The sequence below is a fragment of the Orbicella franksi genome, chromosome 15 (assembly GCF_964199315.1).
Source record: "Orbicella franksi chromosome 15, jaOrbFran1.1, whole genome shotgun sequence".
In the NCBI taxonomy this organism is placed as follows: Eukaryota; Metazoa; Cnidaria; class Anthozoa; order Scleractinia; family Merulinidae; genus Orbicella; species Orbicella franksi.
In genome coordinates this window covers 9,314,578-9,449,400 of record NC_138159.1, presented here as the reverse complement: position 1 = coordinate 9,449,400, position 134,823 = coordinate 9,314,578, and the positions used below count along the sequence as shown (strand labels likewise).

The 134,823-nt window shown below is 39.4% G+C and overlaps 6 protein-coding genes and 5 pseudogenes across 11 annotated transcripts; 9 read left to right on the top strand and 2 right to left on the bottom strand.

Moving 5' to 3' along the window:
- Positions 1–13,446: 13,446 nt before the first annotated feature.
- On the top strand, positions 13,447–26,664 carry LOC145469509 (uncharacterized; annotated as a pseudogene). The gene is made up of 5 exons (XR_014042327.1): positions 13,447–14,018; positions 14,822–14,959; positions 15,445–15,873; positions 25,030–25,167; positions 26,056–26,664. The product of XR_014042327.1 is annotated as an uncharacterized LOC145469509 (transcript).
- A 2,999-nt stretch (positions 26,665–29,663) lies between these two features.
- LOC145469198 (uncharacterized) lies at positions 29,664–30,886 on the top strand. The gene is made up of 2 exons (XM_081452894.1): positions 29,664–30,512; positions 30,567–30,886. Exons 1-2 carry the CDS (start codon positions 30,177–30,179, stop codon positions 30,795–30,797), a joined length of 567 nt encoding a protein of 188 aa, XP_081309020.1. The 5' UTR covers positions 29,664–30,176; the 3' UTR covers positions 30,798–30,886.
- Positions 30,887–31,222: 336 nt separating this feature from the next.
- LOC145469197 (uncharacterized) lies at positions 31,223–33,474 on the top strand. The gene is made up of 3 exons (XM_081452893.1): positions 31,223–31,915; positions 32,318–32,530; positions 32,697–33,474. Exons 1-3 carry the CDS (start codon positions 31,347–31,349, stop codon positions 33,250–33,252), a joined length of 1,338 nt encoding a protein of 445 aa, XP_081309019.1. The 5' UTR covers positions 31,223–31,346; the 3' UTR covers positions 33,253–33,474.
- Positions 33,475–41,314: 7,840 nt separating this feature from the next.
- LOC145469196 (roquin-1-like) lies at positions 41,315–45,400 on the top strand (annotated as a pseudogene).
- Positions 45,401–50,929: 5,529 nt separating this feature from the next.
- On the top strand, positions 50,930–54,818 carry LOC145470462 (uncharacterized; annotated as a pseudogene). The gene is made up of 3 exons (XR_014042489.1): positions 50,930–51,457; positions 53,528–53,665; positions 54,145–54,818. The product of XR_014042489.1 is annotated as an uncharacterized LOC145470462 (transcript).
- A 1,213-nt stretch (positions 54,819–56,031) lies between these two features.
- Positions 56,032–84,705, top strand: LOC145470464 (uncharacterized). The gene is made up of 4 exons (XM_081454279.1): positions 56,032–57,490; positions 58,569–58,908; positions 82,232–82,369; positions 83,259–84,705. Exons 2-4 carry the CDS (start codon positions 58,596–58,598, stop codon positions 83,723–83,725), a joined length of 918 nt encoding a protein of 305 aa, XP_081310405.1. The 5' UTR covers positions 56,032–57,490; positions 58,569–58,595; the 3' UTR covers positions 83,726–84,705.
- On the bottom strand, positions 63,399–65,095 carry LOC145470300 (uncharacterized). Its single transcript, XM_081454126.1, has one exon. It carries the CDS (start codon positions 65,074–65,076, stop codon positions 64,129–64,131), a length of 948 nt encoding a protein of 315 aa, XP_081310252.1. The 5' UTR covers positions 65,077–65,095; the 3' UTR covers positions 63,399–64,128.
- A 6,733-nt stretch (positions 84,706–91,438) lies between the features above and the next one.
- LOC145470450 (roquin-1-like) lies at positions 91,439–98,536 on the top strand. Of its 2 annotated transcripts, XM_081454262.1 has the most exons (5): positions 91,439–91,845; positions 93,383–94,240; positions 95,218–95,265; positions 96,277–96,429; positions 98,345–98,536. In XM_081454262.1, exons 2-5 carry the CDS (start codon positions 93,449–93,451, stop codon positions 98,507–98,509), a joined length of 1,158 nt encoding a protein of 385 aa, XP_081310388.1. In that variant the 5' UTR covers positions 91,439–91,845; positions 93,383–93,448; the 3' UTR covers positions 98,510–98,536. The 2 variants fall into 2 exon arrangements, with proteins under 2 accessions (XP_081310388.1, XP_081310389.1); XM_081454263.1 differs by lacking the exon at positions 91,439–91,845 and having other exon boundaries at positions 93,285–94,240.
- A 6,860-nt stretch (positions 98,537–105,396) lies between these two features.
- LOC145470477 (arylsulfatase I-like) lies at positions 105,397–106,318 on the bottom strand. Its single transcript, XM_081454295.1, has 2 exons — positions 106,121–106,318; positions 105,397–105,677 (listed from the first exon to the last, which is right to left on the bottom strand). The coding sequence occupies exons 1-2, from the start codon at positions 106,247–106,249 to the stop codon at positions 105,450–105,452; spliced, it is 357 nt and encodes a 118-aa protein (XP_081310421.1). The 5' UTR covers positions 106,250–106,318; the 3' UTR covers positions 105,397–105,449.
- Positions 106,319–108,901: 2,583 nt separating this feature from the next.
- LOC145470128 (roquin-1-like) lies at positions 108,902–111,760 on the top strand (annotated as a pseudogene). The gene is made up of 2 exons (XR_014042436.1): positions 108,902–109,732; positions 110,676–111,760. The product of XR_014042436.1 is annotated as a roquin-1-like (transcript).
- A 7,265-nt stretch (positions 111,761–119,025) lies between these two features.
- LOC145470486 (uncharacterized) lies at positions 119,026–133,305 on the top strand (annotated as a pseudogene). Its single transcript, XR_014042494.1, has 5 exons — positions 119,026–121,805; positions 123,315–123,452; positions 123,936–124,367; positions 130,864–131,001; positions 132,690–133,305. The product of XR_014042494.1 is annotated as an uncharacterized LOC145470486 (transcript).
- Positions 133,306–134,823: the final 1,518 nt, after the last annotated feature.

The window sequence follows — 134,823 nt, the reverse complement described above, 5'->3', positions numbered from 1 at the left end:
TCGCACAAAGATCCGAGGAAAATGTCAACTTCAAGTTTTGGTGGAACTACATGGAAATGGTATCTGTTCTCCTTATGTTCACTCGGGCTCAGAGAGAGGGGATATGGGACCTGTACTTGCACAGTTTCCGCCAGATGTTGCCATATTTTTTACAGATATGACCATCTGAATTATGCAAGATGGGGATCAGTGTACATTGGAGAGATGGAGCAGTTGCCAAAGGAAGTCTTAGAAGAGTTCAAAAAGGGGAACTTCGTTGTCAAATGGAATGAAAGCAAGTTCAACCAGGTCAGTCCCGATCGCAGCCTTGAATAGCTGAACGGGATAGGGAAAAGAGGTAGAGGAATCGTGGGCATAACCAAGACGTCATCAGCATTGAATGGCTGGACGGGATAGGGAAAAAAGGTGGAGGAATCGTGGGCATAACCAAGACGTCATCAGTATTGAGTAGGTGGGCTCTTTGCTATAACGTAAGGTTGCAGATAGCTGAAATACACACACGATGTTTGGATTGCACCAAGAAGACAAGTTTTCTCACAATGAATTTACTCCTGGGAGGAAAGATCGTGACAAGAAGGATGAATGTTCATTGCTCACCATTCTCAAGCAGTTCAAGGTATTTTCACCACCAGAACATCCAACCTGTCTTTATAACATTGCTACTAAAGATCTTGTCACTGATGAAATTCAATTCTCGCTGTTAAATGCTAAAGAGCTTGGTCAGCAACAAATGAAAGAATTCGTGGAGCAAAGGTTGCCAAGCGTCTCTCAACAGCAGCAAGATAGATCATCAAAAGTGGGATTCTGGGACACAATGCATGAGAATAACGCTCCAACTATTGACAAAGAGAAGAACAAACCACAATTTTAAGGGCCGGCCGAAATGTCCTTCAACGCCTTATCATTGCTTATGAAGCGGAACTCAAAGTTGATCTCCACAGTGTGCTAAAATATGAGTTGATGCCTGTACCAGTCGCGTTAGCAGACATGAATGGCAGTCTCAGAACGGGGCAGAAATCTGTCTTGGCAGACTTAATTACAAGTGGAATAAATTGCCCAAGAGAAATAGAGCTTCAAGGCAGCTCAGGTCTATTAATAGATGGTCTGGCGTTAGTTTCTGCAATTGGGAGACCATCTGATGCTCAAACGTATGGGGGACTTTGCAGAGAGCTTTCAAGCAGCATGCCTTCAAGCTGGATCACGCTATCAGCAAATCCACGTCATATTTGATCGGTATCAAGAAGATTCCATCAAGTCAGGAACGAGAGAAAGACGCACAAAGTTTACTCGCCCTATCCGAGTGCTATTGACGATGGCAGTGTCCCTCTCCCTCACAGTTGGCCAAACTTCCTTGCATTGCCAGATAACAAGTCAGATCTAGCCAGGTTCCTGTCGGAACACTTCATTGTGAACGCACCCCCAGACAAAGTTGTTGTAGCTGCTGGTGGATTTGTAGATGGAAGTGCAATTTGTAGAGGGAAGTGCAATCATCAGAGAGAGCAATCGACCTGTCTGCTCTAAAGGCAACCCACGAGGAAGCAGATACACGTCTGATGGCTCACTGCGTCAACAGCAGTCTTGGCAACGTAGTTGTATCGGCAAGGGATACGGATGTCTTGTTGCTTCTTATTGCACATGTCCCCCACATCCCTTGTCCTAACCTGTACACACACCTGTACATGATGTCTGGAACAGCTACAAAGTGAAAGTATTTCAACATCAGGGCTATCTACGGAAATCTCTCAGCTGGTTCTGTATCCTCTCTTCTGCCTTTTCATGTCTTAACGGGTTGCGACACAACGTCATTCATATGCAACCAGTTAAAGAAATCAGCTTGAAAAGTATTCCTAAAGCAACAGACACTTCTTTCCTCTCTAGGAGAGGGAGAGCTAACCGAAGAAAAGATGAAAGAAGTCGAGGAATTTGGTTTGTAAAATGTACAAATTGGATAGCATTGGATCAGTTGACGAGGCCCGAGCTATTTTGTTCTCGAAGAAAGGAAAGCCAGAGGCACTGCCACCGACAAGTAATGCTTTATTACTAAATGTAAAGCGTGTTTACTATCAGGCAATTGTATGGAAACCAGCGCACTGCTCAGAGCCTCATCTTCCAGATCCTTAAACATTAGGGTGGAAGAAGATCGCTGATAACAAACTTGAAGCACTCCTAATGACACAAGATCCGATTCCGAAAGCCCGCCAGGAAATAATCTCATGCTCATGCTCTACTGGATGCACAAATCTCCGCTACAGTTGCAAGAAGGCTAAATTGGTTTGTACCAGTGTTTGTGGGCGCAAATCGAACAATGTCAATATACATTCCTGTAAAAACACCGACACCCAATGAACTCAGTGATGTATTTCACTATAGGACATGATGCGCGTACCTTTGTTGACAACAAAGTCATCAAGTTAAGGTTTGAAAAATAACCCTTTGGAATGAATTTTTCCGATATTTATCCGTAACAGAAGGCATAGTCTTTAAATTGGTGTATGAGGCAAAAACACACGCATTATCATGGGCTAAGTTGTAAGGGATCCTTCTCTGTTTATGTGCGACAGAGTGGAAGTCTTCGTTTACGATTAGCTTTGCTTTAATGGACTTGTGTTTGCCCAGGTACAGGCTTTCTTTGTGCGAATGCAAATAACCGGGTATCTGTGGGGCGCACTGCTATCTTGTTGACCGTGATTTCGGTGGAGGGCCTTTCTGGTTATTTTTGCCTTTACACGTGCGAGTGAAATGACCCTTTTTTGAACACAGGCCACATGTCTTTTCAAAGGCGGGGCAGTTTGATCTTGGCCCTTTGTGGTCTATACCACAGAATTGGCATGCCTTTCCTTTTTTTTTCGTCTTGCGGTGGCTTGGGTTTGTGTTTATCCTTTGGTGTCCGGGTTTTCTTTGGGTGAATTCTTTTAACTCGCTCTTGAACCGGTGCAAGCTTTTGCTCCATATCCTGAACTTAGCGATCGTTATCTTCTTTGTTCGCCGCGTGCTCCAGTAACTGTTGGAATGTATATCTTTTCACCATTGCTTCCCGGCGGAGTTTCTTGTCGCGCATAGTCTGCAGGATTTTGCTTCAAATCACGTCATCCAGGTCCGTGAGCCCACACTTGGCTACTTGAAGCCGTAATCGCACACGATACTGCGCCACTAATTCACCTTCTTTTTGACACATTTTCTCCAACTTGCTACGGACACAGTCGGGGTTGACCATGGGAATTGAATGAAATGGTTGTCGAGCTTGGCGACGATGTGCTCGTATTCATTTTGCAGCTCGGCTGATGACGCTCTCGAGGGATTCAACTTCGCGGAGATGACCACACTCCTGCGCGACCTCACCCATCAAGGAGCTAAATGGCAATGGTCGCAAACCGAGCAGGCAGCATTCGAAAAACTCAAGGCCACACTATCAAGTGACACTCTCTTAGGATACTATGAAACCGATCAGGACACGAAGCTTCTGGTAGACGCCGGACCCAATGGCCTATGGTTGGTTCTCATGCAGAAGAAACCCCAAGGATGGAAAGCCGTTGAGTGTGCTAGCCGTAGCCTGACAGAAGTTGAAAAACGGTACCCCCAGATCGACCGCGAAGTCCTTGCCATCCGTTGGGCTTGCGAACGCTGCTACAAGTACCTGATCGGAAGTTCATTCGTCGTTGAAACTCACCACCAGCCCCTGATTCCTCTCTTCAATAATCCGCACAGCAGCACACCCATGAGAATTGAACGCCGGCTGCTCTACCTGCAACAATTTGACTACCAGCTAAAGTACTGCCCCGGTAAACATAATGCAGCAGATTACCTCTCAAGGCACATGCTTCCCCTCACTGAAAGCGAGATCCAAACAAGCGAAGCAAGAAAGCAGGTCGTTCACAGCATTATCACTGATACAGCACCCCATGCCATCTCTCTGGCCAATATTCAAGCAGCAACGAGGAAGGACAAGGATCTCAGGAAGCTCATTCCGCTTATTCAGGTTGACAATCATCGTGCTTGCAAATCTGATCTAGACCTGGCGAAGTACGCACTGGTGTTTCGTGAGCTCAGTTATATAGAAGGTGTTGTAACCCGTGGTCACCAACTGGTCATTCCAAAAAGCCTACAGGAGCTGGTCATCAGCATCTGCCATGAAGGGCACCTCTGAATTGTAAAAACCAAGCAGCTCCTGCAATCAAGTGTATGGTTTCCAGGAATCGACAAGAGCGTGGAAAGAAAAATCGGTAGCTGCATGCCCTGCCGGGCCAGTGCCAACAGCTCCCAACGTGAACCTCTGAAGATGTCTCCCACACCGAAAGGACCATGGTTACAAGCATCGGCAGACTTCTTTGGCCCGTTTCTCACAGGTGAAACGGTTCTGATCGTTGTAGATGCATATTGGAAGTACCCTGAGGTAGCAATCGTTTCCGTCGTTGCTGCAAAGGACACCATCCCAGCATTAGAGCGTATCTTTGCCACTCATGGGATACCGGAAGTCCTGAAAACCGACAATGGGCCCCCTTTCCAAGGCCACGCATTTCAGTCATTCGCGGAAGATAAAGGTTTCACACATCGAAAAATCACACCCTTGTGGCCGGAGGCTAATGGTCGTGTAGAAGGTTCATGTAAAACCTTGGCAAGGTCGCAAGAACTGCCCACCGTCAAGGAAAAGATTGGAGGAGAGAGCTATATGTCTTTTTAGCCAATTACAGAGCCACAACTCACCCAAATACTAGGAAGAGCCCTTATCAGTGATGCATGAACAGAACTGTCAGGATCAAACTCCCAACCATGGAAACCACTCCTGTCACGGAAGCCATGCAGAAGGACAAAGATTCAAAGGCGAAGATGAAAGCCTACGCTGACCAGAAACGACAGGTTAAACCGCACGACCTGAATGCTGAAGATATCACACTGGTGAAACAGAGAAGGCTTAACAAAGCCAGTCCGCATTTCGAACCTGTACCATACACAATCCTGGATGTCAAAGGTTCCATGATCACCGCCAGGCGAGCAACTGATCAGAAAGAAGTAGCCTGCAATAGCTCCCATTTCAAGAAACCACCCAACCTGCCAGGAAGTACCATACCTGACACCGAACCAGTACCCCCGATGAGCAAGTGCCACTCGACTTCGAAGGACCGGAGGTCTGTCAACCCGCCTCAACCTCAGCACCCCAAGAGGAATCTAGTCAGGCACACTTAAGCGAAACTAATGGTAATCAAGACAACGCAACGCTTGCAGCAGCAGATCAACCTGCCCCTTCACCACCCGTATCCTCCCGCAGTGGTAGACTAATCAAGAAACCTGGCTGAACGAAAGACTATGTGATAACTTAAAAAACTCTGCTGATATTAAAACCTTTGTAGCCAAGTTAATATATTTTATATAGCCATTCGTTTTTCATACTGCAGCGGATTGCACGATTCCGTTGTTTTCATCGTTTCGCTGTTAGCATTGTCTTTGTTTTTTCCCACCATGATTTTAATTATTGCTTGTAACTACCCGGGGAGAGATGTAATGTCGATACGTGTAGGTCAGCGGTGTCACATACGGGACTCACATTTTTTAAGTAGTTTTCCGAAGCACATGTTGTTGTTGTTCGGAGCATCATGGTTGCTGATGAATAAAAGTTGTGTTACTGAAACACTGGACTAATCCATTGGCGTAAACATTATAACAGTTGAATGGCCCTTTATATGGAAAACGCTTGGTTCTTTCAATTTCGGATCGTCGTTAATAAGCTGGATCAAATTGTGCTACCGCAACATAGAAAGCTGCCTCCTTAATAACGGATGGGCAAGCAATTACTTCACCCCTGAAAGAGGAGTCAGAGGAAACAGGAGTCGTTCTTTGCGCAGAAATATTAGCCAACAACATACGAGAAAACAAAGATATAAAAGGGATCACTGTGCGTGGAAATGAAATCAAGATTAGTCAATATGCTGACAATACTACTATGATTTTAAACGGCTCTCAAAAGTTCTTCACATCTGCCTTACTCGACCTAGAGCTTTTCGGTGCGATATCTGGCTAGCGGCTTAACAACAAGAAAACATAAATTGTCTGGATTGGGGCTGGCGCTGGGCGTCAAGATAAATTATGTCCCGAAAAAGACTTAAAATGGGTTACAGGCAAACTTAAGAGGCTGTCTCTGTAAGAACCGACCACTGATTTTACTTCGAAAATTCGATTTTTCTCATAAGCTGGGATTTCGAAGCTCTTACCTAGTCAATCACTAAAATGGGTTTTGTATCATTAAAAATTCCAATTGAAGTTTTCTAGGATTGATTGAAGTTCGGTCCGCTCGACACAAGTTTCATGCCCGCCGAAACTGGAAAAATAACACATATTGCTGGCGCTCTAAAAAAAATAATATTCGCTCAAAAGTCTCAATTCTTTTTTTTCAACTATAGATATATCATAGCAGTCTGTTTAGCCATGTTGCAATTATAATTCAATGTTGTTCCTACAACGGTTAAAAGAAGATTTTCTACCCGTTAAATCGAGTTTTGAACCAAACGCGAAAATAGCTCTACTTTGAAGGCACGTTTTAAAAATGTGGCACCTGTTTGAAACTGCTGAACTACCTGAATAGAAAGTATAAGTGGCCCTTAATTTAAAACAATAATAAAATTTGTCTGCCCACTAGGTTTTCAAAACTAACGACCGCTTAATTACTATTTCTAAGTTTTGTCGAGTTTTGAAAGAAGAAATGAAGAAGTGTGTAATGAGAATTACCGCTATAGACTTACGAAAGGTGAACAAAAACATATCCTGAATCAAAACAACAAGATCTCCCGCATTTAGCCGCTGAGCCGTTTATAACTAGTCGTTCAATACGAATCCTTTTCTTCGGCCGTTCGAACGCTTAGCATCATCCGTTTCAAAATGGTTTTTAGCAGTTCGAACGGATGGCATCATCCGTTCGAAATTTTTCGTTAGCCGTTCGAATGGCTGGTATCATCCGTTTAAAATTTCTCCCTTGCCGTTCAAACGTTTACAGCATCCGATCGAAATTTTTCCATGGCCGTTTGAACGATATTTGAAACCGTTTTAAACGGCTGGAACATCCGTTTCTCATCCGTTCGAGCAAGATCAATAAAGACAGGTGGAGTGTTTCCAGTTCTTCTTTTAAAACCGGGAGTCATTCAAATGTCATCCGATTAATAACGAAGTATATATAGATCCCTATTGAAAGCAAATTAAGAGTTAATGTCGATTAGAATCGAAAAAAAAATTTAAAAATGTGGCCTCAAACCAAAAAACTAGTAGTGTTTCAAATCTCCCGATAATTATAACTTGACAAAAGAGACTTCAGGCACAACTCTCCTTGCGCTTTTATTTTTGTGGGATATTATGAATCTCTTTTATAAACGTCGAAGATTTGTTTGCACAAAATTATAACTGTCGCACTTGTGAAATGTACACCATTCTTGTCTAGAGATGGCATCAGAGTTTCTAATCTGTTACTAGGTGCTTTTAAGGGTATTTTAACTCCTACAACAATTTAATAAAGCGTACGTCTCTTTTAAAAAGACTAAAAACAAAAACCTCGTATTTCATTAGCTTAGAAATTATAAAGTAGGACTTTTTTTTAACTTCATTCGAACCAACCGATCTAAAATTACAATCACGTCGCTCGTGCGTGACAAAAATGAGGGCTAAAGAAGGGATTTTTTAATTTATTTCCTTTTCTAAGGTTGGCGTTCCTTTTATTTCAAATTCAGACAAAATGATTTCACCTGCCTTCCTCGAGGAAAAGATATAAATAGAAAAAGCTGTTTATTGTTAAACACAACGGGGAGAAAACGCTTGCTGTGGGAAATGAAAGGTCATTATTGTTCCCTTGGGCTGAATTCCGGTAAATAAAATGTGTGAAAGTAAATTGAAACAGGGCGAGCAAAAGCAGTGAAGGGAGCTGAAGTATTTTCAATTCTCTTGCGAACAATGGAGGTCATGCAAACGTCATCCATTAATTAATATCAAAGTAAATATTGATCCCGATTCAAAGAATATTAAGCGACAGAGAATCGCAGAGCTAATAAGGATGATATGCCTCATGATGAGGACTAAGTACTGACTCCATTAACTTAAGATCACCTTGTCAATATATCTTTCAGAGTCCTACGCAGAGGACCTCGGATTCAGTTCTTTTCAATTCCTGCCCCAGTTAGGGTAAGAAATGTCTCTATCTTGCCACAATTGTACTACTGGTCACTTATAAAAGCTAGGCTTTTTTTAGGTTTTAATTTTCTTCTTGTTACGGATATATATTTATGACGTGTTGGGAAATACAAAATGTATGTGCTAAAAATTATTGGGAATTGCTTCTGGGGTTTCACTATATCACAGTAGCTTGCCACAATTCTACTACCAGTCACTTTTAAATTTTTTCAGGTTTTAATTTTCATCTTGTTAAGGATAGATATTTATGACGTGTTGAGAAATACAAAATGTATGTGCCAAAAATTATTGGGAATTGTCTCTGGAGTTTGACCATAAAATAACTCAATGATTGGTGTGACACTGAGAATTTCACGTCCTAAACCGAAGTTTAGTTGATTAAAAAATATTGGTAATAATCAGTAAAAGCTAACTTCTAGCTATATAGCAAGATCTCGATTTTGCTCCACGGCTTTGTCATGGCAGACGTGTCTTTATTTTTTAACATCAAGAAGTTTTAATTATGTCAATTTCCTTTGGTTCCAAAAAACAAGCTAAGAAGTACAACATAAAAACGTATGCGCGCGATCAAAACTACGTCAGTTGAATTGTTTGAGTAAACCGTTGTTTCAGGCTGTAGTACACAGGTGCAATCTATCTGCTTAACAAACCCAAAAGAAAAATGAAACGACTGAAAACAAGTCATCTTTAAAGTGACCCTATTAACACCTTAATATATCCAGACGTTTAATGGAAAAAATGTCTCCTTTAGCATGAAAAGAATGTATCTTTATGCCTGAGAGGTATTTTTCCTAAAACTTTTCGCTTTGACTTTAGCGTAAACAAGGAGATCAATAAAAGCCATCGAAGAAAATTTTTTAAACATGTAAAATACAGCAGACCCGAGACGGTCTTTGAAAAAAAACCACACTTTTTCAGTCCGTCTAACTTCAGCAGGTTCAAATCTTATTCTTACTGCTCTCAAGAAGTGCAAGATAAGACTGGAGATTTCGCTGGAGTATACGTTTTGTGTTGGCTTTATTTTTTAAAGAATTTTCAGTGTACCTACCGTCTTCGAAAAAAAAAAGATTTGCATATCAAAAGCCATCAATGTTTAATACAAAGCGGAAAAACGGATCCGAATGAGCAAATGTTAATATCGATAAGCGAGAAGAAAAGAGGAAGATCAGTTATAGCACTACGCGATAGCTCTCTTACAATTTTCACCTTATCAGTTAAAGAAGTTTTTTGAAAAAAGAAAAGAAATGTTTACTTTCCAACAATGGGAGAGCCATTGTTGATAAAGGAAAGCATCAACCCTTTATTATTTATTTATTTCTCTTTGGAAAACTCAAACTCAGAATATTACAAATAAATCAATTGACGCGGTATTACGATTTCATAAGTAAAATTTCTGCTGTTTATCAAGTCTCAAACGTAGCGTGTACAGTGGATTTTCTGACGGGGTTTGTGAACTCAAGATTCATAGGAAATAGACTGCATGCAAACGTTTGCAACTTGGCCCTACGAAAAGACAGACAGTACATAACTTTGTATTAAGATAAACTTGGTGTTCTACTCTGAAGAGAGATGTTGGACCATAACAATATTAATGCTTTCTATTGAGTTTTGTCGAAGTGCTTGATCTCTGTAACAAAACTTGCGTTGGAGGTCATGCACACTGCGTCGACGAGTGGTATGCAAAGTTCAGCACGTTTGCGAGGAGACGGACTCGGCTCCGCGATGGAAAACAATTGTTGTGTTTTCTAGTCTGTGAAAAGCTAAGCTATTTCTAAGTTTTGTCGAGTTTTGAAAGAAGAAATGAAGAAGTGTGTAATGAGAATTACCGCTATATATAGACTAACGCAAGGTGAACAAAAACATATCCTGAATCAAAACAACAAGATCTCCCGCATTTAGCCGCTGAGCCGTTTATAACTAGTCGTTCAATACGAATCCTTTTCTTCGGCCGTTCGAACGCTTAGCATCATCCGTTTCAAAATGGTTTTTAGCAGTTCGAACGGATGGCATCATCCGTTCGAAATTTTTCGTTAGCCGTTCGAATGGCTGGTATCCTCCGTTTGAAATTTCTCCTTTGCCGTTCGAACGTTTACAGCATCCGATCGAAATTTTTCCATGGCCGTTTGAACGATATTTGAAACCGTTTTAAATGGCTGGAACATCCGTTTCTCATCCGTTCGTTAGCACGGATGTCTGTTACTGTACGTTTTCGCGTGAGAGATCGTACTTTTGTCGAGGACTTTTTAGTTGACTACAGAGTCAGAGTATATCTCGGTGCATTAATGCATCGTTGAGCAGTTCTAATGTCTAAAATAAAAAATGATAAAAAACAGAAAGGAAGAGCAAGATTAATAAAGACAGGTGGAGTGTTTCCAGTTCTTCTTTTAAAACCGGGAGTCATTCAAATGTCATCCGATTAATAACGAAGTATATATAGATCCCTATTGAAAGCAAATTAAGAGTCAATGTCGATTAGAATCGAAAAAAATTCAAAAAATGTGGCCTCAAACCAAAAAACTAGTAGTGTCTCAAATCTCCCGATAATTATAATTTGACAAAAGAGACTTCAGGCACAACTCTCCTTACTTACGCTTTTATTTTTGTGGGATATTATGAATCTCTTTTATAAACCTCGAAGATTTGCACAAAATTACAACTTTCGCACCATGATGTACACCATTCTTGCCCAGAGATAATGACATGAGAGTTTCTAATCTGTAACTAGGTGCTTTTAAGGGTATTTTAACTCCTACAACAATTTAATGAAGCGTACCTCTCTTTTAAAAAGACTATAAACAACAATCTTGTAAGTCATTAGCTTAGAAATTGTAAAGTAGGACCTTTTTGAGCTTCGTTCGAACCAACCGATTGACATAAATGAGGGCTAAAGAAGGGACTTTTTTATTTATTTCTTCTTTTAAGGTTCGAGTTCCATTTATTTCAAAACCAGCCAAAAGAATTTCACCTGTCTCCCTCGAGGAAAAGATATAAATAGAAAAAGCTGTTTATTGTTAAACAGAAAGGGGACAAAACTCTTTGGGATGAGTAAATTCTTGCATTAGCGCTAAAAATTATTGGGAATTGCTTCTGGATTTTGACCATATAATAACTCAGTCATTGGTGTCACATTGAGAATTTCATGTCCTAAACCGAAGTTTAGTTGATTGAAAAACAACGACAATAACTAGTAAAAGCTGACTTCTAGCTATATAGCAAGCTCTCGATTTTGCTCCATGGCTATGTCATGCCAGATGTGTCTTTATTCTTTTCACCAAGAATTTTTCAATTATGTCAATTTCCTTTGGTTCCAAAAGTCAAGCTAAGAAGTACAACATAAAAACTTGTAAGCGCGATCAAAATTACGTCGATTGAATTGTCATTTCCAGTAAACCGTTGTTTCAGGCTGTAGTGCACAGGTGCAGTCTACCTGCTTAACAAACCGAAAAGAAAAATAAAACGACTGAAAACAAGCCATCTTTAAATTGACCTTAATACCTTAATATACCCAGCCGTTTAATGGAAAAAGCGTCTCCTTTCAAATGTAAAGAATGTATATTTATGTCTGACAGGTATTTTCACTGAACACTTTTCGCTTGGACTTTGGCGTAACCGACAAGGAGATCAATAGAGTGTGCGTTCCGTTTATTTCAAAGGTTGGAGTTCCGTTTATTGTTAAACACAAAGGGGAGAAAACGCTTTGGAATGAGTAAATTCTAGCATTAGCGAAGGGTAAGATCGGTTATTTCGGCTCTCGACATTTTTGTCAAAGACTTCCTTGGCGACTAAACAGCAGAAATATTTCTCGTGATATCAATCCAGTTAACTCCCGCCCCAATTTCTGGGAGTAAGAGAAGATCTTGCTGTGGTAAATGAAAGCTCATCATTGCCCCGTTCGGCTGAATTTTGGTAAATAGAATTTGTAAAAGTAAATTTTTAAATTTATTTTTTAAGAATTTATAAATGTAAAATGAAACGGAATGCAATGAAGGCAGCTGAAGTATATTCAATTCTCTTGCGAAAAACTAAAGACGTCATGCGAATGTCATCCATTTAATATCAAAGTAAATATTGATCTCGATTCAAAGAAAATTAAATGTCAGAGGAGAGCCAATAAGAATTATCTGTCTCATGAGGGCTAAGTACTGCGTACAATTCATTAAGATTACATTGTCAATATATTTTTCAGAGTCCAGCGCAGAGGACTTGAGATACCAGTTCTTTCAAATTTCTGCTCTAGGTGAGGTAAGAAATATGTATATCTTGACACAATACTACTACCGGTCCCTTTTAGCAGCTATGTATTTCTTATAGTTTTGCGACCTTTTTGTTTTTAAGGAAGTAAATTTATGACGAGCTGAGTAATATGTGCTGTTTTGGGAATCGCTTTCGAAATCGGGTGTTTGATTATGTAATAGCTCGACGATCAGATCCAACATATTGAGCTGAAGTTTTGTCTGATTGAAAAACAATGGCAATAATTGACAATTAAAAGAGGACATTTCGCAAGCTCTCGATTCTGCCCTATATCTTTAATTGTCATCGGGAAAACTGTCTTTAGTTCTTCTGACAAGACGTGTCAATTATACCAATTTTCTTTGTTTCCAGTAAGACAAGCTAAGAAATAGAATATAAAAACTTATGGGCGAGATAAAACGCGCTTATTACGCAAAATTTTGTCTGTCCCGAAAAAGGCTAACATATGTTTTCTTAAGGGTGCGTCTCTTTAAGAAAACCCAAGATTGGATTCTTAAATCTGAAAACGGATTTTGCGTTTCTTTTCTAAACAGGTTGATCCAAGATCTCTGGGATCATGGTGCGTCAAAGGAACCGAAGAATCCACTCTGAGCTGGACAAGGATTCTTCGGTTCCTTTGATGCACTATGCATGATCCGAGTGATCTTGGATTGATCTGTTTAGTAAAGAACGCAAAATCCGTTTTCCGATTTAAGAATCCAATCTTGGATTTTCTTAAAGAAACGTATTCTTACTGGTCATATATTTTCATGGTCCTAAGTTACTGCTACAAAAAAAGTACTTGTAACATATATTAGTAACACTTGACTGTTTATTGTATTTCAATTGGCCCTACATGTACAGCTGACCAGTTATCATAAGAAATGCGATATTAGAAACAAATGTACGTTTGCACTGCCTCGAAAATTAAGTTACAAACTGACAACTAATTTTCCGTCGATTTTTAGAATCTCCCATCGGTTTACAAACTTTATGTGAGAGTCTTTTCGATACTTCGGATAAGTGCCTCTGTGCTACTCAAGAGGATCAAGCTAAGAAATAAAGATTGTCAAAAGGATATGACAATCTTTGCCACTTCTTCCCGTCTAAATTAAGGAGGTTATTAATTTCTGCCGTGCACAAACGAGGACAGCAATGGTTGGGAACCTCGATCTTTTTATTGATTAAATTAAACAGACGCTTACAACAAAACTGAATCACAGTATTAGCGTTATTTAGTAGCAATTAAAGGTCATTTTGAACGCTTTTATTTTGCTTGTAGCAAAGTCACCGACGCATTCAATTCAATATGAATCCCAAGTTCTGGCTCTCAGTTGCGTTCCTGATGTCCCGAATCGGTGTATTTCAAGCTGCTCTCCAATGCCAAGCAACGGAATACTCCATTGGAGGAATGTTCCTCAAGGGCCACACGTTTAAAACAAGCAAGGTTGGATGGCCTGCAGGGTGCTATTTGATGTGCGAAGAAGAAGTTACGTGTCAAAGCTACAATTTCGTTATTGGTCATAAAGTTTGCGAACTGAACAATCAAACTAAAGAAGCGAGACCTGAAGATTTTAGGCCGGATCAGACAAGGTTCTACATGAAAAGGGCAAAAAACAGAGGTACACTTCCATTCTCCTTACTTGCATGTTTGTCTCATTTTTCCAATGCAGCCATTTTCAATGCTAGCGTCCGTGGCGAGCGTAATTTTGAGTGCGGTTGCGGATTCTCCTATCGGAGCGGCGAAACCACCAGGAGAAGAGGTGGGATGTCTCCGTACGTGGCTTCGGCGCAATGGACGTGCCAAAACTATATGCTAACATCCCACAGGCCAGAGGAAGGAATCACGACTGTATGTAAAACATACGAAACATTCCACCCAAACAAACCTCCCATACCTGACCTCTACCTCAGAGAGATGCTAAAGCTTCTCTTAAAAGAAAACTCTTTTCATTTTAGCGGAAACACATGATACCGCAATGACTACAGAAATGGCGGTCTCCTTGGCCAACATTTTCACGGCCGCGGTAGAAACAGAAATCATTAACCGCAGCCATATAAATCCGATCAATGAAAACATATTTCGGTGATGTCCCTTGTCTATGGAACATAAACAATAAGGAAATAAACACGTTTACTATAGAGCTGATGAATAACTATCATGCACATCAGTGACCGTAAAATTCACGCCTGAAATTTCAGATAAAGAAATAATTTTGTTGGATACATGCTTACAGTATACAGGGGAAAAAGATTTAAGAAAGAGCCTATTCTCATCCAATAAAAAGAATAATTTTCCAGCATCGTCTAACGAACATAAGAGGGTTACGAATAAGGTTTATCTGTTATTAGTTCCTCTTGTTTCTAAAATAACTTGAAGCAAAATTACTTACGGGATCTTTTATCTTTTTATTTTATCTCACAGTCCCTCTTGGTTCCATCCAAGAGTTTCCTGCTGAATCGTGCAGTGAGATCAAGGCCAGTGAAGGAAATGAGATGGTTAACGGGAATTACTGGATATACTCTGATGGAAATGCTCAGACAATCCTGGCTCGCTGTGAAGGTACGACCATTTAGTTTATTGATAAAGAAGAAGTTCAACCTCCTAGCACCTGAAAAAAACATTATAAAAATTTGCAAGACACTGGAGTGGCTTAGTCGATTAATCGATCAACCAATAAATTTTGAGGGCAAACAGTCTTTTTGCTTTCGACGGCACAGGTATAAATTAAAGTGTCCAAAAAATTCCAGAGGTGAGTGCTGATTCGCAGAAATATTGAATTTTTGTCCGCCTGTGGGAGCGATCGGTAACGATCTTAACCTTTGTGTTTAAAGAAACTGGTTTTACCTCTGAAAATTTCCCTCAATATACCTAGGAGTTGATGCTAATGAAAAAAAAAAAAAAAATTGTTTCATGTTACCAGATGACTTTAAAAAAGATTTATAACATTGATCTGATTGGCCCCTGAGCCTTAATATTAAGAGTGTGCCACAGGATCGCAACGTAAGACATGGATGCAAATATTTTTCTCTGAAAATGTATTTTAGAGAACTGGCAGAAATTAAACACAGAACCCGTTTGTTTTGGGGCGCGACAAGGCTCGTATGGTGCCTTTAACATCACAAAGAGTGGATTTCTCAAGACAATGAAGCTCGTCCGCAAGTCGGGTTCGATAAAATGCAACTCAAAAGTCAAGGCATCCTACTGGGGCTGCAGAAATGAACTCGTGTATGGCAAAAACGGTTTACTGACTATCATTACCAATGCAAAGAGAGAAGCCATCCTGCCACCTGCTGGAGACCTGAAAGCCGGGTGTAACCACGAAAAAGACTTTTACAGTCTTAATGGAACTAACCACACATCTCCAGAGCTCGTTTTCCCGGACCTTCCTAACAAGCTGCCTGTGTCACGCAATCAGGAGTTGCAGATATGGTACGGACAGGATTGGAAGGATTGTGCTGAAGGTGACAACAGAGGCGCAACATGTGTTGATGTGTATGCGTGGTATGCTTTAACATGAGCATCTGACTTATCCGAAGCAGTAAGTGTTCATAGACACTGAAAAATTAACGTAAACGCCGCTCATATTTATCTTCTCTTGTATTGAATCTTGTAACTTAGCGCACAAATGCAGGAAGACATTCACGGAATAAAATGCTAAGAATAGTGGAAATATGAAAGTAGCGTCGAGCAATTACCAAGACGACGAAGCATTGTATGTACTATACTATTTTTACCTGGCTGTAAGGGCTAATGTAGTAATTACACATCTAGGCTCTCACGAAAGTTTTTGAAGCTCCACTTCTTCTCCAACAGCAGTCTCATTCCAAACTACAGTACATGTATCAAACATGAAGTATAAATATCAATAGTTATCGGAATGTATATTAATTAGTTTATATATGTGCATTCTTTGTATTAAAATTTACTATTCTTGCTGTTAAAAATATTAAAAAAAGATGTTGAATGTTTATAGTGGTCGACGCGCTTAACTACAACTAGCCACAGTTCTCAGGCATGCCACTTAAGGAGAAGCACATTTTTTCCAAAACTTTCTTTTTTTATCCATAATTCTGTCCAACTGACCTATCTAAGTCTCTAACGAGCAACATTTGGGCCGGTAAATGATCTTATGCATTTTAGCTTAACCATAACAGGCTTAAAAATCCCAACAGGGGGAGGGCACACCAGTTGGCTATTTACAAGCATAACAGAGGAGTTGAACTAGGGTCTGTGGGGAAGCAACTCCAGCTTTAATAGTGGTCAGAGCGAGACTTGAGCCCGCGACCTCCGGATTTCAAGTCCAGCGCCCTACCAACTCGGCCACTCTGCCTCCAGAGCTTTTAACTTTTGTCAGGTCACGCTATGTGACGTGTTACAATCATTTCCGGTAAGATGCCTTGCCTCCAGGTTGAAGTTCATTTTCGTGGACAGGTCTGCTTTCCTGTAATGCATGTACCATAGTTAAAGTTTTTGCATGAGCACTGACTTCGTTTAGGCTCTAATACTGGTCTCCTTCACCATTTGCAAATCTTGATTGGCAGTTCTAAAGGGTTTAACGTAACCCGCCTCCTGGCTCAAGAGCTGGCGAGTGCTAGACAAGGATTTAAATATTCTTATTAAATATCGGCCATTTAGCGATTGAACCGTTGTTGATGTACTGTTCAATAGAAGTACCGTTAACCAGTGTCGTAGGCCCATTAGTAAAACTAATGCAATCAAACTAACTGTAATCACAAGTTGTGATTACAACAAGTAAAACTAATGTAATCAAACTAATTGTAATCACAAGTTGTGATTACAATTTAGCTCTGTATTGACTTGGCAAAAGCATAATCTATATTAAAATACCAACCTTTCTAGAACTTTCTTGGAAACAACATGAAGGCGTGAGTTCACCGTCCTGTAACATCACTTTTCATTCAGTGTTTTCTTTATTTGGAAATTTCACTACGTTGCTGATGCGATTGTCAAGCAGCCGTTACTATACAACCGATCTACACTGTTAACACTAAATTGCAATAGCAATGGGCGGGGGGGGGGGGGGGGGGGCGGAGGGTACTTCCGTATATTAGGAATAGATGCGTGCCGCGAAAAGTTTTACTGAACCCAACCCAAAGCCCTGGCAACGAGGTTGACTAAGCCCTGACCCCCTTTGAGGATGATCAATTGAAAATTGATACCCTATTTAAGGCCCAAACCAAGAGGAAATGCAAACCCGAAACATGGCACCCCGTTCAAGGGAAAAAACAAAAACTAAGAATGGCATGAACAGGTCAACTTTATTTTGTTTTGGTAACATTGGAAGTTAAGTATCGAGAAGAACATCTGTTTTTCGTTTCGCTGGGAATTTACGCACTGGAAGTTTAGTTAATGTAATTTAGGTACACTGTCTAAGGATTAGGCGGAGGGTGGGACATGATTGACATTTCAGACTTCATATCGGACGGCTCTCAGCGAAAACCCTTTGCCGAAGATGGCAGCCCTCTATTCCATGTCAGTGTAACTAAACCGACCGCGGATGAACGGATGAAGAACAGAAACGTGAAGGAAGACTATCTTTCCTGCTGTATTTGAAATTTCGAGGCGACTGGAGCATTTGGAGACCTTTCCCTTCAGTGGACTCGTTAGGCTGGGATCACTCAGTACCCAAACTTTGGAAAGGATATCCAGAGGACAAAATAGTGAAGCTAACTGAAACCATCTAAATGTCAATAACCAATGTCAATGGCCTATAACCGTTAGGTGAGAGAGCTTCCTGTAATGAATATCACTTATTTATTTATTTATTTATTTATTTATTTTTTTATTATTTACAAAACCTCCCACGCCAAACAAGGAAACACACCTCAAGTACGGTACGTATATTTTATTTATACTGCTTCGTGTCTTTAAGACTTGAGAATAGAACCGTTTTTCCGGGCAATAAAAATTATTATGTTTCAACTGTTTTGAGACTTCAGTATTACTGCATTGTACGACCGCTCAGTTTGCGAGCTTGGGCTACCTGTGTTTTGGACCGCATGTGAGGCCAAAATCATGATGCGGTGACATCTCGAAGGAAAACGAACGCCTACCTTGGTAAATGCCATGGTTTGTAATCCTTTCGGATAGCTTTCATGTTGAATGTGACGTGGATCTTTTGGTTTTGCCCGTTTTCTCTGACACGGATACTTGAATCACTTTGTTGTACCAGCAACGCGCAACTTTGGGTCTTTTCTGCCTCAAGAATAAACTAATTTTTTTATACTTGACTAGAATAACCAAGGTCTTGGTAAGTGATATCAGCCTCAGCTTTCAGTTTCGGCTGATGAAATAATTGTTTATTATTGGTGGATAGCAGACCACGCAAAATTTGAGATCCTTTTCAGATTTGCGTCAGTTGATTGATTGGCAAAAAAGGAAACGTGAGAAGAATGCTAATAAAAATGATGCAGGAAAAGCAATACATTTCGTGTCTCGTTCGTCAGAAAATAAGGATTCAAAACAGTGAAAATCTTGGATAACACCTCGGCGAAAACCTTTTCATTTCTGCTTCGGAAATTGGTGATAAATGTTATATTAAATTTGAAATTTGTATCTCGGCCATAAGTTGTGGTACGGTCCTATTTCTTAAAATAAGTTTGCCCGCGGTTTTTCAAGAAAAATATGTCACTACCAAAAACTGATTAGAGATGAGTAACCTTTGGCGAGCAAGAAGACAAGGGAAGAGGAAGAACGGTTATCTTTATCTATGTCAGAGATTTCTTGGGCGAATAATGATATGAAATATTTCTCGCGATATCAATCGAGTTGACTAACACCCTAATTTAATGGATTAACAGATCCGGCTAAAGCAACATGTTACTTTTGTCTTAGGATGTCGGAATAGTTTAATGCATCTTCGCCTGTAATAATAGAAATTTATTGAGTTAGGGTTTCTTAATATCAAGAATGATCTAGAATAAGTTGAGTTGAAAAATATCGGTAAAAGAAAACTTGAGCTTTTCGTTAGGACAAAGAAACTTGTTAATATCAGCAGGTGGACGCATTAAAGGGTCCAGAGCATAGAGCGAAGGTATGTCATTTGTTACCTTATTTCCAACACGGAAATCTAAAAAAGTGGATGCCCGAGTTTTTCTGCTTTTCAGTCTGAAAGAAATATCAACATAGAGTTCTAAGAAGGTATACTAGAGCCTGCCGGAGGCGTGGAACCATTCTATTAGCTTTCCTTTGTTGCCCGATATTCTTTTAGTTCAAATTAATATTTACTTTGATGCTAAATGGATGACGTTTACGTGAGTTCCCCTTTGCCAATATAGTTAGAAATACTTAATCTACCTTCACTGTTCTTCCTGTTTCATCTTTTCTTTATATTTTTCATTCACCGCCGGGCATCAATCAATTACGAACTTGTTCGATTATTGATCGAACATGACAGCATCGCTTAAATAGTTTTATGGCCTTGAGTATCTGTCAACAACAAAGCTGCCTTCGCTTCTAGAACTTGTAAGATATAACACACTTGGCTGGAAAAATGAAATATTTACCACACATGTTTAACTGAATGGCAACAAATTTTTGTTGAGAATTTTAAAGTGATGTATTAACGAACACGTCAACACCACCCTTAACGCGCTTGCAAATTTTGTTTGTACGGCAATAATATTATAATTTTAAGAAATGGACAACAACTTTAAGTTTACAGCAAGACATGTTTCGAACGTTCAACGATAATCTTCAGTTGTGACTTCGTTTACAAGTTCGGTTGAATTAACACAAGCAATGGCGTATAAGTAAAACGTGATACAATTCATAATTTCGAAAAAATTAGCGTACAATTTTAAGAAGCGCGAGACATGGAATAACACTTGCGCGAGTACTACACTTAATACAAGGGAAAAAATTGTAAAAAATAGAAATAATTACAATGATTATAACACAAAATGTTATCAAAAAAAATATGAAATAAACCGCTACTAAATAAATGTATATAGATAAAGAATAATATCAGAACGAGAGAGTTAAGTCAGCATGTTTCAGCTGCTTATTTAAAGTGGGATTCTCCCATTTGATGTGCATTGCTTCCTTCAACATAAGTTGTAGTTTGCTGGATACACAATCCACGATGGAAAAGCAGTTCTTATAAGCTAAACACCGACATGCCTGGGATTGCTGCAAATGCTGATATACGTGTGAGTTCCTGTCCCTGCTCAGATGCTCACGAACGCGCGTCGAAAGATGTCAGCTACTCTCGCCGATCTAACAGGCGTTACATCCTGCACAGGAAAACTTGTAGACAACGCACGAACGGAGATCGAGAGGAACAGGATCCTTAACACTAAACATACTACCAACTTTAAAAGAAGAAAAAGCTAACTTAATTTCGATGTTATTAGGACAATAGTGCTGAACGAGTTTGCGTAGCCTTTTCTATGTTTCTCTGGTGAAGGAGACTACATAGGGTAACTTTAAATAATAAGTTGAAACGGCTTGCTGAACCTGAGAGCTAGCTGATGGGCGGATTGTAGCTCTACTGACGTGTCTATTGATGACCTTTTCTACAATGCGAACAGGGAAAAGGTTCTTCCATAGGATAAGGGTAATAATAATATGAAAGCCTAGCCAAGAATTGTTCATTTTGTAAACCCTGTCCACCAGTGTTCTAACAAGACCCATTTTGTAGGACAATGAAGTGAAACTAAAATACATAGTTAGGAGCCCCGTGAAAGTTTTCTTACGGAAAACAGATGTCTGGAGATTAAGAGGGTTGTTATTGAATTGACCAAGACATCCAAGAAAGCTAACTTATTATCTACTGACTTCCATCTCCATATATAGTAAACCGTATGTTAGGGTGTTGGGAACTGATGTAATTGTAAAAGGAAAAAGCATCTTGTTCCCTCTCAAATACACAGAAAGTAGTTTTCTATCCAATCCTTCTCATTATGCCCCATGAAAAGGTTAACTAAGACGGGGGCAAGGGGCGAGCCCATAGACACACCATCTACCTGATCATAATAAGAACCTTCAAACAAAAAGTGAGTTTGGGCTGTGGCAAAACGTAAAAGGGTTTTAAGCTCGGTGGCACTTAACTTATTGTCCATATCATCCTCCTTTATGCAGCGAACCGCTAGACCAATGCACTTATTCAAGGGTATGTTGGTAAATTAACTTTCAACGTCGAATGAAACCATAAAATTACCCGATAAAGGTATATCTTGGATTTCATTAACAAAAGTAAAGCTATCCTGAGTGCAATAATTAGTAGGGATGTAGGGTTGTAATAGAGAGCATAGATACTTAGCTACTTCATAGTTATATGACGTTTGACGTCATTCAAAATGGCGCAGAAAATGCAGACCTTCAACGAAAAAAATGTTCAAATAGGTCACCCTCGAGACCACAAGACACCTAGGATTATGAACTGCGTTCTGCGAACGCAATAAAAAACGTTCACACACTTTTCCACCAACGTCCAATGTACATAAGATGGTTAAAATGCTTTTCCAGCAATTGCATCCGTACGAGTTCAACAGTTCCTTATTAGAGCGATAAAAAGGACCACAAACCGCAGTCAAAAGTTCTCACTTAGTAAGCAGTATAATGGCTAGGAACTTCATCGGAGTTAGACAAAGAAGATAAAGTTTATTTCTTGTTAAGTTGTCAGCCGCTGCGTTGACATGACGGAGCGAGGTTAAAACAATCTTTTCGGTAACACAGATTACTTGAGGTAAAATATCTCGTATCCAACTAACGGTTACCAATCAGTCCGGGATCGTTATCAGATTTGATAACCTCGACCAAAACAAACCATTAACCAATCGCTGCGCAAGTTTTCGTTCACGTGACATTATTTGGTAGCAACAGTGTATAATTCAATATGGCGGTCGACGGGGCGCTGCGATGAAAGGAGTTACTTTTTCACAACATCACAATGCAATTTCATTTAATTGTAATTGTATGTTTGCTTCCCAATAGGTTACTGGATTATGGAATAGAAACAGAGATGTATGGAAGAAAACTGTCTTTGTCAAAAAGCTACAGCGAAAAGTTTCATTTTCAGATAGACACTGTATAATATTTGTTCCGAGTAAAAACACACGAAGGTAGACAACAGTTATTCTGTTCACAAAAGCGTTGTTTATTGATACTAATATGATAGCTTCTATTTTCACTCAGGCTTCATTTTCTAGGTAGTTGGCGAAGCTGGCTGTTCAACAGTCTGTATAAAATATAAACGAAACACTAACAGTAAATACATCTTGAGTTCACAAATTGACACTGAACAAGTTGCTTCTATATTCTAAGCGGAGAGCTGTAACTGAATTTCGTTCAATTTGCATGAGCGAAGCGTGGTTAGGACCGAAACAACTCCTACTATGATTCATTACTATGAAATGGAATTAACAGTACCGAAACAGTTCGCGACCCTCCCTCTGTCGACTCTCTGTCCAGATATACTGAAGATAGAATAGCTTACCTCGATGGCCATATCCCATCCCACGCCTAATTCCATTTCTGCGATTGCTAATTCAATCCCCTCTGCCGTATTGTACATTTCGTTTCCATCTTTGATGCACTGCAGTTCTCTTTGTCGTTGTGGGCTCGCCTGATATGGTTCTGGCACAACAACAAAAATATAGCAGGTATAGTTACTTTAATTCGTGATACACCTCCGTTCAGTGGAATGGGTACATGCAACACTTTATGTCGTGAGATGTGACGGTAAACTTGGAAGTCTTGGCATTTCCGGAAAAAAATTGTTTTAGTTGTAGATCAGTAGTCTATTGTTGTGCATTCGGTGATATGGAAAAACGCTTTTAATGACCGATTCATATAATAGAAACTATAATTCAAGTAATATGTTTTCATACCATAGTTCACTCGCTAAATCCAACAATAAGCTTCATTATATAACGACTGGTGTGCCAGAAAACTGACCTAGTTTGGCCGGCATTTCCGGAAAATATTTCAGGACTGCGAATTGTTGAAATTGACTCTAAAATATATGCAACTTACCCTTTAACGTGATTGTCGATTTTCCCGCAGTCCGAAAGGTGTTTTAGTTCCCTGTTTATGAAGTATTGCACCCGGCCTATCTGTCTTCCAACAACTTCTCTCAAAGTGTAATTTTTCTTAGCGCTCTTGGATACCAGACTGTTACACGTCTAGAAGTGTCTCGGGTATTTCTCTAATTTCCGGCAAAAACGAAGTGCGAACGAGTCTTTGTTTCCAATTTTCAGGAAGGACATGAAAAGGAGTTCCTTCTGGCCCCTTGATTTTGACCTCATGGTAACCCTTCAAAAGAAAATAAACAACTAATGTTAGATTTGCAAGTGGTTTCCCGACCACCTGGACTGCTGTACCATGAATCGAGCGACTCACTAAGAGCTATAATTTTTTCTGAGGGGGCTTAGATGATTTATGTAAGTTACTTTTACGTACCCCTTGATTTCGCCACCAGTAATTCTTAAAGTTGAATGGTGCGTGTCTGTCAGGCCTAAAAGGAACGAAAATTTTATGCTGCAAAACTCGACAACAATAAACCTACCCTATGTAATGACCAAGCTATATCCACAAAATCGACATAAATTTGCTATTTTGATTCTATGGGTACCAGCATCCGCCATCTCAATACCTTGGAACATATCGACTACAGCTGTAAATATGGCCGCCGTTATGAACAACACATCGCAAATCAAAATACCCCCGTGCACTTTTTTCACAGATCGTGCACAACACTAAAAACACGTTAAATCCCAAGAATATGGCGTGAAGATTAACGACATATTTTTTGTGATTTTCGCAAAAATCTCCAGGTAACTTAAATCTAATGACAAAATGAAAAACATACCAGGTTTGGATGCAAAATTACAAGCGCTGTTTCACTTTACGAGTAGCATTTTACATCGTTTACGCTGGTCTTCAACCGCCATCTTCAAAACACGTGAGGCTCCTTCTTTTCTGGTAATTTTCGAATAGAATTATGGGTAAATTACCCGAGTATAATCGAACAAATAACGAGCAAAGCGAAGTGAATACGAAAATTCCCGGTTTTTGAAATGGCCGCCATGTTGTGACGTCACATGGTTATCAAATCTGATAACGATCCCGGACTGCCAATAGGTCATATGTGATCAAGGAAAGCGGCCTCGCACCCATTTCTTCGTCAGAAGTAACAAATATTACACGAGACAATACTCCATTTTCGCGATAAATCAAAATTAATATTCTAACATGATTCCGAGGCTCTCTGCCCAAAATTGAGATAATTCTAATATTCGTGGTTTTTTTTTTAATTTTCAGGTGGCTCTGAACCCTATGTACAGAATTTTTTTTAAACTTTGCCAAATTAAAGTTGCGTTTTATGCAGATTCTTATTAAAATTTGACAATATAAAAAGATTTCACCGTGCCGTTTTTGAATTATAAGTTGCTATGGTAATCTATTGTGTCACGAAAATGACAACAACGTGTTCACCAAAGATTGGGCAGTTTTTTGATACCATGATTGTAGCATCAAGTGATAAAGAGTGGTTATAACGACCCATCAAAACGTGCTGGAAACTGTTTTGAGTCACCTTAAGCTCTTCTTGTAAGCATTTGAAATAAAATTACTCTGACACTGAGATCTTTTGTTTCATCACACAGTTCCTCTTGGCTCCATTCAAGAGCTTCCTGCTGAATCGTGCAGTGAGATCAAGGCCAGTGAAGGAACTGAGATGGTTAACGGGGATTACTGGATATACTCTGATGGGAATGCTCAGACAATCCTGGCTCGCTGTGAAGGTACAGAAGTTAGCTTTAATTCTCAGGTACCCATTTATACACCTGGGTGGAGAGAGGCACTCTGAAAGTAAAGTGTCTCGCCCGAGAACACAGCACAATGTCCCTGGCCAGGGCTTGAACATGGACCGCTCGATCCGGAGACCAGCGCACTAACCATCAGGCCACAGCGCCTCCACAGTTCGGTCCAGTGACGAAACCAAATTCGAACCGAGCAACAAAATGTCAACCCGCCAGCTCGGTCCAGTTGAGGCATCAGCAGTCTAGCGACTACAATGTTTTCAAACAAAGTGTGTATGACCTAACTCTAAAACTAGTGGCAAGAATGTAAGAAAATATTTAAAAACCATCAATTCAAAGTGTCTGCGCTGAGTTCAAATTATGTTTAATTGTTGTACTGTCTCTGTACTTTTCAAGTCAATAAAATTCAAATATGCATTTTTTGTTTGTTCCAACCGGGTATTCACAATGCTCAACCATGATTGGTGAGATTACGAGCAGACTCAGGCCCTTATTGCTCACACTCGTGCTGTGATTGATTGAACTCTCTCGTTGCTCTGAAATACGAAGTGCGTAGTCGATCAACCAAACAATCTAGGGGAAAGCAGTCTCTTTCTCCAGTGGCATAAGTGGGCTAAATGAGCTAGAAGGGTTTGAAATAGGATCCAAATGTACGACGCGAAACAAACTCCTCATGACCATAAACGTGTCTGTTGGAAAAACTCTAATTGTACGATCCAGCAGTACTTACTCTTTACTGAGATCTTGTTTTGTCTAGTTAGTGCGCTTCTTATTGCCTTGATGTATAATTTGGTCGATTCTAATCACTTTCCATGTTAAATACTTTTTTTACCGTTAGTATTGTATATTTTTTAATAATTTTTTTTTTAGGAAACTGGCAGAAAATAAACAAAGAATCCGTTTGCTTTAGGGCGCGAGGTAAGCAGTTCGGCGCCTTCAACATCACAAAGAGTGGACTTCTCAAGACAATGAAGCTCGTCCGCAAGTCGGGCTCGATCATATGTGACCGAAATTTCCCGCCATCCTACTGGGGCTGTTGTACAAGCCCTTACTATAGAAAAAACAGCTTAATGACTATCATTACCAATGCAAAGAAAGAAGCCATCCTGCCACCAACTGGAGACTTAAAAGCTGGCGTCGAAAACAAAAACCACTATTACCGTCTTAACGGAACTACCCACACATCTCCAGAGCTCATTTTCCGCGATATTCCCATTCAGGTGTCTGTGTCAGGCGATCATGAGCCTGAGATATGTTCGGACAGGATTGGACCGATTGGAGTGAAGAGAATAATAGTGGAACAACATGTGTTGATGTGTATGCGTGGTATGCTTAATATCACATGAGCCTCTGACTTATCTGAAACTGTCAAAGCCAAAAAGTTGACTGAAGTTTAATTTAAACAGACAATAAAAACGTGAACGTAAACTCAACTCTTATTAATCTTGACTAGAATTAAAATCTTGTTACTTCAGAGCGAAAAAATTGTTAAAAGCCACTAAAGAATATTACATAAGAATCTTCCTTTACAAGAGCATATAAAAACAATTCAGACTTTGATTAAGCTACAAAAATATAAGTTCTGAATATTGAAAGAGCATAGATAAAACACGCATTATATGTGCTGTTCTTTTTTTACAATTTCTGCCAGCGCTAAGGGTGAATACAAACATTATTAACTACAGTAGTGCAAGGGTGCTAAGGAGCATATCACCTCGCGAGGTGATATGCTTCTGGTTACACATATTTACAAAAGTACTTATTCAAGTCAAACATAAAGCATAAGTAACTGTAGACACTGGAATGAATTTTAACCGGTTCGTATTTGTCAGAAAAATATATATACTTGTCTCGCTTTTAAGTTTTATCCTGTGTGTATCGTGACCTACGTCTTAACGCTTTTCTCCTTTTTCTCCTTTTATCTTTTGCTGCAGTGGTGGACCTTCTACTGGGTTTGCAACCAGTGGAACAATTCCCGAGAAAGCATCATCGAGACGGGCAATTCTCAATAGCCAAATGCAGTTGAGGGAAAATTTGCTCAAAGCTTTTCAATCAAATTTCTAAACATTTTCGTGCATATTTAATTGTCTTATAATAATTGACGCAATCACTCTGATCTGGGTATCATTGGAAACTGGATCTCTTCCTCCTTCAGAACTTGAGTATGAATGACGCCAATTTGGACGAAGGTGATGACGTCAGAAGTGGAACAAAGGTCAACGCTCATCACAGCAGGTAACTGCCGACACAGGTGTCAATGGGTCAAGGGAGATAGGGTATCTGTGAAGCCTGTGAAGTAGGTCGTAAAGTGTCCAGAAGAAAAACAAACCTGAATTGGCCTTTTTCCTGTAAAATTACTTTCTGATAGGTTCGAGTACTTCTCACATAATTCAGTCGTTGGCAAACTCAATTGAACGCAAAAGGCATTTCGACACCTTTTAATTAACACTATTTAATCATATCTTATTTACAATCCTTAAATGTGTTCTTCTTTAGTTCTGATTAACAATCTTTTCTCCGCTTGCTCTTGATATCTTTCTTTAGATTTATTACATGTCAACTTATTTAATTAAATTGCCTTCTTCTAAATCGTGAAAGCTTCGCTTTACGTGCATTTTTTAAACATGCCTCTGCTGAATAAGTATTTAAAACATAATCATTGGATTTGATTTACGGTGATAATAAATGACCCTAATCTTAGTACAACTATATTGATCACTTGAATCATCATTAATTAAAGCTGAAATTAAGGAACAGAAAACATGCACGGTGTTTCTATCGAGTTCTAGTATAAATCTAGATCTACTATCTACTATCGTTCGGAATGCCGTTGTCTGATTGGCTACACTACTCACTATCTATTCTGTGATAGATAGTGAGTAGCGTAGCAGTGTGCCGTTGTTGACAAAATGAAGGCCGCTTTTCGGCGTTTTCGAAGTGTCTGTGAAGACGATTTAGATAAAGTTTTGAGCGACTAGTAGATTTATACTCAAACAGTTAGATTATTCGCTCTCGATTTCTATGCGCATACCTGTCAACTCTCCCGGTTTTGCCGGGAGTCTCGAAGTTTTTCATCAAATCTCCCGGTCTCCCGGTTAGAGCACCAAATCTCCCGGGAAATACGTAACGTGGCTTTTTTCAATTTTTTTTTTTTCATCAATTTCGTTATTTTCGAGAATCCAAAAAGGAAAATAAAACAAGAAGTGGTTTTAGTGCTCTTATTTGAGCTGTTCTCAATCGGAAAACATCGGAAAACGGGAAACAGAGCGATCAAATCGATATATATTAAACGAGAATCGTAATTGGTCAGAAATCAACCAATCCAATCGCGCAATACATGGAAGAAAGTTGACGCGGTTTTCGCACGCTGTTTACACTCGAAGCGAAGATTGCCAGCACGGATTTCGGTTCGCTGCAAAAAGAATTCTTAGGTGCCCTTCCCTCGGGCTTTGAGGGAGTGAAGAGACTTGCTTCGCAGGAAGTGAAGGAGATTCCTCTAGTTGACGTCCAGCCATCAGTAAACACTCGAGGTAAGCTATTTTTGCGGGTTTTTTGAAAATTCAAGCGCTTTGAAATGTGAGCGGGTCAGAGCTGCAAGTCACGATGCCAAATAATTTTAAATTAATAAAACTTTACTTCTGAAAAATTCATGAATTGGAAACTTTAGGCACTAGGCAAAGGATTTGAGGGCCTAATGTTTCCAATTCATGAATCCTGCAGAAGCACAGTTTATGAATATTATTTAAAATCAGATTCCCATATAAACTTTGTTATTTTTAGACCTGTTTTCCTTCTTATTTTTTCCGATGGAAAGTTAAAGAGAATCCAAAGGATTTCAGGAACACAAACCGACTGCTTGCTGTCTAAGTACGAACGTGTGCAGTTCATTGTGTCAATGATTTGCTAAATTTGTTCGATCTAGGATTTATAGTGGCGGTAATGCACGGTGAAATTTAATACAAAGAAAACAGGCGCACGGGTTTGCAAAATCTGCCCGTTTGCCGTATAAGGCCAAGTAAAAAAAAAAAAAAAGAAATGTTTCTCGTCCGGATTTTTATAGAACAGCGAGCTAGCGGGTGCTTTTTTTTTTGTTATTTGGTATTTCCACCATCGTCAAATTCTCCACAAGCCAACTTGCAAAATAAATCCTGCAAGGTAATTTAGCTATCCAGTACGGCCCTAGCGTACCAAGGCTTTAAAATTTTGGCCTGAGTTTGAGTTAAAACGCAGACAAAAGCCATGTCTTACAAAATTTTAAGCTGTACTTACCTCTGTTGGTTTTTGTTCGTTCCAGCTTTTCCAATAAAAAAAGAGAGACCTATTGAATTCAACGATCAACTCGTATCGCCAAAGATCAGGAAACGTTTTAAAACGGTGTGTGTTTGTTTAAGCTTGGCCACCAAAACATCCCGATCAACCAAGATATCTTTAGTCCGGGCAAATCGACTCTTATATCGGGCGAATCGACTTTTAGTCCGGGTGAATCGACTCTTAGTCCTGGCGAAACAACTCCGGGCTTTCGGAGTTTCGGGCGAAACGACCACAATTCTTTACATGTTGTTTATGTCAAAGGAGGCTGTGAAGAAACGATGTTTGTCTTAAAAATAAAAACTTTCTCTTTCAAAAGGTTTTAAGGATGTCAGGGCAGAAAAGCTCCTCCCAAGTCATGGCCCAAAATGTGTAGAACCGAAGCAAACTTATGGCGATGGAAATTGTCTATATAGGGCCATGTCAAGGATCATATGTGGTAATGAGGACAGACACGTAGAACTGCGCACGAGAACATTTATAGAACTTTGCATGAACAAGGAAAAGTATTTCAACGACGGCTATTTTGAGAGTTGACTGGTTTAGATGACTATGTGCAAAACTTACTGGGGAGTAGCTTTGACTTATCGTCCAAAACCAAGGAAAAACCGAATGCTGAACGTCAACGAGAAGGCTTTGAGGCTGGAATTGTCGAAACCATCAAGCCTGGCTCGTATTCAAGCATGTGGCATATTTTTGCACTCAGCAACATCCTGGCTATTCAAACCGTTTACCCGGAAGTTAAAGGCTCTCTCATCAATCGGAATTATGTGAATGTCCTTATCACGCCTTCGCAGATACAGCATCCGAACGTAGCATATATAATGTGGACACACACAAGTAATGTCGACCTTGATGGTTGGACCCCAAACCATTTTGTTCCATTGATACCAGTACCACCAGCAGTGGGCGCAGCTCAAGCGAAACCATCAGCTCCTCCCCTTACCTCAGAACCCAAAGCATCAAAGAAAAGAGCTCAAAGTCCACCCTCTGTACCACCTGCTACTCCCAAGAAATCGAATTAAACGGGATCGTTTTTGTTTAAAACACACTTCTCCAACACATGAACCCAGCAGTGGCCATGCATTGTTGCAGTACATGGAATGCCAACCAAGTTTCGTTGTACAGCATGCAACCGGACCTTATCCTGTGCAAAACAAGGGATCAAGGATGTAAAGGACCACTTGGACACCAAGGCACATCAAAATCACGCAAAACAGCTACAAAAACAACCCACTCTGTTCCAGACCTGTGCTTCTACCCAAAATGACATTGACAAGGTATCGCTACACTTATATATGTAATATGTATATGTAGTATCTCATTCACGATTTATGCACGTTTGTTGTCCCGTTTTACTTTGCCTTTTCATTTTGGTTTAAGGCTAGACAGATCCGCGATGGGACAATAAAACACAGTACCTAGTGTGTGTTAATTATGCTATTTATTAATTAATACTTTTTTATATTCATTTTAGATAGTTTAAGTTAGGTGTCCCCTATTAGCACTAGATGTAATCGGACACAATAATAAAGTCATTATTATTATTATTATTAAACGACTAAATACACGTTTTTTTCTTTCAAAGGTAACTTCGGCAGAAGTAAAGGTGGCCATGGCAATGGTCAATAATAACATCCCTTTTGCAGCAGCGGATACATTTAACTCCCTGTTCAAAGATATTTTTCCCGACTCTAAAATCGCCAAAGAGTACGCATCAGGAAGGACAAAGACGACATGCATTGTGAACGGGGCGCTGTGGTTATTACTGTAAGTCACATTATTAGCTCTAAGGGTTTATTGTATATTTTTTATTATTTTTTTTTCTACACAGAAATTCACTGGTGGAGGTTATGAAAATGCCCCGTATTTTGCTGGCGACTGATGGTTCTAACGATAATGGTCTCAAAAAGATGAATCCCCTGACGGTGCAAATACACGATGTGAACCTAAAGCGGGTGAAAACCAGCTTGTTGGACATGTGCTTATCTAGTGGCAGCACGGCTGAGATGCTTTTCCAAGGAATCGATGAGTGTTTGGCCGGCCACAAAATCTCGTGGGAAAACTGCGTTGCATTTTCCATGGACAACACTAATGTTAACGTGGGGAAAAACAACTCCATCTTGACGCGCGTCAAGCAGCAGAACCCATCAGTATACTTCAATGGATGCCAGTGCCATGTTGTGCACAATACCTCCTCGGCTGCAGCCAAAACATTCAATGCTGAGACCGGATTTGACGTGGAAGACCTCCTAGTCGACATTTACTTCTGGTTTGTCCATTCTACGAAGCGAAAATGCAAGCTGGCAGAATATGCTGATTTCTGCGATCAAGGATACCGCAAGATCATCAAACACGTCAGCACGAGATGGCTTAGCTTGGAGAAGGTGATCATGCGAACCCTGCTGCAGTATCAGTCGTTGTAAACTTATTTTCTCTCGGAAGATGTTTCCGCTGCTCGATTCCAGAGGCTCCAGACTGCCTTCAACAACCCCATGACTGAGGTTTATCTGCTATTTCTGCACTCGGCGTTGCAGATCTTTGTTAATCTCAACCTCTTTCTACAAAAAGAGGAACCTCTAATCGGTGCCATCAATTCATCCCTGACGAGGTTTCTAAAGCTTCTTGCCCGCAAGTTCATCTCTCCTGCGACCGTTAAGGCGTCCTCATCCTTTAAGCAGCTCCTTGATGTTGAGCAATATTTGCCAGATATGTTGCGTCTTCTTTCCTTTTCTTAATATTGTTTGACTCACTTAGAGGCCTGTGTGCAGATTAATTTTTTTTTTTATTCAGATTCCTTGATCGACATTGGCTTTGTGTCAAGGACTGCACTGAACAACTTTGTCAGTTCCGGTGACATTGGCGCTGAGGATGAGAAGCGGTTCTATGAGGGGACAAGGTCTTTCTTCATAGAAGCTTTCGAGTATGCTGTCAGCCATATGCCAGTAAATGATGAGCTTCTCGTCAATGCTGAGATGGTGTACTTTGAGGAAAGGGAAAAGCTTGAGCCCTCCATGGTGCAGTACTTTGTACAGAGGTACAGTACTAAGGTAAAAGTACTTAAATCGACAAGTGATTGTTTGGAAAAGTCTATAAAACCCTTAATTCCAAGAGCTCGAAAAATTGTTTGAGTTAAAAATTCCCTAGGGCCAATTGTTTGCAATGGGAATTTCCTCGTCTTTATTTTCACCTTGTAGATAAAGCTGTGCGCACTTTGCTCTGTACAGGTGGCACTGCGGCTACGGCTGTCTCAGTAAAACAGTTATCAAGCGCTTCTCAATGACTGGTTTCCATTGTAGGTACCCAAACCTTCTGTCGTTTACATCAGCGAAAGATCTGGAAGAACTGACTCAGGAGGTCCACGACTTTGCCACAATGGACGGAGAGGAACTTCCAAAGTCAGTCAGGGAGTTGGCCAATGCCAATGAAGGTGGGAGCCGGCTAACACCCGACATCGTTTGGGGCCATCTGCAAGAGATGACCACCCTGGACGGCCATAAGCGTTTCCCTCGGCTCTCCAAGATTGCTCTGCTTGTCCTTACCATACCGCACTCGAATGCTGGTGAAGAAAGGGTCTTCTCTATGATAAAGAAAAATTTGACGTCTTTAAGATCCTGCTTAGATCAAGAGGAAACCCTGGGCAGCATCATGACGATTAAGATGGAGTCCCTTAACAGCCCTGGAAAAATCGAGCTTCCGCCCAATGTACTAAAAGCAGCAAAGAGCGCTACGAGGCTGTACAACAAGACCCATTCGTGATTATCAACTTTAACTGCTTAGTTAAATACACTTTTTTCGTTGGGGGATGATGTTTTCCCTTTTCGAATCGTGTGTCATTTATCACATGTACACAATATTTCTTTGTTTCCATATATCTGTCGGTGAGTGGCGAAAACAAAAAAATAAAAGGAAGAATTTACACAAGCATCCCACGTGATTTGGAATGGGAAACCACTACGCCCAAGTGAAAAAGGTCTATTATGATCGCGCTGTTGTTAGCGAAGAATATTCATTGTCGTAAGAAGGTGTGTCTGATAAACGCATTCCAGAAAGTACCGTTGAACACTGATCGATTTTGTATACAGTACAGCTATTTCAATACACGTTTATTACGCCCAAGAGGAAAAGTATATTATGATCGTGTTATAATGATACGTAGGACCCCGTTAGTAAAAACCCTGCTTTACAGATATTGTGATGCAATATGTGGACTTTTCAACATAGATCATAACGATAGCACTAAGATGTTGAAAGAAGATGTAAAACTTTAGAATCACTGAGCAACTTAACATTTAAGATTATGAAAAATAAATGCTGTTCTAACCGAGAGACGTTGGGAACATCCGGAAGGCATTCGGGCATCGTTGAAAATGACATTCTTACAATGCAAAGATTTCTAGACGTCTCCAGATTTTTGTACCCTGGGGGTTGGCAGGTATGTATGCGTGATAGAATTCTCGAGCTCATATTCTAATGGATTAATAGAAATACGCGTGGAAGCTTGGGACAACGTGAAATGAGTGCGGGAATAGCTTTTTCAAGTTCTCCCAAACTTCTACGAAAGTTGCTACAAAGACGGAGAACATGTTTTCTATTTCGCTCATAAAATTCCTAGACGAAAAAAGAGAAAACTTGTTTACTTTGATCATCAAAACGTAAATTCTCTTCGCTCGCGCCATCATTACGTCAACAGCTCTATCCCTCCATACGGCCGGAACGCCTGAAATCGGAACTGAACAATCAGGATTCAGCAAGAGGGAAAAACTTTTCTGTTCTGACGTCAATGTAAGTTATCAGGAATAGCGTTGAAATCAGGCAACGTTTCTCACTGGAGATGGCATTAAATATTCACGAAAAGGGATTTACAATTCCCAAAACCATATGGCAAAGCCATATGAAAAATGTGAAAAAAAAGTGAAAAATATGAGACGTTTTGTGTCTCCAAGCTTCCAATTTGGCGCCGGCATGGCACCTCGCTCGCAGTTTGAGTGTTGCCAGGTAGGGTAATATTATTGTTGTGATATTTTGAACAAAATATGCTGTTCCTCGTCAAATTAATTAAACTCGGAATTCTCAAGTGAACTATTAGAAGAGGCCAAAGCAACTTTAGCATTGCCTTTGTTTTTGTTAGCTTTGAAGAAAAAGGCTACTGTCGTGTCGTTTCGGTAGGACAGCTAACTTTTGACTGCCGCTCGTACTGCGGGCGCAGCCGCCGTATGCAAGGATGTTTCTATCGTGGTAACAAAAGAAAAACGATTTTAAGCCAATCAGCGCACGTATTTTCTATGGGCTATTTTCTAAATGAGTTTAACATTGAATATAGTTTATACATCGGTAGCTCTTTTAACTCACTTTTCTAATATGTATTACAAAGTTATCGGGCCGAACCTACAAAATTGCCCAAAATTGCCTCACATTCATGCTGGGCTACAATGTAACGCAAAATGCGAAAAGTTAACCGCGGTAAACGACTATTGTGATATCCAGACTAATTCAAAACCTAGAACTCAAACTTTGTTAAGTAAAACTAAACTTTAAACTGACTGTAAGGGTGTTTAAGGTAGTGTTTTTCCTCATAGACGAAACACTCCCGAGGCTAATGTGTCCAGACGTCCCAAGTTTCATGTAATTCTGGTACGTTTAAACTTTATACTGGCATGGTCTCACAACATTCATCAATCATTATTTACATGGGCAATCATAAAATATTACACCACAAGTAAATCTACATTGTACTTCCTTTAAACATTTCTCCATTTGTGATGTCGACAATCACAGAAAATGCCACCGGTGTTATTCAAACCCCAAGTTACAAAATAGTGTCACTTCAGGGGCGTAGCTAGGAGTTATGGGGGGAGGCGGGTCCTGGGGTGCCCGTGACCCCCCTTTTGTAAGCCTTTTTTAAGTAAACAATTTACAACAGGTGGCGAAAACGACATGACAATCTGGTGATTACCCTCATTTTGACACAGCGTGAGGCCCCCCCCCCTTTTAAAAAATCCTGGCTACGCCCGTGTGCACTTAATCATTATTTTACAATTTCTCAAAGCAAGCAGAACAGTGCTCTGATGTACACAATGTTAAAAGTAGCTCCCCTTCGTTCCCCGACCACTTGACCAAAACGAGAAGCTGTTTTCACTCTGTGAAATTCTAACGCAGTTGAATTCCGAAATCCCTACAAAAGTTTAATATCATGTTTTAAAAAATCTATCTACTATGAACCTACTCCTGCACGTTTTCAAAGTAAAATATAACTGTATATAAACGGTCTCAAAGTGAAAAGCCAAACTATACACATATTCACACGTTCCGACAAAAAATTGCTTGCCTAATACCCAAGCTTTGAGATGAAGTAGGCCTTGCAGGTTCCCTTAAACTTCAAAGCAGTTTTGTAAATCATGACATAATAATATCATGATGACATGACTATTGAGAAGGAAAACTAGTCTCTGCAAAAAGTTACCCTTAAAAACGATCCGATCTTTGCTCTTTTTTTTGTTTTCTTTTTAAAACACCTAAGCTTTGAAGTAAAGTAAGTCTAATAAAGTTTTCCTTCAAATTGAAAGCCGTCTTGTGTATCATGACACATAATATGGTGACATGACTGTGTAAAAGGAAAATAATTTGTACAAAACGTTACTTGTTAGGGTAACGACGTGACGGGTAACGCGTGACAGGAGTATCTGTTTTATTATTATTTGGATAGCTAGAGTAACACTCACGTTAGCCTAAATAGCGCTCTGGTTTGACTAAACAGCGTTTCGGTAAGCCTAAAAAGTGCTACTAATTACAAATAACAAAGACTCGACCTTAGCTCTCAGTATTACTCCGTTACCCATTATGTGTTTTACTAAGAACACAAAAATTCTACTCTATCTGATAGTTCATATGTCAAGGTAGATGAAAGTACTGCTGACTCTGTCTGCCATTTATTTGTGTATTTTCCATTCCCAGGAGAGAAAGGAAAACAGTCACGTGTCAACCTGGTACCTCCATGAGAAAATAACGTCGGCTCCATATCTTGTTCAGGATGGCATTTCTGGGAAGAAAAAAGGAATGTACATTAAAAGCCTGTTTCAACAAGACTTATTGAAAGGGTGTGGTTGTATCAGTGTAAACATTAGATTAATATATGCCAAGTTTTAGGTGGCCTACTGTTGTTCAGGGGCACTGAACAAACTTTAATTTGGGTCTTTAAAGTGATCGCTTTAATAGTTTGGTTATATAATTTTATGGAAATCGGTTTAACTGAGAAAAATAGTATAAGAGTTTAAGTTGACACTGATTTTGGGATAAAATCGCAGTCAGTCAGCCATGTTACTGATATCTACGTATTTTTTGTTAAATTTCTCGAATCAGTTTACATTGCCTTACATGTATATACCCTAACCAAGTTTTAGCAGAAACAGCGTGGCGGAAGTTATAAATTAAGTCCATCTAAATTCAGCCCTATTGCACCCTCGAACTTCTGCGAGAGGGTTGACCTCTCAATATTTCCTTATTGTTGAAATCAGTGTGCGAAGCTGATTGGTGATCTTGTGAATGATCAAATAGTCCCGTCGTTGAGCTCTTCCTTTCCCGCTCTGTATAGAGGTTGAACCCAGGCAGGAGAAGAGAAAGTGCAGGATTGTAACTAGTTTGTAACAATTTAGCTTTGAAATTATGGCACGCCCATGTTCTGAGCCTTCGAAACCACACGAACAAGAACCTTTTCAATGAAGTTCTTCACCTCCGCTTGCAAAATCTTAACCTTCCGATGACTGGAACTCGTGCCAAAACGCTTGAAAGGCTTAGGCTGGCCACAAGTTCAGCACCGGCCGCCATCCACCGCCGCCCCAGAGATCGCCCTTGAGTTGGTCGTGTGCACAAAAACAAACCTACGGCTTCAAATGTACGCGGACATACGAAGCCCATTGTCCTTACCGAGCAGGCCGACGCGGAGACCCACAGTTCCCACAAAGAAAGGCAGTCGGGTTTCGACTCAGCAGTCGAAGAAATACTCGAGGACTTGGTTTCACAAGTCCTCCAGGATGTGGTGTTTTCGCCAGCTCAGATGTCGGCCATTCAGGAGACCGTTTCCACCTCCGTTAACGAAGCTTTGTGGGTCTTTAACAAAAAGGAGGCTTAAGGTTGTTTTACGGACGATCTTCGCGCTCCCAATCCTAGCACCCTGATTACAGCGACCCCTCTGGGCTTGCATCGTCCTCTGGGAAAAAGCCTCGAAGACTCCGCGCCGGTACCATCGGCGGAGCATTGCCCCAACCAGAAAACCTCGCCGCCAAGCCCTTGTCTGCTTTGACTCGGCCAGTACAACAAACCCTCCGGACATTCGTTTGTATGGCTCATTTCTATCAAATCCTGGTTACGATGCTGGAAACGTAATGAAAATCTGCTTGGAACTTGAGAAATGATCGTAAAACGCTAAAATACTAGCGTTTTCTTTCATCTGTTTAAATCCCCTTCGATAAACTATAGTTTATTTCGCTGTGAAAAGGACGAAGTGTTCGTAAATCTACGAGCGCGGACTGGATTAGTAAAACTGCATATTTACTTTGAAAGCGTTGGCGTTGACGTGAAAGCCCAACAGTTCGCGATGTACTTCTCGCCCCAAGGGTGATTGTTCAGTTTATTATCAGCTTTTTAATTTATTGCCGACATCTCCAACTGATCTTTGGGTCCAAAAAGTTCGCAGCCTAGATCGGAATTTCCGCAAACAAAAGAAAAGGAATGTGCCCTTGATTTCAGCAGACGTTCGTGGCAGGGGGGGGGGGGGGGGAAGAGGAGGTTGACGAGATTGCGCGACCAGCCTAAAGAAGGTCTGCGTAGGAGCGTAGGAGCGTAGGAGTGTCGCTGCGGCTCAGGCAACCACGCCCAGTTAAACTGCCTTGGTCCCAAGCAGTGTGGAAGCAGCAACAGGCTCGCCAACAGCATGCATATTGCAGCAAGAAATAAGGTGGAGCAGCGCCATCTGAAGTGCAACCCTACAGTATCCACCCCACTTAATGTGGATAAATTAGTGCTTGTATTAGTTAATCACCCTAAAAAAAACACGGGTGTCGTGTAACTTCAGTGGCGGATCTAGGGGAGGGGCCCTGGCGCCCGCCCCCCCTTATTTTGGGTAAAAAAGAAGAAATGACAGAAGGAAAACAAGCCGGCACTCAAATTTCTAAGCATTTTCGTGCATATTTCACGCTCAATTGATCTAGTCACTCTGATCTGGGTATCATTGGAAAGATCTTTACCTCCTACCTTTCATCTGCATCAATGCTTTGTTGAAAACCAAATATTGCAAAGTCTGAGATTACAAGCGCAAGATATGGAATGAGTCCAAGCACTGTCCCTGATCGAAGTATCAGTTTAAGTAAGTCCTTCATTGCACAAAAATCACTGCTTCAGATCTAGAGTTAAGAAAGGGAAAATAAGCTCTTTTGCTTATCATATCACTCTAGCTAGGCCTGTAGCTAAACCATTTGCGGACCCTTGCATTTCAAGTCCCAAGTCCCATGAGGGGGTTCCCATATCCCGTTATTTTTTGGCCTAAATATCCCGTACATATCCCGTTAATTCCAGTTGCAAAAATTAATGATTTTCTTACTCAATATCGCGTTTTATCCCATTTTTCACTCGCAATCTCTTTGCATATTTATGGCTGATAAGCCGGGCCAACTCTTTAAAGTCGAATCATCCTCTTTAAAGTTAAAACTTGCCTGCCTCAATTTCGTTAAATTTAGAAAGTAAAGTCTTAAACACTTTCATCAGTCAGATATCTCCAAACCCGCCATCTTGTCCAAATTCAGCAATTTGTTGTCTCCAAATCCCTCCTTTTCAGCGGGCCACTCCTGGAGTTTCATCTCAGTTGAAACCCTTTTATGCAATACTAACCTTCAATGTTATACTAGTATTTACAATGGATCAGGTTTCTATAAATTGTCTTCCAGAAATGGTAGCGATCCGCCCCGGAGGCAATCACAGTGCGGAAATGCTTACCAAAACCGACCGCGTAATCTTTTGTATTTTGCAGAACTTCCTCGTACCCAGACTTCTTTGCAGAACGTCCTCATACTCAGACTTCTTTGCAGTACCTCCTCATAACCAGACTTCTTCGCAGTACCTCCTCGTAACCAGACTTCTTTGCAGTACTTCCTCGTAACCAGACTTCTTTGCCGAACTTCCTCGTATCCAGACTTCTCTCTCTCTCGTCACCAGAGACCAGCTATCAGTAGAAACCAAGGCTTATTCTGAGGTAAATATTTAAATTATATTATTGATTTAGAGTACGACACACGATGCCTAAGAATAATTTGCCATAAGCCACATGTCAAATTGTTTATAAAGATGACTTTGAAACGGAATTTTAGTTCCGTCGTCTAACTAATGGCATAATTTGTGCTTTCTAATTAATATTAGCTTTTCGTCTAGCGCGCTTGATTTTCACAGGCTAAACTAACCGTTTACATGTGGTATAACCATAGCATCACTGTTTTTTTTTTTTTTTTTGAGAATTACTTATTTGTCGACATGTTAAGTTTACTAGGAGAGTATATAATTGGTCTCAGACTTGTTCAGGAATTGGTCTCAGGTCTGTTCAGGAATTTCAATGAAAGATGTAATGCCAAATGGTTAGTTTCTCTTTAGTTAAACAATATTGATTTAAGCTTTACCCTTTTACGCTAAAGCATGAATCAATTGCTGTAAAGTAAACAATTTCACTGACGTTCTATGGTAGGCGAGTTCTAACCCTTTTTCTGTTACACAAGACATTTATTACCAGGAGATGGACTACAAATAACACGTATCGAAAGTTTGACTGCATTTACAATTTAATGATACAATTTACCTTAAGGACGGTGCCTACTTTTGTTCGTGTGCATACTTTCTGCACATCACGCAAGGCATGGTTCAAGCGCCATGCGCGCTGGGGTTGGCATTGACGCAGTCAACTACGCTACCAACTACACGACTAAAAGAAAGCAAAATTTTCCTACTGTGACCAAATCAAGTTTAATGATCCTATACTTAAACCAGGAGAGAATACCAAAATAGCAGCATATCGCTGACCACTAACTGTTAAAGTCATCCAGCTGAAAAACTAGTTGTTTTCTGTGGAAAATTATACTGAAATCCAACTGTAAACATGTACCTGCAGATGGCGTAGGGCGCGCACAAAACAAGTGCAAAATACGCAAATGTTTTACTTACCGGGGAGGTTACAGGAAAAAATGTAACGGGCACCGTAAAAGTTTTCAAAAAAGATCAAATTAACTTAAAAACATGCATGGTAATACCCCCACATTTTATGTTATGAAATGGAGGTGGCAAGCCTATTCAACACGTGATTAGTTTCTGGTTATGAGCAAAAGGTATTTAGACTATATTTCAGCTGAACCAGAGGAAGGCTGTCAGAGACGCTAAAAGGGCTGTTGCAACAATTTTGTTATTAAAAACATACGAAAAATGGTTTTTATGCTACCATTTACCATGCAGTTTTAAGATCTTTATAAATGTGTGTGCTTTTCTGTTAGTAAAGGCGAATTCGAAGGAAATCTGTGAAGAGACATCCTTTCCTTCCTTTTTCAGAAAATGCTGATGTCAGCATTTTTTGAGAATCAAGGCTAATTATCTCGAAAAAATGCGTGGCTACCCAACATTTCTTTGTGGATTCCAATAGCCCTTGCAAAGGTCAGCTGCTTTTCCCACATGGTCCTTTAATCTGGCACAAAAACCTTTGTATTTAGTGCGCACCATCCTTAAAGAGTGTTCTGTTTATTTTTATTATCCCAGGAGACTTGTGGCAATTACATGCATATCCAGCGACAAATAGCTGATATCAGTCATGCCCATTCAAACCTCACAGTGGACAGAATTTCTCCTGTGTCCTATATGTAACTATCAATTTGACGACTGCAATCGGCAACCAGTCACCTTGGGATGTGGACACACGCTTTCCATTTCCTGTTTGTCAAAGCTGTCTAAAACACAATGTCCATTTGCTCACGTTCATACTGATACAGACATCTCCAAGCTTCCATTTAACTATGCTTTGCTTCAGCTAGTTGGAGGGGAAATAACAGAAGACGAACTTCCCCCCCCCCACAGAAAGTGTACAACACAATGCTGCTCAATACAGAACATCCAAACGTTGTATTGAGAAGCTTGCATTGTTGTTAAAGCCCTTCACTGGTGCTGCAAATGAGACAGCTAGTGGAACAAGTAATCATTGCAATCAGGGTTCTTCAAACAATCTCCTCTCAAGACCAATTCAGCGAAAGCTTGTGTCTCTGGTTAACTGTCAGCTTGCTGTCCCTGATGGTCGAGTGAGGGCCATTTGTGCTGCCAAAAGCCTCGGGGAAAGGACTGTAACAGAGCTTGTGCTATTGCATCAAAACAAGTCAAAGTTGCCTTCCCACCTCTGGGCTGCTGTGCGGGATCGTGGTTGTCAGTTTCTGGGACCAGCAATGCAAGAAGAAGCTTTAAAACTAATTTTGTTGGCTCTTGAGGGTGGAGAGGCTTTGTCTAGGAAGGTTTTAGTTCTGTTTGTGGTCCAGAAGCTGAAATCGCGGTTTCCACAAGCTTCCAAAGCAAGCATTGGTCATGTAGTGCAGTAATGCTGTACAGGGCATCATGCTTTAAGGTATTCATAATCGTAATGAACCAGGATTGGCACTATGTTAAGTTAACTGCTCTCTGAAATTTGTAAAATCTCCTACCACTTCCCTGGAAAATTCCTCAAAATGGTCTATTTTCCGTCTACTCCTGGAAGCTCCTGGAGTTTAAAAAGGCATTTTTTTTAAACATTTAAAACACAAAAAGTCTGAGTTCTGGGTCCTGGAATTATTTTTAATTTGGAAAACCTGGAATTCAAACATCATTAAGTTAGAAGTCCAAACCCTGTTGTACTCCATCACTGAATTAAGTTGAACTCTGCTATTTTGAATGCTTAGGAGAAAATAGTAAAGATGTAGTTACATTGCATGTACTTACTGAAGCTCAGGAATGGATGGAAAATATGATTTGTCCAGAGGTTATGGTTAGAGACCGAGTGCAGAGAGCTCAAGGTCTGTGCTTAATGACCAAGAGCCAGATATTTTTGAGTAACATCAAATTACAGGAGTAAAGAGACTGACAGTCGATATTCTCCCAGTATGGCCCTGAACAAGCTTGGTTAATAACTAATTAAGAGATTTATTTCATGACTGAAAATTTTAGAAAATCTTTACTGAAGAGTAAATATTGCTGGATCATTCAGTTATTTACAGGACAGTGCTGGTCCTGTATTTAGAGAATATTGGACCAGCAATGCAGCAATGAACAATCTGTTTCGTTGATTTTAGCAGTTATTTATTCAAAGAGTGTACTCACATCTACCATTCCATGTACATGTGGGTCAGCTGTCAGTCCTTGGTTGCTAAAGTTAAAAAATGTTTACCATGACATTAATTTAAAATGTTAATGTTAATGCCTCTTACTGTAAAAGTTTTGTTAGTTAAACCTGCGTGAGCTTCATTTTGTAATATGAGAACGTATTATTATCGATGTTAATGCTAAGATTTTTCTCAGGTTGAGAGAAAAGACAATGAATCAGCTCTGTTTCAGCTAGACGAGCAGGTACAGTATGAGATTGTTTTTACTTCATTGTGAGATTAAGCCAATCTCAGGACTCGATAAAATCCCCAAAAGGGCAGGGGCTCAGTTATATATGGGGTTGAGACTCTGCACTGAGATTCAAGCCCTTGCGCTTTATCACCCTTTGATGAATCAGCCATTATATTAACTTCTTTTGAACAGCCTAATGGTAGTCTACCATATTGTACTTTGTAGTTCAAATTTGACATGAAATTTGAACCATTTTGAATAGATCCAACCTGAAATGGTACCCTTTTGTGCCAAGACTCACTGCATAGTCCATTGTGGTTAGTAATCATCCCGAGATCAGAGATAATCAAAGCACTCATTACCATTATTCACTGGTTTGGTTTAATGGTTCATGATTTACAAGCCTTTCTCCCTTAAGAGATACCAAGATCATATTTTGTGGGTTTGGCTTGAAATGTTTTTCACCCCTAAAAGGTACCAATTATAATGCAACAGATTGCCTCCTTTTTTTTTTTTTGGCTCAATACCCTAAAGGGTACCGTAAAAGTTCCTGCAGTGGACCTTTTGAGACTGAACACCCTTAGAGGTACCAAACCGCATTTTCAACCCCTAAAAGTGCGATAAGCATCCATATTCTTTTTATATGAGAGAGCCTTCTCCACCACCCCCCCCCCCCCCACCGGGCCTTTCTGGTGTTCTCCTGTCATCCCATGTGGGTTAAACTCCGAGAAAGTGCAATCTATTAATTAAATAGTACAGCAAAACCAACCAACAGCCCAGCAGGTAAATACACTGTTGGCTACACATTGACCATGATCTAATGATTGATGCACTGTACCAGAAGCTGGTCAATCTGTGAAAATGGCTTTTACTGTGCATTTGTGTGATGCTTATAAAATAAGGACTTTTTTGTCAGTGGGTTAAATTAAATGGTCAAACAATAGACAGCTCACTCATGATTTCTTAATTGACTTTGACAGTTGGTTCGGAACTTTGATTGCCCACTAAGAAACCTCCAGCTCATTGTCCAATTATTACTTTTCAAATGAATTAAGAAAAATAGTAGCAATTAATAATTTATGTAAAGCCTAATGTCCTCTTTTAAAAATTTATGTTTATTTTGTATCAGTGTCGTACATGTAATGGTTTGCGGAAGACGCATGATGCACAGATAGTAAAAATTGCTACAGAAGCAGGTCTGCACATTTCCCCAGACCAGTGGTCCTCACTGCTGTATATGGTGACCAAGATCACAGGTCTCACATGCAGTCAATTATTGACAAGGTTTGTGAACTATCAACAATTTTTTTGAGAGAATTGTAAATTGCAAACTGGATTTTTTTCTGTTGATTTAAGTATCAGCAAGTTTGAGTAACTATTACTATATAGATTCTAAAATTAAATTTCCTAGTGAACACAGTCAAAATGTACAAACTACTAGTAAATTCTGTTTCTTTGGGGTAATTAAGAACTTTTCCGAGAAGTAAGCAATTTTCTTGGAGTGGAGCTCAATAAAAACTGTGAGCTTCAAGGAGCAGATATGTCCAAGGACAAATATCTGAGTATATTTTTAAAGTCAAATGGAGGCTATCACTATTGGATGAGAACCTGTGAAAAACCTGTGAAAAACCTACGAATTATCCTGGGAAAAAACCTGTGAAATACTAATTTTCATATGTTTTTTCAAAGGCTTTTCACAGGTTTTTCACAGGGCGTGAAATTTTGAAAACCTGTGAACAGGGCACTTTTCACAGGGTCAAAACCTGTGACAAAACCTGTGAACAAACCTGTGAAATAAAACCTGTCAAATAAAACCTTTGAAAAAAACCTGTGAAAAAGCCTGTGAAAAAGAATCTTGTTCTGGAGCTTTTTCACAGGTTTTTTCACGGGGTTTAAAATCTCAAAACCTGTGAACAGGCACTTTTCACATGGTCACAACCTGTGAAAAAACCCGTGAAAAAAGACTGTGTAATAGAACTGTGAAAAAACCTGTGAAAGATAATTTTGGTTTTGAGCTTGTTCATTGCTACATGTACACTTGCACTGTAGTGTCTAAAATTTCAAAACTGTGATTATAATAATCTGTGGGACATTTTCCAAAGTGTTAAAGCCTGGGAAATAGAATTTTGTTTTGGAAGTTTTTCACAGGGACTGAGGAATACATTTCGCATGTTAAAAATGCAAATTAACCAACAGTTTATTCACATTTGCTGCAGAAGCATAATTTGATTATATGTTAATTTTATACCTATTTTGCAGTGCTATTCCAATAAGAGAGAGACTGTATGCTGCTGTTGAATTTGAGTACAATTAGAACATAAATTTCACATTTGGCTTTGATTTACCACAGTTTTGAAATAAAGGCAAACCTACAACTTTCACACAAATTTTCTGTAGATTTGCCCACCAAACCAAAAAAAGATTGGCCTGGATTGTCAAATTTTCCATGAACAATTTGACAACTCACATGCGATTTCCATGCTAACTTGCTGGTGATAACTCAACAGGTTGCTAAGTTAACCACATGCACGGTGCAGTGCAAAACAGATTTCAATCATGCAAAATTCAAAAAGTTTCACATTTTCACGGCCTTTTAAGTGTTAATTTTTGTTTCAGAATTATTTTAAAAAAGTTTTTTTCAAATACGTTTCACTTTTTTTTTCAGTGAAACGTCTTGATAGCTTATTCACAGCTTTTTCTTTTCACAGGTTTTTTGAGCATATTTTCAGTGAAATTTCTTCACAGGTTATTTCACAGGTTTATTCACAGGTTTTAAAAGTGAAATTTCTTCCTATTTTGTTCACATGTTTTTTTCACATGTTTTTTCACAGGTCTTAAAATTCACAGGTTTTTTCACAGGTTCTAGATTTTGTGATTTTTCTACAAAATTTAGCCCTTGCAAAATTCACAGGTTTTTTCACAGGGTGTTTCATTTAACACGACATATGCCTTTACAAATACAGATGAACTCTCTATCGGGGTTTTGATATGTCATAATGTTTGTATTAATTTTGACTTGCATTATATGTCTGCTATACTAGCTGCGTTGGCTTTATTTCAAAGCAAGATAAAACAATTTCACCCGCTTTTTTCTAGGAAAAGATGTAAATAGAAACACAACGAGGTGCTTGTTGTGGCAAATGAAAGGTCATCATTGTTCCGTTGGGCTGAATTCCGGTAAATAAAATGTGTGAAAGTAAATTGAAACAGGACAAGCTAAAGCAGTGAAGGCAGCTGAAGTATCTTCACTTCTCTTGCGAAAAACGAAAGTCAAATGGTAAAATAAAAGAAGACGAGCAAAAGCAATAAAGGCAGGTGAAACATTTCCAAGTTACGCAAATGTAATCCATCAGTATCAAAGTAAATATTTATCTCGATTCAAAGAAAATTAAAATAAAGAGAATCGGAGAGGCAATAAGGATGATATGCGTAATGATGAGGACTAAGTACTGACTACATTAACTTAAGATCACCTTGTCAATATATTTTATATCCTACGCAGAGGACCTCGGATTCAGTTCTTTTCAATTTCTGCTCCAGATAAGGTAAGAAATGTCTGTATCTTGCCACAATTTTACTACCGGTCACTTTTAAAAGCTACGCTTTTTCAGGTTTTAATTTTCTTCTTGTTAAGGACATTATGGCGTGTTGGGAAATACAAAATGAATGTGCTACAAGTTATTGGGAATTGCTTCTGGAGTTTGACCATATAATAACTCAATGATTGGTGTCACATTGAGAATTTCATGTCCTAAACCGAAGTTTAGTTGATTGAAAAACAACGGCAATAATTAGTAAAAGCTGACTTCTAGCTATATAGCAAGCTCTCGATTTTGCTCCATGGCTATGTCATGCCAGATGTGTCTTTATTTTTTTCATCAAGAATTTTTCAATTATGTCAGTTTCCTTTGGTTCCAAAACTCAAGCTAAAAAGTATAACATAAAAACTTGTAAGCGCGATCCAAATTACGTCAATTGAATTGTTCCAGTAAACCGTTGTTTCAGGTTGTAGTGCACAGGTGCAGTCTACCTGCTTAATCAACCGAAAAGAAAAATGAAACGACTGAAAACAAGCCATCTTTAAATTGACCTTAATACCTTAATATACCCAGACGTTTAATGGAAAAAGCGTCTCCTTTCAAATGTAAAGAATGTATATTTATACCTGACCGGTATTTTCACTGAATACTTTTCGCTTTGATTTTGGCGTAAACAAGGAGATCAATAAATGCAATAGAGGGAAATTTTTTGAACATGTAAAATACAGCAGATCCGTGAATTTTTTTGAAAAAAAAACCCACTTTTTTAGTCGTTCTAACTTCAGCAGGTTCAAATCTTATTTTTTCTGCTCTCAAGAAGTGCAAGAAAAGACTGGAGATATCGCTGGAGTATACGTCTTGTGTTGGCTTTATTTTTCAAAGAATTTTCACGGTGTACTTACCGTCTTCAAGAAAAAGATTTGCTTATCAAAAGCAAATTAATGTTTAATACAAAGTGGAAAAACGGTTCCGAATGAGCGATAAGCTCGAGAGGACAAGGGGAAGATCATTAATAGCTCTTGACAGTAAATTAAACCCACACCACGCGAAATTAAAGTTCGCTTACAATTTTCACCTCAATAGCGATAAAAGGTATTTAAAAAAGAAACAAAATGTTTCCTTTCCGAATTTACGTTGGATGGGACTGCCATTGTTGATAAAGGAAAGCATCAACCCTCTATTATTTATTTATTTCTCTTTGGAAAACTCAAACTTAGAACATTACAAATAAATCAATTGACGCGGTATTACGATTTCATAAGTAAAATTTCTGCTGTTTACCAAGCCTCAAACAAAGCGTGTACAGTGGATTTTCTGACGGGGTTTGTCAACTCAAGATTCATAGGAAATAGACTGCATGCAAACGTTTGCAACTTGGCCCTACGAAAAGACAGACAGTACATAATATTAAAATAAACTTGGTGCTCTACTCTGAAGAGAGATGATGAACCATAACAATACTAATGTTTCTTATTGAGTTCTGTCGAAGTGCCTGATCTCTGTAACAAAACTTGCGTTGGAGGTCATGCACACTGCGTCGACGAGTGTTATGCAAAGTTCAGCACGTTTGCGAGGAGACGGACTCGGGTCCGCGATGGAAAACAACTGTTGTGCTTTCTAGTCTGTTAAAAGCTGAGCTATTTCTAAGTTTTGTCGAGTTTTGAAAGAAGAAATGAAGAAGTGTGTAATGAGAATTACCGCTATATATAGACTAACGAAAGGTGAACAAAAACATATCCTGAATCAAAACAACAAGATCTCCCGCATTTAGCCGCTGAGCCGTTTATAACTAGTCGTTCAATACTAATCCTTTTCTTCGGCCGTTCGAACGCTTAGCATCATCCGTTTCAAAATGGTTTTTAGCAGTTCGAACGGATGGCATCATCCATTCGAAATTTTTCGTTAGCCGTTCGAATGGCTTGCATCATCCATTTGAAATTTCTCCTTTGCCGTTTGAACGTTTACAGCATCCGATCGAAATTTTTCCATGGCCGTTCGAACGATATTTGAAACCGTTTTAAACTGCTGGAACATTCGTTTCTCATCCGTTCGTTAGCACGGATATCTGTTAGTGTAAGTTTTTGCGTGAGAGGTCATACTTTTGTCGAAGACTTTTTAGCCGACTACAGAGTGAGTGTATCTCTCGGTGCATTTAATTTAATGCATCGTTGAGCAGTTCTGTTGTCTAAAATAATAGTGATAAAAATCAGAAAGGAAGAGCAAGATCAATAAAGACAGGTAGAGTATTTCCAGTTCTTCTTTTAAAAGCGGGAGCCATTCAGATGTCATCCGATTAATGACGAAGTAAATATTCATCCCTATTGGAAGCAAATTAAGAGTGAAAGTCAATAAGAATCGAAGAAAATTTAAAAAAATGTGGCCCCAAACTAAAAAAAAAATAGTAGTGTCTCAAATCTCCCGATAATTTGACAAAAGAGATTTCGGGCACAACTCTCCTTACTTACGCTTTTATTTTTGTGGGATCTTATGAATCTCTGTTATAAACGTGGAAGATTTGCATAAAATTACAATTTCCGCACTTCTGAAATGTACACCATTCTTGCCCAGAGATGACATGAGAGTTTCTAGTCTGTAACTAGGTGCTTTTTGGGGTATTTTAACTCCTACAACAATTTAATGAAGCGTACCTCTCTTTTAAAAAGATTATAAACAACAACCTTGTAAGTCATTAACTTAGAAATTGTGGAGCAGGACTTTTTTTAGCTTCGTTCGAACCAACCGGTTTAAAATTGCAATTATGTTGCTCGTTCGTGACATAAATGGGGGCTAAAGAGGAGATTTTTTATTTATTTCTTTTTTTAAGGTTGCCGTTCCGTTTATTTCAAAACCAGCCAGCAGAATTTCATCTGCCTTAATCGAGGAAAAGATGTAAATAGAAAAAGCTGTTTATTATACACAAAAGGGAGAAAACGCTTTGGGACGAGTAAATTCTAGCATTAGCGATGGGTAAGATCGGTTATTTCGGCTCTCGACGTTTTTGTCAAAGACTTCCTTGGCGACTAAATAGCAGAAATGTTTCTCGTGATATCAATCCAGTTAACTCCCGCCCCAATTTCTGGGAGAAGATCTTGCTGCGGTAAATGAAAGGTCATCATTGCCCCGTTCGGCTGAATTCCGGTAAATAGAATTTGTAAAAGTAAATTTGTAAATTTATTTTTTAAGAATTTATAAAAGTAAAATGAAACGGAATGCAATGAAGGCAGCTGAAGGATATTCAATTCCCTTGCGAAAAACTAAAGGCGTCATGCAAATGTCATCCATTTAATATCAAAGTAAATATTGATCTCGATTCAAAGAAAATTAAATGTCTGAGGAGAGCCAGTAAGAATAATCTGTCTCATGAGGGCTAAGTACTGAGTACAATTCATTAAGATCACATTGTCAATATATTTTTCAGAGTCCGGCGCAGAGGACTTGGGATACCAGTTCTTTCAAATTTCCGCTCTAGGTGAGGTAAGAAATATGTATATCTTGACACAATACTACTACCGGTCCCTTTTACAGCTAAGTATTTTTTATAGTTTTGTAATGTTTTTTGTTTTAAGAAAGTAAGTTTATGACGAGCTAAGGAATATGTGCTTTTTTGAGGAATCGCTTCCGAAATCGGGTGTTTGATTATGTAACAGCTGGATGATCGGATCCAACATCTTGAGCTGAAGTTTCTCTGATTGAAAAACAATGGCAATAATTGATAATTAAAAGAGAACATTTCGCAAGCTCTCGATTCTGCCCTATATCTTTGATTGTCATCGGAAAAAATGTCTTTAGTTCTTTTGACAAGACGTGTCAGTTATGCCAATTTCCTCTAGTTCCAGTAAGACAAGCTAAGAAATAGAATATAAAAACTGGGCAAGGATTCTTCGGTTCCTTTGACGCACCATGATCCGAGTGATCTTGGATTGATCTGTTTAGTAAAGAACGCAAAATCCGTTTTCCGATTCTTACTGGTCATATATTTTCATGGTCCCAAGTTACTGTTACAAAAAAGTACTTGTAAGATATATTAGTTACACTTGACTGTTTATTGTATTTCAATTGGGCCCTAAAGCTGACCAGTTATTATAAGAAATGCGACATTAGAAAGAAATCTACGTTTGCACTGCCTCAAAAATTACGTTATAAAATGACAACTAATTTTCTATCGATTTTTAGAATCTCCCACCGGTTTACAAACTTTATGTGGGAGTCTTTTCGTTACTTCGGTTAAGTCCCTCTATGCTACTCAAGAGGATCAAGCTAAGAAATAAAGATTCTCAAAAAGATGTGACAACCTTCAAGTTTGCTACTTCTTGCCGTGTAAATTAAGGAGGTTATTAATTTCTGCCGTGCACAAATGAGGACAGCAATGGTTGGGAACCTCGATCTTTTTAGTGATAAAATTAAACAGACGCTTACAACAAAACTGAATCTCAGTAGTGGTGTTATTTAGTATCAATTACAGGTCATTTTGAACTTTTTTATTTCGCATGTAGCACAGGCACTCACGTATTCAATTCAATATGAATCCCAAGTTTTGGCTCCCAGTTGCGTCCTGATGTCCCGGGTTGGTGTATTTCAAGCTGCTGTCCAATGTCCAACAGCGGAAAACTCCTTTGGAGGAATGTTCCTCAGAGGCCACACCTTTAAAACAAGCAAGGTTGGATGGCCTGCAGGGTGTTATTTGATGAGCGAAGAAGTCACGTGTCAAAGCTACAATTTCGTCATTGGTCATAAAGTCTGCGAGCTGAACAATCGAACCAAGGAAGCGAGACCTGAAGATTTTAGGCTCGCCGGATCAGACAAGGTTCTACATGAAAAGGGCAAAAACAGAGGTACACTTCCGCTCTCCTTACTTGCATGTTTGTCTCATTTTTCCAATGCAGCTATTTTCAATGCTAGTGTACGTAGCGCGCGTAATTTTGAGCGCGGCCTGAGGATTCTCCGATCGGGGCGGCGAAACTACCAGGAGAAAAGGTGGGATGTCTGCGTACGTGGCTTCGGCGCAATGGACGTTACAAAACTATAAGCTAACATCCCACAGGCCGGAGCAAGGAATAACGACTGTATGTAAAACATACGAAACATTGCACCCAAACAAACCTCCCATACCTACCTCTACCTCAGAGAGATTCTAAAGCTTCTCTTAAAAGAAAAATCCTTTCATCTTAGCGGCAACACATGATACCGCAATGACTACAGAAATGGCGGTCTCCTTGGCCAACATTATCACGCCCGCGGTAGGAACAGAAATCATTAACCGCAGCCATAAAAATCCCCCGGCAGGGTCGTTCGAAAGCCGGTTAACGCTAACCCAGGATTAGAAGTTAACCGAACTATTAATTTTGCTTGTCTAAAAATGGTTTTTTATTGCTCACGTTTTGTGTGGCGTAAGCTTAGTCAAGCTCAAAACTGAAGGACAAACATGATAACCAAAAAACCTCACCGAAAAAGATATTTCGATGAGGTCATTTCTCTATGGAAAATAAATAAAAAGGAAATAAACACGTTTATAAAGCTGGTGAATAACTATTATGTATATCAGTGACCGTAAAATTCACGGCTGAAATTTCAGATAAAGATATAATTTTGTTGGATACATGCTTACAGTATACAGGGGGAAAAGATTTAAGGTGATTCCCTAGTAAAAGAACCTGCCATAGATTTCCAATGAAACTTGGTATGCTGTTGTTACAGGACAAGGAGATATTAAAAAACGTAATAAAAAGAGGGGGTCACCGTGCTTGTTTTCACGCCACAATGCTGACAAATACGGTTACTTAGGTGACTTTTGGTAATCTCCGTGGGCAACAAATAACCTCAATTATTTTTCAAAGCAGCGTTTTATATCACACAGAGTTTGAATTTCTTTGATTATTTATTCTTCTGCGTCCCAAAAAGCTGTTGGGCCCGTTATGTCTCCCTCTGTAGTATTTATTTCATTTGCCAAAAAAGTAGCCATAAATTTCTGCTATTTTTTTCTCAGTTATTGAGGATATTGAAATTATGAACTGAATAAAAACTGGGGGTCACCGTGCTCGTTTAAGAGAAAAAGAGCATTGCTTTCGCTATCGAGCCTAGTTTGAGGGAAATCTCTTACGTTTTGCACGCGTATGCCCTCATGTGCGCGCGCTAATGACAAGAAAATCGTGCGCAGTAGGGATGCGCAATGCAATACCAAGGAATCACCTTAAGAAAGAATCTATTCTCGACGTGCGCGTGCACTTAAAACCGACAGAAACTCTCCAATACACGCACTTCACCTCCTGGCACCCTCGAGGCGTCCGGATCATGGGCTTTTTTAAAGGCGAAGACTTTCGACTTCTGAGAACCAACTCTCTTCAAAAGCTACATTTGAAGAAAACATTACCCAATTCAAACGCAGATTACGCAACAGAGGTTACCCAGTGCAAAATAAACAAAACAGGCCCAAAAGAATTTTGCAGTTTGTGACAGAATTTCGTTGGTAGTTTGACATCTCAGTTTCTCCCACTAATATTACGGCCTCTACTTGCCTAGTGTTAAGAAAATATGAGTATATGGCATTTAAAAGAAAATCAGCCCTTGCTAAGAGAGGTCTCTAAAGACCCTTCCCTGCTTTTATACAGAAAAGGGAGATCTTTGAAAACGTTCTTCGTTGAAGCAAAGCTTTAGAGGTCAAAGTTTCTTCTGTTCAATAGGAGTCGTGTTTGGCCTATCAACCATTTGTAGCATCAATCCGAAACAAAGCACTAGCATGTAAAATCCCAAAAGCCACATAAACGTTTGCCTGAATTTAACTCAACCAATAAAAAGAAGAGGGTTACGAATAAGGTTTATCTGTTATTAGCTCTTCTTGTTCATAAAATTACTTGAAGCAAAATTACTATCTCAAAATTAGTTTATCTTTTTATTTTATCTCACAGTCCCGCTTAGTTCCATTCAAGAGCTTCCTGCTGAATCGTGCAGTGAGATCAAGGCTAGTGAAGGAAATGAAATGGTTCACGGGGATTACTGAATATACTCTGACGGGAATGATCAGAAAATCCTGGCTCGCTGTGAAGGTACGCCCTTTTAGTTTATTGATAAAGAAGTTTAACCTTTTAGCACCTCCAAAAAATTTAAATTTGCAAGAAACCGGAGTAGCTCAGTCTATTGATCGATCAACCAATAAATTTTTGAGGGCAAACAGTCTTTTTGTTTTCAACGGCACAAGTATAAATTAAAGCGTCCAAAACAATCCAGAGGTGAGTGCTGATTGGCAGAAATATTGAATTTTTGTCCGCCTGTGGGAGCGATCGGTAACGATCTTAACCTTTGTGTTTAAAGAAACTGGTTTTGCCTCTGAAAATTTCCCTCAATATACCTAGGAGTTGATGCTAATGAAAAAAGAAAAATTAAATTGTGTCATGTTAGCAGATGACTTTAAAAAAGATTTATAACATTGATCTGATTGGCACCTGACCCTTAATATTAAGAGTGTGCCACAGGATCGCAACGTAAGACATGGATGCAAATATTTTTCTCTGAAAATTCATTTTAGAGAACTGGCAGAAATTAAACACAGAACCCGTTTGCTTTGGGGCGCGAAATGACCAATACGGCGCCTTTAATACCACAAAGAGTGGACTTCTCAAGACAATGAAGCTCGTCCGCAAGTCGGGCTTGCTCAAATGCAACCCGATAGACCCGGAATCCTTCTGGGGCTGCTCACATGTACCAAGGTATGGCAAGAACAGCTTACAGACTATCTTTACCAGTGCAAAGAGAGAAGCCATCCTGCCACCTGATGGAGACCTGAAAGTACATGAGTGTAACAACAAAAAAACACTTTTACAGTCTTTATGGAACTACCCACACATCTCCTGAGCTCATTTTCCCGGACCCTCCTAACAAGCTGCCTGTGTCACGCAATCAGGAGTTGCAGATATGGTACGGACAGGATTGGAGGGATCGTGGTGAAGGTGACAACAGTGGCGCAACATGTGTTGATGTGTATGCGTGGTATGCTTAAAATAACATGAGCCTCTGACTTATCCGAAGTAGTAAGTGTTTATAGACACTGAAAAATTAACGTAAACGCGGCTCATATTTATCTTCTCTTGTATTGAATCTTGTATCTTAGCGCACAAATGCAGGAAGACATTCACGGAATAAAATGCTAAGAATTGTAGAAATATGGAAGTAGCGTCGAGCAATTACCAAGACGACGAAGCATTGTATGTACTCTACTTTTTTTACCTGGCTGTCAGGGCTAATGTAGTAATTACACATCTAGGCTGTCACGAATAGTTTTTTAGGCTCGACTTTTTCTTCAACAGCATTCTTATTCCAGACTACAGTACATGTATCAAACATTAAGTATAAATATCAATAGTTATCGGAATGCATATTAATTAGTTTATACATCTGCATTCTTTGTATCAAAATTTACTATTCTTGCTGTTAAAAATATTAAAAAAAGATGTTGAATGTTTATAGTGGTCGATGCGCTTAGCTACAACTAGCTACAGTTCTCAGGCATGCCACTTAAGGAAAAGCACATTTTTTCCAAAACTTTCTTTTTTTTATCCATAGTTCTGTCCAGCTGACCAATCTAAGTCTCTCACGAGCAACATTTGGGCCGGTGAATGATCTTATGCATTTTAGCTTAACCATAACAGGTTTAAAAGTCCCAACAGGCGGGAGGCACTCCAGTTGGCTATTTACAAGCATAACAGAAGAGTTGAACTAGGGTCTGTGGGGAAACAACTCCAGCTTTAAAAGTGGTCACAGCGAGACTTGAGCCCACGACCTCCGGATTTCAAGTCCGGCGCCCTAACCACTCGGCCACGCTACCTCCACAGATGTTACAATCATTTCAAGTAAGATGCCTTGCCTCCAGGTTGAAGTTCGTTTTCGTGGACAGGTCTGCTATCCTGTAATCACATGTACCATAGTTTTTGCATGAGCACTGACTTCCTTTAGGCTCTAATACTGGTCTCCTTCACCATTTGCAAATCTTGACTGCTAGTTCTATAGGGTTTAACTTTACCCGCCTCCTGGCTCAAGAGCTGCGAGTGTTAGACAAGGATTTAAATGTACTGATTAAATATCGGCCGTTTAGCGATTGAACCGTTGTTGATAAAATGTTTAAGACAGTACCGGTAGTCAGTATTTTAGGTTCGTTAGTAAAATTAGTTACAAGTTGTGATTTAGCTCTGTATTGACGTGGCAAAAGCATAATCTATATTAAAATACCAACCTTTCTAGAACTTTCTTGGAAACAACATGAAGGCGTGAGTTCACCGTGCTGTAACATCACTTTTCATTCAGTGTTTTCTTTATTTGGAAATTTCACTACGTTGCTGATGCGATTGTCAAGCAGCCGTTACTATACAACCGATCTACATTGTTAACACTAAATTGCAATCGCAATGGGCGGGGGGGTACTTATATTTGGAATAGGTGCGTGCCGCGAAAAGTTTTACTGAACCCAAAGCCAAAGAACTGGGAACGAGGTGGACTAAGCCCTGACCCTATTTGAGGATGATCCAATTGAAAGTTGATACCATATTTGAGGCCCAAACCAAGAGGAAATTCAAACCCAAAACATGGCACCCTGTTCAAGGAAAAAAACAAAAACTAAGAATGGCATGAACAGGTCAACTTTATTTTGTTTGGGTAACATTGGAAGTTAAGTATCAAGTAGATAATCTTTTTTTCGTTTCGCTGGGAATTTACGCACTGGAATTTTAGTTAATACAATTTAGGCACTCTGTTTAAGGATTAGGCGGAGGGTGGGAGATGATTGACATTTTAGGCTTCACATCAAACGGCTCTCAGAGAAAACCCTTTGCCGAAAATGGTAGCCTTTTATTCCATCTCAGTGTAACTAAACCGACCGCAGATGAACGGATGAAGAACAGGAACGTGAAGGAAGACTATCGTCCGTGATGTTGGTGGAATTTCGAGGCGATTGGAGCATTTGGAGCCCTTTCCCTTCAGTGGACTCGATAGGCTGGGATCACTCAGTGCCCAAATTTTGGAAAGGATATCCAGAGGACAAAATAGTGAAGCTAACTGAAACCATCTAAATGTCCACAAATCGGCCCATAACCGGTAGGTGAGAGAGCTTCGTGTACTAAATATTATTATTATTTATTATTTATAAACCTCCCACGCCAAACAAGGAAACACACCTCAAGCACGGTACGTATATTTTATTTATACTCCTTCGCGTCTTTAAGACATAAGAATAGAACCGTTTTTCCCGGCCATGCAAATTATTATATTTCAACTGTTTTGAGACTTCAGTATTACTGCATTGTACGGACGCTCAGTTTGCGAGCTTGGGATAACTGTGTTTTGACCGCATGTGAGGCCAAAATCATGATGCGGTGATATCTCAAAGGAAAACGAACGTCTACCTCGGTAAATGCCATGGCTTGTGATCCTTTCGAATAGTTTTTATGCTGAATGTGACGTGGCTCTTTTGGTTTTGCCCGGTTTTCTCTGACACTGACACTTGGATCACTTTGTTGTGCCAGCAACGCGCAACTTTGGGTTTCTTCTGCCTCGGGATTAAACTAATTTGTTTATACTTGACTGGAATAAACAAGGTCTTGGTAAATGATATCAGCCTCAGCTTTCAGTTTCGGCTGATGAAATAATTCTTTATTATTGGTGGATAGCAGACCACGCAAAATTTGAGATCCTTTCAGTTTCAGATTTGCGTCAGTTGATTGATTGACAAAAAAACGAAACCTGAGAAGAATGCTAATAAAAATGATGCAGGAAAACTGCGCAATACATTTCGTGTCTCGTTTGTTAGGAAATAAGGATTCAAAACAGTGAAAATCTTGGATAAAACGTCGGCGAAAACCTTTTCATTTCTGCTTCGGAAATTGGTAAGAAATGTTAGATTAATTTTGAAATTCGTATGTCGGCGATAAGTTGTGGTACGGTCCTATTTCTTAAAATAAGTTTGCCCGCGTCTTTTCAGGAAAAATATGTCACTACCAAAAACTGATTAGAAATGAGTAAACTTTGGTGAGGAAGAAGACAAGAGAAGAGGAAGAACGGTTATCTTTATTTATGTCAGAGATTTCTTGGGCGAATAATGATATGAAATATTTCTCGCGATATCAGTCGAGTTGACCAACACCCTAATTTAATGGATTAACAGATCCGGCTAAAGCAACATGTTACTTTTGTCTCAGTATGTCGGAATAGTTCAATGCATCTTCGCCTGTAATAATAGAAATTTATTGAGTTACGGTTTGTTAATATGAAGAATGATCTAGAATAAGTTGAATGAGAAATATCAGTAAAACAAAACTTGAGCTTTTCGTTGGGACAAAGAAACCTGTTAATATCAGCAGGTGGCCGCATTAAAGGGTCCAGAGCATAGAGCGAAGGTATGTAATTTGTTACCTTATTTCCAACACGGAAATCTAAAAAAGTGGGCACCCGAGTTCTTCTGCTTTTCAGTCTGAAAGAAATATCAACATAGAGTTCTAAGAAGGTATACTAGAACCTGCCGGAGGCGAGGAACCATTCTATTAGCTTTCCTTTGTTGCCCAATATTCTTTTAGTTCAAATTAATATTTACTTTGATGTTAAATGAATGACATTTACGTGAGTTTTAGGCCCCGTCCGCGAAAATTAGGTGCAAAATGACAGATAATTTTTTATCGATTTTTGGAATCTTCAAACGTTCCCTTGAGCACATACAAGTACGTAGTGAACTGGGACCTTCTCGTTACACTAGTGAATGTGATGCGTGCTATTAAACGGGATCAAGCTGAGAAAAATAGATCCAATCCATTCTGTCTAAATTAAACATGTCAATAATTCCGTTCCCGACAAAGGAGAGCAATTGTGCAGAGCTGCAGTCTTTAAGATGCTAACAACAACATGGATTCTCCATGGCAACTAATTGAGATCACTAACATGTCATTTTGAACGTTTCTATTTCGCTTGTAGCAAAGTCACTGAAGCATTCAATTCAATATGAATCCCAAGTTCTGGCTGTCAGTTGCGTTCCTGATGTCCCGGATTGGTGTATTTGAAGCTGCTGTCCAATGCCAAACAGCGGAATACTCAATTGGAGGAATGTTCCTCAAGGGCCACACCTTTAAAACAAGCAAGGTTGGATGGCCTGCAGGCTGTTATTTCATGTGCGAAGAAGAAGTGACATGTCAAAGCTACAATTTCGTCATTGGTCATAAGGTCTGTGAACTGAACAATCGAACAAAGGAAGCGAGACCTGAAGATTTTAAGCCGGATCAGACAAGGTTCTACATGAAAAGAGCAAACAACAGAGGTACACTTCCATTCTCCTTATTTCTTTTTTTTGTTTTTTACCCTTTTACAACTCAGTCGCGTTAAATGCTATTGCTTAGCATGTGTAGCTGGTTTTGTTTCAGCAGCACGGACTCTCCAATGAGAGCGGGGAAGCCGCGAGGAATGATGGGAAGCAGTCAAGCTGAAATGTTTTTTTTTCGTGGCTTAGACAATTCAACCAATTTTTATACTCGTAGTAATCAAAAAACATGAGTGCGTTCGACACGGTCTCTTTAATATATATACCTTATGATTTCAGTAGCTGACTTTTAACCTCTGTCTATTGCTAAATTTTACAATAACTGTCTAATTTTTTGCGCGCTGACTGGCTCATTTTTACCATCAATAAGAGTACAGACGGATAAAATTTTAATTTATGCAAGCTTTCAAGTTCAACTTCCAGCTGTCAAACTGTCAACTTTTTAACCAATGAGATTTTGTGGACTTTTTCAAGAAGCCAATCAAAAAGCGAGAAAAGCTATTGACAATGTTCGCGTCATTTTGAATAACATTTACTTATCCCTTTGTTTACGGCAAGTTTACGGCGTTTACGGCGGCCATTTTGGGGTCTCGTTATTGTAAAAAACAAATTGACGTCAGTTTTTTTATTCGTCAGTCCTCTTATTGATGATAAACTTTGTCATTACATTGTCAAAGTTTACTGCGGAAACCACTCGCCTGCGGCTCGTGGTTCCACAGCCACTTTGACAATGTTATGACGCAATTTATCGCATAAAAGACTGACGTCAATTTGTTAAATCAGCATTTTTTATTAGCAACCGAGGTTTTACATGCACGTATATTATAGTGTCAAAATCCATTCCAGTGAAGTCAGTGAAGAGGTCCGCTGTGTAAAATACGATTTGTTGATACGTGCGTGGGCGCCTGTTTCCATAGACTCACAAAAATATTTACAAAAGCCTTCTAATTTCGTGCTAAATATTTTCACGGGTAATGTTTAAGCGTAAAAGCTAATTTGGAAATGTTTACTTTTTACGTACATTATTCTAAGCTGGAAGCACAAATATAAGGAAACTTTTGCAATCGCGAGCAGTCCTTTATCATCAGTCGTAGCAGCAGTATGGTTAGGAACTTCATCTGAGTTAGACAAAGAAGGTAAACTTTTTTTCTTATAAAGTTGTTAGCCGCTACGTTGACATGACGGAGCGAGATTAAAACAATCTTTTATTAAACTGGTAACACTGATTACTTGAGGTAAAATTTCTCGTATCCAACTAACGGTTATCAATACGTCAAATGTGATCGTGAAAAGCAGCCTCGCACCCATTTCTTCGTCAGAAGTAACAAATATTACACGAGACAAGCAAAACATTGGTTGAATCATAACTGCCAGTGTGACGTCACGTTTCGCTTGGATGAAATTCAAAATGGCGCCCAGTGGGTGAAGTACAAGAGGTTGATAAAAATGCGGAATTTCGCTCCGATATTCTGCCCCATTTTCTTAGGTTCGTTAATATGTGGTTTATATTACATTGAGGAATCTTTATTTGGTACTTTTTGGCGGCCAAAATATTCAAAAGGGAGATAATTTGATCGAGAACTTTCTGTTTTGAAGCCAATTTGTCGAGCAAAACTGTTAGCTGGTTGACCTTTCGAGGGCCACTGCATAGCGAAGCAGAGCCACTGACCCAAGAATAGGAGGTTCGACAGAGAGTATACTTGGCTTCTTGTATGTGGAATTTCAGTTCTTCAGTGCTCGTGGTTCGTCTCATCAATCCCTTCAAAGTGCAAAGAGTGGCTGTGTGGAAAGAACAGCCATGTTTCAGATTATGTAAGTTTTCACCTTTGTCGTACTACAGTTTACATTTAGAGCAATATCCGTAATTTGGTTAATAGTTATGGCTTGATTAGTGATTCGGTTCTATTTTATTTTGATTTTATTTGGGAAGAGGAGCCTTAATTTTCTTTTATATTCTAGGTCTGCAGCAAATATTATACCAAGAGACCATATTTTCTCTTGATTATACATAGTTATGTTACATGAAAAACTCAGCTTAGTTCCTTGGCGGCGGCCTAATTGTGACTAACTTTTCCCTGATTTTAGTTTGGAATTCGATATTTTAAAAATTGATAAATGCTGTTAATCCAATAGATCCATCAGAATCTATTGATTTGCAAGGTGATAATCAGCTAATAGTCCCCATTTCTTCATCTAAAAGTTGTAGCCCACTGAAAACAGGTTATTAAAGACACTTCTTGTTTTCTGCAGGGAATGTCACTGGAAGGAACATATCATAATGCACAAATTTCCTTCCAGAATGCCACACCTGGCAGCACTTAGGGATTCTGATGAACATTTTCCCTTTGAAGGCTAATGCCCCCTCCCCCCCCCCTCCCCAGATGATAAACTGGCATGGAGGTTTTAACTCACCTAAGTTTAGATTTTTAAAAATTTCTTTATCACCTGTCAAAACATGCATATGAGAGCTACGATTTGTTTCATATGTTTAATCATGCTGTCAAATTTACAAGTTCCTGCTTTATTTTTGCACCCCCTTAAGCACTTTGCCACACCTCTAGTTAAACTCCCATTGATTGACAGCCCAAGATATTTCCTTTAAAGGCACAGAGTCATACAAAGGCTTACCACAGCTTGATTGTCAGTATAAATCAATTGACAAGTTCAATTTGGAATTAATTTGAGATACCAAATTTACGATAGTTTTAATTAATTGATGTGAAGTTAAAAAAATGTGACTTTTCTGTTATATCAGCAACTAAAATAGATGTCACCAACCTTATTGACTTAAACACCATAATGAAGAAAAAGCTAGGGTGGTGAAATTCAACCATTTTTACACAAGGATAACTGAACATTGAGCTATGAAGACAAAAAACAGAGCAAAAGAGGGGAAATTCTCTGGAGCTAACATCAAGGTTTTCAGCACTGACTGCTATCACACTAACCACATATAAAACCACTAACAGTGGATCAGGCACGACATGTATGGCCATATATGGTCAGAATGAGAGCATAGCTGCTAAGCACACTGGAGGAGAATGAAGCTTATGGACCTCCGGAGTCTGAGGGAGAAATTGATTCAGTTAATCAATCATTCCTTTATTTGGTAATGCAGGTTTTATGAAAAGTAGCCTTCATTCGGTGTCCACTCCATGGACATTATCCATTCCGAGAAGATAGGAACAGATAATGTCCAAGGACAAATGTGCAAGCAAAAATCTTTGATGGATTAAATGGCACATAGAGTCATAATTAAAACTATAGGCTGATGTGGACCTGTGAAGAGCAGGAGATGATTATAAAAGCAGAATAAATAAAAAGAGCTAATAGGAATAAAACTTGTTAAAATTAAAAAAAATTAATTAAATAGAATAAATGTCTGATTATCTTTACAGCATTTCAGCATTCTAACACATTTTTTAGCATTTGCAGCATAATGCAGGTTTTATGAAAAGTAGCCTTCATTCGGTGTCCACTCCATGGACATTATCCAAGGACAAATGTGCAGGCAAAAATATTTGATGGATTAAATGGCACATAGAGTCATAATTGAAACTATAGGCTGATGTGGACCTGTCAAGAGCACGAGATGATTATAAAAGCAGAATAAATAAAAAGAGCTAATAGGAATAAAACTTGTTAAAATTAAAAAAAATTAATTAAATAGAATAAATGTCTGATTGTCTTTACAGCATTTCAGCATTCTAACACATTTTTTAGCATTTGCTGTCGTTTATTTTGAGCGCTATGCAGCAATATCTATTTGGTGACATTTAGTGGAGGGTTGTTTTTTAGTTGGAATATGATGAGAACTTAAGTGGCAGTCCCGCTAAAAGCGGTCCACTCGACTTCGGGACCAAAAATAATTTTCCTTCATTTTTTGTCACTGAAAAGGGTTTGACACATATATATAAAAAAGCTACGAGCCAAAATTGAATTTTGGCCGAACTGAGTATGCCGACCGTGATCAGAAAAGTAAAATTCACCGATTTTGTGAAGCGCGCTACGTCGCCTAAAATGCAGCTCACGGAATTTCGTTTCCGTACGAAATTTAAGGTACATTCATTACTATGACTGACGAAATATGGAAACTTTTCGAAAATTCTAAGCTTACCAGCGAGGCTAATCTCGTTCCCAGATCTCTTGTGCACGAAGCCGAAGGCGAGATCTGGCCGTAGGAAAATTTCTTTTTCTTGATTGGCTGCTCAATTTGACTCCTGTCCAATCCCTTCTTTGAACATTTACGCGGTTTTCCGCGACAAACTTGAATGGGTCAATGTTACAAATATGGCGCAGTCAGGGGAATTTGCAACATTTGACAAAAACTTGTGCCGTCTTTGCCGCAACACAACAAATACCAACCAGAGGTTCACGATTTTTTCGGATTACAAAAAAACTCGCAAAATTACAGCACTTGATAAGCGATTTTGCAAAAGTAAGAGTACAGAGAGTACAGAGGAGAGAAAGTCAAGCGGACTCGGAGCTCACCAAAATCAAGCCCTTTTACCTCGCCTGGTCGTGCGCAAAGGCAAAAAGAGAGTCGCATTAACACGCAAAATTAGTCCGGGAAAGCGTTATTCCCTGATGAAAAAGTCAAGTTCCCCTTCAACTGCAAGTTGCAAAATCGGGCCGATTAAGAAAGAAGCAAACTGCGCTTTTTGCATTGATCAGAGTTATTTGAGTTTTCAAGTAGCAGAAATATCAGTCCTGCGATCAATGGTGGAACTGAAACAACCCCGCAGCTTTCTTCAAACTCACGTTTTAGTCTGGAAACTTCCGCAATTGGTGGAAAAGAAAAGTAGATAAGAAAAGACGAGAGGAGGAGAGATTTGGAAGTAATTTACAATTCGGGATTGAACAATCCAGTGGTAAGTTTTACGGATTTCCTTTCTTTCGCGCGATCCATGTGTTTGTTCGAGGGCATGAAAATTTGACGAATATCTGGCTGTTACATATTCATGACACAGACGCCATTTTGGGTCTACATTCCAACCACGTTGTTTAATGTCATTGGTTAAACAATAACTCAACACATGCACAACTATGCATAATGGTCAGCGGTATTCTCATATATAACATCCCCCTCCTTTACATTACAATCAAAGAAACAAATGAGGAGAATAAAATAAAATAAAAGAACAATCAACTCAACATTAATCAAACAGTGTCTGTCATTGTTCACGTTCCAAGAACTGTCTTTTGTTCCAGAACAACTTGTTACAGGTCTAGTCTGATTGGTTTTTTGACTAGTCTTCCACTTCGAGTCGTATACAAGGGCGGGTCTTTAGCTTCCACTATGTCTGATGAAGGTGGCACATCACCGGCTGGGATTTCCTCACCAGCCGTTTGTGGGCTTGCTGGGAATGTGGTTGCTGCATGTGTTTTGTCTGGTTCAGGTTCTGTCTGCTGATTGATGTTTCCATGACGTTTCCGATATCCCATATGAGACTTTGTTGGGTCGTTCCTTAGAGCCACTCGATTACGTCTGATTCTTTGGCCGCCTACCTCTACTACATATGATCTAGGCAAGACATGTTTCTGCACTACTGTTGCCGCTCTCCATTCCTTTGACCCTGGCTCCGGTTTTACTCTGACGTGATCACCCGATCTGAGTGGTGGTAGCTCTTTGGTGCCCTGGCGGTCATGGTAGTACTTTTGCTTATCCTTGCCATGTTTCATTCTTGCCTTTATCTTCTGGATGCTGTGTTTTTCAGGCTCCAATAGACCACGTGCCATTGGTAGTGTTGTTCGTAGCCTGCGTCCCATAGAGAGCTGTGATGGGGACAGCTCAATTCCTGGAAGTGGGGACGCCCTGTACTCTAGGAGTGCTTTTCTCTTGTCTCTGTTCTTTCTCCATAGAGACTGCACTGTTTTAACTGCGGCTTCCGCCTCTCCATTCGCTTTGGGGTGTTTTGGACTTACTGGAACATGTTCAAAGCTGTAACGTTTGGCAAAGGTCTCAAATTCTTTGCTTGTGTACTGGCTGCCGCAGTCAGTGACTAGTTTTGGTGGGATGCAATGTCGACTGAAATGTTCTTTTAGGACTTCAATGGTCTCCTGGGATGTGAGATCCTTCAGTTTGGTCACCTCAATAAACTTAGAGTAATAATCAACTAGCAACAGGTAATGTTCACCTTCAAAGGCAAATATGTCTGAAGCGGCCATTTCCCAAGGCAGGTCTGGGACAGGGATCGGTATCAAAGGCTCTTTCTGCTGTGCAGGGGCATAGTCATGGCACGTGGTACAGTCCTTGACTTTTTCTTCTATCTGTGCACTCATGCCGGGCCAGTGAAGGGCTTCCCTGGCTCTTTGCTTACACTTTACGATTCCCAGGTGTGTTCCATGTATTATCTCCAGCATGGCTGGCCTCATCGACGGGGGTACTACGATTCTCATTCCTCGGTAGATTACTCCATCTAGTACCGCTTTGCTTTGTTTCTGGCCAACCGGCTTGAATCATAGCATACAGCTCATGGAGCTCATTCGCTGTGTTTTGTTGGAGTTCTGCATACTTTGGTTCGGAAATCGAGATTCTTTCCAACAGGTTTACTTGTATCTCTTCTTCTTCCGGTGGTGCCTCATTTAGACTTGCTCGGCTGAGGGTGTCTGCGAGGACTTGCTTCTTGCCAGGAAGATATTCCACTTTTAGATCATAGCCACTCACTTTCAGCATCATTGCCTGCAATCTTAATGGTGCTGTTGCCATGGACTTGCGCAGTATCATTTCTAGGGGTTTGTGGTCAGTCTGGACCAAAGTTGTTTTTCCCAGAATGTACTCCCTGAATTTCTGAGTACTGAACACGATTGCCAGCATTTCCTTCTCTATTGGCGCCCAATTGAGCTCTGATGCTCGAAGTTTACGGGATGCATAGGCTATCGGCCTTCCCTCTTGCAGTAGGACAGCACCCACTGCGCTCTTGCTAGCGTCACATTGTATGGTCACACCTTTTCGGACATCATAGTAGGCTAACACTGGAGCTTCACAGCACATATCCTTAAGCTTCTGAAACGCAGCTGCTTGTGGCTTGTCCTAGTGGAAAAGTACATCCTTTCTGGTTAGTTCCCGCAGTGGTGTTTCGACTTCTGCTAGCATTGGGAGGAATTTGGCCAGATACTGAATAGATCCCAGAAACCGACGGACATCTTCTTTCGTTTCAGGAGGTGGCATATCCTTCATAGCTCTTACTTTTTCTGGATCTGGTTTGAGGCCATCTGCTGAGATAATGTGGCCCACATATTGAACTTGCTGTTTTCGTACTCTGACCTTCTCAAAGTTCAGCTTAAGGTTGTAGGTTCTGGCGCGGTTGAGAACTGCCTCAAGGACTGCATCATGGTGGGCGATGTCACGTCCAGCGATGAGTATGTCATCCATAATGGCGTATGCGTGATCAATATCCTCCAACATTTCATCCATGGCCCTTTGGTACAGCTCTGGAGCTGATTTGATTCCAAATGGTAGCTTTAACCATCTGTATCTGCCAATTGGGGTGTTCATCGTTGTCAGTAGACTGGACTCGTAGTCTAGTTTTATCTGGAGATACCCACTTTTAGCATCAAGGACTGTGAACACTTTTGCCTCAGGTATCTTGGCTGCAATTTCTTCTACAGTGGGGATTGGGTAATGCTCCCGTTTCACTGCTTTATTAAGATCACCTGGGTCAAGGCAGATCCTGATCTTCCCACCTCGACTTGAAACTACCATAGAGTTAACCCAGTCAGTGGGCTGTGAAACTTTGGCTAGGTGTCCTTCCTTTTCCATTTCCTTAAGCTTGGCAATGATCTTGGGAAGGAGTGCTGCAGGTTGTCTGCGAGGCCCATGCACCACTGGTGTTGCTTTGGGGTCAATCTTGATAGAGTAAGTTCCAGGCATGGCTCCGGATGCACTTTGTAGGTCTGGGTACTGGTCAAGTAGTTCCTTTAGGTTTGGATCTACATGTGCCTGTAACTTATGTACCCGCTGAACCAAGTTGAGTGCTTGACAAACTTTGCCTGACAATATTGGTTTCTGCTTACTATCTATGACATAGAAGTTCACATTTAACTCCCTGTCCTTGAATCTTATGGGAAGAGTGACATAACCTTTGGGTGTGATTCGGTGTTGGCTGTATGACACCAGGGTCTTCTTGGTTTGTTTGATCTGGGCACTGGGTGCTACTTGCTTGAGCTGAGTAGTGTTAATTACACTTGCATAGGCACCAGTGTCAAGTTGACAATGCAGGGTACTGTTGCCCACTTCTACAACCTCCCACCATTCGTCATTTTCACATGTTTCCTGCCCGTCACTGATGCCATTCATTTCTAGGCTTGCTACATGTAGTAGTTGTACATCCCTGTCAGGACCTTCCTCATCACTAGAAAAGTCTTCTCCAGGATGGACCATTTCATGCAGTAAGTTTACATTGCTTTTCTTGCTTCTGCAAACTCTGGCAAAATGTCCAATTTTTTTGCACTTGTTGCATGATTCATTTCTGGCTGGGCATTTTTCCTGTGGCTTGTGGGCATTGTATCCACACCTATCACATTTTTGAACTTGGTCATGTTTCTTCTTGGACGAGCCATTCTTCTTAGACGAGCCATTCTTCCATGCAAGTTTATTGACCTCCACTTTCGGGTCTTCACCAGACATCACTTGCATTCCATCCTTGGTCGCTTCGAACATCCGACCGATGTCAATGGCCATTTCCAGGGTAAGGTTTTTACTTTTCTCCAAGCAGCGTTGCCTTACTCGTTCGTCCAGAGATTTGCATGCGATGGCGTTCCGGATCAACTTATTCGACTCTGTCATGTCCAGACCACGGGCCAGGAGCTTAAGATCGGTGACAAAGGAGTCAAACGTTTCCCCTTGTAACTGGCGTCTTCGATCAAATTTAACTGCCGCCATAATTGGGTTCTTCTTTGCTTCGAGGTGTGCTTTGAACTTTCCGACTACTCTTTGGAGTATGTCTTTTTCATTTACATTTTGTGCACTTTCTCCAGATCCAACTTGCACAGTTTCCCATTGGAAAGTGAGGTAAATTTCTCGGCCTTTGTCGCCGACGAAGCTCATAAGGTTGCATATTTTCTCCTTCTCCGTGCATTAGCTGAGCGGTCCTCCGAACGTGAATTCGCAATGTTGATAAAACCTTTCCCATTCTTTACTCAGGTCCGCAGCGGCCCAATTCATTCAGTTGAACGACGAATTGGCGTATCCTTCGGCCATCCTGATGTGTTTGGCCCTGTTCCGTGGCGCTCGAAATCCCACTATTTTGACACCATGTTACATATTCATGACACAGACGCCATTTTGGGTCTACATTCCAACCACGTTGTTTAATGTCATTGGTTAAACAATAACTCAACACATGCACAACTATGCATAATGGTCAGCGGTATTCTCATATATAACACCGGCGAACGCAGTGCGGAAAACAATTTAAAAAAAAAATTTGCTTGAGCTTATCCTGTTAAAAGAGTTTCCAATAGATTATTTAAGCCGCTAGATATGTAAAAAATGTCAGAAACTGTCCATGGAACTTCGTGAATTCCGCGTAAATTGCCAAAGACTTTTGTTATGTTCAGCTCACGTAATTTCATCTTGCATGTCTCCCTCCGGCGAACTCACTCATAAAGCTGTGTGAACATTGCTTTTTGTATGCGAGAAATACAAGAGAAGTGCTTCTGGAGTATTATTTTTGGAACTGGTCCATATTTACTTTGCTAGAACCAAGATAACTGTAGAAAAATTGATTTTCGTAAGTGTGCTGTTTCCTACGAGGTCCGCATGGTGTTTACGTTTCGCTTTGATTTTTTTCAGTTGAAAAGAGGCAAGCAACAAACCTGTTGAGACAATCAACGTCAAACTACTCAATGTGGCTGTTTCGTCGAGGCTACCAAGTGTAATCGCTTCATCTGTTTGGCTCATTCCAGAAGTGGGGAACTACCTGAAGCGATTACACTTGGAAGAAATCGTTGAAGAATGCGAGAATGCAGAAAAATACACACGGGGTCATCTACCATCTGTACTACGAGAAAAGTCCTTCGGGACTATGAGAGACTTCAGCTGGGAGATAATACTTACAGAAGCCAAAGGGAGCCCAACTCTTTTGGACGTAATAACAGCCGTTTGCTGTAGGAGGGAGGGGCAAAATGTCCAAAGGAGTGGAGCAAAGCAGATTCCTCCAATTGGATCAATTTATTCTATGTTACTGAATCAGTACAACAGGGAACTGAATCTTGTTCAACATATCAATACAGTACTAATCGCTAGTGGTCAGGCTGAAACAAAGGTGTGCTTTCAATTGAGCATAATGCATGTATCACTTACTTCCCCCAGGGGATTATAAAGAGGGTGAAGGCATCATTATGATTTACTTCAGGAGAGAATGAGTGAAATTTGTCTGGTTTATAATTTTCTCCATAATTATTTTTCATGTAACCTCAACTTCCAGTTTTCATAAATTCGAATTCCCCGAAGTCTTTAACTGTCCCTCTTGCCAATACCAAAAACCAACATTTTGAGTCCTAATAGATGTGAGTAAATATAGAAAATCCATCTTAACAATAGATCATTTATTTGGTGCACGTCATGTTCAAAACATCCTGACATTATGATGAAATGAGGAAACAAGATTACTTTTGGCAGGTGTTCTGCAAAAATTTGTTCATTGTTGTAATTAGAAGACACATTGAAATAATTTGCATGCTTAAAACTGTGTTTTCTATAAGTTTCTGCAACAGACAACTGCAATAAATATTGATCATGAAGAAAGGTAATATATATTCAGGAAAACACAAGAAATAGGAGATTTTTCTTTTCTTCCTGGAAGTAGTTTTTGTGGCAAAATGTTCCTAGATTTACATAAGTAGTTCACAGCCTGTGATTGTTTAACAATCAAACTGAAATTATTTTTTAGAGTATATTGCAGCAATGTGATGTGTATTACTTGTAGAAAGCAATCATGGTTATGTGTTTGACGCCACCTTAGGACAATATACCTGTACATGTAGCCCTAATATGTATTAAATCACATATTGTCCACATCGAGATCAAAACACTAAAACTGAAACAAAAAGTCACAGTCTATACTTTTTCTCTGTTAATTCAATACAATAAAATTGACAACTGCTTTAACATCTTTACATATTGAGTATTTCAGACCAGAGAGAGGCGAGGTGCAACAAAAGTTTCATCCTCATCATTTTATTTAGTAATGCAGGTTACAAAGATTAGCAGCCAGTGAGGCTGATGTGGACCTTCAATTAACTAATAAAATGTGAAATAATGAACAAAATAATTTATAAAATTTCTACATAACACACAATGACTGAATGGCAATTACTCACGAATCCACGATGCAGTGAGCTTCGTCAGCCACAACACAGACTACGTTTTTTTGATGAACATCAGATAACAATATTTCTCTGCACTTCTTACTACTGATAAGTACTTCCGGATTGGCAAACACGATGCTAACACGTCCGCACAACACATTTTCCACAGAATCACCTTGGACTTCGATCCCTGTCTCTTTGTTCGCTTCAGAACATTTAGCCGGATAATTGCTCCTAACTGTCCTTGCTTCTTAATTTTCTCAACTTGGTCCATCATCAAAGCGGTCAATGGTGACACAATGATTACAATCGAGCATTACTTTCCACCATACCAAGAAAGTCAAACATACTCGGCAGAAGTTGATATATTAAAGACTTGCCATATCCTGTTGGCAGGACGGCTAGCACATCTCTCTTTTGCTGCACCACTGCTCTCAAAGGCTCTAGCTGTTTAGTTTTTTAACTTTAAATCAGGCGTTCCGCGTTCAGTTAAGGAAAACTTCAATGCGCGGTCAAATTCAATGTTTGACATGTCCGCCATGTCCATGGGCAACGTCCACAGCGACGAGCAAGGATGCTGCTAACAATATTTGCTAGCTAACTTTAACCCGCAAAACACACTCTAATTCTCTGCCTGGCCCTAAGCTAACATAAAAGTACTGCAACGTTGTTTAACCTATTCTCGGTTTTCACCAGTCATGTGATCAAAACTAACAATCGTAACCGTTCAATAAATAAATTTAAGAATCTGGCGTATGATAGATCATTGCTATATAAACAACCTCGCCAAGAATCAGGTTTCTGCTGTTTTTCATTCGCCCGTTATTGGCAGAAGTGTGTCACCCAAATTTATAGAGCTTTGTATGGAGACGCCATGTTTGTGTCCTTCGGAGGGGCACAAACATGGCGGCCGTAAAATAACAAAAATATCTGTCGTTGAGTTTTGCAATTGAAACGAAAATCTTTACTGTAGAGCTCCGACACATTGAAATAAATGCTTCTTCTAGTGCGAGCATCGTTTATTTAGCAAAAACTAAAGCGGTAACTCATCTTTCGGCCTACGCGACAGTCTTTTCGGGTCGCCATTTTCATGTCACACAACGCAAAAGCTTGGAGTGCTCTATTACAAAAAGAAGAACTCTTTCGAGCTAAACGATTGTCAAACGTCACGTTCCTATAGGGTCTTTTATCTGATGAAACTAAAACCGCGGAAGGAAAGATAATTTCTAATTTTGGAATATGACTACGTCATATGAAAACCAAGGATAAATTCTAAGCGCCTGAGTCAGTCTTCTGAGTCTTTCTGTTCCACCATTTTGGGAATTTATTTTGGGCTTGCGCTCTTGCCTCGCCTGTCACATTCCTCACAGCCGATCACGTGGTGCAAATCGGATTTGGCCAGATCTCGCCTTCGGCTTCGTCCACAAGAGATCTGGGAACGAGATTACAGCGAGGCTGGAAGACACCCTTCTCCGAGGCCTTTGATCACCTACTAAAATTTAGCCAAATTTGACGGGGAAAATCTCAAAAGTTGGGTCTAAATGAAGCCTAAAAAGCACATCACGGTAAATTTCATACCTTAATAAACCGTTCTATAAGTTCAAACCGGTGGGTATCTCCTTGGATTGCACGCGAGAACAGATTAAAATCTGCCACAGTCAGTGCATTTACATAGCTATCGCTCGTGTCAAAGCTCATTTGCATAACCCTAGCAACCGGTGAAATACATCTTCTTCCGTTCAGGTTCGTTTGTTGACCTTCTGAGTAGTGGCAAATTGCTTCCTTTAATACTTGTGTACACTCTAGATCCAGTTTTGAGGTGAAGGTTGCGTTAAAGTTGATTAATTCTCAAGACTTGCGAGACTCCAAAAGTAAATAATGGCGCCGGTCTGCAGAAATTAACCTAGCCGTCGTCCTGACCCTTCAATAAATTCTGCCGCAGAGGTAGCACTAGGAGAAGAAGAAAATCGTAAGTTTTCATTTACCGTTTAATGGCAACTGAATCCTATACTACGGCCAAGACTACTGGGAGCTAATGAGGGCTTTGTGCCCGAATTTGAAAAACAACAACAACGAACACTTGCCAGTTGCATCGTTGGGAAATGAACCTGAATGAGCACGACACACTTGAATGGAACTATGTTTTGCGATGAATGATGGGCTTTACTTCTGTTTTATGCTTGATGCTTGTCTTTTAGTATCTTGCACAGCGCATAAAATAAACTTCGGGATCCGTTTATCGGGTCGTTTATACAACGAAAGCTGCACCGGCTTCGTCAAAATGTCACACAATTTGTAACGTGACCAATTACCCCGGAGGGGGGTACATCTGTATGTGAGGCCCCAAAGGGTAGGGCTTTTCAGCCGTTTGAGTCATAAATAGGGTATCGATTTTGGCCATTTTGGTTATAAATTGGGTATGGTTTTAGCACTCTAGTCTTGAATTGGGTATGTTTCTTAGCAGAAGCTACTTTTTCATCATTATCAATAAGACCTTCAACAAAAGCCCTTCATAACGTATGTTTAGGGCAACTGTGTCAGCCGCAACGGTCATAAATAGGCTATCGAATTTTTGGTCAGGCCATAAATAGGGTAGCAAAAAATGCAGATTTTGGTCATAAAGAGGGTAAGGGTTTTGGAAAGTGGGCCGCACACCCCCAATCAACTTTTCTGGAAGTACCCCCCCCCCCTCCTGGGCTAATTACCAGGGGCCGAGGGCAAATCCCCTACCCCGCGCGCGCCGATGATTAGATTTGGCAAGATTTGCTCATTTCAATATTGATAATGAAAAAGCCACCCATTAATTTTTTGGGCTAGTGCAATCTATTCAGTATGACCGAACGACGACAATCGTTGTAACACAAAGTGAGAAATCGGCCTCTCAACATCTGCACGCGCTTCGATATGGACGTTTTTTGGAAGGTTTCTTAGTCCCATCTTTTGATTTTCTTCCATTGTGTTTTCTTTGAAAAACGAACGGCTGATAACGGGAAAGGAAAAGTGAATTTTAGGTCCATGCCTGCTTCCTCCGCCCTCATGTATTAGCAACTCCTTATACTTTCTGAGGAAAAGTAGATAAAAATTGAAAAGGTGCAATGACTGTCGTCGTTCGGTCATACTGAAAAGATTGCACTAGCCCAAAAAAATAAAGGGTGGCTTTTTCATTATCAATATTGAAATGAGCAAATCTTGCCAAATCTAATCATCGACGCGTCCGGGTAGGGGATTTGCCCTTGGCCCCTGGTAATTAGCCCAGGAGGGGGGGATACTTCCAGAAAAGTTGATTGAGGGTGTGCGGCCCACTTCCCAAAACCCTTACCCTCTTTATGACCAAAATCTGCGTTTTTTGCTACCCTATTTATGACCTGACCAAAAATTCGATAGCCTATTTATGACCGTTGCGGCTGACACAGTTGCCCTAAACATACGTTATGAAGGGCTTTTGTTGAAGGTCTTATTGATAATGATGAAAAAGTAGCTTCTGCTAAGAAACATACCCAATTCAAGACTAGAGTGCTAAAACCATACCCAATTTATAACCAAAATGGCCAAAATCGATACCCTATTTATGACTCAAACGGCTGGAAGACCCTACCCTTTGGGACCTCACATACAGATACCTATATAGCCCATATAAGGGAGTACCCCCCTCCCAGGTAATTGGTCACGTTACAACTAACTTGTGTGACATTTTGACGAAGCCGGTGCAGCTTTCGTTGTATAAACGGATCTCGAAGTTTATTTTATGCGCTGTGCAAGATACTAAAATACAAGCATCAAGCATAAAACAGAAGTAAAGCCCATCATTCATCGCAAAACATAGTTCCATTCAAGTGTGTCGTGCTCATTCAGGTTCATTTCCCAACGATGCAACTGGCAAGTGTTCGTTGTTGTTGTTTTTCAAATTCGGGCACAAAGCACTCATTAGCTCCCAGTAGTCTTGGCCGTAGTATAGGATTCAGTTGCCATTAAACGGTAAATGAAAACTTACGATTTTCTTCTTCTCCTAGTGCTACCTCTGCGGCAGAATTTATTGAAGGGTCAGGACGACGGCTAGGTTAATTTCTGCAGACCGGCGCCATTATTTACTTTTGGAGTCTCGCAAGTCTTGAGAATTAATCAACTTTAACGCAACCTTCACCTCAAAACTGGATCTAGAGTGTACACAAGTATTAAAGGAAGCTATCTGCCACTACTCAGAAGGTCAACAAACGAACCTGAACGGAAGAAGATGTATTTCACCGGTTGCTAGGGTTATGCAAATGAGCTTTGACACGAGCGATAGCTATGTAAATGCACTGACTGTGGCAGATTTTAATCTGTTCTCGCGTGCAATCCAAGGAGATACCCGCCGGTTTGAACTTATAGAACGGTTTATCAAGGTATGAAATTTACTGTGATGTGCTTTTTAGGCTTCATTTAGACCCAACTTTTGAGATTTTCCCCGTCAAATTTGGCTAAATTTTAGTAGGTGATCAAAGGCCTCGGAGTAGGGTGTCTTCCAGCCTCGCTGGTAAGCTTAAAATTTTTCGAAAAGTTTCCATATTTCGTCAGTCAAAGTAATGAATGTACCTTAAATTTCGTACGGAAACGAAATTCCGTGAGCTGCATTTTAGGCGACGTAGCACGCTTCACAAAATCGGTGAATTTTACCTTTCTGATCACGGTCGGCAACCTCAGTTCGGCCAAAATTCAATTTTGGCTCGTAGCAAAGCAAAAATAAGGAATTGGAAAATAATAAATTGCTTTTCTATATATATGTGTCAAACCCTTTTCAGTGACAAAAAATGAAGGAAAATTATTTTTGGTCCCGAAGTCGAGTGGACCGCTTTTAGCGGGACTGCCACTTAAAGGGATGAAAAGACTACAATGCAGCCTTGAAATTCTTGGAAGCTTAAGAATGGTTGACTGTTAGAATCGAGAAACGCCGGTCAACGACCCATTTGGCAAATCGCTCATATTTTGCCCACAGATACCCTTCGGTGACCTAATTCTAAAAATCATATTATAAGGTTCCAGCGAATTTTTATTTTTCAGAAATTCGCGAAAATTTGAAAGCGCGGTCAAAGTGCGGTTTTTCGTGTAATAAAATGACCGAAATAAGGTGCGAGGACGAAGCGCTGCTTAAGTCTTAAAATAAATTAAATTGACTTCAAACTTCACACAAATGTGGAACAACCACTCTAATTTATTCCTCGTTTTAAACTAATCTCAGATATGTTGATATAGTGGTTTTCCAAACCATTTTAAAAACACCTATGAAGCGTGTGAAAAATAACGGCAAAATATAGGTCATGTTTAACAGCATAAAAATGCATCTGGTACCTCACTTTCCGATTATTTTACTTTACAGCCTTAAAATATCATTATTAAACATATACCATGCCAAGTTTCATGCTCGAACTCGCAGTATTTCCCTTTGAGAAAAACGAAAATCTATGTCAATGTGTTGGGCGCAAATAACACAACAATTATACAAGAACAATAGACAAATCAATTTCAAAAGCGAAAGTAAAAGGTTATCATTAATTAGAATCCCGTCAATTCACTGCTATCAGTAGAAACATAATGTCCACTGCATAAAAACTGTTTTTAGACGTTTTCGAACCATTGCGCGTTAACTTTGTTTAATTTCCTGTCCGCCGTCATGTCTAGTTTGTCATCGCGTGTATTTCCTTAATGTGAACAACACTGTGAATGGTTCTCATAACAAACGCACAGAGGTTTCCTGGAACCTCGATGTTTTCGATTCACCAAAACGCTTTAAGTTCGTTAAGACACAACAATGGGTCAACTTGGAATGCTGTTTAGCATTAAGGACGTTAAAGGACTGTAAATTAATCGAGTTGAAATATCTTGAGGCAAATCAAAATCGCGCCCTTATTCTAATTGCTAAACAGCCGATCTCCGTTCAAGTTCAAGAAGTCGAGAGGTTAATTCGGCAATGTATCACCGGTACAACAACAAAATCAAACCGAGGTCATCAAAAGTGCAAGTTTAAAAGTGTAGTGGCAAGTTCGAAGTAAATTTCGCCTATATAAATTGGAAACAAGAAGTGAAACGATCTGACCCGAAACAAATAAACGAAATATTAATACGACTAATTTAATCCGAAAATGTTGCAGAAAACATACCTAAAAACCGTCGATTCCCCTCAATACCACTCCACATTGCCTTACAGAGACCAAGCTTTCTGCTGTAAGAATCAGGGGCCTCATGAATCTGTTTTTATTATATCGGCAACCATGCTGCGTGGCTGATATTCGAGACTCAGTAAAAGTTGTCACACAACCGTACGAGCAGCACAGTCACGCTTTCACTGCTTTCGCGCAAATGTTCAACATTTCGCAATTGCAAGTTTAAAGTAGTGACAGTAGATTGAAATGCGCTTTTTAAAGCTTCCCTATCCAGGAGCAATTATTTCTTGTTCTTGAATGGCTTTTAGTTGTAGCTACAGTCTGGTAGGGGGGGGGGGTACTCCCGGAAATTTCGAATATCTGTATGCCGTGGAAGATTAAGTGGTCTCTAGCTCTTAACGCCAACACTGAAACACCCGATGATTCTCGAAGTATCACAGGGATCACTAAGCAAAATAATTTTGAGTTTAGCTCCGCTGAGTCAGATACCTGTTGGCGCGCATATTGCATTGACTGTGGACAGGTGGAAAAACAGTTAAACTGGAAAAGCCTGTTGCACATTGTAATTCAGCGTTGTCCAACACGCAATCGGTCTGGTTGTAATGCTAATCGTATTTGATAGAATCTCAAGTTTTCTTTCGACACATACTCACGTACTGGGGTGGTGACATACTACTAGATGGGCCTGGTCGGGAGCCACGAGTCAAGTCAGTCAACTCGCAAAGCTCAACCGAGAAGAGTGATAGTGAACCACTGGTGGAAGGACTGCAGATTGTCCCTACGCCTTACCCTAATAGGCCTCTGTGTTATTCTAATGAACTGATGCTGTTACAATGATACTATTTAGCTTTATGAACATGGTAATGGTAAAGGTTTTCTTTTGCAGTATAAAAGAATCATTAATAAGTAGTTCTTTGTGAAAAACTATTTTAAGGAAAGTAAGCTGTTTGCGAGATCTATGTTTTCAGATGTTCTAGAGTGATTAGTTTGTTAAGGCACTGTTGCGCTGCGCCTGCGCGCAGTGTCGGAAAAAAGTACGTTAGATCATCTGTTTCTAAGTTGATAAAGGCAAATTAATCGCTGCAGCTAATTTGGAAAGCGTGACGATTCCAACCTCGTTCCCAGAGTCTCTCATCTTACCACCCTCTCGTTCCCAAATTCGCTGGGAACGAGGTTGAGACGATTCGGCCGTTAGTTTTTCCTCTAAAGGATCTCCCTCCTCTACTCCCTCTCCCTCTCTACAAAAATTTGACGATCCTCCCTCCCCCCCCGGCAAGAGATGTTTGCTGAATACCGAAGAAGTCGAACATCGACAGTTCCTAAGAATACTTCCGGCAAGTGCAGTTGTTAGTAAAATACTTCACAAGCGCTGAGTATGGAGCTATTCCGCGCACGAATGGGAGAGGTATATCTAATCCCATGTCTTTGCACCCGCACCGTAGCATAGGCAGTTTCAGGTTCTTTAGGCCACCCTCCATCGCCAAGGCACAGGGGTCTTGCTGGTCGTATACCAAAGGATGCTGGAGCTGAACTATTTCTACAACTTCCTTTACCTGAATAAAATTGCTCTCCTTTTCAGATGCCTGAACATGCATCTCATCAGGATCACTTTGCCGCAGAGCGTCACTTTGTGAGAGAAAAACTAGCACCTGAAAAAGACGAATATTATAAGGGTCCCGGACTCTGCGCATCTCCCGCGCCACCATTTCGGCGTCAAGCTTTCGGCCTGTCGTTTGACCAACGCGGGATTTTGCCATGAGATACGATTGCTGCTTGTCATTGACTGCCCTCAGAGCCCAACCCCCTTTTAAAGGAACAAGGACTTCTTGGTGACCTACTGTGGCTTTGAGTTAAGCGCCAACGCTTGCTCCAAGCAGGGTTTGTAGCACATTTTCTCTAAGTCCATAAGGGAATGTCTCTCCAGGGACGAAGTACATTTCTCCAGTGACAAGTGCCTCTCTAAAGCAGACAGCCTATGAAAGACACGAATGCAGCTGCCTTGAAGGCATTAATACACCCTGTCGTGCATGGTGACTATCCATGGAAACATCAGCAGACGCTTCCTCGGTCACACCCGTTGATACTGGCACTGATGTTGAGGTCGCAGTGTCCGTACCTCTTTACAAAATGACCTGAAGTCTCCTTCAGAGAACGAGGCTTCCAGCAGAAATAAACAAAGAGCGATGTCTGACTAAATTGCAAAAGAAACCCCTGATCATTGGCATGTTCACAAAGCTAAATAGTATCATTGTAACAGCATCAGTTCATTAGAATAACACAGAGGCCTATTAGGGTAAGGCGTAGGGACAATCTGCAGTCCTTCCACCAGTGGTTCACTATCACTCTTCTCGGTTGAGCTTTGCGAGTTGACTGACTTGACTCGTGGCTCCCGACCAGGCCCATCTAGTAGTATGTCACCACCCCAGTACGTGAGTATGTGTCGAAAGAAAACTTGAGATTCTATCAAATACGATTAGCATTACAACCAGACCGATTGCGTGTTGGACAACGCTGAATTACAATGTGCAACAGGCTTTTCCAGTTTAACTGTTTTTCCACCTGTCCACAGTCAATGCAATATGCGCGCCAACAGGTATCTGACTCAGCGGAGCTAAACTCAAAATTATTTTGCTTAGTGATCCCTGTGATACTTCGAGAATCATCGGGTGTTTCAGTGTTGGCGTTAAGAGCCAGAGACCACTTAATCTTCCACGGCATACAGATATTCGAAATTTCCGGGAGTACCCCCCCCCCCTACCAGACTGTAGCTACAACTAAAAGCCATTCAAGAACAAGAAATAATTGCTCCTGGATAGGGAAGCTTTAAAAAGCGCATTTCAATCTACTGTCACTACTTTAAACTTGCAATTGCGAAATGTTGAACATTTGCGCGAAAGCAGTGAAAGCGTGACTGGGCTGCTCGTACGGTTGTGTGACAACTTTTACTGAGTCTCGAATATCAGCCACGCAGCATGGTTGCCGATATAATAAAAACAGATTCATGAGGCCCCTGATTCTTACAGCAGAAAGCTTGGTCTCTGTAAGGCAATGTGGAGTGGTATTGAGGGGAATCGACGGTTTTTAGGTATGTTTTCTGCAACATTTTCGGATTAAATTAGTCGTATTAATATTTCGTTTATTTGTTTCGGGTCAGATCGTTTCACTTCTTGTTTCCAATTTATATAGGCGAAATTTACTTCGAACTTGCCACTACACTTTTAAACTTGCACTTTTGATGACCTCGGTTTGATTTTGTTGTTGTACCGGTGATACATTGCCGAATTAACCTCTCGACTTCTTGAACTTGAACGGAGATCGGCTGTTTAGCAATTAGAATAAGGGCGCGATTTTGATTTGCCTCAAGATATTTCAACTCGATTAATTTACAGTCCTTTAACGTCCTTAATGCTAAACAGCATTCCAAGTTGACCCATTGTTGTGTCTTAACGAACTTAAAGCGTTTTGGTGAATCGAAAACATCGAGGTTCCAGGAAACCTCTGTGCGTTTGTTATGAGAACCATTCACAGTGTTGTTCACATTAAGGAAATACACGCGATGACAAACTAGACATGACGGCGGACAGGAAATTAAACAAAGTTAACGCGCAATGGTTCGAAAACGTCTAAAAACAGTTTTTATGCAGTGGACATTATGTTTCTACTGATAGCAGTGAATTGACGGGATTCTAATTAATGATAACCTTTTACTTTCGCTTTTGAAATTGATTTGTCTATTGTTCTTGTATAATTGTTGTGTTATTTGCGCCCAACACATTGACATAGATTTTCGTTTTTCTCAAAGGGAAATACTGCGAGTTCGAGCATGAAACTTGGCATGGTATATGTTTAATAATGATATTTTAAGGCTGTAAAGTAAAATAATCGGAAAGTGAGGTACCAGATGCATTTTTATGCTGTTAAACATGACCTATATTTTGCCGTTATTTTTCACACGCTTCATAGGTGTTTTTAAAATGGTTTGGAAAACCACTATATCAACATATCTGAGATTAGTTTAAAACGAGGAATAAATTAGAGTGGTTGTTCCACATTTGTGTGAAGTTTGAAGTCAATTTAATTTATTTTAAGACTTAAGCAGCGCTTCGTCCTCGCACCTTATTTCGGTCATTTTATTACACGAAAAACCGCACTTTGACCGCGCTTTCAAATTTTCGCGAATTTCTGAAAAATAAAAATTCGCTGGAACCTTATAATATGATTTTTAGAATTAGGTCACCGAAGGGTATCTGTGGGCAAAATATGAGCGATTTGCCAAATGGGTCGTTGACCGGCGTTTCTCGATCCTAACAGTCAGCCATTCTTAAGAAATAGGAGCCATTACAACATGGCAATGCAGGACAGTTGCAACATCATCAGCCTGTTCCAGGCTCTTGGCCTCTTTCTTTACCAGAACCCGCTCAGCCACGTTTTTCGATCATGCCCACTGACCGAGAACCAGGAACAGGCTACAGCATCATTCAAGATGTGGCATTGTTCCGGAATAAGTCAAGTTATCAGGTTATGACAAAAGATAAATAAATCATACAGCAAAATTGATTTCACTATAACTGTAGTTATGTTTACACCAAAATTGTACACTAAAATGTAAGTGGCAAAAAGAAAACCAAAAACAGCTTACTCAGGCTAACTCGAATTTGAACTTTGTTGTGAATATGAAATTACAACACTGAACACCGCAATTGCAGTGGACGGCAATAGGTCAGCAGTTGCAACGAGTCAGGAAAAAAAGCCAAAACCTTCACAACAAAAGCCAACAAAGCTGCTGTATGATTAAAGCCAACAAATTTCACCATACAGCAGGCACAATTAAAACACAAAAGGCAAACGAAGTTGAAACAGAAAGAATTGCATTTGAAGGCCTGATAACTACCACCAAAAGTGCTCCAAAACAGACAAAAGCCGATCACATCGCAGGGAAATTTTGGTGGAAATCAAGAAATAAACAACATCTCAACACTCAAACGGATTGATGAGAGGAGCGGCTGGTTCAATCGACACAGAGATACACCCGGATTAAACGTATACTATCGACCCATAAAACCTCCTATTGAGAAGACTATTGGTAAGACATTTAAGAGAGAAAACGCGAACGTTTTACGTGGACTTCTCTCGTCCCGTTTTCAAGATGGCGGTCCCGCCACTTACCCGCAACAAAAATTCAACAAGAATACACGATAACGCGCGCACAAAACTAAAACAGATAATGCACACAGACAAAAAAATAACAAAAACTGTACACACCTACACTAAGTTAGTAAACAAAAGCGATATTAGGCCTGTTTTTTTGTCTTTCCTAACCTCTGTTGTCCTTCTTCAATGGCGTAATCTGAATAGGCTACTCGAGGTGCTCGCTCGTTGCTATGTGACGTCATACTGGTAGCGATGAGTCTGTCACCAATCAATACCGAAAAACAATAGAGTCACCCCCTCCCTCCTGCAAAATTCTAAAATGATTCCGAAGCTCTCTGCCCAAAATTGAGCCGGATAATTCTAATATTTTTTTTTTAAATTTTCAGGTGGCTCTGAACCCTATGTACATATTTCTTTAAAACTTTGCCAAAAGTTGCGACTTATGATGCTTATTAAAATTTGACAATATAAAAAAATTTCACCGTACCGGTTTTGAATTATAAGTTGCTATGGTAATCTGTTATGTCACGAAAATGAAAACAACGTGTTCACCAAAGATTGGGCAGTTTTTTGATACCATGATTGTAGCATCAAGTGATAAAGACTGGTTATAACGACCCATCAAAATTCAAGTACTGGAAATTGTTTTGAGCCACCTTAAGCTCTTCTTGTAAACATTTGAAATAAAATTACTCTGACAGATCTTTTGTCTTATCACACAGTTCCTCTTGGCTCCATTCAAGAGCTTCCTGCTGAATCGTGCAGTGAGATCAAGGCCAGTGAAGGAAATGAGATGGTTAACGGGGATTACTGGATATACTCTGATGGGAATGCTCAGACAATCCTGGCTCGCTGTGAAGGTACAGATGTTAGCTTTAATTCTCAGGTACCCATTTATACTCTTGGGTGGAGAGAGGCACTCTGAAAGTAAAGTGTCTCCCCAAGAACACAGCACAATGTCCCCGGCCAGGGCTCGAACCCGGACGCTCGATCCGGAGACGAGCGCACTAACCATGAGGCCACAGCGACTCCACAGTTCGGTCCAGTGACGAAACCAAATTCGAACCGAGCAACAAAACGTCAACCCGCCAGCTCGGTCCAGTTGAGACATCAGCAGTCTAGCGATTACAGTGTTTTCAGACAAAGTGTGCATGACCTAACTCTAAAACTAGTGGCAAGAATGTAAGAAAATATTTAAAAACCCATCAATTCAAAGTGTCTGCGCTGAGTTCAAAGTATGTTTAATTGTTGTATTGTCTGTGTGCTTTTCAAGTCAATAAAATTCAAATATGCATTTTTTTGTTTGTTCCAACCGGGTATTCACAATGCTCAACCATGACTGGTGAGATTACGAGCAGACTCAGGCCCTTATTGCTCAAACTCGTGCTGTGATTGATTAAACTCTGTCGTTGCTCTGAAATAAGAAGTGCGTAGTCGATCAACCAAACAATCTAGGGGAAAGCAGTCTCTTTCTCCAGTGGCGTAAGTGGGCTAAATGAGCTAGAAGGGTTTGGAATATCATCCAAATGTACGACGCGAAACAAACTACTGATGACCATAAACGTATCTGTTGGAAAAACTCTAATTGTACGATCCAGCAGTACTTACTCTTTACTGAGATCTTGTCTTGTCTAGTTAGAGCGCTTCTGATTGCCTTGATGTATAATTTGGTCGATTCTAATCACTTTCCATGTTAAATACTTTTTTTACCATTAGTATTGTATATTTTTTATTAATATTTTTTTTTAGGAAACTGGCAGAAAATAAACAAAGAATCCGTTTGCTTTGGGGCGCGAAATAACCAGTTCGGCGCCTTTAACATCACAAAGAGTGGACTTCTCAAGACAATGAAGCTCGTCCACAAGTCGGGCTCGATCATATGTAACCGAAAATCCCCGCCATCCTACTGGGGCTGTAGTACAAGCCCCTACTATAGCAAAAACAGCTTAATGACTATCATTACCAATGCAAAGAAAGAAGCCATCCTGCCACCAGCTGGAGACTTAAAAGCTGGCGTTGAAAACAAAAACCACTTTTACAGTCTTAACGGAACTACCCACACATCTCCAGAGCTGATTTTCCGCGATCTTCCCATTCAGGTGTCTGTGTCACGCAATCAGGAGCTGCAGATATGGTTCGGACAGGATTGGACCGATTGGAGTGAAGAGAATAACAGTGGAACAACATGTGTTGATGTGTATGCGTGGTATGCTTAATATCACATGAGCCTCTGACTTATCTGAAACTGTCAAAGCCAAAAAGTTGACTGAAGTTTAATTTAAACAGACAATAAAAACGTGAACGTAAACTCAACTCTTATTAGTCTTGACTAGAATTGAAATCTTGTTACTTCAGTGCGAAAAAAATGTTATAAGTCACTAAAGAATATTACATAAGAATCTTCGTTTACAAGAGCATATAAAAACAATTTAGACTTTGATTAAGCTACAAAAATATAAGTTCTGAATATTGAAAGAGCATAGATAAAACACGCATTGTATGTGCTGTCGTTTTTATAAAATTTCGGCCAGCGCTAAGGATGAATACAAACCAATATTAACTACAGTAGTGCAAGGGTGCTAAGAAAAGTTTGTAAGTTACACATATTTACAAAAAGTACTTATTCAAGTCAAACATAAAGCATAAGTAACTGTAGACACTGGAATGAATTTTAATCGGTTCATATTTGTCAGAAAATATATATACTTGTCTCGCTTTTCAGTTTTATCCTGTGAATATCGTGACCAACGATCTTAAGGCTTTTCTCCTTTTCTTTTTATCCTTTTATCTTTTTGCTGCAGTGGTGGACCTTCTACTGGGCTTGCAACCAGTGGAACAATTCCCGAGAAAGCATCATCGAGACGGGCAATTCTCAATAGCCAAATGCAGTTGAGGGAAAATTTGCTCAAAGCTTTTCAATCAAATTTCTAAACATTTTCATGCATATTTAATTGTCTTATAATAACTGACCCAATCACTCTGATCTGGGTATCATTGGAAACTGGATCTTTTCCTCCTTCAGAACTTGAGTATAAGTGATGCCAATTTTGGTCGAAGGTGATGACGTCGGAAGTGTAACAAAGGCCAACGCTCATCACAGCAGGTAACTGCCGACACAGGTGTCAATGGGTCAAGGGAGATAGGGTATCTGTGAAGCCTGTGAAGTAGGTCGTAAAGTGTCCAAAAGAAAAACAAACCTGAATTGGCCTTTTTCCTGTAAAATTACTTTGTAATAAGTTCGAGTACTTTTCACGTAATTCAGTCGTTGGCAAACTCAACTGAACGCAAAAGGCATTTCGACACCTTTTAATTAACACTATTTAATCATATCTTATTTACAATCCTTAAATGTGTTCTTCTTTAGTTCTGATTAACAATCTTTTCTCCGCTTGCTCTTGATATCTTTCTTTAGATTTCTTACATGTCAACTTATTTAATTAAACTGCCTTCTTATAAATCGTGAAAGCTTCGCTTTACGTGCATTTTTTAAACATGCCTCTGCTGAATAAGTATTTAAAACATAATCGTTGGATTTGATTTACGGTGATAGTAAATGACCCTGATCTTAGTACAACTATATTGATCACTTGAATCATCTTTAATTAAAGCTGAAGTTAAGAAAGAAAATATGCACGGTGTTTCTATCGAGTTCTAGTATAAATCTAGATCTACTATCTACTATCGTTCGGAATGCCGTTGTCTGATTGGCTACACTACTCACTATCTATTCTGTGATAGATAGTGAGTAGCGTAGCAGTGTGCCCTTGTTAACAAAATGAAAGCCGCTTTTCGGCGTTTTCGAAGTGTCTGTGAAGACGATTTAGATAAGTTTTGAACGACTAGTAGATTTATTCTCAAACAATTAGATTATTCGCTCTCGATTTCTATGCGTGATAGAATTCTCGAGCTCATATTCTAATGGATTAATAGAAACACGCGTGGAAGCTTGGGACAACGTCAAATGAGTGCGGGAATAGCTTTTTCAAGTTGTCCCAAACTTCCAGGAAAGTTGCTACAAACGCGGAGAACATGTTTTCTATTTCGCTCATAAAATTCCTAGACGAAAAAAGAGAAAACTTGTTTACTTTGATCATCAAAACGTAAATTCTCTTCGCTCGCGCCATCATTACGTTAACAGCTCTATCCTTCCATACGGCTGGCACGCCTGAAATCGGATCCAGGATTCAGCAGGAGGGAAAAACTTTTCTGTCCTGACGTCAATGTAAGTTATCAGGAATAGTGTTGAATTCAGGTAACTTTTCTCACTGGAGATGGCATTAAATATTCACGAAAAGGGATTTACGATTTCCAAAACCATATGAAAAAGCGATATGAAAAATATAAAAAAAAAAGTGAAAAAAAAAATGTGAAAAATATGAAACGTTTTGCGTGTCCAAGCTTCCAATTTGGCGCCAAAAATGGGTCGCATGCGTCCGGCATGGCACCTCGCTCGCAGCTCGTCGAGTGTCGCCAGGTAGGGTAATAGCTGTGTTATTTTGAACAAAATATGCTGTTCCTTGTCAAATTAAACCCGGAATTCTCAAGTAAACTATTAGAAGAGGCCAAAGCAACTTTAGCATTACCTTTATTTTTGTTAGCTGCGAAGAAAAACGCTATTGTCGATTCGGTAGGACAGCTAACTTTTGACTGCCGCTCGTACTGCGGGCGCAGCCGCTGTATGCAAGGATGTTTCTATCGAGGTAACAAAAGAAAAACGATTTTAAGGCAATCAGCGCACGTATTTTCTATGGGCTATTTTCTAAATGAGTTTAACATTGAATATAGTTTATACATCGGTAGCTCTTTTAACTAACTTTTCTCATTTGTATTACAAAGTGATCGGGCCGAACCTACAAAATTGCCCAAAATTGCCTCACAGTCATGCTGGGCTACAATGTAACGGAAAATGGGAAAAGTTAACCGCGGTAAACGGCTATTGTGATATCTAGACTAATTCAAAACCTAGCACTCAAACTTTGTTAAGTAAAACTAAACTTTAAACTGACTGTAAGGGTGTTTAAGGTAGTATTTTTACTCATAGATGAAACACTTCCGAGGCTAATGTGTCCAGACGTCCCAAGTTTCATGTAATTCTCGTACGTTTAAACTTTATACTGGCATGGTCTCACAACATTCATCAATCATTATTTATACGGGCAATCATAAAATATTACACCACAAGTAAATCTACATTGTACTTCCTTTAAACATTTCTCCATCTGTGGTCTCGACAATCACAGAAAATGCCACCGGTGTTATTGAAACCCCAAGTTACAAAATAGTGTCACTTCAGGGGCGTAGCTAGGAGTTGCGGCGGGGGGGGGGGGGTCCTGGGGTGCCCGTGACCCCCCCTTTTGTAAGCCTTTCTTAAGCAAACAATATACAACAGGTGGCGAAAACAACATGACAATCTAGTTAGTGCCCTCACTTTGACACAGTGTGACGCCCCCTATCCCCCTTTGAAAAATCCTGGCTACGCCCGCGCACTTAATCATTATCTTACAATTTCTCAAAGCAAGCAGAACAGTGTCTGATGTACACAATGTTAAAAGTAGCTCCCCTTCGTTCCCCGACCACGTGACCAAAACAAGAAGCTGTCTTTACTCTGTGAAATTCTAATGCAGTTGAATTCCGAAATCCCTACAAAAGTTTAATATCATGTTTTAAAAAATCTGTCTGCAATGAACCTACTTCTGCACGTTTTCAAAGGAAAATATAACTGTGTATAAACGGTCTCAAAGTGAAAAGCCAAACCATACACATGTTAACACGTTCCGATGAAAAATTGCTTGCCTTAAAATTCAAGCAGTTTTGTAAATCATGACCAATAGCCATAATCGGGGACTGTCATGACATAACAATATCATGATGACATGACTATTGAGAAGGAAAACTAGTCTGTACAAAAAGTTACTCTTAAAAACGATCCGGTATTTGCTTTTTGTTGTTGTTGTTTTCATAACACCTAAGCTTTGAAGTAAAGTAAGTCTAATGAAGGTTTCCTTCAAACTGAAAGCCGTCTTGTGTATCATGACATATAATATGGTGACATGACTATTTAAAAGGAAACCAACTAATCTTGTTAATTGTTAGGGTAACGACGTAACGGGTAACGCGTGACAGGAGTATCTTTACTATTATTATTATTTCGATAGCTGGAGTAGCACTCCCGTTAGCCTAAATAGCGCTCTGGTTTGACTAAACAGCGTTTCGGTAAGCCTAAAAAGTGCTACTAAATAACACAGACTCGACCTTAGCTCTCAATATTACGCTGACTGTGTCTGTTATTCATTTGTGTGGTTCCCATTCCCAGGAGAGAAAGGAAAACAGTCACGTGTCAATTGGGTACCTCTCTGAACCATCCACATTTTCATCTCTGTATAACGAACCGTTTGAAGGGGAGCGTAACCTAGCGTAACCTCCAGATCTTGTTGAGGATGGCATTTCTGGGAATAAAAAAGAAACGTACTTTTAAAGCCTGTTTGAACAAGACTTATTGAACGGGTTTGGTTGTATCAGTGTAAACATTAGATTAATATGTACTAAGTTTTAGATGGCCTAATGTCAGGGATACTCGTATATGGCAAACTTTAATCTGGGTCATAACGTTTTCGCTTTAAAGTGATCGCTTTAATACTCTTTCTTTGGTTATAATTTCGTGAAATTCAGTTTAACTGAGAAAAATAGTAGTAGAGTTTAAGTTGACACTGCTTTTGGGATAAAATCGCAGTCAGTCAGCAATGTTACTGATATCTATATTTTTTTGTGTGTGTGAAATTTCTGGAGTCAGTTTATTTGTCTTACATGTATATAGCCTAACCAAGGTTTAGCAGAATCAGCGTGGCTTTCATAGCATAGTTGCTTTCGTATTTTCTTGGCGTTACCTTTTACCTCATGGATGCGTTACATCCTACACTTAATTGATTAAGCGAAATAGTGACATTATTCTATATGCAAAAGGTTTCATCTACATATATATGATGATAAAGAACCTGGAGTGAGGTCTCTCATATTCCTCCAACCTGTCAGGCTCTTGAAAAGTTACGCGAGTGCTAGTCCAGATCATTGTGGGATTATATGAATGTGAAAGGAGCATGTTAGAGACGGATCCGGGGCAGGGGTTTAGGGGGTTGACACCCCCTCCCAGAGTAGCATTTTATTTGTTATTTGTTCCACTTGATCACAAAATAGTTCAATGTGGTACTGAATGGTGTTATAAAGGTGGTTTGTTTCACTTACACCAATTTACTGGTTGTCAAGATAGGAAAAGAAAATGTACCAGTTTGGCAACTAGTACTACACTATTATTTTGGATTTTCTGGTAATTAAAAGGGAAGCTCCAGGGGTTATATCATACCTTCACAAACTTTTTTCAAGTGTCAGAGATGCTGAAAATGGTGATTTAAAGGTTAAATCAGAACTTTTTTTTTTAGACACACGGCCAGGGAGCCCAATATAGAGGCTTGTGCCTGTGGGTGCTTGCCATCCATGCAGTGGTGTCAAAAGGTAAGGTGTACTGAACCCCCTTTCAGGAATTCCTAGATCTGCCCTGGCAAGTATCACAGTTATTATCAATTTGTACCTCTGTAAGAAGGGACTATGAATTAAATGATGTGGTCTTTATACCATCCAGCATTGACCCCCTGCATATAAAAACATTCCACCCCTAGAAACCTGCTCAAGCATCTTAAGGCAATATTAGGTTATCCCTTGGTTAAGACCCCCTGCGAAGTTTAAGACTTATTCCTTTGAAAACAACATTCATGTTTTTTTTTTTTTTGCCTTGAGGCCAGATCAAAATGAACATTAATAGGAATTTAGTGTCCCTAAATCGCATAATAAGATATTGTTAAGGTGGTCACATTTCTGATGATGTCATAATCTTGGCAATAGGAAACCCTCAAATGGGGCGAGAATGTTAATAAGCAACATATCAGAAATCAATGATTCTTTGAAGAAACTTTAATGATCTTTGCATGGAATGGTGAGAGTTTTTATTCTCATAAAAAGGACATTTTCATATTTTTTTCTCTTTAGAGACAAAATATGTCACAATTGACTTGTTTTACTAGTTAGAGTAGTTTTCAATTGAGTGCTGTAAAACCGAAACCAAACCAACTACTTACCAATTAGATTAACTCAGCCAATCTCAAACCAATTAGTAAAACCAGAACCAAAACCCAGGTAATTGCCTGATTGCTTTCGACACTCAATTGAAAACCACTCCATCTCTTAAACGATACTGAACCACTGTCAACCATTCCAGCGCAAATCACATAAGGGACAACAAGACAATTACCGCACGCCATATCGTTTCAATTTACACATATAAAATTTGTTGTATGGCAGCTCGCTTGCCTCGGCCATTTCCAATTTAACTTTAATCCAATCAAACATTGATTACAGGTCAAGAGACCTAACTAATAAACACTTAAAACCAACAATGAGTTAACTTTATGTTCTATATTGTTAACCAAGTTTGAAGGTGTTTTGATAAATTGCTGAAGCTATATGATTGTTTTCAGTTGTTTCCAATATGCCTACATGCTTGAGATGTTTTGGAATGTAACATCTCCTCTTATTCTGGCAATTATTGATTGGATGCGTTTTGAAACTTACATCAACCTGTTCTTTAAGAATCAGCTTCACAAAAGGGGGGAAAGTGAGGAGGGGGGAGGGTGGGGAACTTATTTCAGATTTTGGCCCTGGAAGTACTTATTTGAGAAATTTTGGGAGAATTAAAAAAAAAAAAAAACATAAAAGTTATAACAGTGCAAATTGATAGTCTCACCTTGTAGATTAATGCTTCCACCAGCCTCCACGAAATCTCCAAGTAACTTGTCCAGAAGTTTATTTGCCTCAGTCTTTACTACGTAAATGAAGTTGATCATGTAGAGGACCACAACTAATAATTTAATGACAACAGTGGCAATGTTGAAATCTGCTTTTCCCTCGTAATGTTGATCATAGCAGGAGAAGGTCTGGTTGAATCTCACTGGTGTTGGGTCAGTTGAATAAAGTGAACACTTGTACACCAGAGGTGAACTAAATTCATATTTAGACTCTATAAAATTGTACTGAAAACAGAAATATATTGTTGATAGGCCAACACAAAAAGTTGAACACCCAGGGACGACAGTTGCTTCCTCCTGAACTTGTCTGGTGACCAGTTGAGTGGTGAATTAACTGATTGCTGTGACTCCTCATTCTGAATCATTCGATTGTGCTTGAACTTCCACAAGTACCTTGTATTTTGAATCATGGTAATTATCCAAACGGGAAATAAACCACCATCCAATGTAAACATAACATAAAATTTTACACCCAGATCTAAAGTGAAGTTGTCATAACAGCGTTGTTCAGTGGAAACATTCCATCTGGGGACACAGCTGAATACTTCTCTGTCATCTGCATTAATGCTTTGTTGAAAACCAAATATTGCGAAGTCCGAGATTACAAGCGCAAGATATGGAATGAGTCCAAGCACTATCTCTGATTGAAGTATCAGTTTAAGTAAGTCCTTCATTGCAGAAAATCACAGCTTCAGATCTAGAGTTAAGAAAGGGAAAATAAGCACTTTAGCTTATCATATCACTCTAGCTAGGCCTGTAGCTAAACCATTTGCAGATCCTTGCATTTTAAATTGAAGCCCCATCAGGGGGTTCCCATATCCCGTTAATTTTTGGCCTAAAAATCCCGTACATGTCCCGTTAATTCCAGTTGCAAAAATTAATAAATGATTTTCCTACTCAATATTGCGTTTTATCCCATTTTGCACTCGCAATCTCTTTGCATATTTATGGCTGATAAGCCGGGCCAACTCTTTAAAGTCGAATCATCCTCTTTAAAGTTAAAACTTGCCTGCCTCAATTTCGTTAATTTAGAAATTAAAGTCCCAAACACTTTCATCAGCCAAATATCTCCAAACCCGCCATATTGTCCAAATTCAGCAATTCGTTGTCTCCAAATCCCTCCTTTTCAGCGGGCCACTCCTGGAGTTTCATCTCAGTTAAAACCCTTTTATGCAATACTAACCTTCAATGTTATAGTAGTATCCACAATGGATCAGGTTTCTATAAATTCTCTTCCAGAAATGGTATCCGGCCCGGAGGTAATCACACTGCGGAAATGCTTACCAAAACCGACTCCGTAATTTTTTGTATTTTGCAGAACGTCCTCGTACCCAGACTTCTTTGCAGAACTTCCTCATACCCAGACTTCTTTGCAGTACTTCCTCGTAACCAGACTTCTTTGTCGAACTTCCTCGTATCCAGACTTCTCTCTCTCTCTCGTCACCAGAGACCAGCTATCAGTAGAAACCAAGGCTTATTCTGAGGTAAATATTTAAATTATATTATTGATTTAGAGTACGACACACGATGCCTAAGAATAATTTGCCATAAGCCACATGTCAAATTGTTTATAAAGATGACTTTGAAATGGAATTTTTCGTTCCGTCGTCTAACTAAGGGCATAATTTGTGCTTTCTAATTAATATTAGCTTTTCGTCTAGCGCGCTTGATTTTCACAGGCTAAACTAACCGTTTAGATGTGGTATAACCATAGCATCACTGTTGTGTTTTTTTTGAGAATTACTTATTTGTCGACATGTTAAGTTTACTAGGAGAATATATAATTGGTCTCAGACTTGTTCAGGAATTGGTCTCAGGTCTGTTCAGGAATTTCAATGAAAGATGTAATGCCAAATGGTTAGTTTCTCTTTAGTTAAACAATATTGATTTAAGCTTTACCCTTTTACGCTAAAGCATGAATCAATTGTTGTAAAGTAAACAATTTCACTGACGTCCTATGGTAGGCGAGTTCTAACCCTTTTTCTTTTACACAAGACATTTATTACTAGGAGATGGACTACAAATAACACGTATCGAAAGTTTGACTGCATTTACAATTTAATGATACAATTTATCTTAAGGACGGTGCCTACTTTTGTTAGTGTGCATACTTTCTGCACATCGCGCAAGGCATGGTTCAAGCGCCATGCGCGCTGGGGTTGGCATTGATGCAGTCAACTACGCTACCAAGTACACGACTAAAAGAAAGCAAAATTTTCCTACTGTGACCAAATCAAGTTTAATGATCCTATACTTAAACCAGGAGAGAATACCAAAATAGCAGCATATCGCTGACCGCTAACTGTTAAAGTCATCCAGCTGAAAAACTAGCTGTTTTCTGTGGAAAATTATACTGAAATCCAACTGTAAACATGTACCTGCAGATGGCATAGGGCGTGCACAAAACAAGTGCAAAATACGCAAATGTTTTACTTACCGGGGAGGTTACAGGAAAAAATGTAACGGGCACCGTAAAAGTTTTCAAAAAAGATCAAATTAACTTTAAAAAATGCATGGTAATACCCCCACATTTTATGTTATGAAATGGAAGTGGCAAGCCTATTCAACACGTGATTAGTTTCTGGTTATGAGCAAAAGGTATTTAGACTATATTTCAGCTGAACCAGAGGAAGGCTGTCAGAGACGCTAAAAGGGCTGTTGCAACAATTTTGTTATTAAAAACATAGGAAAAATGATTTTTATGCTACCATTTACCATGCAGTTTTAAGATCTTTATAAATGTGTGAGCTTTTCTGTAAGTAAAGGTGAATTCAAAGGAAATCTGTGAAGAAACATCCTTTCCTTCCTTTCTCAGAAAATGCTGATGTCAGCATTTTTTGAGATTCAAGGCTAATTATCTCGAAAAAAATGCGTGGCTACCCCAACATTTCTTTGTGGATTCCAATAACCCTTGCAAAGGTCAGCTGCTTTTCCCACATGGTCCTTTAATCTGGCACAAAAACCTTTGTATTTAGTGCGCACCATCCTTAAAGAGTGTTCTGTTTATTTTTATTATCCCAGGAGACTTGTGGTAATTACATGCATATCCAGCGACAAATATCACTTGCAAAATAGCTGATATCAGTCATGCCCATTCAAACCTCACAGTGGACAGAATTTCTCCTGTGTCCTATATGTAACTATCAATTTGATGACTGCAATCGGCAACCAGTCACCTTGGGATGTGGACACACGCTTTGCATTTCCTGTTTGTCAAAGCTGTCTAAAACACAATGTCCATTTGATCACGTTCATACTGATACAGACATCTCCAAGCTTCCATTTAACTATGCTTTGCTTCAGCTAGTTGGAGTGGAAATAACAGAAGACGAACTTCCCCCCATAGAAAGTGTACAACACAATGCAGCTCAATACAGAACATCCAAACGTTGTATTGAGAAGCTTGCATTGTTGTTGAAGCCCTTCACTGGTGCTGCAAATGAGACAGCTAGTGGAACAAGTAATCGTTGCAATCAGGGTTCTTCAAACAATCTCCTCTCAAGACCAATTCAGCGAAAGCTTGTGTCTCTAGTTAATTGTCAGCTTGCTGTCCCTGATGGTCGAGTGAGGGCCATTTGTGCTGCCAGAAGCCTCGGGGAAAGGACTGTAACAGAGCTTGTGTTATTGCATCAAAACAAGTCAAAGTTGCCTTCCCACCTCTGGGCTGCTATGCGGGATCGTGGTTGTCAGTTTCTGGGACCAGCAATGCAAGAAGAAGCTTTAAAACTAATTTTATTGGCTCTTGAGGGTGGAGAGGCTTTGTCTAGGAAAGTTTTAGTTCTGTTTGTGGTCCAGAAGCTGAAATCGCGGTTTCCACAAGCTTCCAAAGCAAGCATTGGTCATGTAGTCCAGTTGCTGTACAGGGCATCATGCTTTAAGGTATTCATAATCTTAATGAACCAGGATTGGCACTATGTTAAGTTAACTGCTCTCTGAAATTTGTAAAATCTCCTACCACTTCCCTGGAAAATTCCTCAAAATGGTCTATTTTCCGTCTACTCCTGGAAACTCCTGGAGTTTAAAAAGGCATTTTTTCTAAAAGCATTTATAACACAAAAAGTCTGAGTTCTGGGTCCTGGAATTATTTTTAATTTGGAAAACCTGGAATTCGAACATCATTAAGTTAGAAGTCCAAACCCTGTTGTACTCCATCACTGAATTAAGTTGAACTCTGCTATTTTGAATGCTTAGAAGAAAATAGTAAAGATGTAGTTACACTGTATGTACTTACTGAAGCTCAGGAATGGATGGAAAATATGATTTGTCCAGAGGTTATGGTTAGAGACCGAGTGTAGTGAGGTCAAGATCTGTGCTTAATGACCAAGAGCCAGATATTTTTGAGTAACCTCAAATTACAGGTCAGAGAAAAAAGACTGACAGCTGATATTCTCCCAGTATGGTCCTGAACAAGCTTGGCTAATAACTAATTAAGAGATTTATTTCATGACTGAAAATTTTAGAAAATCTTTACTGAAGAGTAAGTACTGCTGGATCATTCATTTATGTACAGGACAGTGCTGGTTCTGTATTTAGAGAATATTGGACCAGCAATGCAGCAATGAAACAATCTGTTTGGTTGATTTTAGTTATTGGCCCTGCTGAACTAACTTAGTCATGTGGTAAATGTTAGCAGAGTTATTTACTCAAAGAGTATACTCACATCTACCATTCCGTGTACATGTGGGCCAGCTGAGCCCTTGGCTGCTAAAGTTAAAAAATGTTTATCATGACATTAATTTAAAATTTTAATGTTAATGCCTCTTACTGTAAAAGTTTTGTTAGTTAAATCTGCGTGAGCTACATTTTGTAATATAAGAACGTATTATTATCGATGTTAATGCTAAGATTTTTCTCAGGTTGAGAGAAAAGACAATGAATCAGCTCTGTTTCAGCTAGACGAGCAGGTACAGTATGAGTGTTTTTACTTCATTGTGAGATTAAGCCTTTCTCGGGACTCTTAAGGATAAAATCCCCAAAAGGGCAGGGGCTCAGTTGCATGTGGGATTAAGGCTCTGCACTGAGTTTCCATTTTGAATAGATCCAACCTGAAATAGGTACCCTTTTGGGCCAAGACTCAATGCATAGTCCATTGTGGGTTATAGTAACCATCCCAAGATCAGAGATAATCAAAGCACTCATTACCATTATTCACTGGTTTGGTTTAATGGTTCATGAATTACAAGCCTTTCTCCCCTAAGAGATACCAAGATCCTGTTTTGTGGGTGTGGCTTGAAATGTTTTTCACCCCTAAGAGGTACCAATTATAATGAAACAGATTGCCTCCTTTTTTTTTTTTTGGCTCAATACCCTAAAGGGTACTGTGAAAGCTCCTGCTGTGGACGTTTTGAGACTGAACACCCTGAGAGGTACCAAACCGCATTTTCAACCCCTAAAAGTGCGGTGAGCATCCCCATTCTTGTTGTATGAGAGAGCCCCCCCTCCCACTGGGCCTTTCTCGCGTTCTCCTGTCATCCCATGTGGGTTAAACTCCGAGAAAGTGCAGTCTATTAATTAAATGGTACAGCAAAACCAACTAACTGACCAGCAGGTAAATACACTGAGTCTGACATTGTGTTGGCTACACATCATTGACCATGATCTAATGATCAATGCACTGTACGAGAAGCTGGTCAATCTTTGCAAATGGCTTTTACTTTGCATTTGTGCGATGCTTATAAAATAAGGACTTTTTTGTCAGTGGGTTAAATTAAATGCTAAAACAATAGACAGCTCACTCATGGTTTCTTAATTGACTTTGACAGTTGGTTCACGACTTTGATTGCCCACTAAGAAACCTCCAGCCCATTGTCCAATTATTTTAACTTTTCAAATGAATTAAGAAAAAATAGTAGCAATTAACAATTTATGTAAAGCATAATGTCCTCTTTTAAAAATTTATGTTTATTTTGTATCAGTGTCGTACATATGATGGTTTGCGGAAGACGCATGATGCACAGATAGTAAAAATTGCTACAGAAGCAGGTCTGCACATCTTCCCGGACCAGTGGTCCTCACTGCTGTATGGTGACCAAGATCACAAGTCTCACATGCAGTCAATTATTGACAAGGTTTGAGAACTAGTAACAATTTTGTTGAGAGAATTGTAAATGGAGTCATGGCACTGTTTGAAACTCAATTATATCAGAGGAACCAAATCTTTTACAACTATAAATTGCAAACTGGATTTTTTTCTGTTGATTAGTATCAGCAAGTATAATTTGAGTAACTATTACTATAGATTCTAAAATTAAATTTCCTAGTAAACACAGTCAAAATGTTCAAACTACTAGTAAATTCTGTTTCTTTGGGGTAATTAAAAGCTTTTCTGAGAAGTAAGCAGTTTTCTTGGAGTGAAGCTCAATAAAAACTGTGAGCTTTAAGGAGCAGATATGTCCAATGGAGGCTATTGCGTGCGTTCATTATCCTGCAAATATTAATTTTTTTAAAATTATTGGGGAATATCACATGGTGGCCTCAAGGTTAGTGAGCTTGCTCCGGATCGAGCGGTCCAAGTTCGAGCCCTGGCTGGGGATTCAAGATTGGGCCAGACACTCCTCTCACAGTGCCTCTCTCCACACAGCTAGGTGTATAAGTGGGTATGGGTGAATTTAATGCTGGGGGTAACCCTGCGATAGACTAGCGTCCCAACCAGGGGGAAGTAGAAATACTCCTAGTCACTTCCTGCTCACAGAAACAGGGATAAGCTCTCATCTGATGGGCCACTTGGCTGGTATGCAGACTTAAACCTTAATTACCTTCATCACTTGGAAAGTTGGGGCACGTTCAGTCATTTGATTTAGACTAATCACATTCGGGCAAAAACATTTGATGGATTAGATAATGTACATGTGCCTCTGAGTTCTAAAATGCATTACCAGTAGTTCAGCCGTATCCATGTCAGTTCTAAATGTATAAGACTTTGACAATCAGAAAAATGTTTATACCTAAATTTACCTAATTTCTGGTAATTGCTTTGATGACATTTCAGGGGAGTTTGCTTGAGACATGGTTTGTATTTGGACAAGTTTGGTTGAGCCAAAATTACCATAGCGAGATCAAACAAGCCTGAAATGTCTCCAACCCGGGGGGGGGGGGGGGGGTGTTTTGGGAATTTCTGGGTGGTGATGTGCTGCTGGGACCCTGGAACCCTTAGCCTATACCAGAGCTAGTTCAGCTGAATTTTGCAAACCTATACTAGAGTGAACTCCCCAAATCCCCCCATCTATCAACACTGTTGAGGCTGATTTGCGTAAATTTAAACTTGCCAATTTGATCATTTTCATATTTTTGAGCGGCATTTCCTGGTTTCCTTACTCTAGATAAAATCTATCCTAGAGTAAACTGCTTGAAAACCATACCCTTCACAGCAGCTCATACCTATATAGCCCATATATGGCAGTGCCCCCCCAGGCCTCCAAAGCATACCAAAAGGCCCCCCCCCCCCCCAAGGCCACCAAAGCATACCAAAATTCAGCCATCGTGTCAAAAAGCCTTGATATCATGGCCAGTTTGGTAAAGCCAAAATAACCATGACAAGATCAAACAAGCCTGAAGCATACCAAAAAGGTATGGTTAGGTATGTTGTACCTAAATCCAGCCATCGTGTCAGGAAGCCTTGATATCGTGGTCAGTTTGGCTGAGCCAAAATTAATTTTTGCTATTTATTAATCAAATGTACTGTAATTCTATTTTGGCACATCAAAAAAAAAAAATCAAAAAAGAAAATTAAAACTAAAATATCTTGTCAATTAGGCCTTCATTTTGCAGGATATCAGGACAGTAGACACGGTTTCTGATTGGCTAGTTGCAAATTTTGATGGTTTACGATAATAAACAGTTAACACACTTGGGCAGATAATCTGATAACTCTTAACTGGTGACTTGTTGATTTTTTAAAGTCCCTGGATTGCATTCCCAGCAGTTCTATCTCAGTGTTATTTCTAAGTAACCATGGTTAATCCATTGCATTTCATTCTGTTTTAGCTACAATCACCAGCCTCGTTTTCTGACAGCATTGAGCAGCTCATCATTTCTCTTCAGAGATCTGGGGATCCTGCCAATCTTTGCCAGATGCAAAAGCAGTTTGAATTGCTGTCCCAGATTGATGCCTCTACAGGTTTGACCCTCAACCTTTCCTCTTGCAATTAACAGTGACTAGAGCTAAGTTAAACGATCTTGAAAATACATTTATTGGCATTATTATCTAACGTCCCTGGGAAGGATACTCTCACATAAAAAAGAATAGGGGTGCTCAGCCTACCTTTTAAGGGTTAAAAAAAAGAGGTTTTGGTAGCTCTTAGGGTGTTCAGCCTCAAAAGGTCCAAAGCTGGAGCTTTCACGGTACCTTTTAGGGTTAGGAGTGAAAAGAATTTCAAGCCACACCCAAAAAAACAGGATATTGGTACCTCTCAGGGATTCTTGTTCAAATTTTGTACGAGCACCCCCGTCCTTTTTATATGGGATCCCCTCCCCCTCCAGACCAACATCGTTTTTCTTGCAAAGGTATATCAAATAGGGTTAAATCATAGTGAATCATATTTATACCATTAAAGTTAAGCGCACATATTTAGCATTTTTAAGAGAAAACTAGTGTACTGGACAATTCTCTGCTAACTAGAATTAATTCTATAAAATAATGTTAAAATTTGGGTGCTGTTAGCCTCCTCCAGGCAAGTGAACACCTGGAATGGACTATGGTGCTGTCAATATACAACCACTGCTTGTGAGGTAGTGCACTTATTTAGCAATGAGTCAAAATTGGCCCATTTTGTGCCTGTTGAAATTTTAAAATATTGGAACTGAAATATAGATTCTGAAATATAAGTACTGTTGAAATACACATAACATCACTCTGAAGTTAAGGAGAAAACATTTTCTAGGGTGTTATCTGAAAAATTTGCCTCCAGACATCCAGAGTGTCGCCCACTAGCCAGATCAACAACTTTACAAAAAGCTGGCTGTGCTCCTGATAATGTACCTTTGTTTGGTTGTCTACTGCAGAAGCAACATGCCCAGAGTGGAATGAGTTAGAACAAGCTATGAGTTCAGTGTATTCTGTGGTTCAAGGACTTGTTGATTTTTTAAAGGTGGGTTAATGTTATCGAATGTTTTGACTGTTTGCTTCTGTTTAATATTATGAGCTCAAGATTTCCATGAGGTGATAGTTGACGAGGCTAACCCTCACAAAGGGCTGAATCAACTGTAACCTCACAGAAATGGATAACAAATAGTCTAATTGTTTTGGTAGAATTCTAACTAAAACTCCGGAAAATTCCTTCAAATAGTGATTTCCAATTATTATTAGTATTAAACTTCATTATATCTCTCAGTTACTACGCGCGCTGTGATTGGTCAATTTAGCGGGCCGTATTCTATTGTACGGCCCGCTAAAATTTAAAGCTGTTTCTGTTATCAAAATGTACAGTGATTTACCGCCAAGTGCTCTTTAATAACATTTACAGCAAGTAAAATTTTAAAACTTTCTTTTACTTTAAATTGTGCTTTAAAACGTGTTAACGACTGAACAACGAATTTAAATTGGCTCGTTTTGCTTTCGACGTGCGTGAGAAATTTGAAGCCGTTCCTTGTGAATAGAAATAATTCCAGAACCCGTCAGACACACAGTAGAGATATACTCAATATCTTAGTAACCTCTTGTTCTCGGTCCGCAGACTGTAACTTACGGATTGTTCTGCGGCATTTTGTAATAACTACGCATTTTGTAATAAAGTTGCAGCATTTTGTAATTACCTGCAGTATTTTGTATTAAATGAAAACGACGTATTTTGTAATAAGAGTTCCAGCATTTTGTAATAAACGTTAGTCTACGCAATTTGTAATAACGTTGGTGACGCAAATTGTAATAAGTCTCTTCACACGATAATTTCACGAAGCATACAGATTGGCTGGATTCCCTTCAACACCAACCTGATGGAAAATCGGTTACTATATCAATGTAGGATTTTTTAAAACTGAATATGAGTACAGTATCTGCATGGGTATTTGTACAGTAGATGCACGCGAAAGTGGGTAAATTACATTACAATGCTAACACTTTGAACAGGAGCTTTATTTCTATTTATTTTACATTATCATATTTAATTAACTCAATAATTAATCATTACATTTTACATGAAAATTATCTTGACGATCACTTATGATGTGAGACTCCTTTGTCAATGAATAAACTAGAACTTGAATGTACACATTTGCTGTGTGGCAAAATTTAACAACGACACTAGCGACAACAACGACAGCAGTCCATGATCATGTCTTTCCATGTCTTACTTTCGCCAGAAAATTTTCTTAATTCGAAACCAGCCCAAACCTAGGGCATATAGCACAAGCCAAGCATTGTGCCAACGATTGCTATTGAAGAAAGCTTTCACCTCTAATACCAGTCCACTTGAGGGGCCAGACGATCTGGTGGTCCATGTTCTTCATATATCTTTTGCAGATTCCTTGCAATGCAACAACTTGACTTCTTTTCCAGTGGTGCGAGCTTCAGATAACGACTAAACACGTCCATCGCAGAAAGGACAAAGCGGAAAGTCTTACCAGCAAACTCGACGAGTTGAGTTGCTTGGTCAAGTCTATCAAATCAATTTGGTGCTGTGAGTGTACATGTTTAGCTCTAACAGGTTTCGGTAAGACTTTGTTCTTAAATACCGCGTTGTAAATACGATACTTGATGTTGTTCGAAGTAACATGTCGTATCTGCCGTTCAGTAAGCCCCGCATAGCTATCTGCGGCTCTATGTTTTAGCTTTTTATATCCCCCCGACTTAGTTTCTTTGAATGTTTTACCAACAATTCTAGATACATCGGATGTTTTCACAGCTTTCTTTCCATTAAAGTATAAGGTAGGACTCTCTTCAGGACCAAGAGCAAAGAGGTCTCTCCTTCTCCAGAACCGCACGACAGCACTGTTCTGTAACCGTGTCCGTTGATTCACCGGGACGTTAAACTTTCCCTGGACAAGCAGTAGTAGAGTTTCGTAGGTTTCATCATCCATCGTATACGTGAAAGCTTCTCGCGCCCTTTTTTACTTTTCTCCAGCTTGAACCAACTGGAAACTACAGCAAAGCCAGAGGAGATAAAAGCCATATAAAACCATTTTGAGCGGTCTGCTATGAGGAATGCCAGGAGTTACGCTTGCTCGATTCTGCCATTTCATGCAGTGACAGGGTTTCCGCGGCAGGGGTGCCAGTAACGCACTCTCCACATAGCTCTCTTTATTAAAAGAAGATGTTGAACTTCTTGAATGGTATCAAATCGTGCAACAAAAACATTTTTAGAACTGATCGATTTTTTAGATTAGTTCTTTTTCCTCATTTTTGTCCGATTCTTGGAATCAAGTTAGGTTCACGAAAAAGAAAGTAATAAAACGTCAACATTTGCGTGACAATGGGTGGAACTATTTCACCTGGTGGTATTCCATTCTCCATTCTAAAGATTTAGGAAATTTTTAAGGAATTAAGAATTTTATTTTGCAAAAATTTATACACCTTTCGGGCTAAAATTATGCCACATGCTTGTTGAAAATATAGATTTACATAGAAGTATGTGGGTCGTTTAGCTCCCGATATCTGCTTAAAAAGAGCATTTGACAAGCTATATTGTTGAAGGGAATCCCGCCAATCTGTATGCTTCGTGACATTATCGCGTGAAGAGACTTATTACAATTTGCGTCACCACGTTATTACAAATTGCGTAGACTAACGTTCATTACAAAATGCTGCAACACTTATTACAAAATGCGTCGTTTGTATTTAAAACAAAATACTGCAGGTAATTACAAAATGCTGCGACTTTTATTACAAAATGCGTAAGGTATTACAAAATGCCGCAGAACACGGATCCTCGTTTTTCCCCTTTGATTTACGGCCTGCGCGCTTCGCGCTTGGTTGACTTATAATCCCGGCGTAGCGCTTCGGTTAACTTTAAATCTTGCTTTAGCGTTGACCGGCTTTCGAACAACCAGGCCCAGGTCGGTTAGGTGTGACTTTTGTTGTGTCTTGACAGAATTTACGTGTCCAATGTCTCACAGGTACATTCTTTCCTCTTCAGTCTCGCAACCACAACAGATATAAATCCAGGATGTGTCGGAATCACGCCAGAGGAGGATGCCCCAAGGGACTTCATTGCCCATTTGCACATTCAGAGGAGGAGCTGAAATAATGGGTGTCCTCGCATTACTTTCCATAGTAGAATCTTGTTTCGAGTGGCCGCGCTCTTTTGATTGGCAATCCGGGGGAAATCAGTACATGAGCCAGCATTAGTCACAGCAGCTACTGTTATTGCGTATGTTCAGAAACCATTATTGAATTGAACGCAGACATACTCAAACCGGTTTTAGGATTTCCTAGTCCAGGTTTTTGATTGGGCGTTCGGTAAATAAACGCTGACCGAGCTCTGGCAACGGAATTAGACTCTGGATAGTCCTCCGGGCTACGATCCTCAGTTAAAAAAGCGTCTTCATCGATATTTCAGTTCTATTCCAAAAGTTTGCCGAGAAGCGAGCATATTTAAGAACCAACAGACATCTTAAGCGATTATTTTACAGTCTTCTGGGCTCAATATTAAGTAGTTTGTTATGGATTATATGAAAATGAAATTGAAACCCAAGACCAATAGTTTGGTGAATCAGTGATAATATAATATTCGGTACCGTGATCATTTGACTGATTTTTCGTACAAATGTGCTTTTACTTTTTTCTATTGTAGCACGACGAAGCTAATAAAATACAAAAAAAAAAGTTTAAATCGTTGCAGCTGTAAAAATTACTGTCAAAACAAAATTTAGTTAGATTTCAAGGAAATTCCTTGATTCTTCCAAGAAATATAATACATGTAGTACTCTTAACGCACACATGAAACAAGATGATCTTAAGTTTAAATAAAACATATTCTTTAATAATTATTTGGATATGATCCAGTGATATCGTGGTTCTAATCTAAAAATAAATGCCAAGGAGCGAGATTATTAACCGCACCTTTTCATTACTTTGCAAAAAAAAATCCCGCAGTGCATAGACCTTATCATTTTTTGGAAGCCATCTTGACGGGTAGGCAATACGCGTCAGAAATAACAGTGTATGTATGGGAATCCGATGGCAAATAACATTTGGTAACAATCGAATTCTGAACAGTCTATGAATAGCGAGGTCAATGTACGAGGCATAGTATTGCTTTAACTAAATTTGAGGGGTGTAGTTGTACTAGAAAGCGTTCAGTCACCGTTGTAATTTTTTATACATTATATCTGTTATATTTTTTCCGCTGCGAACTTGTAAGCCGCGTACAAGTTGCCAAGCCGTCACGATCGCTCCCAAACCCGTGATAGTTAAGGTCCATTCAATTTTAGCACCAAACGTTTGTTAACAGAGATCTTGGGTGATTACCTCAACTTATTTTGTGTACAGTATTTAGCAGTTTGTTATCGTTGGCGGAAAAATTTAAATTGAATCCAAAACAAATGGTGTAGTGAATGAAAATAATTTAATATTCCGTACCGTGATCATCTGAAGCTAATAAAGTAAATACAAGATGCCATTTATGTCGAGTATGTCATAATTGTTGCCAATCAAAAACTGGTTGAAATCCAGTTAGCATGATCAACAGGTGACATTTATTCCTGTACTATGCTAGCAGTAAAGTTCTCTGTGGGGACAGAGGAAATTGCAGGCGTATTAATTATTGGCGCGCGAGTGCACATTCTCGTATTAGACCGCCATCTTGGATTTGGTAACTGGAGGGATTGGGGCGAGGGAAATTTACCGAGGGAGAAGTTGTGAGGTGGATAAATGGGCGAGGGGGAAGGGAAAGGAAAAAAAAAAGAGAGGTGGCCGTTATGGGGAGGTAGGCGTGTAATATGGGAATCCTTGTTTACAATATTTGCCTCATTAGCATATGGAATTCAGTTTCTGATGGAGCTACAAATAAGTCAGTTCTGAATATTAAAAGGTCATAATACGATTAACTCTGCCAATGAATATGAGCCTGATTTATTGCATACTTCTTGTGCAAAACAGGTTTAAAAACTGCAATTTTACAAAGAATGTATGAGCTCATTAGCGCTCTTGCCACCTACTTTAATTTGGAGTTTTTGAAAGACTATCTCCTTGAATACACCCAAGGAGCTTAACATTTCACTATGTATTTTCATACACTCACCAGCTCTTTAGCTGCCTGGAGTCAATTCATATCTAACATGTTTCCTTCTGCGCGCAAAGCCGTATGCTAATGAGCAAATATGTAAAAAAAAAAATGACGTCAACATGAATCCCCCAATACCACGCCTTTTTTTTTTCAGTCGGGGGTGTAACTATTTTTTTTAAAACAAGGCCGTATTTTAGCATATAAACACGAAGCACAATCGAGACGCGTTTTAGTGGCCGTTGCCGTTGTGGAGAGGTGGGCATTGTAAACAGTTTAAGATAACAGTAGGGAGTTTAAGTAATCACGACGGCGACGCTGAGGGTAACGTCGATTAAAAAATGAATTTATATTTTACCTAGGAACCTCGTGGTATTCTAAAGTCATTTACTTTGTTTATCAGTGTCAAAACTATCGCGAAACTGAATCTGGGACACAGCGATTAATTTGAAATAGAAATTTTAAACATTAGCCGTCGTGGTTCACGTTCTCTGCACAACGCAGAATTTGGTCATTTCACGTTGTCGTTTTGCAGAGGACGGCAAAGAAATGTACCAAGAATTATAACGCACGTGCACAGCTATTGTTCTGCACATTAAACGTTTTGCTTAGCGATGTTGCCGTTGCCGTTGCCGTCGCCGTTTTCTTAAACTTTCTAGTGAATGTATGGACTGTCCACCGGGACCAAAAGAAAGAGGCCATTGTGAAGAGGTGGCCGTTAGTGGAGTTGCGATTGTAGCTGATAAGGTAAATTTTAAAATCGCTCAAGCGAGCTGGCGAAGCTGAACACTAGCGGTGTTAGATCTAACCAAACGAACCCACTGCCAACCGAAATACCTTAATAAAGTGAAAATTAAATTTTTTCAAGTCAGGGCATTTTGTGCAGCGGTAAACGAAGAACAAGTCAGTGAATCCCCCCCACCCCCGCACCACTAACTTCTCCAAGGTGTCCAGCAACCATTTTTCCTTGCAACAACCCAAGCTTCCGGATCCGTCGGTTTGTTTAATGGCGGTACAGCGGTCTGCTTGTAAAACTGTAGCCTCTCTTGCAATTTGTTTACCACATCCGGGAGCTTTTGGCTGAGGTCTGTGTGTTCTGTAGGGTCAGCAGTAATGTTATAAAGGGCAAGTTTTATCAGTCCTCTTGCCTTATGGAAATTCTAAAAAGGAAAAAGACACGAATTATAAGCATAAGTTATCCGTAACTAAGGAAACAATTATACTAACATCATTCCTTAATAGTTTAAGTACTATTTTCGTTTACAACATGGAAGACTGAAAATTAGTTCTTACATATCATGCCAAGCAGAACCTGGCAATGAAATTAAAAGAATGTTTTCACGTAGGTTTATATTTACCAAACTGTAGGTACGCTTCTCAGCATACACACTCAGCTAACTGGTTTTGTAGATTTCTTATAAAACAGGTCAAAACAATTTCACTTGATGTGTTATGACGCAACGCTTTCTAATCAGAAGCCCATGGACTCCTGTTTCAACTGAAAGTTTGAGCAGACAATAGACAGATCACTGGGCTAACAGGATGCGTTATAACATGGTCCGTTCTACAATATCCGGGCTTATACTTTAATTATTTTACTGACCGTATCCTTGGTACTTATATCCCCCAGTTCAGGCGGTTTGAACCATGTTGAATTAGAACATGACATCAGTAACTTCATGTCGCCCACACGAATTGCCGCGCCCTGGTACAGTGGGTCATCGTACTCCATCTCATTATAAAGTTGCTCTTCTGGTGCCAAGTCAATGTTCAGAAGAATCTCAGTTCTTGGAGATGGTTTTCCAATAGAATATTGTGTCCCAGACGTCAAAACCATCCACGGGAACCGAAGAGGTATCAAGTTTGCCTCCTAGGATGGAAAAAATGTGAAATATTTCAGGGGCGGTTGAAGGAACTCTTGATATTGTGGGCTCGGGAAGGATTTCACACTTGCATTCAGTTAACACTGATGTGAAGTTTATATGAAATAATTCATATATGAACTGCGGTTGTGGATGAAAGTGAAGAATGATCATCGCAGTTAATTTTCCAATTTAAGCAATTGGAAAGAAGAAGCCTGAAAGAAAAAAAAATCAGGGCTTCAACGGGATTCGAACCCATGACCTCCGCGATACCGGTGCGATGCTCTACCAACTGAGCTATGAAGCCACACATATGTGTGGCTTCATATGTGTGGCTTCATAGCTCAGTTGGTAGAGCATCGCACCGGTATCGCGGAGGTCATGGGTTCGAATCCCGTTGAAGCCCTGATTTTTTTTTTCAGGCTTCTTCTTTCCAATTGCTTAAATTGGAAAATTAACTGCGATGATCATTCTTCACTTTCATCCACAACCGCAGTTCATATATGAATTATTTCATATAAACTTCACATCATTTCACTCCTCACGGGAAGATATGAACTCGATTAATTGACCTCGCTCCCTATGTGTGGCTTCATAGCTCAGTTGGTAGAGCATCGCACCGGTATCGCGGAGGTCACGGGTTCGAATCCCGTTGAAGCCCTGATTTTTTTTTTTTTTTTTTTCAGGCTTCTTCTTTCCAATTGCTTAAATTGGAAAATTAACTGCGATGATCATTCTTCACTTTCAGTTAACACTGTTGAAACAGGAATGTAACTCCTACCCTCGCACCCGTTTTCACGCGAACTTCTATTTTGCAGAACCTCCTCGTACCCAGACTTCTTTGTAGAACTTCCTCATACCCAGACTACTTTGCAGTACTTCCTCGTAACCAGACTTCTTTGCCGAAATTCCTCGTATCCAGACTTCTCTCTCTCGTCACCATAGACCAGCTATCAGTATAAACCAAGGCTTATTCTGAGGTAAGTATTTCAATTATATTATTGCTTTAGAGTACGACACACGATGCCTAAGAATGATTTGTTATAAGCCACATGTCAAATTGTTTATAAAGATGACTTTGAAATGGAATTTTTCGTTCAGTCGTCCAACTAATGGCGCAATTTGTGTTTTCTAATTAATATTAGCTTTTCGTCTAGCGCGCTTGATTTTCACAGGCTAAACTAACCGTTTAGATGTGGTATAACCATAGCATAACTGTTTTTTGTTTAGGATTTCTTATTTGTCGGGATGTTAAGTTTACTAGGAGAATATATAATTGGTCTCAGACTTACAAACTGTTCAGGAATTTTAATGAAAGATGTAAGGCCAAATGGTTAGTTTCTTTTTAGTGAAACAATATTGATTTAAGCTTTACCCTTTCACGCTAAAGCATGAATAAATTATTGTAAAGTAAACAATTTCACTGACGTCCTATCGTAGGCGAGTTCTAACCCTTTTTCTGTTACGGAAGACCTTTATTATCAGGAGATGGACTACAAATAACACGTATCGAAAGTTTGACTGCATTTACAATTTAATGATACAAATTATCTTATGGACGGTGCCTACTTTTGTTAGTGCGCATGCTTTCTGCACATCGCGCAAGGCATGGTTTAGGCGCCATGCGTGCGCTGGGGTTGGCATTGACGCAATCAACTACGCTACCAAGTACACGACTAAAAGAAAGCAAAATTTTCCTACTGTGACCAAATCAAATTTAATGAACCTGTACTTAAACCAGGAGAGAATACCAAAATACCAGGGTATCGCTGACCACTAACTGTTAACGTCATCCAGCTGAAAAACTAGCTGTTTCCTGTGGAAAATTATACTGAAATCCGACTGTAAACATGTACCTGCAGATGGCGTAGGGCACGCACAAAACAAGTGCAAAATACGCAAATGTTTTACTTACCGGGGAGGTTACAGGAAAAAATGTAACGGGCACCGTAAAAGTTTAAAAAAGATCAATAACTTTAAAAAACGCTTGGTTACCCCCACATTTTTATGTTATGAAATGGAAGTGGCAAGCCAATTCAACACCTGATTAGTTTCTGGTTGTGACCAAAAGGTATTTAGACTATATTTCAGCTGAACCAGAGGAAGGCTGTCAGAGACGCTAAAAGGGCTGTTGCAACAATTTTGTTATTAAAAACATACGAAAAATGGTTTTTATGCTACCATTTACCATGCAGTTTTAAGATCTTTATAAATGTGTTTGCTTTTCTGTTAGTAAAGGCAAATTCGAAGGAAATCTGTGAAAAATATCCTTTCCTAAATTTTTCAGAAAATGCTGATGTCAGCATTTTTTGAGATTCAAGGCTAATTATCTCGAAAAAATGCGTGGCTACCCCAACATTTCTTTGTGGAATCTCCAATAGCCTTTGCAAAGGTCTGCTTTTCTCATATGGTCCTTATCTGGCGCAACAAACTTTGTATTTAGTATGCACCGTCCTTAAAGAGTGTTCTATTTATTTTTATTATCTCAGGAGATTTGTAGTAATTACATGCATATCCAGCGACAAATATCACCTGCAAAATAACTGAATCTATCCGTCATGCCCATTCAAACTTCACAGTGGACAGAATTTCTCCTGTGTCCTAAATGTAACTACCAATTTGACGACTGCAATCGGCAACCAGTCACCTTGGGATGTGGACACACGCTTTGCATTTCCTGTTTCTCAAAGCTGTCTAAAACACAATGTCCATTTGATCTCGTTCATACTGATACGGACCTCTCCAAGCTTCCATTTAACTATGCTTTGCTTCAGCTAGTTGGAGTGGAAATACCAGAAGACGAACTTCCCCCCCACAGAAACTGTACAACACAATGCTGCTCAATACAGAGCATCCAAACGTTGTATTGAGAAGCTTGCATTGTTGTTAAAGCCCTTCACTGGTGCTGCAAATGAGACAGCTAGTGGAACAAGTAATGGTTGCAATCGGGGCTCTTTGAATAATCTCCTTTCAAGACCAATTCAGCGAAAGCTTGTGTCTCTAGTTAACTGTCAGTTTGCTGTCGCTGATGGCCGAGTGAGGGCCATGTGTGCTGCCAGAAGCCTTGGGGAAAGGACTGTAACAGAGCTTGTGCTATTGCATCAAAACAAGTCAAAGTTGCCTTCCCACCTCTGGGCTGCTATGCGGGATCGTGGTTGTCAGTTTCTGGGACCAGCAATGCAAGAAGAAGCTTTAAAACTAATTTTGTTGGCTCTTGAGGGTGGAGAGGCTTTGTCTAGGAAAGTTTTAGTTCTGTTTGTGGTCCAGAAGCTGAAGTCGCGGTTTCCACAAGCTTCCAAAGCAAGCATTGGTCATGTAGTCCAGTAATGCTGTACAGGGCATCATGCTTTAAGGTATTCATAATCGTAATGAACCAGGATTGGCACTATGTTAAGTTAACTGCTCTCTGAAATTTGTAAAATCTCCTACCACTTCCCTGGAAAATTCCTCAAAATTGTCTATTTTCCGTCTACTCCTGGAAACTCCTGGAGTTTAAAAAGGCATTTTTTCTAAAAACATTTATAACACAAAAAGTCTGAGTTCTGGGTCCTGGAATTATTTTTAATTTGGAAAACCTGGAATTCAAACATCATTAAGTTAGAAGTCCAAACCCTGTTGTACTCCATCACTGAATTAAGTTGAACTCTGCTATTTTGAATGCTTAGGAGAAAATAGTAAAGATGTAGTTACATTGTATGTACTTACTGAAGCTCAGGAATGGATGGAAAATATGATTTGTCTAGAGGTTATGGTTAGAGACCGAGTGCAGAGAGCTCAAGGTCTGTGCTTAATGACCAAGAGCCAGATATTTTTGAGTAACAGGAGATTAATCAGGAGAAATTACAGGAGAAAAGAGACTGACAGCCGATATTCTCCCAGTATGGTCCTAAACAAGCTTGGTTAATAACTAATTAAGAGATTTATTTGATGACTGAAAATTTTAGAAAATCTTTACCGAAGAGTAACTATTGCTGGATCATTCATTTATGTACAGGACAGTGCTGGTTCTGTATTTAGAGAATATTGGACCAGCAATGCAGCAATGAAACAATCTGTTTGGTTGATTTTAGCAGTTATTTATTCAAAGAGTGTACTCACATCTACCATTCCATGTACATGTGGGTCAGCTGTCAGCCCTTTGTTGCTAAAGTTAAAAAATGTTTACCATGACATTAATTTAAAATGTTAATGTTAATGCCTCTTACTGTAAACGTTTTGTTAGTTAAACCTGCGTGAGCTACATTTTGTAATATAAGAATGTATTATTATCGATGTTAATGCTAAGATTTTTCTCAGGTTGAGAGAAAAGACAATGAATCAGCTCTGTTTCAGCTAGACGAGCAGGTACAGTATGAGATTGTTTTTACTTCATTGTGAGACTAAGCCAATCTCAGGACTCGATAAAATACCCAAAAGGGCAGGGGCTCAGTTATATATGGGTTGAGACTCTGCACTGAGATTGAAGCCCTTGCGCCTTATCACCCTTTGATGAATCAGCCATCATATTAACTTCTTTTGAACAGCCTAATGGTAGTCTACCATATTGCACTTTGTAGTTCAAATTTAACATGAAATTTGAACCATTTTGAATAGATCCAACCTGACATGGTACCCTTTTGTGCCAAGACTCACTGCATAGTCCATTGTGGGTAATAACTATCCCGAGATCAGAGATAATCAAAGCACTCATTACTATTATTCACTGGTTTGGTTTAATGGTTCATGATTTACAAGCCTTTCTCCCTTAAGAGATACCAAGATCCTGTTTTGTGGGTGTGGCTTGAAATGTTTTTCACCCCTAAGAGGTACCAATTATAATGCAACAGATTGCCTCCTTTTTTTGGCTCAATACCCTAAAGGGTACTGTAAAAGTTCCTGCAGTGGACCTTTTGAGACTGAACACCCTTAGAGGTACCAAACCGCATTTTCAACCCCTAAAAGTGCGATGAGCATCCATATTCTTTTTATATGAGAGAGCCTTCTCCCCCGCCGCCCTCCCCCCACCAGGCCTTTCTGGTGTTCTCCTGTCATCCCATGTGGGTTAAACTCCGAGAAAGTGCAATCTATTAATTAAATAGTACAGCAAAACCAACCAACAGACCAGCAGGTAAATACACTGTTGGCTACACATTGACCATGATCTAATGATTGATGCACTGTACCAGAAGCTGGTCAATCTTTGAAAATGGCTTTTACTTTGCATTTGCGTGATGCTTATAAAATAAGGACTTTTTTGTCGGTACATTAAATTAAATGGTCAAACAATAGACAGCTCACTCATGATTTCTTAATTGACTTTGACAGTTGGTTCAGAACTTTGATTGCCCACTAAGAAACCTCCAGCTCATTGTCCAATTATTACTTTTCAAATGAATTAAGAAAAATAGTAGCAATTAATAATTTATGTAAAGCCTAATGTCCTCTTTTAAAAATTTATGTTTATTTTGTATTAGTGTGGTACATGTAATGGTTTGTGGAAGACGCATGATGCACAGATAATAAAAATTGCTACAGAAGCAGGTCTGCACATTTCCCCAGACCAGTGGTCCTCACTGCTGTATATGGTAACCAAGATCACAGGTCTCACATGCAGTCAATTATTGACAAGGTTTGTGAACTATCAACAATTTTGTTGAGAGAATTATGAATTGCAAACTGGATTTTTTTCTGTTGATTTAAGTATCAGCAAGTTTGAGTAACTATTACTATGTAGATTCTAAAATTAAATTTCCTAGTAAACACAGTCAAAATGTACAAACTACTAGTAAATTCTGTTTCTTTAGGGTAATTAAGAACTTTTCCGAGAAGTAAGCAGTTTTCTTGGAGTGGAGCTCAATAAAAACTGTGAGCTTCAAGGAGCAGATATGTCCAAGGACAAATATCTGAGTATATTTTTAAAGTCAAATGGAGGCTATCACTATTGGATGTGAACCTGTGAAAAACCTGTGAAAAACCTATGAATTATCCTGTGAAAAAACCTGTGAAATACTAATTTTCATGTGTTTTTTCAAAGGTTTTTCACAGGTTTTTCACAGGACGTGAAATTTTGAAAACCTGTGAACAGGGCACTTTTCACAAGGTCAAAACCTATGACAAAACCTGTGAACAAACCTGTGAAATAAAACCTGTGAAAAAACCTGTGAAAATACCTGTGAAAAAGAATCTTGCTCTGGAGCTTTTTCACAGGTTTTTTCACAGGGTCTAAAATCTCAAAACCTGTGAACAGGCACTTTTCACATGGTCACAACCTGTGAAAAAACCCGTGAAAAAAAACTGTATAATAGAACTGTGAAAAAACCTGTGAAAGATAATTTTGGTTTTGAGCTTGTTCATTGCTACATGTACACTTGCACTGTAGTGTCTAAAATTTCAAAACTGTGATTATAATAATCTGCGGGACATTTTCCAAAGTGTTAAAGCCTGTGAAATAGAATTTTGTTTTGGAGCTTTTTCACAGGGACTGAGGAATACATTTCACATGTTAAAAATGCAAATTAACCAACAGTTTATTCACATTTGCTGCAGAAGCATAATTTGATTATATGTTAATTTTATACCTATTTTGCAGTGCTATTCCAATAAGAGAGAGACTGTATGCTGCTGTTGAATTTGAGTACAATTAGAACATAAATTTCACATTTGGCTTTGATTTACCACAGTTTTGAAATAAAGGCAAATCTACAGCTTTCACACAAATTTTCTGTAGATTTGCCCACCAAACCAAAAAAAGATTGGCCTAGATTGTCAAATTTTCCATGAACAATTTAACAACTCACATACGATTTCCATGCCAACTTGCTGGTGATAACTCAACAGGTTGCTAAGTTAACCACATGCATGGTGCAGTGCAAAACAGATTTCAATCATGCAAAATTCAAAAAATGTTTCACATTTTCATGGCCTTTTAAGTGTTAATTTTTGTTTCAGAATTATTTTAAAAAAGTTTTTTTCAAATACGTTCCACTTTTTTTTTGCAGTGAAACGTCTTGATAGCTTATTCACAGCTTTTTCTTCCCAGGTTTTTTGAGCATATTTTCAGTGAAATTTCTTCACAGGTTACTTCACACGTTTATTCACAGGTTTTAAAAGTGAAATTTCTTCCTATTTTGTTCACATGTTTTTTTCACATGTTTTTTCACAGGTCTTAAAATTCACAGATTTTTCACAGGTTCTAGATTTTGTGATTTTTCTACAAAATTTAGCCCTTGCAAAATTCACAGGTTTTTTCACAGGGTGTTTCATTTAACACGACATATGCCTTTACAAAGCTACAGATGAGCTCTCTATCGGGGTTTTGATATGTTATAATGTTTGTATTAATTTTGACTTGCATTACATGTCTGCTATACTAGCTGCGTTGGCTTTATTTCAAAGCAAGATAAAAGAATTTTACCCACCTTTTTCTAGGAAAAGATGTAAATAGAAACACAACGAGGTGCTTGCTGTGGTAAATGAAAGGTCATCATTGCTCCGTTGGGCTGAATTCCGGTAAATAAAATGTGTGAAAGTAAATTGAAACAGGACAAGCAAAAGCAGTGAAGGCATCTGAAGTATTTTCACTTCTCTTGCGAAAAACGGAAGTCAAATGGTAAAATAAAAGAAGACGAGCAAAAGCAATAAAGGCAGGTGAAACATTTCCAAGTTACGCAAATGTCATCCATCAATATCAAAGTAAATATTTATCTCGATTCAAAGAAAATTAAAATGAAGAGAATCGGAGAGGCAATAAGGATGATATGCGTAATGATGAGGACTAAGTACTGACTACATTAACTTAAGATCACCTTGTCAATATATTTTTAAGAGTCCTACGCAGAGGACCTCGGATTCAGTTCTTTTCAATTTCTGCTCCAGATAAGGTAAGAAATATCTCTATCTTGCCATAATTTTACTACCGGTCACTTTTAAAAGCTACGCTTTTTCAGGTTTTAATTTTCTTCTTGTTAAGGACATTATATTTATGGCGTGTTGGGAAATAGAAAATGAATGTGCTACAAATTATTGGGAAATGCTTCTGGAGTTTGACCATATATAAACCGAAGTCTAGTTGATTGAAAAAAAAACCCGGCAATAATCAGTAAAAGCTGACTTCTGGCTATATAGCAAGCTCTCGATTTTGCTCCATGGCTTTGTCCTCCCAGATGTGTCTTTATTTTTTTTATCAAGAAGTTTTAATTATGTCAATTTCCTTTGGTTCCAAAAATCAAGCTAAGAAGTACAACACAAAAACTTGTAACCGCGATCAAAATTGCGTCGATTGAATTGTTTGAGTAAACTGTTGTTTCAGGCCGGCGTCGACAAAACCTGGATCGGATCGGACCGGATCACGGATCGGATCACGGACCGGATCACGGATCGGATCACGGATCGGATCACGGATCGGATCACGGATCGGATCACAGATCGGATCACGGATCGGATCGAGGAAAAAAAATTCAAAATTCAAGATTCAAAATTCAAAATTTTGTTGAGCAAATTACATTAGAGTGACTACTGTAAGCAGAACATTTTGTTCAATTCAGGTGTAATATTCCTTTATTCTTTTATAATATCAAGCCAACTGGGAGCTGGTCACAGATGAATTTTTTCAGGCTGTTGGGTTTTGATTGCGATGATCAATCATGTCTTCATATCTTTCTCCGCAGTTCAGATAAATGATATTTCGTATATTCCCTTGCATCAAAGGTAAACTGTCATAAAACGCGTCAGCATGGTAATAATAGGACGAACGTACATGTATGAATCGAAACACAAAAACTAAAAACACTAATAATATTAAACACCTGATGCTTTCAAACAATTTCCGTTTCTGAGACAAGTCTATACTTTTACAAGATGTGAGTTTGGAATACGATATTTCGTACTGGAATAATACGAAACAGACCATTTGTATTTCAAGGAAATACAGCTGTTTTACAAAAAAATATAGGAATAACATTGATAGTGTGAACGATAACGCAACCCGAGAATAGACAACATTTTAGGAGTTACGTCACGATTTTTAAAGTCTTTTTAGGGTCGTAAAGAGTTGCCTTTATATGGAATAAAACCTTAAAATGATCGTGTTCTAGGATAGAAAGCACTTAAGAGGCAAGAACAAATCAAAACAGAATGAGGATCGTTAAGGATGGTAAAGATTAACGAGGACTGCAAATGACGAACTTGAAAAACTAGGCTAGTTTTTTCAAGATGCGCAAATCGTGACGTAGCTCCTTTAAAGCAAGTCATGTCCTTAAGCGTTCGTACGTAAGCTTTCTCATTAACTGTAACGCTAACTGTAACGCTCACATCTGACACGAAAAAGTAGCCGAGAATTAGCTACTGATACTAACAACAATTTCAAAAACGAGAATGGGAGGTTCACGCAAGCTTCAAGCCAACTAACGTTCAAATATAACTACATCTGCCTGTTCATTACAATTTAAATAGTAGGCGCTTCTGTGGCTTTTTAAATGACCTCTTGTCATTCTCTGTAATTAACATGTCATTGCGTCAAATTCGAGATTCTTATTTTTATTTAACATATTTTAGTTTTCCACTTTTATTTTTTATTATCTTATAAACGATTTGATTTTTTTTTTTGCTTTAAAACGTTTTTTTTTCTGTGATCCGATCCGTGATCCGATCCGCGATCCGATCCGCGATCCGATCCGCGATCCGATCCGTGATCCGATCCGTCATCCGGTCCGTGATCCGATCCGTCATCCGGTCCGGTCCGATCCTGCTTTTGTCGACGCCGGTTTCAGGCTGTAGTGCACAGTCGCACTCTATCTGCTTAACAAACCCAAAAGAAAAATTGACCTTAATACCTTAATATACCCAGACGTTTAATGGAAAAAGTGTCTCCTTTCGCATGTAAAGAATGTATATTTATGCCTGACAGGTATTTTCACTGAATACTTTTCGCTTTGACTTTGGCGTAACTGACAAGCAGATCAATAAATGCAATAAAAGAAAATTTTTTAAACATGTAAAATACAGCAGATCCGAGAAGGTTTGTGGAAAAAAAAACACTTTTTTTAGTCGTTCTAACTTCAGCAGGTTCAAATCTTATTTTTTCTGCTCTAAAGAAGTGCAAGAAAAGACTGGAGATATCGCTGGAGTATACGTTTTGTGTTGGCTTTATTTTTCAAAGAATTTTCACGGTGTACTTAGCGTCTTTAAGAAAAACATTTGCATATCAAAAGCAAATTCATGTTTAATACAAAGCGGAAAAACTGTTCCGAATGAGCGATAAGTTCGAGAGGACAGGGGGAAGATCATTAATAGCTCTTGACACTAAATTAAACCCGCACTACACAAAAGCTCGCTTACAATTTTCACCTTAATAGCGATAAAAGGTATTTCAAAAAAGAAACAAAATGTTTTCTTTCCGCATTTACGTTGGATGGGACTGCCATTGTTGATAAAGGAAAGTATCAACCCTTCATTATTTATTTATTTCTCTTTGGAAAACTCAAACTCAGAATATTACAAATAAATCGATTGACGCGGTATTACGATTTCATAAGTAAAATTTCTGCTGTTTACCAAGTCTCAAACGTAGCGTGTACAGTGGATTTTCTGACGGGGTTTGTGAACTCAAGATTCATAGGAAATAGACTGCATGCAAACGTTTGCAACTTGGCCCTACCAAAAGACAGAGTACATAATATTAAAATAAACTTGGTGCTCTACTCTGAAGAGAGATGATGAAGCATAACAATATTAATGTTTCCTATTAACTTCTGTCGAAGTGCCTGATCTCTGCAACAAAACTTGCGTTGGAGGTCATCCACACTGCGTCGACGAGTGGTATGCAAAGTTCAGCACGTTTGCGAGGAGACGGACTCGGGTCCGCGATGGAAAACAATTCTTTTGTTTTCTAGTCTGTTAAAAGCTAAACTATTTCTAAGTTTTGTCGAGTTTTGAAAGATGAAATGAAGAAGTGTGTAATGAGAATTACCGCTATATATAGACTAACGAAAGGTGAACAAAAACATATCCTGAATCAAAACAACAAGATCTCCCGCATTTAGCCGCTGAGCCGTTTATAACTAGTCGTTCAATACGAATCCTTTTCTTCGGCCGTTCGAACGTTTAGCATCATCCATTTCAAAATGGTTTTTAGCAGTTCGAACGGATGGCATCATCCATTCGAAATTTTTCGTTAGCCGTTCGAATGGCTGGCATCATCCGTTTAAAATTTCTCCTTTGCCGTTCAAACGTTTACAGCATCCGATCGAAATTTTTCCATGGCCGTTTGAACGATATTTGAAACCGTTTTAAATGGCTGGAACATCCGTTTCTCATCCGTTCGAGCGAGATCAATAAAGACAGGTGGAGTGTTTCCAGTTCTTCTTTTAAAACCGGGAGTCATTCAAATGTCATCCGATTAATAACGAAGTATATATAGATCCCTATTGAAAGCAAATTAAGAGTTAATGTCGATTAGAATCGAAAAAAATTCACAAAATGTGGCCTCAAACCAAAAAACTAGTAGTGTTTCAAATCTCCCGATAATTATAATTTGACAAAAGAGACTTCAGGCACAACTCTCCTTACTTACGCTTTTATTTTTGTGGGATATTATGAATCTCTTTTATAAACCTCGAAGATTTGCACAAAATTACAACTTCCGCACCATGATGTACACCATTCTTGTCCTGAGATGATGACATGAGAGTTTCTAATCTGTAACTAGGTACTTTTTGGGGTATTTTAACTCCTACAACAATTTAATGAAGCGTACCTCTCTTTTGAAAAGACTATAAACAACAATCTTGTAAGTCATTAGCTTAGAAATTGTAAAGTAGGACCTTTTTGAGCTTCGTTCGAACCAACCCATTTAAAATTGCAATAAAGTCGCTCGTGAGTGACATAAATGAGGGCTAAAGAAGGCTCTTTTTTATTTATTTCTTCTCTTAAGGTTGGAGTTCAGTTTATTTCAAAACCAGCCAAAAGAATTTCTCCTGTCTCCCTCGAGGAAAAGATATAAATAGAAAAAGCTGTTTGTTGTTAAACACAAAGGGGACAAAACTCTTTTGGATGAGTAAATTCTTGCATTAGCGCTAAAAATTATTGGGAATTGCTTCTGGATTTTGACCACATAATAACTCAATCATTGGTGTCACATTGAGAATTTCATGTCCTAAACCGAAGTTTAGTTGATTGAAAAACAACGGCAATAACTAGTAAAAGCTGACTTATAGCTATGTAGCAAGCTCTCGATTTTGCTCCATGGCTATGTCATGCTAGATGTGTCTTTATTTTTTTCACCAAGAATTTTTCAATTATGTCAATTTCCTTTGGTTCCAAAAGTCAAGCTAAGAAGTACAACATAAAAACTTGTAAGCGCGATCAAAATTACGTCGATTGAATTGTCATTTCCAGTAAACCGTTGTTTCAGGCTGTAGTGCACAGGTGCAGTCTACCTGCTTAACAAACCGAAAAGAAAAATGAAACGACTGAAAACAAGCCATCTTTAAATTGACCTTAATACCTTAATATACCCAGCCGTTTAATGGAAAAAGCGTCTCCTTTCAAATGTAAAGAATGTATATTTATGTCTGACAGGTATTTTCACTGAACACTTTTCGCTTTGACTTTGGCGTAACGACAAGGAGATCAATAAGGTTGGCGTTCCGTTTATTTCAAAGGTTGGAGTTCTTTTTATTTCAAAACCAGCCAAAAGAATTTCATCTGCCTTCCTCGAGGAAAAGATATGAATAGAAAAAGCTGTTTATTGTTAAACACAAAGGGGAGAAAATGCTTTGGGATGAGTAAATTCTAGCATTAGCGAAGGGTAAGTTCGGTTATTTCGGCTCTCGACATTTTTGTCAAAGACTTCCTTGGCGACTAAACAGCAGAAATATTTCTCGTGATATCAATCCAGTTAACTCCCGCCCCAATTTCTGGGAGTAAGAGAAGATCTTGCTGTGGTAAATGAAAGGTCATCATTGCTCCGTTCGGCTGCCAGTGGTAAATAGAATTTGTAAAAGTAAATTTGTAAATTTATTTTTGAAGAATTTATAAATGTAAAATGAAACGGAATGCAATGAAGGCAGCTGAAGTATATTCAATTCTCTTGCGAAAAACTAAAGACGTCATGCGAATGTCATCCATTTAATATCAAAGTAAATATTGATCTCGATTCAAAGAAAATTAAATGTCAGAGGAGAGCCAATAAGAATGATCTGCCTCATGAGGGCTAAGTACTGCGTGCAATTCATTAAGATTACATTGTCAATATATTTTTCAGAGTCCAGCGCAGAGGACTTGAGATACCAGTTCTTTCAAATTTCTGCTCTAGGTGAGGTAAGAAATATGTATATCTTGACACAATACTACTACCGGTTCCTTTTAACAGCTAAGTCCTTTTAATAGTCTTGTAATGTTTTTGTTTTTAGGGAAGTAAATTTATGACGAGCTAAGGAATATGTGCTTTTTGGGAATCGCTTCCGAAATCAGGTGTTTGATTGTGTAATAGCTCGATGATCGGATCCAACATCTTGAGCTGAAGTTTCTCTGATTGAAAGACAATGGCAATAATTGATAATTAAAAGAGAACATTTCGCAAGCTCTCGATTCTGCCCTTATCTTTAATTGTCATCGGAAAAAGTGTCTTTAGTTCTTTTGACGAGACGTGTCAATTATGCCAATTTCCTTTGGTTCCAGTAAGACAAGCTAAGAAATAGAATGTAAAAACTAATGCGTGAGATAAAACGCACTTACTACGGAAGATTTTGTCTGTCCCGAAAAGGCCAACATATGTTTTCTTAAGGGTGCGATTCTTTAAGAAAACCCAAGATTGGATTCTTAAATCCGCAAACGGATTTTGCGTTTCTTTTCTAAACAGATTAATCCAAGATCACTCGGATCATGGTGCGTCAAAGGAACCGAAGATTCCACTCTGGGCAAGGATTCTTCGGTTCTTTTGATGCACCATGATCCGAGTGATCTTGGATTGATCTGTTTAGTAGAGAACGCAAAATCCGTTTTCGTATTTAAGAATCCAATGTGGGATTTTCTTAAAGAAACGCATTCTTGCTGGTCATATCTTTTCATAGTCCTAACTTACTGTTACAAAGAAACTACTTGTAAGGCCCCAGTTATATCGTCTCGGGTAACCGAGACAACCCTAGCCCCAAGGCAACTTTAGCGAGCGTTTATATGTGAAAACGTACTCCCTGTAGGCCGAGTCAAAGTTGACCCTGCGTGATTATTGATAGCCCTTATTGAATAATCAAATGTGCAAATATCCCTCTTTTTTTGAGTTTCTCTCGGTCATTCGATCACAGTGGGTTTTGCTGAGTTAATTTTCTCTTCTTTGATATGAATTTCTGCTTTAAATCCTAAATCTAGGCAATACGTGTCACTCGCCACGCCGAGTGATGTCCCGGTTAGGCGAGCCAAAGCGTTGATATGAAGAAAAGTTGTCTCGCTTGCCGGGGTTACCTTACCTGCCGAGGCGAGACAACTCGCCCACCCGAGTTGTCTCGCCCCCCGAGACGGGTTCACGATCCTAATGTAAACGGTTGGTTGAATTTTGCAAAGAAACAAGCTAAAAGTTACCTCGGCCAGGGTAACTCGGGGGAAGGGTTGTCTCAGGTACCCGAGACCATATAAATGAGGTCTAAGATATATTAGATACACTTGACTGTTTATTGTATTTCAATTGGGCCCTAAAGCTGACCAGTTATCATAAGAAATGCGATATTAGAAAGAAATCTACGTTTGCACTGCCTCGAAAATTAAGTTACAAAATGACAACTAATTTTCTGTCGATTTTTAGAATCTCCCACCGGTTTACAAACTTTATGTGAGAGTCTTTTCGTTACTTCAGATAAGTCCCTCTGTGCTACTCAAGAGGATCAAGCTAAGAAATAAAGATTCCCAAAAGGATGTGACAACCTTCGCTACTTTTACCGTCTAAATTAAGGAGGTTACTAATTTCTGCCGTGCAGAAACGAGGACAGCAATGGTTGGGAACCTCGATCTTTTTAGTGATAAAATTAAACAGACGCTTACAACAAAACTGAATCTCAGTACTGGTGTTATTTAGTATCAATTACAGGTCATTTTGAACTTTTTTATTTCACATGTAGCACAGGCACTGACGCATTCAATTCAATATGAATCCCAAGTTTTGGCTCTCAGTTGCGTTCCTGATGTCCCGGATCGGTGTATTTCAAGCTGCTGTCCAATGCCAAACAGCGGAATACTCAATTGGAGGAATGTTCCTCAAGGGCCACACCTTTAAAACAAGCAAGGTTGGATGGCCTGGAGGGTGCTATTTGATGTGCGAAGAAGAGGTCACGTGTCAAAGCTACAATTTCGTCATTGGTCATAAAGTCTGCGAACTGAACAATCGAACCAAGGAAGCGAGACCTGAAGATTTTAGGCCGGATCAGACAAGGTTCTACATGAAAAGGGCAAAAAACAGAGGTACACTTCCACTTTCCTTTCTTGCATGTTCGTCTCATTTTTCCAATCAGTACAGCTATTTTCAATGCTAGCGTCCGTGGCGAGCTTAATTTTGAGCGCGGCTGCGGATTCTCCTACCGGAGCGGCGAAACCACCAGGAGAAAAGGTGGGATGTCTCCGTACATGGCTTCGGCGCAATGGACGTTGCAAAACTATATGCTAACATCCCACAGGCCGGAGGAAGGAATCACGACTGTATGTAAAACATACGAAACATTCCACCCAAACAAACCTCCCATACCTAACCTCTACCTCAGCGAGGTGCTAAAGCTTCTCTTAAAAGAAAACTCTTTTCATTTTTAACGGCAACTCATGATACGGCAGTGACTACAGAAATGGCGGTCTCCTTGGTCAACATTTTCACGGCCGCGGTAGAAACAGAAATCATTAACCACAGCCATATAAATCCCCGGGCAGGGTTGTTCGAAAGCCGGTTAACGCTAACCCAGGATTAAAAGTTAACCGAACTATTAATTTTGCTTGTCTAAAAATGTTTTTTATTGCCCACGTTTTGTGTGGTTTAAGCTTAGTCAAGCTCAAAACTGAAGGACAAATATAATAACCAGAAAATCTCACCGAAAAAAGATATTTCGATGATGTCATTTCTCTATGGATCAAAAACAAAAAGGAAGTAAACACGTTTATAAAGCTGGTGAATAACTATTATGCATACCAGCGACCGTAAAATTCACCGCTGAAATTTCAGATAAAGAAATAATTTTGTTGGATAGATGCTTACAGTATACAGGGGGGAAAGATTTGAGAAAGAGTCTATTCTCGACGTGCGAGTGCACTTAAAACCGACAAAAACTCTCCAAGACACGCACTTCATCTCCTGGCACCCTCCAGGCGTCCGGATCATGGGATTTTTCAAAGGCGAAGACTTACGACTTCTGAGAACCAACTCTTCTCAAAAGCTACATTTGAAGAAACATTACACAATTCAAACGCGGATTACGCAACAGAGGTTGCCCACTGCAAAATAAACAAAGAAGACCCAAAAGAATTTTGCAGTTTGTGACAGAATATCGCCCATCTTTGCCTAATCTTAAGAAAATATTCTTATGAGTAAATGGCATTTAAAAGAAAATCAGCCCTTGCTAAGAGAGTTCTCTAAAGACCCTTCCCTGCTTTTATACAGAAAAGGGAGATCTTTGAAAAACGTCCTTCTTTAAAGCAAAGCTTTAGAGGTCAAAGTTTCTTCTTTTCAGTAGGAGTCGTGTTTGGCCTATCAACCATTTGTAGCATCAATCCGGAACAAAGCACTAGCATGTAAAATCCCAAAAAACACGTAAGCGTTTGCCTGAAATTAACTCAACCAATAAAAAGAATACTTTCCAACATCGTCTAACGTACATAAGAGGGTTACGAATAAGGTTTATCTGTTATTAGCTCTTCTTGTTTATAAAATTACTTGAAGCAAAATTACTTTATCTCAAAGTTACTTTATCTTTTCATTTTATCTCACAGTCCCGCTTGGTTCCATTCAAGAGCTTCCTGCTGAATCATGCAGTGAGATCAAGGCCAGTGAAGGAAATGAGATGGTTCACGGGGATTACTGGATATACTCTGACGAGAATGATCAGAAAATCCTGGCTCGCTGTGAAGGTACGGCCTTTTAGTTTATTGATAAAGAAGTTTAATTAACCTTTTAGCACCTCCAAAAAATTTAAATTTGCAAGAGACCGGAGTAGCTCAGTCTATTGATCGATCAACCAATAAATTTTGAGGGCAAACAGCCTTTTTGTTTTCAACGGCACAAGTATAAATTAAAGCGTCCAAAACAATCCAGAGGTGAGTGCTGATTGGCAGAAATATTGAATTTTTGTCCGCCTGTGGGAGCGATCGGTAACGATCTTAACCTTTGTGTTTAAAGAAACTGGTTTTACCTCTGAAAATTTCCCTCAATATACCTGGGACTTGATGCTAATGAAAAAAAAAAAATTCAAATTGTGTCATGTTAGCAGATGACTTTAAAAAAGATTTATAACATTGATCTGATTGGCCCCTGAGCCTTAATGTTACGAGTGTGCCACAGGATCGCAACGTAAGACATGGATGCAAATATTTTTCTCTGAAAATTCATTTTAGAGAACTGGCAGAAATTAAACACAGAACTCGTTTGCTTTGGGGCGCTAAATGACCAGTACGGCGCCTTTAACATCACGAAGAGTGGACTTCTCAAGACGATGAAGCTCATCCGCAAGTCGGGCTCGGTCAGATGCAACCCGAGATACCCGGAATCCTTCTGGGGCTGCTCAAATGTACCATGGTATGGCAAGAACAGCTTACAGACTATCATTACCAATGCAAAGAAAGAAGCCATCCTGCCACCTGCTGGAGACCTGAAATTACACGGGTGTAACAACAAAACACATTTTTACAGTCTTAATGGAACTACCCACACATCTCCTGAGCTCATTTTCCCGGACCTTCCTAACAAGCTGCCTGTGTCACGCAATCAGGAGTTGCAGATATGGTACGGACAGGATTGGAGGGATTGTAGTGAAGATAACAACGATAGCGCAACGTGTGTTGATGTGTATGCGTGGTACGCTTTAACATGAGTATCTGACTTATCCGAAGCAGTAAGTGCTTATAGCCACTGAAAAATTAACGTAAACGCTGCTCATATTTATCTTCTCTTGTATTGAACCTTGTAACTTAGCGCATAAATGCAGGAAGACATTCACGGAATGGAATGCTAAGAATTGTAGAAATATGAAAGTAGCGTCGAGCAATTACCAAGACGACGAAGCATTGTATGAACTATACTTTTTTTACCTGGCTGTAAGGGCTAATGTAGTAATTACACATCTAGGCTGTCACGAATAGTTTTTGAAGCTCTACTCTTTCTTCAACAGCATTCTCATTCCAAACTACAGTACATGTATCAAACATTAAGTATAAATAGCAATAGTTATCGGAATGTATGTTAATTAGTTTATACATTTGCATTCTTTGTATCAAAATTTACTATTCTTGCTGTTAAAAATATTAAAAAAAGATGTTGAATGTTTGTAGTGCTCGATGCGCTTAGCTACAACTACCTACAGTTCTCAGGCATGCCACTTAAGGAAAAGCACATTTTTTTCCAAAACTTTCTTTTTTATCCATAAATCTGTTCAACTGACTTAAGTCTCTAACGAGCAACATTTGGGCCGGTAAATGATCTTATGCATTTTAGCTTAACCATAACAGGCTTAAAAATCCCAACAGGTGGGAGGCACTCCATTTGGCTATTTACAAGCATAACAGAGGAGTTGAACTAGGGTCTGTCGGAAAGCAACTCCAGCTTTAATAGTGGTCAGAGCGAGACTTGAGCCCGCGACCTCCGGATTTCAAGTCCGGCGCCCTAACCACTCGGCCACGCTACCTCCACAGATGTTACAAGATGCCTTGTCTCCAGGTTGAAGTTCATTTTCGTGGACAGGTCTGCTATCCTGTAATGCATGTACCATAGTTTTTCCAGAGCACTGACTTCGTTCAGGCTCTAATACTGGTCTCCTTCACCATGTGCAAATCTTGACTGGTAACCCGCCTCCTGGCTGAAGAGCTGGCGAGTGCTAGACAAGGATTTAAATTTACTGATTAAATATCGGCCGTTTAGCGATTGAACCGTTGTTGATGTAATGTTTAAGAAAGTACCTGTAGTCAATATTTTAGGTTCGTTAGTAAAACTAGTTACAAGTTGTGATTTAGCTCTGTATTGACGTGGCAAAAGCATAATCTATATTGAAAGACCAACCTTTCTAGAACTTTCTTGGAAAAAACATGAAGGCGTGACTTCACCGCGCTGTAACATCACTTTTCATTGAGTGTTTTCTTTATTTGGAAATTTCACTACGTGTTTAGCTGATGCGATTGACAAGCAGCCGTTACTATACAACAACGCAATAACAATGGGCGAGGGAGGAGGGTACTTCCGTATATTTGGAGTAGGTGCCGCGAAAAGTTTTACTGAACCTCAACCCAAAGCCCTAAGAACGAGGTTGACTAAACCCCGACCCTATTTGAAGACGATCCAATTGAAAATTGATACCCTATTTAAGGCCCAAACCAAGAGGAAATACAAACCCAAAACATGGCACCCTGTTCAAACAAAAAAACAAAAACTAAGAATGGCCTGAACAGGTCAACTTTATTTTGTTTTGGTAACATTGGAAGTTAAGTATCAAGCAGATAATTTGTTTTTCGTTTCGCTGGAAATTTACGCACTTGAATTTTAGTTAATATAAATTATACCCTGTCTAAGGATTAGGCGGAAGGTGGGAGATGATTGACAGTTAAGGCTTCACATCGGACGGCTCTCAGTGAAAAGCCTTTCCCGAAGATGGCAGCTTTCTATTCCATGTCAGTGTAACTAAACCGACCGCGGATGAACGGATGAAGAATAGGAACGTGAAGGAAGACTATCTTCCGTGATGTATGTGGAATTTCGAGGCGATTAGAGCATTTGGAGACCTTTCCCTTCAGTGGACTCGTTAGGCTGGGATCACTCAGTACCCAAACTTTGGAAAGGGTATCCAGAGGACAAAATAGTGAAGCTGACTGAAACCATCTAAACGTCCATAAATTGACCCATAACCGGTAGGTGAGAGAGCTTCCTGTAATAAAAATTATTATTTATTTATTTATTTATTATTTACAAACCTTCCACGCCAAACAAGGAAACATGCCTCAAGCACGGTACGTATATTTTATTTATACTCCTTCCTGTCTCTAAGACTTAAGAATAGGACCGTTTTTCCTGGCCATACAAATTATTATATTTCAACTGTTTTGAGACTTCAGTATTACTGCATTGTACGGACGCTCAGTTTGCGAGCTTGGGATAACTGTGTTTTGGACCGCATGTGAGGCGAACATTGTGATGCGGTGATATCTCGAAGAAAAACGAAGGCCTACCTCGGTAAATGCCATGGCTTGTAATTCTTTCGAATAGCTTTTATGCTGAATGTGACGTGGATCTTTTGGTTTTGCCCGGTTTTCTCTGACACTGATATTTGAATCACTTTGTTGTGCCAGCAACGCGCAACTTTGGGTTTCTTCTGCCTCGGGAATAAACTAATTTGTTTATACTTGACTAGAATAACCAAGGTCTTGGTAAGTGATATCAGCTTCAGCTTTCAGTTTCGGCTGATGAAATAATTGTTTGTTATTGGTGAATAGCAGACCACGCAAAATTTGAGATCCTTTCAGTTTCAGATTTGCGTCAATTGATTAATTGACGAAAACACAAAACGTGAGAAGAATCCTAATAAAAATGATGCAGGAAAACTGAGCAATACATTTCGTGTCTCGTTTGTCAGAAAATAAGGATTCAAAACAGTGAAAATCTTGGATAAAACGTCGGCGAAAACCTTTTCATTTCTGCTTCGGAAATTGGTGAGAAATGTTAGATTAATTTTGAAATTCGTATGTCGGCCATAAGTTGTGGTACGGTCCTATTTCTTAGAATAAGTTTGCCCGCGTTTTTTCAGGAAAAACATGTCACTACCAAAAACTGATTAGAGATGAGTAAACTTTGGTGAGGAAGAAGACAAGGGAAGAGGAAGAACGGTTATCTTTATCTATGTCAGAGATTTCTTGGGCGAATAATGATATGAAATATTTCTCGCGATATCAATCGAGTTTACCAACACCCTAAATTAATGGATTAACAGATCCGGCTAAAGCAACATGTAACTTTTGTCTTAGGATGTCGGGATAGTTTAATGCATCTTCGCCTGTAATAATAGAAGTTTATTGAGTTAGGGTTTCTTAATATCAAGAATGATCGAGAACAAGTTGAGTTGAAAAATATCAGAAAAAGAAAACTTGAGCTTTTCGTTGAGACAAAGAAACTTGTTAACATCAGCAGGTGGCCGCATTAAAGGGTCCAGAGCGTAGAGCACACGGGAATCTAAAAAAGTGGGTACCCGAGTTCTTCTACTTTTCAGTCTGAAAGAAATATCAACATAGAGTTCTAAGAAGGTATACTAGAACCTGCCGGATGCGAGGAACCATTCTATTAGCTTTCCTTTGTTGCCCAATATTCTTTTCGGTTCAAATTGATATTTACTTTGATGTTAAATGGATGACATTTACGTGAGTTCCCCTTTGCCAATATAGTTAGAAATACTTACTCTGCCTTCACTGTTCTTCCTGTTTCATCTTTTCTTTATATTTTTCATTCACCGGGCATCAATCAATTACGAACTTGTTCGATTATTGATCGAACATGAAAGCATCGCTTAAATAGTTTTATGGCCTTGAGTATCTGTCAACAACAAAGCTGCCTTCACTTCTAGAACGTGTCAGATGTAATACACTTGGCTGGAAAAATGAAATATTTACAACACATGTTTAAAGAATGACAACAGATTTTGTTGAGAATTTTAAAGTGATGTGTTAACGAAGACGTCATCACCACCCTTGACGCGCTTGCAAATTGTGTTTGTAAAACAATGTTATAATTGAGTGGATTACGTACAAGAGAACGAAGTTCGCTTCATTCAATGTCACTGATATTTTAGTAGCTAGCAGCAAAGACGGAAGAAGAAAGTACCACAGAGAACCTCTGGCATCAGGCTGTTTGAAGCACCTCCGCAAAAATAAGGTACAAAATGACACATAATTTTTTATCGATTTTTGCAATCTTCAAACGTTCCCTTGAGCACATACAAGTAGCGAATTGGGACCTTCTCGTTACAGTAGTGAATGTGATGCGTGCTATTAAACGGGATCAAGCTAAGAAAAATAGATTCAATCCATTCTGTCTAAATTAATCATGTCATTAATTTCGTTCCCGACAAAGGAGAGCGATGGTTCAGAGCTGCAGTCTTTTAGATGCTAACAAGAACATGGATTCTCCATGGCAACTAATTAAGATCACTAACATGTCATTTTGAACGTTTCTATTTCGCTTGTAGCAAAGTCACTGAGGCATTCAATTCAATATGAATACCAAGTTCTGGCTCTCAGTTGCGTTCCTGATGTCCTGGATTGGTGTATTTCAAGCTGCTCTCCAATGCCAAACAGCGGAATACTCAATTGGAGGAATGTTCCTCAAGGGCCATACCTTTAAAACTAGCAAGGTTGGATGGCCTGCAGGTTGTTATTTCATGTGCGAAGCAGAAGTCACATGTCAAAGCTACAATTTCGTCATTGGTAAAAACCTCTGTGAATTGAACAATCGAACCAAGGAGGCGAGACCTGAAGATTTCAAGCTAGATCAGACAAGGTTCTACATGAAAAGAGCAAAAAACAGAGGTATACTTCGATTCTCCTTATTTCTTTTTTTACCCTTTTACAACTCAGTCGCGTTAAATGCTATTGCTTAGCATGTGTAGCTGGCTTTGTTTCAGTAGCGCGGACTCTCCAATGGGAGCGGGGAAGCCGCGAGGAATGATGGGAAGCAGTCAAGCTGAAATGTTTTTTTCGTGGCTTAGGCAATTCAACAAATTGTTATACTCGTAGTAATTAAAAAATATGAGTGCGTTCGACCCCGTCTCTTTAATATATATACCTTATGATTTCAGTAGCTGACTTTTAACCTCTGTCTATTGCTAAATTTTACAAAACTGTCTAATTTCTTGCGCGCTGATTGGCTCATTTTTACCATCAATAAGAGTACAGACGGATAAAATTTTAATTTATGCAAGCTTTCAAGTTCAACTTCCAGCTGTCAAACTGTTAACTTTTTAACCAATGACATTTTATGGACTTTTTCAAGTAACCAATCAAAAAGGGAGAAAAGCTATTGACAATGCTCGCGTCATTTTGAATAACATTCACTTATCGCTTTGTTTACGGCAAATTTACGGCGTTTAGAGCGGCCATTTTGGGGTCTTGTTATTGTAAAAAACAAATTGACGTCAGTTTTTTATGCGTCAGTCCTCTTATTGATGATAAATTTCGTCATTACATTGTCAAAGTTTACTGCGGAACCACGAGCCGCAGGCTCGTGGTTCCACAGCCACTTTGACAATGTTATGACGCAATTTATCGCATAAAAAACTGACGTCAATTTGTTAAATCAACATTTTTCATCAGCAACCGAGGTTTTACATGCAGATATATTATAGTGTTAAAATCCATTCCAATGAAGTCAGTGAAGAGGTCCGCTGTGTAAAATACGATTTGTTGATACGTGCGTGGGCGCCTGTTTCCATAGACTCACAAAAATATTTACAAAAGCCTTCTAATTTCGTGCTAAATATTTTCACGGGTAATGTTTAAGCGTAAAAGCTAATTTGGAAATGTTTACTTTTTACGTACATTATTCTAAGCTGGAAGCACAAATATAAGGAAACTTTTGCAATCGCGAGCAGTCGTTTATCATCAGTCGTAGCAGCATTATGGTTAGGAACTTCATCTGAGTTAGACAAAGAAGATAAAGTTTTCTTCTTATAAAGTTGTTAGCCGCTACGTTGATATGACGGAGCGAGGTTAAAACAATCTTTTATTAAACTGGTAACACTGATTACTTGAGGTAAAATTTCTCGTATCCAACTAACGGTTATCAATACGTCATATGTGATCATGAAAAGCAGCCTCGCACCCATTTCTTCGTCGGAAGTAACAAATATTACACGAGACAATACTCCATTTTCGTGATAAATCAAAATTCTAACATGATTCCGAAGCTCTCTGCCCAAAATTCAGATAATTCTAATATTTGATTTTTTTAATTTTCAGGTGGCTCTGATCCCTATGTAAATATTTTTTTCAAACTTTGCCAAAAGTTGCGTCTTATCATGCTTATTAAAATTTGACAATATAAAAAAATTTCACCATGCCGTTTTTTAATTATAAGTTGCTATGGTAATCTATTTTGTCACGAAAATGACAACAACGTGTTCACTAAAGATAGGGCAGTTTTTTGATACCATGATTGTAGCATCAAGTGATAAAGATTGGTTATAACGACCCATCAAAATCTAAGTGCTGGAAATTGTTTCGAGCCACCTTAAGCTCTTCTTGTAAACATTTGAAATAAAATTACTCCTGATAGATCTTTTGTTGTATCACACAGTTCCTCTTGGCTCCATTCAAGAGCTTCCTGCTGAATCGTGCAGTGAGATCAAGGCCAGTGAAGGAAATGAGATAGTTTAAGGGGATTACTGGATATATTCTGATGGGAATGCTCAGACAATCCTGGCTCGCTGTGAAGGTACAGATTGTAGCTTTAATTCGCCGGTACTCATTAGTACACCTGGGTAGAGAGAGGCACGCTGAGAGTTAAGTGTCTCGTCCAAGAATGCAGTACAAGGTCCTCGGCCAGGGCTCGAACACGGACCACTCGATCCAGAGACGAGCGCACTAGTCATGAGGCCACAGCGCCTCCACAATTCGGTCCAGCGACAAAACCAAATTCGAACCGAGCAACAAAATGTCAATCCGCCAGCTCGTAGCCTGCGAGCAGGCTCACCTTTGAGTCACACGCGCGAGCGGCGAAGAGCAAAGCGAACCGATGGAGTCTGGTGAAGAGGCGCCAAGAAAGTGAGCCTGTCCTGATCTCTGTAAGTTTTTCATTTCTGCTTCGTCTGAGCGAAGTGAAATACCATTGGTCGAAAAGCGGGAAAGGCGAGAAAACTGTCAATTTGTTATGTTTGATCAGGAGCGATTAAATCCCCATGGAGTCGCTAATTTACCGCACAATAAAAAACAAGTCTTCCACATTTGGAGTCAGTATTTCTGGTTAAATTTCAAACTAAAGAGGGAGCAGGATATAGCAGTTGAAAGTATGTTAATGAATCAAGACGTACTTGTCCTGTTGCCGACTGCATATGGGAAGAGTTAAATATTACAAACGCATGTGATTGCAATCGGACAACGAAACAACACGAAGGCGTTTGCCCGTTTACCAGCATCGTCAAAGATCAGATTGCCAAAGCAAGATCATTTGGAATCAAGTGTGTTTCCTTAGTAGACATAAACTTTGACAGTTTTTCTTCGGCAAAACTTTATCAACAACGGATATCGCGCCCATCCGTTGCTTTGAAAAAAATTTACAATTTTCCCGAGAAATCTGAGCTGCCAAAGGTCATACTTCCGGTGAAAATTAATTGACGTATTCTTTTCTGCGGTTTCCGGGATGGATTTAAAAATTTGCAGAGATCAGAGCAGGCTCACTTTCTCGCCTCGCGGCTACCCCGCGCGCGCTTGTACTCCAACGTGAGCCTGCTCGCAGGCTAGCCAGCTCGGTTCAGTTGAGACATCAGCGGTCTAGCGACTACAATGTTTTCAAACAAAGTGTGCATGACCTAACTCTAAAACTAGTGGCAAGAATGTAAGAATGTGTTTAAAAACCTATCAATGCAGAGTGTCTGCGCTGAGTTCAAATTAATATGTTTAATTGTAGTATTGTTTGTGTGCTTTTTAAGTCAGCAAAATTCAAATGTATTTTTTGTTTGTTCCAACCGGGTATTCACAATGCTCAACCATGATTGGTGAGATTACGAGCAGACTCAGGCCCTTATTGCTCAAACTCGTGCTGTGATTGATTGAACTCTCTCGTTGCTCTGAAATAAGAAGTGCGTAGTCGATCAACCAAACAATCTAGGGGCAAGCAGTATCTTTGTTCTCCAGTGGCATAACTGGGTTAAATGAGCTAAAAGGGTTTGGAATAGGATCCAGATGTACGACGCAAAACAAACTCCTGATGACCATGAACGTGTCTGTTGGAAAACCTCTAATTGAACGATCCAGCAGTACTTACTCTTTACTGAGCTCTTGTTTTGCCTAGTTAGAGCGCCTCTGATTGCCTTGATGTATAATTTGGTCGATTCTAATCACTTTCCATGTTAAATACTTTTTTTACCATTAGTATTGTATATTTTTTAATAATTTTTTTTTTAGGAAACTGGCAGAAAATAAACAAAGAGTCCGTTTGCTTTGGGGCGCGAGATAACCAGTTCGGCGCCTTTAACATCACAAAGAGTGGACTTCTCAAGACAGTGAAGCTCGTCCACAAGTCGGGCTCGATCATATGTAACCGAAATTTCCCTCCATCCTACTGGGGCTGCAGTACAAGCCCCTACTATAGCAAAAACAGCTTAATGACTATCATTACCAATGCAAAGAAAGAAGCCATCCTGCCACCAGCTGGAGACTTAAAAGCTGGCGTTGAAAACAAAAACCACTTTTACAGTCTTAATGGAACTACCCACACATCTCCAGAGCTCATTTTCCGCGATCTTCCCATTCAGGTGTCTGTGTCACGCAATCAGGAGCTGCAGATATGGTACGGACAGGATTGGACCGATTGGAGTGAAGAGAATAATAGTGGAACAACATGTGTTGATGTGTATGCGTGGTATGCTTAAAATCACATGAGCCGCTGACTTATCTGAAACTGTCAAAGCTAAAAAGTTAACTGAAGTTTAATTTAAACACACAATAAAAACGTGAACGTAAACTCGACTCCTATTAATCTTGACTAGAATTAAAATCTTGTTACTTTGGGAAAAAAATGTTTTAAGTCACTAAAAAATATTACATAAGAATCTTCGTTTACAATAGCATATTAAAACAATTCAGACTTTGATTAAGCTGCAAAAATATAAGTTCTGAATGTTGAAAGGGCATAGATAAAACACGCATTGTATGTGCTGTCGTTTTTATAAAATTTCGGCCAGCGCTAAGGGTGAATACAAACCAATATTAACTACAGTAGTGCAAGGGTGCTAAGAAAAGTTTGTAAGTTACACATATTTACAAAAAGTACTTAGCTTATTCAAGTCAAACATAAAGCATAAGTAACTGTAGACACTGGAATGAATTTTAAGCGGCTCGTATTTGTTAGAAAAATATACATTACTTGTCTCGCTTTTCAGTTGTACCTGTGTACATCGTGACCTACGTCTTAAGGCTTTTCGCCTTTTCTTTTTATCCTTTTCTGATCTTTTTGCTGCAGTGGTGGACCTTCTTCTGGGCTTGCAACCAGTGGAACAATTCCCGAGAAAGCATCATCGAGACGGGCAATTCTCACAACGGAATAGCCAAGTGCAGTTGAGGGAAAATTTGCTCAAGCTTTCAATGAAATTTCTAAACATTTTCGTACATATTTAATTGTCTTATAATAATTGACCCAATCACTCTGATCTGGGTATCATTGGAAACTGGATCTTTTCCTCCTTCAGAACTTGAGTATAAGTGATGCCAATTTTGGTTGAAGGTGATGACGTCAGAAGTGGAACAAAGGCCAACGCTCACCACAGCCGGTAGCTGCCGACACAGGTGTCAATAGGTCAAGGGAGATGGGTATCCCTTTCTTGTCCCTATAGCCCTTTTCACGTTTCTTAGCCGGCGGGTTTTGGCAAGAGAAATGAAGGGCCCTTCGTTTCGCATGCTAAGGCCCTGCCTGCTAAGAGACGCGAAAAGGGCTATGGGGACGAAAATAGGATATTCCAGAATGTGGACAACCTGTGAAGCAGTCCAAAAGAAAAACAAACCTGAATTGGCCCTTTTCCTGTAAAATTACTTTCTAATAATAAAATCTTAAAAAGGTTGTTGTCACTGACTTAAAAATCTTAAAATAGACGTTTCGGCTAAAATACTATAACCTTCTTCAGTGATGAAATGAATGTTATCGGCGTCTAAATGTAAATGAGATGTTTATAAGAATGTGAGGAACTCGCGAGGGATCAATTTAGCATTTTGTAAATGTCTGGAATATGCGCGTGGTCATTAATTTAGTTCGGTTCGCGGGTGGAATGCCACGCTTCCAAGAACAATCTACGCGACCACAAGGGACAGCGGTCTATGACCTTGACATTATTAAAATCAAATTCGTGGTTGTTTTTCATACAGTGTTGCGCCAAAAGAGAGTTCTTGTCACATGTGAGGACGCTCTTTTATGTTTTTTTGTTCTGGATCTCAGTGCTCTGGATGTTTGACCGATGTAAAGTTTTTCCACAGTTTTTACAATTGATTTTATACACGCCACCAGTTGACAGGTCTTGATCGAATTTGTCCTCCGGTTTCTTCAGGA

Bases quoted from the DNA above. Each gene is read 5' to 3' on its own strand.
- LOC145470450 (XM_081454262.1), top strand. From the start codon at position 93,449: ATGCCCATTCAAACCTCACAGTGGACAGAATTTCTCCTGTGTCCTATA. The intron at 94,241-95,217 runs GTATTCATAATC...GATTTTTCTCAG, and splicing joins ACAGGGCATCATGCTTTAAG to GTTGAGAGAAAAGACAATGA. The intron at 96,430-98,344 runs GTTTGAGAACTA...ATTCTGTTTTAG, and splicing joins TGCAGTCAATTATTGACAAG to CTACAATCACCAGCCTCGTT.
- LOC145470464 (XM_081454279.1), top strand. From the start codon at position 58,596: ATGAATCCCAAGTTCTGGCTGTCAGTTGCGTTCCTGATGTCCCGGATT. The intron at 58,909-82,231 runs GTACACTTCCAT...CTTATCACACAG, and splicing joins GAAAAGAGCAAACAACAGAG to TTCCTCTTGGCTCCATTCAA. The intron at 82,370-83,258 runs GTACAGATGTTA...ATTTTTTTTTAG, and splicing joins AATCCTGGCTCGCTGTGAAG to GAAACTGGCAGAAAATAAAC.
- LOC145469197 (XM_081452893.1), top strand. From the start codon at position 31,347: ATGAAAATGCCCCGTATTTTGCTGGCGACTGATGGTTCTAACGATAAT. The intron at 31,916-32,317 runs GTAAACTTATTT...CTTTGTGTCAAG, and splicing joins CTGCTGCAGTATCAGTCGTT to GACTGCACTGAACAACTTTG. The intron at 32,531-32,696 runs GTACAGTACTAA...TTGTAGATAAAG, and splicing joins GTGCAGTACTTTGTACAGAG to CTGTGCGCACTTTGCTCTGT.
- LOC145470477 (XM_081454295.1), bottom strand. From the start codon at position 106,249: ATGGAGTACGATGACCCACTGTACCAGGGCGCGGCAATTCGTGTGGGC. The intron at 105,678-106,120 runs GTCAGTAAAATA...TTTCCTTTTTAG, and splicing joins ATATAAGTACCAAGGATACG to AATTTCCATAAGGCAAGAGG.
- LOC145470300 (XM_081454126.1), bottom strand. From the start codon at position 65,076: ATGGCCGCTTCAGACATATTTGCCTTTGAAGGTGAACATTACCTGTTG.
- LOC145469198 (XM_081452894.1), top strand. From the start codon at position 30,177: ATGTGGCATATTTTTGCACTCAGCAACATCCTGGCTATTCAAACCGTT. The intron at 30,513-30,566 runs AATTAAACGGGA...ACATGAACCCAG, and splicing joins CTGCTACTCCCAAGAAATCG to CAGTGGCCATGCATTGTTGC.